The following is a 131557-nucleotide window of genomic DNA, read 5'->3' as shown; positions in this document are numbered from 1 at the left end:
AAGATGGCTAATGACTTTCAGTCACTATTGACCTTGAGATGCATGCAGTAGTACCCTGAAGCTTCAGCTCTAAGCCACTCCTTTACTACTGCAGCTTCAAGGCACTATGCCAAGGATAGTCACAAATCAACCAGCTCTGCTTCTCTATGCTCCAAACTCTTTAAACATGGAATGTTTATGAACCAGACTCTTCAAATCATGTCCCTTTCTGCAGTAGAACTGGATTCTCTGCAGCCTTGGTTATTAACTTTGACTTGAATTCACAATTCAGTAGCATCTCTTACCATCTACTGAGACTTCTCTGGATCGGACAAGGTCACTTTTATTCCCTACAAGAATGATGGGAATATCTTCTGTTTGTCTTGCTCTTCTTAGCTGAATTCTCAGTTCTGAGGCCTTTTCAAAACTAACTTTGTCTGTCACTGAGTACACAATAATATAGGCATCCCCCATTTTCATACAGTGATTCTGAAGCCACTGACTGTCGTCCTAGAAGGAAAAGAGAATGGAACCATTTATTGCATTGAAAATACATAACTAAACGTTCCTGATTCTAATAAGTGAATGATTTTGGAAACCCTGCTACAGCTAGCTTTCTTAAAATGTAATATAAAAATTGCAAGTCAGTATTAAAAAATTTTTACTAAATCATTCTTGGGAGGGGAAAAAAATCCCAGTTTTGGATGTTATATTTTTGAAGTAAAAGCTTTATTTCCAAAAATTGCATCAAGGCCTGGGATGACCAAGATTGCGACCCCCTTACTCTGATTGATAAGCAGCTACTCACAGGACTCCCTCATTGGCTTGACTGAGTCTGTTTGTTCAGGTAACTCCCCAGCAGCAGGAGTAAGGGGTTCAGTCTGGCCCTAAACATGGTCTGAAATAACCTAGCTACTAGAAAACTAGGTGAGTGAATACAGAACAAAGAATCTCAATATTATTTTCTATTAGGATGTTACTTAACAATAAGTAACCATACACAATCATCTTATTCTGAAAGTATCCGGGGTTAGCTGTGTTAGTATGTAGCCACAAAAACACAGTCTGGTGGCACCTTAAAGACTAACAGATTTATTTGGGCATAAGCTTTCGTGAGTAAAAAAGCCTCACTTCAGATGCATGGCAAGCAAAGAAGTGAGGTTTTTTACCCATGAAAGCTTATTCTGAAACTATGCCTAGGCTGTCAAAATTAACAAATGACTCATAAATAAAATGAACTATTCATACCTGCTCCCATATGTCAAACACTATGAGAGAAGCTTCTTCTCCATCGACTATAATCGATCTGTTATATGTATTCCCTATAGAGAGGAAAAAAATTATATCATTTGACTTCATTGACTGCAAAAATCTTGGTAATAAGCACACTTAACACCTGATTGACTAAGGTAGCGTGGTTACCAGTTATTGCTTCCAAACCTGTTCTTAACTAATTTACTATTTATAGATATTTTCATTATGGTGACAGGAGGTTGCATGGTATGTGCAATATATAAATTTAATACTGTTTGTCTCTAGCAAATTTTGAATTTAACAATTTTATTTTAAAATGCTTCAGTGTTTAAGTACTGACCTAAGCCAAGAAAAGAAGGTAAATTCAGAGTAAAGGCCATCACTCCATCCTTCACTCACCATGTTATTATACCTCAGTATTGTAGCATATATTTAAAAATCTTTACTCAAGGCATTCTCATTGACTCAGTAAGGACTTCAGAATTGTGCCCCAGGGTACAGAATATTATGCACTGAAGTCTCACCCCAGACACTCCTGCAGTCCATTTGCAATACATAGGCACAACTATATAGAGTGATAAAAACTTAGTTCTGCATTTTCCTGCTGTTGGGGTTAAGTGAGAACCATCATTATTTTAGGCAGGGTTTTTTTTAAGCATAATGTCTGGCTTTTTTAGGAGTAATGTTTAAAAGTGCCTTGATTTACTTACTCCCCATGAACAAAACTGAGAACTTTGCTTCAGGGCAGTTCTAGTCAATTGACTACCATCTGTCATCAATAAGACAAATTTAGAAAACATACTATATGTAAAATGGGGATAAAGATACAGCCCTCCTTTGCAAAGTGCTTTGAGATCTGATAAACGCAATGTAACAGCTGCATGTTATTAGTTACATGAACCTTTAAACCATCTAATGGGACTGTGTATTAAATTACAAAAAAATAATTTGTTCCATAGTCAAACTAAGTGTTAATCTTAATCATAAAAAGCCTTTGTTTATTCTATAGAATAAATGCCCTGAAACCAAGCCTTTCCTTACTAACAAGGAGCACATAACAGGGATCCCAAATCAGCTACTTACACTAATATTAATGTATTGATGTGACTGAGTTAATCATCAACTCAAGTCACACTTAATATGCATTCATACAGTAGTATGCTTATGCAAGCCTATTGGTGTGTGAATACATTCATTTTGTTGAACCACAAATCGTGTTCTAGCCCCTACTTGTCTGTCTATCTAGGATATACCTGCGAGCACATGGCGTGTATGGACACACTGCATGTCCAGCTCCAGAAGGGGTCTGTAAATCCCTCCCACTAGAGCTGTGGTTCAAGGCCAGGCACTGTTCAAGCGGGCGGCTCTGTAGCCGAGCTCCAGCCCGGGGCTCGCTGCCTGTCTGGGCAGGGAGGGGAGAGTTGCTAGCGCCAGGAGGGCGCTAGGGCTGTAGACGGTGCCGCTTTCGCAGCCCTCTGCCCGCACTCACCTGCCTCCTCCGCCTCGGGGCAGTCCTCCACCCCGCCGAAGATCCGGGCCAGGCTGGTCTTGCCCACGCCGTGCTCGCCCAGCAGGATCACCTTGTAGAGGTTGCTGTCGGAGTCGCTGCCCGAGGAGATGACCGAGTCGGAGGAGTCGGACGCCCAGCTCTCGCGGTCCGGGTTGTAGGAGGTGCAGCGCACCAGCGGGGAGAACTCGCCCAGCAGCGCGCCGGGCGGGACGGACGCCTGCAGCTCCCGGTCATCCACGGGCATGCTCCGCCGGTGCAGGTGCTGGTGGGCGGCGAAGGGCGTGCTGCAGCGCCGCTTCTCCAGGCAGCGCGGCTTGTCCCCGCGGTTCAGAGTCATGGGGGCGCCTAGCTGCGGGGAGAGCGACCGGGCGGCGTCAGGCTCCGCATCTCCCCGCGTCCTGCCGGGCACCGGGGCGCCGAAACAGCCCCCGCCCGCCCGCCCTCCCTCGGGGGGACCCCGGCAGCTCCCCTGGGCCCGTTCCCGGCCGGCTTACCTGGGACGGGATTCCCCGGCGGTGCCTGGTGTCGGTCTCCGCGCTCCGCCAAGCGAGCGCCGCTGCCCGCTCCAGTCACTGCTCCTGGCAGCCCGCGCCGCCGGGCTCCTATTTATGCCGCGGCCAGCCCGGCCCTCCCCGGCGTGACGTGAGGCTGAGGCAGAGCCCGGCCCGCCCCCAGCGCCCCCGCCCTGGAAACCCGGGGGCTTCCGCGCGCCCGGACACACCGGGGTGTCAGGGGAAGCCCGGGCTGCGGCCTCTCCTTGGTGAGCACCCAGGGCGCCGGGGCATCAGTTAGTTAATGCGCGTCCAGTGCCCGGAAGCCGTGCAGGCAGGATGGACGTGCAGAGCACTATTAATGGTTCCTGTAAACCAGCGGTCTGAGGTATCTGGCTCATCCCTGCGGTACCTGCGTGTCCTTAGCCCAAGTTACAAATCCAGAAATAAACGTGGGCACCTTCTGTTTAACTATTAGCAGTGCAGTAGCCGTGAGAGGGCTGCAGTGCTAGGCGCTGGACAGTGGTAAAGTAAGAGACCGACCTTGACTCTAGGGGATTGCAGTTCAAATTTCAGTAAAACTGTACATGACCGTATTTGTATTTATTTACTATCTCTTTTTGGGCATGAATTTATTAGAGGTGAAATGTGCCAAACTGACATTCTAGAGAGGAGGGTGCTCAGTTTTATCTAGATTCTAGAGCAAAGGCGCTGTAGTAACAGCACAAACCTCCCAACTCTGCCCTGTAAATGTGCTAGGTGTAGTTTTGTTTCCTTATTCATTCAATCTTTGCCTTTTTTTTCTTAAAAGCTGCAAACAAGGTGCTGTCTGAGATGATAATTTGTCCCTTAATGAGTCTGTTGGGAAATGGCTATGACCAGCAAATTTATTTCCCATAAATACCTACAGTGGATACAGACTAACACAGTTACCCCCTGATACTTGATACCATATTAGAAATATTATGAAAGGCTGGAGTTATTAACCAAGCCCCAGGTTATATTTATAGAGCTTAAAAAACCTTCTTTTGTTAAAGCAAAGGCACCTTGGCTAGGTTTTACATCTAAACAGAGCCATTTCCGGTTCTGTCCCCTCATGTGTGCACATCTTTGTGGAAGATGCCAACACTACTCACTAAATACACAAGTCTAACTGCTTCCTTTGTTGTTCCCTATTACAGTGCTGTATTTAATGTTTGCATGTGTGTATTTGTGAATGGTATAGAATGCAACACACATTTTGTCACAAGGCTAGTGTTGTGGTGTTCTTTTGAAAATGTCTGTCCCACAGTTTCTCAGATTTCACTTTACTGGTTCAGAGTCCAAACATATTGCTGCTGTTTTACAACAGCATTAGGAGTTAGTACTGTAGCACCGAGGAGTCCTGCTCAGGGACCAAGACTGTATTATGCTAGGTGCTGTACAAACACAGAACAAAAACAAAGTCCCTGTTCCAGCAAGCTGTGTGTCCTTGTGTAAGATTCTCATGGACCAATATAAAACATAAAGGGACAGATTCTTCTCAGTTTCACCTGGGCAACCTAATGTAACAGTGACGTTCTCTCTCCAATAACACAGAGCTGCTCTAGTAATTATCCTGTAACCACATGGGTAGATATAACTAACCAGACATCTCTATTTATATTCTGTATCGCTCACCTGAACATAATTTACAATTATTTATTTTCAAAGGACCCAAACTGTGCTAGGCACTTTACTGAAGGACTAAGGCAGTTCTTCTTTGAGTGATTGCTCCTGTGCATTCCATGTAGGTGTGCGTGCCGCGCGTGCACGGCTCTTCGGAACATTTTTACCCTAGCAACTCCGGCGGGCCGGCTGGGCGCCCCCAGGAGTGGCGCCGCTATGGCGCTGGATATATACCCCAGCCGGCCCGTCCGCTCCTCAGTTCCTTCTTACCGCCCGTGACGGCCAGTTGGAACAGTGGAGTGCTCCTTTACCTCCACAGCCCTAGCGTTTCTCTGTTTCTTACGTGTACATAGTTGGTTAAGTTAGTTAAGTTGTTAGATTAGTTGAATAGTTTAGTTAGATATAGTATAGTAAGGGAATTAGGGGGGTTTACCCCTCTTCTTCCACAACCGGTGCGGGCTCATGCCCAAGGCACCGGGGTTTAAGCCCTGTGTGGCTTGCCAGCGGCACATGCCAGTCGGGGACCCGCACGACTCCTGCCTGCGCTGCCTCGGGGAGACCCATCGGCCAGATAAGTGTCCCATCTGCACGGCGTTTAAGCCGCGAACTAGAAAGGAGCGGGACTCTCGCCTAAAGCAACTCCTTATAGAGGCGACACTTCAACCTCCCGCGCCGACCCCAGCGGCACCGAAGTCGTCATCGGCGCGCAGCGCACCTGCGGCCCCGAGCCGCTCCGGTACCGAGACTGCTCGAGCTCCGCTACCGGCACCAGCGTCCCAGCACCGTTCCCTCTCTCCCGCGAGGAAACGGAAGACGGCGCAGACGGCCTCTAAGCCGCATGCTCCGGGACCGCTTGCCCAGCCACCACTGGCACCTCCGGTACCGGCTGCAGCGGTGCACAAACCGTGCACGGTACCGTCGACTCCGGCGCCGCAAGAGCCGTTGAGTCCGGTACCGCCCTGCTCCCCGGTGCCAACCGCGGTTGAGCTACATCTCCCGTCCACGCCCGAGACCTTCTCGACAGCAAGAGAGAGCTCATCGAGCTCACAGAGGCACCGAGCCTCCGGCCCCCGGCACCGCCGGTGCAGGCCGTTCAGTCAGCGGGCAAGCCGGCGATGATGCGGCTGCCTCCCCCTGACGGACGAGATAGACGACGGTCCCGGTCCCGCAGACGGTCACCGCCACGCCGATCCAGGTCCCGGCACCGTTCACCATCACGGTACCGCTCCCTGTCTCGGCACTGGTCGCAGTCCCGGTACCGCTCAACATCACGGTTTCCTGCCCCTAAAAGATTATAAGCCAAGGCCACACTTCTGCAAACTGATGGGTGTGGGCAAATCCCTGCAATCATATGGAGTCCCTTGTTATTGGGGTTCCATGCAGGTATAAGGATTGTCCATGTAGATCAGCCTCCAGGATCAAAGCCAGTGTGGACAGCATACCAAGGATGGGGAGAAAGGAAGCAAATAGGCAGAAACAGATAAGAGGGAGGAAGGAATCCGCAGAATAGGTAATGGGGTTGCTGGATCAGTTCAGTACACAGCATGATTGCGCCTAAATTTCTATTCTCGTGTAACATGTTGTGTAGTTGAAGCCACTTACATGGGACACATAATCATGGAAACAACTATAAAGGGACAAACCTCAGGGAACTGATTGTTTTGCTTTTCAATTGAACAAACAGCCGCCACTTTCATGGAATCGTTGTAATAGCTTAGTCGATGTTGGGATGCCTTTTGGCCTATCTGTCCTGTTGGTAACAATTAGAGGTCTTCAGAGGGCAGTTAAAGGTCATCAGATGCTTGCAGCTAGCGCTCTCTAACTTGTCAGTTGTAATTATAGACTTTAACAGGATGGTTAAAGGTTGTAAATGCTTCAGTTAAATTGACTAAATTGTAAAGCCAAGGCTAACCGTTTAAGTAATGTGTAGGTAAACTGTTTAAAAAGGAATATTACTTAATTGGGATAAACTGGGATCTATCAAAACATCTTGACTAAGCGCCTTCTACATACAATTTAATGTGTCCCATTCTCAAAAATATCTCTTCTTCAGCTTATCATTAATAAGAGCTGTGTGTTCCTTCCTAAACTTGAGCCTACCAGGAAGTGATCACTTAATAATAAAATATTCAGAGTGAATTTATGAACTTGTTTGCTCAACCTTTTTGAGTTCCTTTCTTGTATTTGAGGGTCAAACCATGGAAGCTGGCATGTAAGGTGTTTCTTTCCCTTCCCACCCTCTCTTTTCTGACAATTCCCTTGCTGAGGAAGGCATTACTCCCTGAAACAAAATAAAATAAACACACAACATATCTATGGAAATCAGTGACGCATTGGTGGGGAGGGCAGAGGTACAGGTGGTTCTGTCAAAACCACCCCCTTTGTCCAAAAAAAAAAGTGGCGAGAGGGAGGACTGAACAAAAATTGGGACTTATTGGAACATTTCTTTGATTCATTTCCTGCTCTAATGAAAATCTTACATATTTTTATGGTGTGATTACAAGATAGAGCCCTGAAGGGAAAAGAGACAACATGAATAGGCCTTCACAACAATTATTGAACAAAAACATCATGAGAACAATGCTACAGGAAAATTAACTAAAAATAAAAATGTACAGTAACAGCATTCAAACAAAAGAAAATCTTACCAGGACTGTGTGAGAAATATAGTGCGTGTGTGTTTGTGTACATATATGTACAATGAATAGATCCAAATATGTGATAAGAAGGAGCAAACTCACACTGAAGCATTGAATCTACTTTAAAAAAACCTGAAAGATTAAAAAAAAAATCTAAAATTCTAAAACTATTCTGTTGTGACCCCATGGAGGAAGTCCACTCCAGACACATAGGATCCAGTCCATTCTTTGGAAACAGTTGTGTGGCTCTTTGGCAAACTTGGGAGGGTTGTTGGAGTGTACTCTGGCTGTACTTTTGGGAATACAGTAATACACCAGGCATGCGGGGACTGCTGAGGCATGATACCTCCAGGCTCTGAGGGACTTGATGCTGGGCTATGTGAGTAGTCTTTTTACAGAAAGTGAGATAGCCTTGGATTACGTCATTGAGGATTCACTTATTCCTGGTGGGATGACTAAAAGTTTCACAGAGGGACCACAGTGGCCAGGGAGTTAGGTCTGTTTCTCATCTGCCTCTGGATCTGTGCCTGGAACCTGAGAAAGAGATTCATGACAGGTCATACAGCTACTTGATGCCCTTTGATCTGCATAGGACCGACTATTCAGTGAAGTTGGAAAGAATTAACAGATAAGGCAGGATAATTACTGGAGACGGATCACAACATACTTCTTTGCATAACATCTCATTCTGTTTATTATTATTATTATATTACAGTAGCATCTAGTGACCTCAGTAAGATCAGGCCACTGTTGTGCTAGGCACTGTATAAACAAATAGAGACAGTTCCTGCTCCACAGTGATTACAATCTAATAGATAAGATGCACAAAGAATGGAAGAAAGGGAGTGTTCTAATACCCAATGACTTGTCCAAGGTCACACAGGGAGTCTGTGGCAGAGCCGGGAATTGAATTCAGATTTACTGTGTCCCAGGCCAGTGATTTAGGCCATCCTTCTTGTAAATTGAGTTAAAATTTGAGGCAAGCAAAAGCCACTGAACATAGTGGAGGTACAGCTGCACTCCAAAGTGCCCTGCAACCCAAGACTAGATCATCTACTTTATCACTTGTGGCATTTCCAAACTTGTTAATAGCATTATCTTATTTTACATCATTCCCAGAAGTACTAACAGCAAAAGCAGCTGTACCGTAGGATGGATAATGCTGTTCTGATAGAAGAACAGTCTCAAACATTCACCCACATCTGGAGCTGCATCCAACTGGAGGGAGGGGAGTTGTCCTGGCTTTACCAGGAATAATTGGATGAAATTAAATAAAGGAAACTTCCTAGTTAAGAGCTAATGAAATCAGAATATTTTTCTTCTGTTGCGCCTTCTATAGCACCCTTTTTAAAGGATCTCAGTGCACATTACGGACAATGTATAAAGTTTCAGAATATCCCTGTCCGGTAACTGATTGTTATCCCCATTTTACAGAGGGGAAAGCTAGGGCACAGAGCCATTAAATGACTTGACCAAGGATACAGAGGAGGTCAATGGCAGGGCCAGGATATATGTTATTTAGTTGTCATATTTAGATACCTAAATAAAAGTGGCCTGATTTTCCTTCTGTGTTGAGTACCTGTATTGTGAACCTTCTCACTGAAATCAGTGGGAGTTGCATGTGCTCAGTACCCGTGAAAATTGGCCCATTTTTATTTAGGCATCTAACAAGTCTGAAAATGTTGACCTTGGCTCTTTGGGGCATTCCCTGCCTCAATAACCACCTCCTTGTACTTTTAACAAGTTTTTCAATTGTAATTAATCGCTAATTAAAAGGCAATTTTGATTATTGCTTTTTTTTAAACTTATTTCTGCTTCTACTGGACCAGTGGCCTATCTGAATAAGTGCTTTATTCATGTACCATAGACTTGGTGTCTTTAGCAAATGTAACACATAGTATCTCTCACTCTTAAATGGAAACAGGAAATTACATAACTATTGGTTTTGCATAAAGCCAGATCCTGAGTCTATTTGTGTTTATGGCAAACCCCATTCAAGTCCTGCATAACAGATCTCTGGAGCTTAGTGAGTGAAGGCTATTACCTACGGTGAATTCTGAGCACAAGATTCTTTAATAAAGGATCATACATTTGTCTGTATTTCTTTTCCCCCTATTTTTTAAATCCTAGCTCATTCTTTTTTTTATTTCAGTTGCTTTCCCACAGAAGGTTTTTTCCTTCATATTTCATTTTTCTACCTTGCCTGGTTTCTTTCTCCTTATTTCCTCCAGTCCCTTTTCTTCTCTGCCTCCCTTTGTTCCCTTTTCAATCCTTTCCTAGCTCTTGAAAAGTGCTAGTATTCAGTTCCAGTGTGTGTGCCATATTGGCTGGACTACTCTTCATCATATGGAAATTGTAAAACACTGTCTGATTTTTTTTTCCTATTAGTTGTTGCTGGGAATAATGCTTGTGCCTTGGGTTGCTTTGTGCCATATGAAGTGTAGGATGCATTTCCCGTTCTAAATAACAGCTACATTTACTCTCTTTGCAAGGTAAATTCTAATAACTGGAGATGGGGGCAGAAGAAGAATCTTATTCCTTGATCCCTTTGAATTTTGTGTCGAGAAGCAGCAGGTCCAGATTTGATTCATTGTATGAGTCTGTCTCAGTGGTATTGGTTCCAAGTCAAATGACTCATTAAGAGAAATATAGTACAGACACTCTCCGGGTTACACAAACCCAACTCACGCAAATAGTTCCATAAGTTCCGTAAGCTAGAAAGTTGGGTTGGGGTTTTTGTGTGTGTGTGTGTGTATAATGGTCGGGAATACGTTCCTGAATTACTCAAAATTTGAGTTACGCAAGACGTTCTGGAACGCTTGCGTAAGTTGAGAAGCGTCCGTACAGTAGACACTCAGACTTACGAACACCAGAGTTACGAACTGACCAGTCCACCACAAACTTAATTTGGAACCGGAAGAACACAATCAGGCAGCAGCAGAGACAGCCCTCTCTCCAAAAAAAAGGCAAATACCGTACAGCACTGTGTTAAATATAAAGTACTAACTAGCATTTTTCTTCTGCATAGTAAAGTTTCAGAGCTGTATTAAGTCAATGTTCAGTTGTAAACTTTTGAAAGACTTTTGTTCAAAGTTACAAACATCCTCCATTCCAAAGGTGTTCGTAACTTTGAGGTTCTCCTTTATGTAAATTGTGTAATATAATATTTACAGCATTTTTCTGCTGTAACTTGTGTGCAGTGTTGATGTATCCATGTTAGGTCCCAGGATATGAGAGTGAGAAGGTGAGTGAGATTGGTCCAATAGAGGATATTACCTCACCCACCTTGTCTCTCTCTCTCATAACTGTGATTCCAGTCTTTGCATTGCTGTTTGTTTTTCTGTTTGTGTTGTTTCATCATCTTCATTTAAATCAGTTCCAGCTCATAGGCTGGAGCAGTGCATCATAATAATGAAAGAGGTGCCGGGGCTCAAAGAATTAGATGCTAGGGCTCAAGCAGTTTTTTTCCTTTCATAACTGATGTAGCAGGCCCAGAGGAGTTGAGGCTATGAACTGCCAAGCCTAGAAGAGCCGGGGCTCAGCCCTGCCACAAGTTAAGCACTGGGCTGGAGTAGCAGCGCCAGGGCAGGGCAGATAGAGTTGTCCATCAGCCTGGTTCCACACTGGGAGAGGTGGATATCATCGCTTCAGTCTCTCTCCCCTAGTTCCCTTCAACTCATCTCCATAGAGCCTAATTAATCAGGCTTTATATGGGTGAAGGTAATTCTACCCAGACTGCAGAAATATCCATAGGGATCTGATCTTGCCAAGCCGTATGACACATTGCTCCGGCTGGAGAGTAAGGCTGGCTGTTTCCCAAATTCCTGGACTAAAAAAAGATATAGAAGCAATATTTTTATTCTTTTTTAATTACAAAACTAGCACACTGGGGTCAAAGAGAGGGGAGACGGGAGGTAGCAGTGGGAAATGGCATCTTGGTATTTTACACAAGCAAGAGACACAGAAGTGCAGGGAGTAAAATAACAGACTATTTCCATCATGTAAAGTGTTCTAATATCTCTTTTTATGTGCAGAATCTGTATTAAATCATGGAGCTGCCTAGGTGTAGATAAGGGCAGAATTTGGGTATGTGGGATGTATTCAAAGGTACGTTAGATATTCCAGTCTGTAGTGTACCATGTATTGCATTATCTCATAAATAATACTGAATGATACAAAGTTAGACCATATTTTATATCCTATCCATAAAGGTACAAATTCAGGATGGAGCTTGCATCCTTCACTCTGCACTTCCTTTGTTCTGATCGCTTGATTTCTCAGCATTAACTTGGCCTCCATGCTAAATCTGTGCATGGAATATTCCCAAGGGATGGCATTACACCTGTCTGGTTAACCCAGGAGCCAAATGAATGAGCTCTGTAGCCACATCTATTATTGGATTTAGTTGTATCCAGTCACCTTTGATTGAAGACTGGTGACTATGAATTGGGGCCTCAAGGATGAGGTGGAAATGGGGGAGCCACCATGGCTTTGAATGGTTACAGAGCTCACTAGAGAGAAAAAATGCCCAAAGGGACTTCATCAGATGTAATCCTTGTATCTATGGAATGAATAGGGGGTCACGAACCCAGAGTTGCTGTGACCATGTACTGGCTACTGGCACAGATGCTGTGATGTCTTTTACATCCAAACTAGAAACTCTAATGCCTCAATTGTTAGGGACCTTAAAGGAATGTGCTCCTTTTCAGGATTTTAGATCAGTATTTCAATATATGTAGCTATGCTTTCTTTCCCCCACTGATTGCCACATAAGACAGTGATATTGTCAGTAACTACCTCTCTGAAGTGCCAATAAAAGGCTTTAAAAATAGCTAGGAATGGAGATTACCCAAATGTTGCCCATCTTCCCATTGCTTTTTACTTCATATTGCTTTGAGACATTTCCAGAGATTTCATCACTGGGCTAACATCAGGACCAACTGGACTGGATGAATCACTGCTCTGAAAAAAGATGGTCTGGACGAATGGTATATCTAGTTTCACTTCTGCCCACAAGAAATTTCCCAGGTTTTTTTGTGTGTGTAAAAGGATCAGATTGGTGGGGCTGTATATTTGGAGGGGGTAAACTGACCCTCCAGGACACATTAGTAAGGAGTGGTCTGATGCAGTCTAATTTCAGACTTACATTTATTTTTAGCGTTTAGTCTTCGGGTCTATTTCTTACTGGTATAGTAATATCCTGATAACGTGCCCTGACTTAGTACTAAAGTCACAGTTTGGGCATGCCCTTGAGTCTTTTGGTCACTGTGGAACTGAATCATGAGCATGTACCGTATGTGATCATCTGTTTGCTCCTATTGCATTACAAGTTTGGAATAAAATCAGGACATGACCTAAGCTTTTTCTTTAGTTATTTTCCCCTAAACCAGGGATATGCAAACTTTTTGGCCTGAGGCCACATCTGGATATGGAAATTGTATGGTGGGCCATGAATGCTGATGAAATTAACAATTCAGAGATATTCAAATAAACTTTATTAAATAAAGATACATTTTAGTGGAAGAAAACATTACATCTTACTTCCTATTATAAATGTACCATCATAAAGTATTACAGTAATTAAACCAAATTTACCTCTTTTCCACTCTTTGATTAATGTGAACAATGCAGCTGGCATTCTCTGGCCAACTACTCTTTGTTTTATCCTCAACAATGGAAAATTAACACTACTAAAACAGCAGAGTCACCAAAGCCAACAAGCAGCAGGCACGTGGGCTTGCAAATACCAGGCTCTGATGGCACGTTTGGGTTGTGCAGCCGCAGTAACATGCGTGCCCTCACGCAGGTCCCACCTGAACACGTGGGAGCATCGGGCAGGCAGAGCGGGGCAAGCCCCCGACCCCGCTCCTGAGGGGGCGGATTAAAAGGTCTGAGGGGCCGGATGCGGCCTGTGGGCCATAGTTTGCCCACCCCTGTCTTAAACCCTTTCAGTGTCAGAGCCTGTCAAGGCCAGTGTGTGCAACATACACCATCCATAATTTGACTAAGCATGAGATAATAAATATCCTGTTACTATTACTTAGGGTTATTTGCTCTTGAGTGCTGAGTGAAGAAGACTATCTCAGCCTATAACCTAAAGCCCTACTAGTCTGATGTCAAGTTGAAACCCTTAAATGGTGCAACACACAACATCTGTTTCTTCTATTCAGCTAAAAACATGGTATCTGTGAAAGTCACTGTATAGATGCTTCCATACGATACCCCAGAAAAGGTGAAAAAGCTAAGGCCTGGTCTACACCTGAAACTTATCTTGATCTAGTTTTGTTGCTGTTTGAAAAATTTACAGCCCTGAGAGACATTGTTAAGTTGACCTAAGCCCCAGGATAGACACTGCTAGGTTGACAGAATTCTGTTAACTACCACCTCTCAAGGGGAATGGATTTATTACAGTGACAGAAAAACTCCTTCCGTCGCTGTAGCAAGTGTTTATGCTACACTGGGGATAACAAAAAGAGAGAGGGCTGTGGGATTCAGGGACTGACAATCTGGGCTGTATTTAAAAAATGAATGATCTCAGATAAGACTAACGTATGATGGATGCTTTTATGAATATGGTGGCTGGATAAAAGTTTATTGAGAACTAATACAATCCTGGACAGCAGGATCTTTCTGCAGATGTGCAATTGTGGTGATGTGGCCTATCGTCAAACCTGCGGTAGATTTCATATTACTGGTGCAGGATTTTTTTACATTATGCCTTTCTTGAGGATTATGCTTTATACACTTGCTGCTCCTTATGACAAATGGGACTTCATGTAGATTTTGTAGCATGCTACAATGTAACTTGCTGTGACCATGTACCTCGTCTTTTTCAGTGTGATCCAATAAATGATGCCCTTTTCCCCACAGGTCATAATATTGTTCTAAACAATGAGATCTAGGGAGCTGATGTTAACAAATCCATTTTGTCAATATTTTTGTTTTTAAATTAGAAGTTTCCCCATTAGTACCAGACCTCATATCATGATGCCCCTTTTACAGGTGATGGCCTCATTGTGAAACATTTTTACCTCTACGATGGCAAGCTTCAGGGGGAAGCTTTCATTTTAATAAAAGCTTCTGACTTCCTTTTGAAGACACTTCTGATTTAACGAAGAAGGGTGGGTCTCTCAGATTTAGGTTGTGATCCAGTGAAGCATGTAAGCATATGCACAATCTCATTGACTTCAATGGAACTTTACTCATGTGCTTCAAATTGAGTATGTGTTTAATTGCTGAATCAGGCCCTTAATAAGTTAATTGACTTCTTGATTAAGAAATATGGCATGTTATTTCACATGCTGACATGTGCAATGAGTTGATTTTACTCAGCTCCACTGGGTGCTGAATTAAAAGTTGCCTATTAGATGGAAAAGAGGTTTTTGGAAAATCTTCCAGTGAAAATCCATAACTATGTATTGGGTTGGACACAGGCGTAGACCCAGGGATCTCAGAGGAAATGATGGGAAAACTATGGGAATATGTATCGAAGGTTCATTCTCAGAGGAGACTAGACAAAAACATAATTTAAAATGTTGGTTTCAATTTAAAGTGAAATTTGAATTGTACTTCCCTCTTCTGTGTGCTGATTATGGTTAAGGGCAGGGTATTCTCCTGTCAGCGAGTTTCAGCCCTCCCTTCCAAATGCACATTCTAGTTTAACCACCTGTAACAAAATATAACTAGTCAGTGCATGTCATTGAGAAAGTACTTACTAATAATTAATATAATATGTGATTCAGTAACTATAACTTTCAGCCCCATCCTCACAAAACTGAGCCAATGGAATCTGGGTTAACCAGCCTGACTTTTGTGGACATAGTATAAATTTCAAATGATCAAGGTCTAACACGCATTGCAAAATGTGAGGTAAAGAGCCCAAATGAAGGCTGAAATAATAGAATGGTTTGAAATGTTTACTCTGGTTTGTGATTTGTAGGAGGTCATGTGATAATTATTAGAGTGATGCATGTATATCTTAGCACAGGGAAAATTTTCTTTCAAAAATAATTATAAATGGACCCAAATCAAACACAGATCCAATTTCATGGCCAGACCTTCTTTCTAGAATGAGCTAAACCAAAACCCCTCAAACTTTGGGTTCAAACTTTGTGACTTGGGCCCATCTCCAGAAGTAATCCACTTCTCAACCAGCTACTGCGAAATTATTCTATTTTGCTGTCAATCTTACTAGCCCTGGAAGTAATCACTTGTTTTCAGGTCCAAAGAATGGCAATGTAATGGAGTCCTTTCAATTGTATTTTCATTACACCAGGTTCTGGTGGTGGTCCAGGAGTTATTCCTCACATTCTTGCACTCTATATGTTATACTTGTGATGGGTTGGATCTTCTGGGATGCCACCTGATGTGATGGGGTCTCACTGAGCCCACCCTTACTCTCTCACTGGAAAGGGACTTTCCAATAAAAGATACCTTTGAAATGAACAGAAATTCAAGGGTCTTAGATGTGGTTTTAAGAATTTCTTAAAATTGCTAATTGTCAAAAGTATCTGTGTTTAAATAAAGGCAGTAGAGGTATAACTCCTAATTTGCTATCTCCATTGCTGTCATGGAGTTGATCCTCATTTACATTGCTGTAAGTGAGACCCAGAGGGTCTATTATCTCCTTGATACATACTCTCAGTGGTAGTTAACATGAATGGGATTTACGTGTGAAATCCAGAGAACAAAAGGCCATGCAACCACTTCCTTGACACTAGGCTCTAACATCAAAAACGTCAAGTCTGTGACTTCACTGCCAGCTCATGCAGCAGTGGCTGGATTATGAGGAGAAAATGGTCTTATTTAGCAGCTAATAACATAAAATATGAGTACAGTACATTGCTCCTAGTATAAATGTTCTGTCTTATTCACATTTGCCCCGCTTCACGGTCTTTCTTTAATAATAATCACCAAACAAAAGATTGGGTATTGATCATTACACCACTGCTCATATTCTGGCAGCAATACCAAAAAAAAAAAATCATTCAGATGACTTTACAGCCTTCTAAGGTAACAGCAGCAAGTAACTAGGCAACAACAAAGAATATAGTAGTTTGTCGAAAGGGTTTTTTGAAATGATCTCACTCGATGCAGTGCGTTTTCCCTTATAAGAAGAAAAGTGCTCATTGAAAAACTAAAGCAATGACTCTGCCGTATGTCACTGCAAAGTCATATGGGTATATATGAAACTACGTTTCTTTTGATTAACTGATAAAGAAAATATCATACCAGTATATTGCACTTTACAGATGTATAAAGAGCAGACAAATAATTTGCTTCACAGAGGCTAAAAACCATATTACCTTGTAGATTTCATTAACCGTAATCCTAATTAAAATTTAACGCTTCAGTAATTACCAGGTCAGCTGGGATAAATCCCATCCCAGTGCAGTTGGGACAGCCTCAGAATTGAAAAAAGATTTCATATTTCAGACTGAGAAGATACAATGATATGGACAGCTCCTGTGCAAACCAGTACTTTACAATATCTCCTGGTGCAACTGCTCTGATTCTGGATCCTACGAGTCTAAGACTTTTGGAAGATTCAGTTCAGTGAAAACAGAAGAAGAACCAAGCAGAAAACCTGGAGTAACAGATAGAGTGTGGGCACTGGATACTACCATGGTCCAGTCAGAAAGGATAAACAACTCCTCATTCTACAGCTCAATCTGGCACCATGAAAGGTGAAGGAGAAGACACTTTTATTGTGTGTATCTGGCGCTTACTATAAGCAGGAGACAGCAAGAGTTCTGAGACGGGAGATAAAGATTGTCTCCTCCCAGCTCTCAGTTGTGTTTACCTTAAAAGTTAAATCTCAGAAAATGCTGACCTGTGTGAAACTGCAGCACCATCTGCTGGCATAAGACTAACATCACCTAAGGAGCACTACCCTTTATGAGGGTGTCATCTTGAAGTTTCAAGAGGATATTCAGTTTCTGCTGTGGTGAACATTTATGTACAGATGGCTCCAACCAAAACCTTGTATTGAAACGCCTCTGAACTTAGGGGAGGGGGGTTTCAAACTTTTGATCCAGATCTCAATGTTGCACTGAGCCACTGGAGTTCACGCTAGTAATGCTGTAATATTACTAGAGATATCCTTGAGCAGGAGGCCTCACTGTACTAGTCTCAGATCAGTCACATGAGCAGTCAGTCCCTTTCCAATTCCTCCATAGTCTTTCCAAACCATATCTGTGGGAGTGCATGCAGCACATACTGTTGCAGTTTCTGTGGTGAATACTTTTTACCATCTACAGCCAATGTGGGTAACCAGAGTGCAGCTAGGGTTTCTCCTAGGCAGCTTTCATCCATGCAGTTTCTCTCTTTGGCATATTTGTTTTATTTGTGTATTCTAGATCCTCTCCAATGGGAGCCTTTCCAGTGATCCCAAAGGGTGATGGATTAAGGTGCTATTCATGCCACATTGTTCTGTTTACTTGACTTTCTTTCCTTTCTGGGTCAAAGACCTAACAGAAGAGTGGCCAATTATATGTACAAGAACAAGAGGGCAACCCAACATCCATTGCAGTCAGTGGAAGAGTCCTGTTAACTTCATGGGGAGTTGGATTGGGCCGCAAGAGTTTTTACATATAATAGAATGAGTGCTAACATTTGGGGAGAAAGTGATATATTATATGCTTCACCTTCCACCCTCCGTGTTAAAATGGCAGAGGGTGCCATGCATACACATCCTGTATTTCCATTGTGATACAAATATTGCACCTATTTTTATGAATTAGTGGAATTTATTGTTATTGCAATTTCCAGTTCAGTTAATGGTGCTGGAAATAGCATTATCTGGAGTATATTATTTTAGCTGTGGGATTAATTTTGTTCAGCTATAACGTAAAAAAAATCAGTAATTTACTACATAGTCTGATAAACATACAGTACAGTGTCTGATAGACCTAAATGCTTATCCAAGGAAATTTAGATAATTCTGACTAGTGTATGAATCAACTGCATCTGCATTTGAAGTGATGCTGTCGAAGGTGATAAGGTTAAAATTTGATTTAACTTTTGTTTTATGTATATTTGTTTGTCAAATTAATTTAACCCTTTATTTTTGCTACAAATGACTCAGTGTTCTTCTTACTGAAAAGAAATGCCAACATCTCATCACTCATGTGAAAGTTTCACAGTGAAACCCTACAACAACAATCAGTATGTGACCTCAATGTGTGATCAGTGCCTTGCGAATTTGCAGAATGAGGCCCTGGACATACAGTGTACAGGGGAGAGAAGAAACTGGTTCAGAAACAGATGTCTGTTTCAAGCTCCCCATCGCTTATTAAAAATAGTAACCATCATTAATGAAATGTAACTTGACAAGGTATTTTTCAAGATCTGCCTTCATCGTCCAAAAACAATTTATAAAAAATCATATGCTATGAAAACAGAAGCCAAAATTGAGATGGAATAATCTATCTATCTAATATTCCATCTGAGATGGAATAATCTATCTGTCACTTGTTGCTGTTTATCAGATTTTTCTTCTCTATCCCAGAAGCAATTGCCCTTAATAAAATGTTGACTACAATGCTAATACAACCACTTTTTTCAAACACTGTATTTTAAATAGCCAGGCCTTATTAAAAAGATTTGAAAAGCTGTTAGTGTCCCTCGGTTTCCACTGTGAAGGTTTCAGATTATTTGGATGATGTATTTGTTACCCTGCAAGCGGGGAAAAAAGGCAGCTAAGTAACTTCTTAATCCTTAGATGGTGACAGATGCCAGCACTTCCATTAGCACAAATCATCTCAAATTGGAGAATTGCAACCCTCTGACATCATGGGGTTAAGAGATCTTTCTAATAATACAGGTGCCCCTATAATCCTTTGAGACTATTGGAGTCTAAGTCCTATGTGTGCCAGATATGATGGTAGCCCAGATTAAACCTGACTAGGTAGGCTGTGAAAATAAGGAATACTATGAAGAACAAGCATCTATGAGAATAACAGAAATTCCCTTCACAAAAGCTAAGGGGAAGGCGCTGAGCATGATGGGGTTACCCTGACCAACCAGGGATTGCGTCCAACTCCAGCAGCAGGGAAGGAGAAAATTTTCCAAAGTGACCAAAGCCCAGATGCTCAACAGTATTGAGGCACCTAACTCTCATGAATTTCAGTGGGAGCTAGTGCCTCAATATCTTTGAGACTCTGGACACAAGTCCCTGGCTCAGATCAACCCTCTTCTGCCAAGTCTGTGTGCAGCTGCTATTCAGGCCTGTTCTAGTTACCACTGGCCCCTTCGCTCATGGTCTCTAGTGGCTTGTGTGGTTCATGGACACCCTGGTTGTATTCTTTCTCATCTTAACGGCCTAACTTATAGGAATAGAAGTCCTTAGTGTACTTTTGCAAGATCCTTGTGATGTGAGAAATGCCATTTCCTCAGCAAATGGAGTGGAGCATCTTGTAAGGTTGCTGCTTTCCCAGAGAGAAAGTATGGTGTAAAACACAAGCTGAGCTCTTCGCTATGTGTGCCCTGGTGTTGGTAGGTGTGCCATGTGAAATCTTAGCATGTCTTTAGCTTCTTGGGCAGCTGGGAAACAAGCAGTATCATAAAATTACCTTACTGGTAATGGGTTTGCCACAACACTTGAGTCGACTTAAATGCACAAATAGAAGGGCCGCCCAGAGAATTCAGGGGCTGGGGTCTTCGGCGGTGGGCCCCGGGGCGGAAGGACCACCCGCCACGGGTCTTCAGGGCACTTCGGCGGCAGGTCCCAGAGCAGAAGGACCCCCCGCCTCCGAATTGCCACCGAAGACCCAGAGCGGAAGAAGCTCCAGGGACCCGGGCCTCGTGAGAGTTTTCCAGGGCCCCCGGAGCCAGTGAAGGACCCTGCTCCAGGGGCCCCAAAAAACTCTCGCGGGGGACCTTGCGGGGCCCGGGGCCTGCGGCCCTGACAAATAGCTGCATCAATTTCAATAGGACTTACTTGAATAAAGTACACAGGATATGGCTCCTGTGGATGGCATTTGCCTTCCCAAGGGAAAGTTTGCTTTTGCTTGTAATATAAAAGTCTCCCTTTCAGATGAGGAAACAAACATAAACCATCACTCGCTCACCCTCTCTGTTTATTTCAAACTATATTTTGTTAGGAAGGGGAGAAGTGGCATAGCGGCCTGTTTGACAGACTAATGGGAAACATTTGCAATAACTATAAAACCATTGCAAAAAATGTAGTTTATAAAATGAGGTTCCAGAGGGAGATATTTATCAAACTGCTCCATGGATGTAAACACATTAATCTCGAGCACAGGCAAAAGACCAAAATAACAAAACATTCTTTTTTACAGACTGTTCCAAGTGTGTGTAGGATACATGTTACAACCCCCAGGGATATGAGAAATGAACAGGAAAAGTGTCATCCATCAGTATGTAAAGTTAAGTTTAACACATTTTCTCTGGATAGTGTTTAGCTGTGTCTCTAGATACAAAGCTAGCCCAAACCTTTTATTCTCCACTCACGGGGCTCTCAGAATCCCAAGATGAGACTGTGCTGGAAGGCAAGGACATGATCCGAGTGGCTACACAGATGACTCCATAATCCCATGGAGCAGAACTCTGTGTGCTGGCCCAGAATATGCCAGTGAGTAAAAAGTGGGGGAACTGAGAGCTTCCCAGGAGCAGAGATACTCAAACCATAATGGTGCAGATCCAGTGGCTCAAACCCACCTTAGTGTGCATATTGGCTACAGCAGCTATTCCAACATCTAGGTTAGAATAGTGCCCGTGGGTGTCTTGTATTGATGCTGTGCAGGTTTGGAGGAATGAATTCCATTCTCTAACCCCCACAGAAATCCTGGCACAAAGCCTATGAACTTCAGCTTTTCCACCTTATTCTATACCAGGGGTTGGCAACCTTTTGGAAGTGGTGTGCCGAGTCTTCATTTGTTCGCTCTAATTTAAGGTTTCACGTGCCAGTAATATATTTTAACGCTTTTAGAAGGTCTCTTTCTATAAATCTATAATATATAACTTAACGATTGTTGTATGTAAAGTAAATAAGGTTTTAAAAATGTTTAAGAAGCTTCATTTAAAATTAAATTAAAATGCAGAGCCCCCCAGACCGGTGGCCAGGACCCAGACAGTGTGAGTGCCACTGAAAATCAGCTTGTGTGCTGACTTCGGCATGTGTGCCATAGGTTGCCTACCCCGTTCTATACAATGTCCAAGCAGGAAAAAAGATTTCCGGTGCTCTGTGTGAGTTTGAGCCTCTTTGTATCCCATGTGCCTGGTAGAAAGAGGGATATTTTCTGACAGGGCATACTCTATTGTGAAGCATTATAGAGACTAAAATACTTTCAAAAACACAAAGTTTGGTGCAAATTATTTATAAAGCTGAATCTATGTTCAACCTCCTCTCCTTCCACCTTTGTTTTTTGAGACTCACGTTCTTGCTGCCGTTACCAATATATTTTCATTCAGAATCAATCCAAGTGAGGCAGCCTATAGTGTGGGTGCTTTGGTCCTAGATAAAGCACTCTGAATAATGCCCTAGACTGAGTTCAGCTGTAAACAAACATGATGACAAGGTAACTCTGGATAGCTAGCCCAGGCCTAGAAATGGTTTGTCCTTTCTGTGGATTCATGCTTGGAACTGCCATCACTAATACAACGTCCATGTTGGTCAAAGAAATACACCAGATCCAAAGCAACACAGGGTTTCAGCGTCACAAAGCTCCAAAGGGTGGTGCCCAGCCACGTTTCATTGATAGCCTCCAACATGTTCCCTTTCCTGAAAGCTCCCCTTATGTTTAACTAATACAAAACCAAACACTTTAACCACATACTGCTGACTAAGTGACCAGGCAGTTGAGGCAAAGTGCATCTCCAGAGCTGCTGCCTGTGCCAGGTGTCACCATACAGGTGCCAACACCCCAAGGAAAAAAAAAGCACCAGCTACCACCATGTATTGTGCAGCCCAGGCCACCAAGGAAGTTGTTAAACATAATTTCTAGACCTCTCCCATTTGGAGACAGAGCTGGGAATAGAACCCAAGTTGTCCTTCCTGCCAGTGCAATAGTTTAGACCAGGGATCGGCAACCTTTGGCGGGCCAGGCTGCTTTGTTTACCTGCCGTGTCTGTGGGTTCGGCCGATCGCGGCTCCCACTGGCCGCGGTTCGCTGTTCCATGCCAATGGGGGCTGTGGGAAGCAGCGCAGCCTGAGGGATGTGCTGGCCACCGCTTCCCGCAGCCCCCATTGGCATGGAACAGCTGGGAGGAATGAAGGCTTGGGGTCTTACAGTGATATGTGATCATGTCACATGAACTGGAATCCATCTTTAACCTGGTGCTTTTCCAGTGAGGGGAGGGGGTAGAAACCTAGAGGGACAAAGGATTCCTGCCTTATGCAAAAGATATATAAAGGGGTGGAACAGAACAAAGAGGGAAGGAGCCATCATGAAGAATCCCCTAGCTACCACCTGAGCTGGAACAAGAGCTGTACCAGGGGAAAGAATTGTGCCCAGGCCTAGAAGGTGTCCAGCCTGAGGAAAAAACTTACTGAAGCATCTCTGAGGGTGAGATTATCTGTATTCAGTCTCATTAGACATGGATTTGCGCATTTTATTTTATTTTGCTTGATGACTTACTTTGTTCTGTCTGTTACTACTTGGAACCACTTAAATCCTACTTTCTGTATTTAATACAATCACTTTTTACTTATTAATTAACTCAGAGTATGTATTAATACCTGGGGGAGCAAACAACTGTGCATCTCTCTCTATCAGTGTTATAGAGGACGAACAATTTATAAGTTTACCCTCCATAAGCTTTATACAGGGTAAAACGGATTTATTTGGGTGTAGACCCCATTGGGAGTTGGGTATCTGGGTGCTAAAGACAAGCACACTTCTATGAGCTGCTTTCAGGTAAACCTGCAGCTTTGGGGCAAGTTATTCAGACCCTGGGTCTGTGTTGGCGCAGACGGGAGTGTCTGGCTCAGCAAGACAGGGTGCTGGGGTCCTGAGCTGGCAGGGGTAGAAGTAGTCTTGGCACATCAGGTGGGGGTTTCTGTGATCCAACCCATCACACCCTGCTTTAGACCATCCCCTCTCTTTACAGGACTTCCATGTACCTTATTACTAAAATGCAAGTGAATATGCTCATGTTCCACTTCCTAGGAGCAGGTGCTTACTGAATGCTAATATATGAGTAATGCAATGGTGAAAGACTCATTTAATAGTATCCATTTTGCAGTTTGCGTAGAAACCTGTAGTCACTGAGGGGAATCTATTTTGGCAGATTAGTAGCTTGTTTTTCCACACTGCTTTCAGCCTTTTAGCTTTCATTTGATAAACAGTACATCAATTATTTAATTTGTCTGAAAAATTAGTGACTAGTTGGTCTGCTTCTAGAAAAAAAATTACTGGCATAAGTATCATACGCTGATTTTAAATAGATTACTGACTCCTTTTAAATGCCAGTATCTAGTAGTTTGCTACAATCTCAGGACCCTTACGTAATATGCTGGTTTAGTTCACATGACCATATAGGGTTGCCAACTTTCTAATCGCACAAAACCGAACATCATTTCCTGCCCCGGTCCTGCCCCTTCTCTGAGGCTCCGCCCCTGCTCACTCCATCCTCCCTGCCTCCGTTGCTCGCTCTACCCCATCCTCACTCACTTTCACTGGGCTGGGGCGGGGGGTTGGGGTGCCGGAGTGAGTGAGGACTCCAGCTGGGGGTGCTGACTCCAGAGTGGGGCCAGAAATGAGGGGTTCAGGATGTGGTAGGGGGCTCTGGACTAGTGCAGGAGGTTGGGGTGCGGGAGGTGGTAAGGGTTGCCAATTTTAGTAGTAGTATTCCTGGAAGTTTCATCACATGACATAATCTCTAATTAAAGATTAATCTGTAATTCCTGGAGACTCCAGTATAATCCTGGAGGGTTGGCAACCCTTGAGGGGGTGTGGACTCCGGCTGGGGGTGTGGGCTCTAGGGTGGAGTTGGGGGGGAGAGATTTGGGGTACAGGAGGGGGTTTAGGGCTGAGGCAGGGGGTTGGGGTGTGGGCTCTGGGAGGGAGTTAAGGTGCAGGAGGGGGTTCCAAACAGGGGCAGGGGGTTGGTGTGTGGAAGGGGGTGAGGGGTGCGGGCGGTGTTTACCTCAGGCGGCTCCCAGAAGCGGCTAGCATGTCAGGCTCCTAGGCAGAGGGGCCAGAGGGCTCTGCATGCTGCCCATGCCCGTGGGCACTGCCCATGCAACTCCCATTGGCCACAGGGAGCTGGCCAATGGGAGCTGCGGAGCTGGCACCAGCACTTGGGGCAGCAGCAGCAGCATGTGGAGCCCCTGTGGCCACCCCTGCACCTAGGAGTCGGACATGCCGGCTGCTTCTGGGAGCCTCACAGAGCCAGGACAGGCAGGGATCCTGCCTTAGCCCCACTGTGCTGCCAAGCGGAGCCACCAGGGTCCCTTTTCAACTGGATGTTCCAGTCAAAAACCGGATGCCTGGCAACGCTATGACCATATGACACTCCAGGGACTGGCTCCAGTGTTGACATTCTGCAAATTACTCTCAGCTGAAAGAGTTTCCCTTTAGCTCAAGAGGTAGAGACTTGTGCGTTCACTGCTGCAGATCCTACTTTGGTTCCCACTGACAGTGAAAGTGTTTGTTGTCCCTAACCAGCTCTCATAGAAGTCAGTGGAGAGACTTGCATGGATTTCAGTGGGAGCTGGATTAGGCCCTGTGTATAGGCAGTCATGGCTCATTCCACTTGCATCTCTGATTTCGTACAGTGAGAGTGTAATGTCCAAAGGGACCAGAAGCTCCACAGCAGCTCAAAGCCTTTTTCTATGGAAGTAGGGTGACCAAACGTCCCATTTTGGCCAGGACAGGCCCCTGTTTAAGCCCTGTCCTGAACGTCCTACAGTCTTTGGCAAACCTGGGCATTTGTCCCATTTGCTCTTGCCAACGGATCATTAGTTGACAAGAGCAAACAGGACAAATGTCCAGGTTTGCCAAAAAAATGAGGTGCGCCCCCCCAGGGGATCGTGGAGGAACATTCAGGAGGGGGAGTGGTGACACCAGGCGCTGGCTGGGCAGCAGGGCTCGGGCTGTCAGCCCCAGCCCTAGGCAGCGGGGTGAGTGGCAATGCCAGGCAGCTCTGGCCAGCCCCGCACAGGGAGTTTGGGAGGGGCTTTGGCTAGACCTGTGGGGGAAGGAGCTGAAGAGGGCTTGGGCTGGCGGGGGGAGCAGCGACACCAGCCCCGCATGGTGTCCCATTTCCACTTTGGGAAATATGGTCACCCTATATGGGAGGCACTATTGAACTCTACAAGTCTTTCTTTCCACCTGTTCTTTCACATCCCTCAGTCCCTTTCCCTTTGACATACCTTACATAGCAGCTCTCCCCCACGCTCCCAAGTACATTATATGTACTCAGATTTGATAATGCACAACTCTGTTTTATCAGAGTCTTTCTGGCAGTGTTAAAACATCAGTCTTCAGCTCAGAGTGTGGCTCTGAAATTAATTCTCTTTATCTGTGCTTGTATTAAAATAAATCCCTTACACAATTTTAAATAAACTGGGTGAAATCCTTGGCCCAACTGATGCTAATGGCAAAACTCCTGTTGACTTCAGTGGAGCCAGGATTTCACCCAGTTTATTTAAAATTGTGTAAGGGATTTATTTTAATACAAGCACAGATAAAGAGAATTAATTTCAGAGCCACACTCTGAGCATTTTTTAGTTGTATGTATGAGCTGGCTCATAACTCAGGGTTTCTATTGTGGATTTGGGTTGGAATTCATAAATGACTTGTTTTTACTACTGTGTTCAGCCAAAAATGAAAATCTGGAGCTACTTTACTGAAATACAGACTTCCAATGTACATACATCCTTCCCCTGTTACAGCCCACTGAGGGAGAGAAGCATCTCCTAGCTGCTGGTACCTTAGCAACATTTGCTGTACATACACAAGTCCATGGTTCCAGATGCAATGCACCCGAGGGTGCTGAGGGAGTTGGCTGATGTGATTGCAGAGCCATTGGCCATTATCTTTGAAAACTCGAGGCGATTGGGGGAGGCCCCGGACGATTGAAAAAGGCAATATAGTGCCCATCTTTTAAAAAGGGAAGAAGGAGAATCTGGGGAACTACAGACCAGTCAGCCTCACCTCAGTCTCTGGAAAAATCATGGAACAGGTCCTCAAGGAATCCATTTTGAAGCATTTGGAGCAGAGAAAGGTGATCAGGAACAGTCAACATGGATTCACCAAGGGAAAATCATGCCTGACCAACCTGATTGCCTTCTATGATGAGATAACTGGCTCTCTGCATATGGGGAAAGTGGTGGACATGACATACCTTGACTTTAGCAAAGCTTTTGATACAGTCTCACACAGTATACTTGACAGCATGTTAAAAAAGTATGGATTGGGTGAATGGACTATAAGGTGGATAGAAAGATGGCTAGATTGTTGGGCTCAATGGATAGTGATCAATGGCTCAATGTCTAGTTGGCAGCTCATATCAAGCAGAATGCCCCAAGGGTTGGTCCTGGGGCTGTTTTTGTTCAACATCTTCAGCACCCTCAGCAAGTTCACGGATTACTAAGCTGGGGGGAGAGGTAGATATGCTGGAGGGTAGGGATAGGGTCCAGAGTGACCTAGACAAATTGGAGGATTGGGCCAAAAGAAATCTGCCGAGGTTCAACAAAGACAAGTACAGAGTCCTGCACTTAGGACGGAAGAATCCCATGCACTGCTACAGGCTGGGGACCGACTGGCTAAGCAGCAGTTCTTCAGAAAAGAACCTGGGGACGAGAAGCTGGATATAAGTCAACAGTGTGCCCTTGTTGCTAAGAAGGCTAACGGCATATAAGGCAGCATTAGTAGCAGCATTGCCAGCAGATCGAGGGAATTGATTATTCCCCTCTATTTGGCACTGTTAAGGACACATCTGGAGTATTGCGTCCAGTTTTGGGCCCTCCACTACAGAAAGGATGTGGACAAATTGGAGAGAGTCCAGTGGAGTGCAACAAAAATGATTAGGGGCCTAGGGAACATGACTTATGAGGAGAGGCTGAGGGAACTGGGCTTATTTAGTCTGCAGAAGAGAAGCGTGAGGGAGGATTTGGTAGCCTTCAACTATCTGAAGGCGGTTCCAAAGAGACTGGGGGTAGGCTGTTCTCAGTGGTGGCAGATGACTGAACAAGAAGCAATGGTCTTAGGTTGCAGTGGGGGAGATCTAGATTGGATATTAAGAAAAACTATTTCACTAGGAGGGTGGTGAAGCACTGGAACGGGTTACCTAGGGATGTGGTGGAATCTCCATCCTTACAGGTTTTTAAAGCCTGGCTTGACAAAGCCCTGGCTGGGATGATTTAATTGGGGTTGGTCCTGCTTTGAGCAGGGGATTGGACTAGATGACTTCCTGAGGTCCCTGCCAACCCTAATCTTCTATGATTCTATGATTTACATTCAATAATGTTAATCATCAGCAAGTGACTGCTTGAGCAGGGGCAGTCAGATGGCATCATTTTCAACCATTCTGCAGCAGCAAAGAGCTTCAGAGCACATGCGCTGTTTCCCAGTAAATGACCCCAGGGAAAGGACATTACTCTCCAGCATTAAAACAAAGAGAAAATAGGCCAGGGTTAATAAAAAGTAAAATGTAGCAGGAAACAGTGAAGTAGCCTCCATAATCGCCACATGTGAATTTTCAGTGAAAACTTTGGTTTCTGTATAAGGACCTGATCCTGCAAACATTTAAGCACAGGAGTAAATTCAGTGGAACTGCTCATGTGACTAAGATTACTTCTGTGTGGAGCGGGTTCTAAGAGTACTGTGCTGGGAGTGGCTATCGTACCTCACTGCCACAGGGGTTATATCACACACCCATCTAGTCTGTATGACTCCTGTGACCAATGGCCCCAGCTGGAGACGAGATCCATCCATTATTCTGCAGGGAGATTGTCAGCGCCCCTAATGATGTTAAAGCTCCATTTTTGTTTAGATTCGTCTAAATCTACTTTAACCCTTTTCGCCTGCCTGTATCTATGAGATCTGTGAATGAAAAGTGCTATGTAAGAGTTAGGAACTGTATTATTAGTTACTGATATGCCATAAACAAAAACAAAGGCACAAACCAAATTCTCCTCCCTCCCCTTTTCCCGGCTGCATTTAAGCTCGGTCATAAGCAGGGGGCACTACGGAAGTAGAGCAAGGGGGGACAATTTGCTCTATAAAGTTGTAGCGTGTGCTCCTCTTGGCAGCCAGCCAGCTCTGCCCCATCTTGACCTGCCTACCAGACTAGTGCCGTCCACCATTGTGTTGGCCCTAAGCTGGCCTGTAATGAGATCTGCTGTGTGGTTTACATCATTTCTGAACTAGGGGAGTGTGTTGATTTCACTGTGAGTGGAGTTTTACTGATTGTCATCCTTCCATGTGACGTGTCCTTGCAGGCTGTTGTTCTGTGTCAAATCATTCCAAATAATGAGCCAGCTAATACCCCTGCCATAGGGATCAGAACTAGAGTGGATACACTGGAATGTTCCCAAGCATACCAGACGCTAGCTCTGGCTGCTGACTGTGTGACCCACTGTGTGAGCACAAACGCTTGTGCAGGTAAAGAGCAGCCCACCCTGTTGCCTCTGGGCTCTTTATTCCCAAGGACAAATGTAACTGAACAGCCATCATTTGTGATTCTTCACGAATCCACTAAAGCAGGGATGGACAAACTCTTTGGCCCAAGGGCCACATCTGGGTGGGGAAATTGTATGCAGGGCCATGAATGTTGGGCTGGGGCAGGGATGCAGGAGGGACTGCGGTGTGCGGTGTGCAGGAAGGGGCTTAGGACAAGGGGTTGGGGTGCAGGATGGGAGCTCAGGGCAGAGGGTTGGGGTGCAGGGTGCAGGAGGGGTTTGGGGTGTGGGCTCTGGACCGATGCCACTTACCTCGAGCGGCTCCGGGGTGGCAGCGGCATGCAGCAGGCCTAAGGCAGGCTCCCTGCCTCCCATGGCCCCTCGCCACTCCTGGAAGTGGCCAGCATGTCCGGCAGTGGCTCCTGGGGGTGGAGTGGGGCAGGCAGCTGGCACCACATCCCTGAGGCCCCTGGGGGAGGGAGGGCAGAGGGCTCTGTGCGCTGCCTTCGCCTACGGGTACCACCCCTGAAGCTCCCTTTGGCTGCGGTTCCCCATTCCTGGATAATGGGAGCTGCAGGGGGCGGTGCCTGCAGGTGAGGGCAGCGCACCGAGTCCTCTGCCCTCCCTCCCCCAGGGGCTGCAGGGACGTGGTGCTGGCCACTTTTGGGAGCGGCGCGGGGCCAAGGCAGGTAGGGAGCCTGCCTCAGCCCCGCTGCACCACGAGGGTGGCAATCCCACGGGCTGGATTGAAAGCCCTGATGGGCTGGATCCGACCCGCGGGCTATAGTTTGCCCTCCCCTGCACTAAAGCCTAAACTGCTGGGAAAATGGAGTCCTACAGAATGCTGATAGGAAAAGTGCATTATCTGATCATGGGCTGCACAAGAGTGACCTTCATGCACCACTGGGTGATCACAGTAATGAAATAAGAGTAAGGCAAAGTAGAATTTCCTTCTCTTTGTACCCCTGCTGCTGGCCCATCGGTTATGTTTCCCTGCCTGCTCCAGCATTCGGTATGAGCAACCATCATAAACTCTTTTACATACTTGTAATTCCCCCACAAGCTTTATGCTCCCTTCCAAAACCCCCCTCACACTCTGTCTCTCTCCGACATGCACTTATCTTCAGTAAGACCAGCAAAACACTACATGTTTGGAGGCTGCAGGCTAGGGAAGTGTGATTGACCAAAAGTGTTAAATTGCTTTAATAATGTCAATGACAGGGACATATGTAAACAACATAATTCTGAAATTTCTTTTCTGATGTTACAAACTTCCCAGAAGAATTCTACCCTGGGCTAAGATGTGGGTTGTGAAATTTCAGGGTGATTCATTTATTTTGGGGAATGTTAGGGGCTGTTTCAAAAATTGGGTTTAAAATGTAAAGCTTGGTTCAGTCATATACCCACTACAAAGCAGCATTTTGGAGACTTTTTGGCAATGAGCCCTCTATAACCTGCCTATATAAGCTAGCGGTGCAACAATAATACATGATGTCAAGTCTGTATTCACTTGAACGTCCTGGCCTGTAAATGTTTTCCTTTGAGTCTGAACCTTGTGGTTTGAGTTCCGTTTAATGGGCAGTTCCTTTATAGCCACTCAGACAGCTCACACACCCTTACTGAATGGCCGTGGCAAAAGAGAGCACAGGAAACGGGGAGACATGGCTGTGCTGAGGCTGTTATTGGTGTTAATTGGCAGTGTTGTGAGAGCTCCTCCAAGAGATCCAGCACTGCATTCTCCAGTCTCTCTGCTCCATCTGCACACTCCAGGAGCTCTGGTTGGCTCTCTCCTGCCATCTGGGTCTCTCTGATACGCTGAGCCTTGGCTCTATCTGCTGCCTTCTTAAGTTTCCTTTTGGTTCCTTTGATTGTTTCTTGCAGCTTCCCTATGCCTACAGTGGTTCTCTTCCCCACCTCTACAGCTACAGCCAGCCACTAAGCTTGGTGCCTTAATTACCATCAGTCCAATACTGTGGGGGGGGGAGGTTTTGTTGCTGTTGGGTTTTTTTGGCGGGGACCTCTTACCAATGGTGTAAAACTCCAGCAAGATATTAGACTTTAAAGAAGTGCCATTTTTATCATGTCAGGAAAACTCTCACACCCCCATAAATCTTGCTTGTCCTGAGCTTGACTAGCTGTGGTAGGCAGAAGAGGAATACATATCTCTGGGATGCTTTCTTTCAAAAATTATGTCTGTTTGAATCTGTTCAGGGGCTTGGAATGTTAGAGTAAGTCCCATGGAGATGTCATCTGCCCATGAATCTAAGTGTGGCAGTCATGATAAACTCTTTTACAATAGGGATATCATCACTGCATATATGGTGAATATGTACACATGCATACTGGACATATGTATGTAAATAGATTCCCACAGAGCAACATTTGGGTTAAAATGCATCATCAATTAAAGAGCCAAATTCTTACCTTGTGGCTCCCAGCAAAAGAAATAGAAGCCATTCACATGTATTCAAAGGTACAAGTACACACAGGTTAGGAGGGACAGGAAGCATATACCTTATCCAACAGGAGCTCGGGGATTGTTTTAGAGAAGCAAAACTTAATTACTGAAGATGGAATCTGGTCAGGTGACTGGCACTAGCACCCTTAATTCTTGTGACATATTCCCCAGGCTCTATAATGATCTCAAGCAATCAGCCCGTTTTGTGAAAGACTGAAAACCCAGCAGCAGAGTTTCCCCTATCACTAGGTTGGGACACTGGTTTGTTACTACGGAATTACCAGCATTGATGTTGTTCCTGTGACCAAAAAACATATGTTTACGCAAAGCAGATTGTTTGTAGTTTTTATAAACAAAGAGGCTTCTTAAAGCAACCTCCATGTTAGATAATACCAATGGAATAAGACTATATTTGCATCACCCAGCCCAGGAAAAGTAAACTTTTCAAAGTTAAGACCCTCCCTAGTAAGTGTCTTATTTTTATTTTCTATTCCCTCATATTTTATCACTTGGCAAGAGGAGCTGAAATAGACACATGTGGAGATGATGTTGTGACTAATCCTGGAAATACAGCAGCTCATATTGGATTGCCCATTTGTTCTCACTGCACTCTCTGATTCATGCCTATCTCCACGCTGCATATTCAACATGCAGAAATAACAGGTGCTACTGAAATATTCAAGGTTTCCCTTGGGTTTTTCTTATAACTAACTGGCCCATGAACAACTTTCTGTAGTTACAGATCTATGCTGTGACTGTTTTATTTTCTGCCCACCAAAAACCTGAGGTGCCATTAAACTTATATCAAATAAGTGGGACTGATTTGGAGGTAAAGATGTCACAGACAGCGCTGGTATAACGGGCAATGAAAATAAACATCCACATTGTTCCACAGCCATTAGCTGGTTTTATGTATAGTTGTATTTAAAAATTGCCAGTTTCCTGTTTTGAATTCTGAAGACTCACTAACACTCATAAAACAAGCTTTATGAGCAATCTGCATGAAGATACCAGTCATAGCACTGGAACATCTTTACAACTCTCACTAGCACAACACTCTTTGAGAACACACACCATGCCCATGTCTAAATGTAGAATAGCATGATGAATAGGATACATATCTATATATTTTCAAATGGAGGCCAATTTGTTACCCTTTCTACATTCTCCAATGCTTTCAACTTCTCCAGGCTCTATATGAACTAGTAGCCTTCATTAAAAATAGTTCTGTCTCTAAGGTGGCAGTAAAAAAACACTCTGAACTCAGTTGCTTACCTCCTTTGGACTGAAAGCTATACAGGAGAACCTCAGAGTTATGAACATCTCGGGCATGGAGGTTGTTCGTAACTCTGAATAAAATGTTAGGGTTGTTCTTTCAAAGTTTACAGCTGAACACTGACTTAATACAGCTTTGAAACTTTACTATGCAGAAGGAAAATGCTGCTTTTAACCATCTTAACTTAAATGAAACAAGCACAGAAACAGCTTCCTTATCTTGTCCAAAAAAAATTTAACTTTCCCTTTATTTTTTTTAGTAGTTTACACTTAACACAGTACTGTACTGTATTTGCCTTTTTTTTTGGCCTGTGCATAATTCCGGTTCCAAATGTGGTGTGTGGTTGACCAGTCACAACTAAGGTTCTAACTGTATATGTTTACTGCCACTGTATATGTATACACTATATATGTTCACTGCCAAAGAAAACATCTACAATACTTCTAAGGAAAATGCCATCTTCCCAAACCTAGTAACATGGGATAGGAGTTGCTATTAGTTGGCCAACTATGATGCCTTACTCCTTTTAAAAGTACATGCAGACTTGTGTATATGCTGGGTGATATACACAATTAAATTCAAAATTCAATTTGCACACATGTACTTTTAAAGATCTCAACTTCTAAGGTTGAATATAAGCAAACTAACAGTCCAGTACAAGTGTGCATAAACTCATCTGAATTTAAAAATTAAACTATTCCTTGGCTTAATGTATGTATAAATGATCAGAATATAAATAGTCTTTGGTTTAGGATAGTGATGACTGGTCAAACCAAATCTTTATTTTAAGATGGGAGTTCCTTCTCTCTAAGGAGAAGTCGCACTGTTACAGGTGATGAATTAAAATATAAAATTATAAATGTTAAATTCCCTGATGGCAAAATAAAACTCTCATCTTAATTTATTGGTATCTTGGATGCACCATTACTTGTGAGTTAATTTCCACGTTAACTCTTGTAATAGTGGAGCAGTCATTTTTTAAAAAATTATAAATTTTAGTAGCTTTATTTTGCCCACAGAAACATATACAACTACATATTAGAAACCCCATTTATGTACAAAATTATCTTAACACATCAGAAAAACAAAGATTTCTTCATCAGGCAATTATGATCGAGCAGACAAACACTGGTTCACCACTTCCAGCAAATGCGAATTCTCCAAAGCAGCCGCTACTCGTTCTTTGTCAGCAAGTTGTTTATTAACTGTGTGAAAAGAATCCCACAAAAGATTGGTCAGTACACATTTCTATAGTGATACGTGATAACATTTTACATACAAATTGGTTACCTGTCACACAGTTGTAATGGCAGACAAAGCCCCACGTTTTTCTTAATTCTATAGTTGCTAAGTGTGCCACAGAATTATGCTGTACAGTGTTAATGATTTAATGCACAGTACTGCAACTTGTTCCAGATGGCTGGAGGCAGAGTCCCTAATATTTTATTGGAGCCCCGTGTGAGTGCAGGGGTCCATCTGCCTGGAACAAGTTGTGGGATGTAGCCCTGAGGATTAATCTGTTGGTCTGTATAAAATGTCTTTTTGATAAAAGTGTGTAGGCTGCATAGATTAATAGAATTTGCAATAAGCTGTAATGCAAGATACCTAGAAGCTTCTAGGCCAGACATCCTGGCCTATTTGCTCTGTGATGCTGAAAGCAACCTTTAAGACCCTTACTCAGAAAAGTAATAATAGGAGACAAACCTACGCACAATGTCTAGGGACTTTTTGAATGTCTGCTAACCTTTCACCTAGTTAGGGTATTTCTGCCCACAAAATCTAACACGTACACCACAAGATACGTAGATAGTTGTCATCCATACGCACATAAAAGGTCAACCTATGAAAACAGGTACCCTCACCTTTCCATGGGGGAAAGACAAATTTGGGCATAGGAGGAAGGATTTCTCCCTATAAAAAGGGTGGCAATCCTCCATTAGGGCAGGCGATACATCTCTCTGTTTCCTTGTCGTCTCAACCTGCTTCGAAGCCTCTTTCTCCTATGAAAGCTGTCAATACTAAGTCGTAGTATTAATTCTTTTCAAAGTTGTGAGTATGAACAAATTCTTATTTCTGCTAGAGCATCTATACTAAGAAGGGTTTTAACTCATAGCCAGTTTCTTTGTAACTTCCTCTAGCAGAGGTGTGAAATTCACTCTAGTGCTATTGCTACAAAGTGCATTTAGAACTGTGTAATATCATATCATATCTCTTAAAGAACTGTGATATTTTGTAACTTTGTAATCTCATACTGCTTTTAACATTTTACATTTACTTCTTGTTTCATTGATTTTAAATAAAAGGTCTTATTTGACTAATTCTGTCTCAGTGTAAGTTTTCTGCCACATACCCCAATCTCCTTGTATAAATTCTGTGAAGCCTGATTCAAGACGAACTTTATCTTCTGATCACACATATTGGCGAGCCATATCCATATTATTAATCTTTATCAATTATTAACATTATTAATTAATTAGAAAATTAATTATTAAATAAAACTAAATTAAGTGGATAAATTCCACTATCCCTACTAACCCTCCCCAAATCAGGCTACAGGGATCAGGGCCTAAACATACTATCTTACTGCTCAGTATTTTAGCACTTATTCAACTACCATGCTTATCCATTGTTGTTGGATTTAGTGGTAGATTTTTGGTAAGGGTAACTGTATGCTGTAAAGGGTGTGGAACCAAGAATTTTTAAGTCTCCCCTGACTTCAAATTCCCTCCCTATCCTGCACTTACAGGTCAGTGAACTTGATGACAGATCTATTCCAGCTCTCAATTCTAATATTTATTATATTATTATATTATAACTATTTAATATTATTAGCACCTCAAAGCACCTCTTAGACTTAAGAAAAGCTCACCTGCATGCTCAGAGGCATGGGTTCCTGGTGTTATGTGAACATCCACCTAAGAAATAAAATACTGTATTTGTAATAGTTATTTATAAAATTTGTTAAACTACAATAGGTCAGTGTTTACTTTGACTTCACTCAAAGTCTTTATAAAGTTGTTGGACAAAAGCTATAAAAAGATAGAAGGAAAATGTATTCAGCAGTTCAGAAAGCAGAATGTAGCATTCTCCCACAAAAAATAAATGTAAAGGGTCTTTATCAGCTTCAAACTCATGCCTGAAAAGTCTGGACCTCCCACAGTTACAAGCAACACCTTGGTCAAAACTGAAGTTGCTGAATAAAAAAAAACTGTTAAGTGCACAAAGTAAACAGCTCAGAGTCCCCTCTACTTTCCACCTCCCACTCTTATGGTCAGTTTCTCCCTTCCTGAAAAGATTATAGACATTTAACAGGACAGAAGAAAAAAATCCTTACGATATTTTTAATGCATTTATCAAAATTCTGGATATACTATTTAAAGGATGTTTTATCAGACTGTTTTTTTCCCAATATTAATCAATTTTTTTTAAATAACATGTTAACACTATCCCTTAAAGGAGATTTAACCTTATGACAAGCCAACAAAACTCTGGAATTTTGGAGATAAACAGTTCCATAATAAACATGAAAACATTTCTACACAAAGGAATTTTTACTTGGACCAGTCACTCTTTTTTTTTTTTTTAAATTAAATTATCTGAATTCTTTGGTACAGACGCATAGTGTAATGGTTTGAGCCCATAACTATTAGTCAGAAAATACTGAATTCTAATCCTACCTTTGCCACAGACTTCCCTTGTGGACTGGAGCAAAGCATTCAACTTCTTTCTGTAGTGTAAGGTTCCCCATATGTAAAAATGAGCATCTCTTCTAGAGGGCAACAGTTAATTTTGAAGTGGTAAGGGTTATTTCTCACACAAATCCAATTCACCATTTGCCTTGAGCCTGCAGTGATTATTAATTCTGTGCTTATTTCAAATTTATTGCGTGTTTATTTTGTTTGGGGTGGGGTTTTTTTGGTTTCATGGAGCATGTCCTAGTCCCAGAGCAGGAGGAGGTAAAGAGAAGCCCTAGTTATTTTTCACTATAGGTTTTTCTCTTTAAAACACTTTCCCTCTTCTCCTTTGGAGCTGATTTTATTACTCACCTTAAACCTTTCAGGTAGTGATCTGATCAACTTTACTTTTATTGATAGGCCAATTAATGTTGCCATGCTGCAGTGAGGAATTGTAGGAGTAAATTCCACCACTACTGTGCTTTCAGCATCATTCACCTGTTGAAAAACAAACATTTTCCATATACAAAACTCACTGATGTGGCCACAAGTCAATACTAGCAATTTTATTTGAAATTCAACTTAATTAATAGTCCTTAACTCCTCCTACTTCCCTGCTTATTTTACCTACAGTACCACTATTCTCAAATGCAGTGTTTTACCTGCTGTACAAATGTCAACTCTAAACTTTCACCTTCCATACCAGAAATATGTGATAAACTAAGTAGACAATGGACCAGACGCAGTTCTGTAATACCTGTGCAATCTGGTCACAGTCAGGGATAACAAACACAAATGAGGACAGAATCTGTCCCAATATACATAACTGCTAAAATAGATTTGACCAAAATGTTATAAACAGAAAATAATCCAATTAATGCTCCCTGGCAATTTAATAACATTTAATTTGTATACATATTTGTATTTCTTAATAGATTGATGTTATCTAACTTTGTTGAAAATTAAAGACCCAACTTTTCCTTGAAAAGTCATTGGCAGCATGCCACCCTTGCAGGAATGAGACCTTTACTGGAAGTTCTTTACTCCAGTCTTAAAATGTCTCTACATTGCATTTCCTATGTATGTTTCCTGAGACAGTTATGCATTTTGCATTCAAATATGCCAGTAATAAGACAAAATTTGGTTAGTATATTGGTTAACATATAGTATATGTTAAGTCCTCTCTATTAGAATTTTGTTACTAAAGTAACTTACTTTGACTCTAACTTGTTCAACAACATTCAGCTCTTCCAAAGTAAGGGGATGTTCTGGGTCATTAATTGAACGAATAAGATGTATAATGTAGAGGAAAATAAAGCAGTAAACAGAAATAACAGCAGGACCAATAGGCACCCAGTACCAATGGAAAGGGACATGTGAATGGACGCTTCCCCCCACCCCCCACTCTTTAGATTTCTCACTTTTCCACCTATAACATAGATATCCCTTTGTTACTCAAGGGGCAAGTGAGAAGAGACCTACAACTTTCTGCAGAGCTATAATAAAGCATTGGATTAACTGTTTAATTTATTTGTATACTAGTGTAGCTTTCAGAGTTTGCTTTATGGGAGGCTCCTCCAGCTGTTTGGGAATCAGAGCCCTTAAACAGTGTCACAGAAGGGCCTGGAGCTTTGCAATGTTCAATATGACAGAGCTGCACACCTACATGCACAAAGAAACACCCCAACCCTACCAAGCCACTACACGCACCATCCTTCCCCCTGGAGAAGGGCGCTGATCTGACAGTCACGTCACAGTGCACTACGGGAAGGTGCTCAGAGACTGGTGATGAGGGCGGTGTAAGAACCACGCAGAACAGACAGATGTCCACTAACACCTTCGCACAGCAGTGACTGTGTCCGGAACGGAGCAGGGGCTGCCCCAGCCCAGGGGAGGCGAAATGATGGAGCGTGAAGAGAACTCTCCCCCGCGCCCTCCGGTCTGCCCCCGCCTCTGCCACCCCCACCCCGGGGCCGGCCTGCCCCAGGCCCCGACACCCCCCCACCCCAAAAAAAAGTCGCCGCCGCCGCCCCGGCCGCCCCAGCGCAGGATATCGAAGATCTCCCGGTCGTCGATGGAGTCGGGCAGCTCATCGTCCTCTTCCCGCGCCGTGACGGGCCGCTCCCCGGAACGTCGATAAATCAGGGGGTTCGCGTTCTCCAGGGGGCTCCCCCCGCCGGGAGCCGGCCCCACCATCGCCCCCGGCCGCCAGCACCGGCCCCGGGGAAGGAGTAAAGCCGCGCTCGCTTCCGGGAGATGCGGAGGGGGGGGAATTACCCGCACAGTCGTCCACTTCCGGCGCTTGGGAGGGGGAAGATGTTCTCTGGTGCACAGACAGACGGGAGGGGCGGAGAGTCTTCGTTCGCTCGGACACACTTCCGGTAACGGAAGGGGACGGATTTGGAGATCGCACACTTCCGGGCAGCGGAGAAGAGTCTCCGCTCTAGCGGCCCCTGCTGGGAGGAGGGAGATGAGCCGCCTCACTACAGGGCTGGTGCCGGGATCGGAGGCGCGGGGCGGGGTCTCCTTGGCAGCCGCGGAGCTCGCGGGGCTGCCCCCCCCCCCCGCACAGATAGTCAGCAGCGCATCGTCCCCGCGCGCCCAGGCATCAGCAGTGACGCGCCTGCTGAGTCCTGTGCAGCGCGCGAGCGAGGGAAGGGGCTGGATGCAAACAAAAGCCCATAAAGTGCATCCCCCCCCAGACACCTGAAACCAGCCCCTCTGCCGCAGGGCTCCCACGCGAGACGCTCGCAAGCTCCCCTGGCACCTTCCTGGGAAGGTGGCACAGCAGCACCTCAGCCCCATCACATGTAGCTTCGAAGTGCTTGTTTTTTGCAACCCACCTGAGCAATCCCAAAATGCAGCTTTGGGGGTTGTAAACTCACTGGGGGCAATGACTTGTTTGTCTGCAACGTGCCAGATATACCAGAGGTCACAGAAAGAATGATGAACTGTAGAACTGCTTTGTAGGGAGTTTCCTGGTAGATAAGGGATCAGGGTTGGTCTTGGCAGCTCTTGTTCAACCTGTCTCCAGAACTGGTCTTTTTATTCACTTAGGGATTGGGTGGAAATTAATTCCCTTCTAACACATACCACCAGGGCCTTTACCTAAAAGCTGTTTGGCTCTAGAGTTTAGTAACAAGCCCTTAGTCCGTCTTCTGGTAATGTGACCGTTGTGCCTGCATTTGGCAATTAAAAGAAGGGAAGTAGCAGTTGATTAGTGTAGACCTGAAAATGCAACGGGCTGTCAGGATTTGGCTGTTCGGGTCTCTGATTTGTGCTGCATGGTTCGTTGAGATTGCAACTGAGGGTAAATATAAACTCCTTTTACTAATGGGAAAAGTCAAGAAGGGATTTAAGCATGGGACCCTTAAGACATTTTTAACATTTTCAGTCTGATTCTGCTAGAGGGTGACCCATATTAGGGGCTTTGTCTTATATATACAACTAACCTCTCCCCCCCCAAAAAAGTGTCAATTTTTCACACTTGCTATTTGGTCACTCTAGAGTCTGTCATAAGTAGAACCCCACTTTAATTTCACCATGGGAAGAAATTGTTTTTTGCTGATAACTGACAAAACTGGGGCAGGGGCAAGGTGGGTGAGGTAATATCTTTTATTGGGCCAACTTCTGTTGGTGAGAGAAACAAGCTTCCAGGCTACAGAGAGTATCAGGGGGTAACCGTGTTAGTCTGTATCCACAAAAACAACAAGGAGTCCGGTGGCACCTTAAAGACTAATGGATATTTTTGAGGCTACAGAGAGATTGTCACAGATTGTTGTAATAAGCCATAAATCCAGTGTGTTTATTAATGTCTAGCAAAGTTATGAATTTAAGCACTCAGGCTCATCTTTTGAAAGTGTTGAGCAGGCTTCCTTTAAGGATGAGGACTGATGAGGTCTGATATAAAGTGAGCACGTTGTGAAAAGTATTCACACACCAGGGATTTGGTGTTTTTGTTGATTACTCTAGATCTGACCTATCAGTCCTCATCCTCAAAAGACACCTGCACAACACTTTCAAAAGACAAGCCTGGGAACTTAAATGCATAACTTTGCTAGACACTGCAAATCGTGGTCTTAATAAATACACTGGATTTATAGCTTATTACAACAATCTGTGACTCACTAACCTCCCTTTTTTGTCCTATGACTACAGGGCTTGTATGTCGCTTAGAACAGTGGTTTTCTAACTTTTTTTTCTAGTGACCCAGTTGAAGAAAATTGTTGATGCCTGTGACTCAGTGGAGCTGGGGCAAAGGGGTTGGGCTGGGGCAGAGGACAGAGGTGCGGGGAGGGGGGCGAGGGCTGCAGGTTGGGACTGGGAATGAGGGGTAAGCAGGGAAAGATTTACACTCAGAAGAAAAAATCCTTCAAGCCTAAGCAGTCAGTAACAATGGTTAAAGCAAGAAGTCAATAACATATTTGAAGGTGTTCCTAAAATGTCTAGCACAGACATTTTTTCCCCTTTTCAACTGTAAAGCAGCTTTAAAAAATGATCAGTAAAATACCTAGTTTGGGCCAGCCCTCAGGCCAGAGAGTTAGTGGTCTGCATGATCATATAACTGGCTGTTGTGTGATTCCTGAATCTGGCCTCATGTATCCTTATCCTGCCAGGTACCCAGCACCTTGCTGGATCAGGACAATAGTTGACCTGCTGAGGGAACACAATGGAGGGAGCACACGTGTTGGGTCAACTGAAGGGAATAAATCCCTCTTACTTATTAAGATAATTATTTGTTTCCAGCAGTACCCAAACAGTGTCTGAACTCACGTTCTACAGGAGACAAAACAGTGAGACAGATGAATGGTAATGCAGGAGAGTGTGCTAAGTAATCCAAGTGGTGATTGGCCACTTTTCAACCATATAATATCAGATAACTCATCATTTTTGTTCATTTTGAAAAACTTGCAGCCTATTCCTAATTACACCCCAGCTCTCACTGTCAGAGCATATTCCTGCTTCTGAACTGGAAATATCAGAAAATTCGTGTAGTGAAATACTGTAAGGGAAGAAGTAGTTATTTCCATAGTACTTTTACTTTGATCTATGATAGCAAACAAATGAAAGGACTATGCTAAAAGCATTGAAGAAAGATTAATAAATTGTAAGGCCAGAAGGGACCATTGGGATCATTTTGTCTGACCTCTTGCATAATACAGGCCATTAAATTTCCCCAGTAATTCCTGCATCGAGCCCATATCTTGTGGTTGAGCTAGAAAATATATTTTTAAAGACACCCAATATTGATTTAAAGACATAAAATAATAGAGTCCATCATATGACTTGATAAGTTGTTCCAATGATTACAGTATTTCTAGTCTGGGTTTATCTAGTCTAGATTCAGCTTTCAGTCATTGGATCTTATTATGCCTTTGTCTTCTAGGTTAAAGAGTCCTCTGCTGTCTCATATCTTCTCCCCATGTAGGCTCTTATAGGCTATGATTAAGTCATCTCATAACCTTCTATTGGATAATGTAAAGGTTGAGCTTCTTGGTATTTCTTACAAGTACAACTTCTTACAGTACTTTCAAGAATTTCACTGTAAGGCAGGTTTTCCTGGAAAAAAAATGGCAGATTGTCTGAGCAGCACTTGATGCACTGGGAAATCTGCCTCATTGAGAATGTGCTGATATCTTATCAATATGTTGCAAAGGGCATAAAGGTGCACAACCAGAAGTGACTACCCAATATGGGCGACTTCAAGGAAAACAGACCAGCGTGAAAGGAACAGACAGGCTCGTGAATGTTTTTCTTGGAATTCCTTTTGCAAAACCACCTCTTGGATCCCTGAGATTTTCCCCACCACAACAAGCAGAGCCATGGAAAGGTCTGAGAGCTGCAACTTCCTACCCACCAATGTAAGATCTGATTGTGTCAGGCTTTGCCTATGTACCTTGTTTAGTAAATGAATCTAAATTGCATCATGTATGCCTTTTTTTTTTTTTTGCTAATGAGGTTGTGTAACATTATGTATCCTAGCAAAGGAGTTCGGCTTTATTGAATGTGTTTGCATGGTAATGGTGGGTCCCATAAGTAAAATGTGAAATTCCTAAAATCCTCCAGTCGTTTCTCCTGTGAATTGAATGGTGTTCTTGTCCTTTACTAAAATAGCCCAGTAACACCACATCGCTAATATATAGTTAGGGATCCATGGGAGTGTTAACTGTGAAAACATTTGCTTTATTTTAGAAAAATAAAATGAGAATAAGAGTCTACATTTAAATTTTGGAAACGCTGCCAATCTAGTTAATATTGCCCTAATCTGGAATATAAGCCCTGCTAGGTCAGTTTAAGTGGGGTCAAGCTGTCTGGAAAGAGAGATTCTATGTGATTGATTTTTAACTGTAATTTCAATTTTATGGCCATTGCAATAAATAATTCTCACTGTTCATCAGTGATGTTCTCTCCCACCTTCCTCCTCCTCCTCCTCCTGCTATGCAGACTCCACTGAGGTCAGGGAGACTCTTCTCAGTAGGAGTTTATAAACAACTGTGCTGTCTACTTCATTGTCCAACATCTCCAGCATATTGGCTGGAGGGAGCTGTAAATGATCAGGCAGCCCTTGTATAGGAACACAGTGAATTTTCCAAGTAATGCCTTTTGTAGTATTTTTGAAAATAAGTTGATAGCTTAGTTATTGTTTCACGCATTTCCAAGCAAATCCACTGAGTTGGACTTTGATAAGGCAACCTGGAGCTTTAAGAGCTCCTTTGGTTATATCTTGACTTGCATGAGACAAGAATGATACATGTTCAAAGTAAGAGGCAAATCTACATAATTATAATGCCAGGAGGATCTAGATGACGGGTTTTCTGTTGTAACTCAGGTCAGTATTTGCAATTCTTACTTAAAGCTGGTTTCCTTATTTCAAGATTAACGTGGTGTTGTGAAATAGATATTTTTGGATCACTCTGTAAATGTGTCCAGCTTTAGAAATGCTGTTTTCAGAAATCTAGTATCAGATAAAACTAACATTATGATCATGTGTTACTATCATTTTACTGAACATTGGTATTTTCATTATGTCATTAAAGGTGCCTACAAGACACCGAATGGATGAAGACGTTGAAAACAAAGTTAAAAGCTGTATGTCCTCCCTTAACAGTTTCTGAAGATTGTTTGTATCTGAATGTTTACACGCCTGCCCATTCAAACAAGAAGGCTAAGTTACCTGTAAGCAAACCTACTTAATAGCTATATCTTTATCCTCATCCCTGTGCTGTACTAGATTGTGTTAGCGGTATAGTAAAGCTGTAATAAAGCAAAGTTGGAAATAATGTATTTCACCTTAATTCTCTATAATGTTAAAATTGTGAACTGAGGTCCTCTAACTTCAGGTAAGATATAGGGTATTTGGTGATAAATATTTTTCATGTAATGCCCATTTTTCCTGGCAGCTTAGGATCTTCAAAGAACATTTTTCAGCTGAGTCAGGCTTTGTGGAGCTCATGTTGAGTTGATCAAAAGGAAACTCCCTTTTGGCTCACCTTGTAGAGCTTCTTTTGATGGATGGCGGGCATTTAGATTTGGGAGGTACGAGCACAGCAAATCCGTCTACCCCTGGACCTCCAATGGCAGGTCTGCAAACCCACATAGGGTCCTGATTTTCCCAGGCTTCTGCCCCACATCCTTCATATTGAATCTGTTCTCTCTGTCCACACATCTAGAACTCATTCAGACCCTCTTTATCTCCTGTGATGAATGCGGCAACATCCTTCTCTCTGGCCTCCCTCCCGTCCACATTGCCCCCTTTTCAGTCCACACAAAAATGCAGCCGCTGCCTTGTCTCATCTTGATCATCTGCTTTATCTGTCACTGTGATCACATCAGCTCCTCTTTGAATCTTTCTCCATTTCCGGGCATCAAGATCAGTATTCCAGCCTTCACCTTCAAAGGCCTTTGTAATTCTGCCCCTCCCCACTTATCTTACCTCTTCTCCTATGTTATCACACATACCTCTCACCCACTTTCTCTGCACTGCAAATGAGGCTAGCCTTGCTACCCTATTTGTCTGCTTCTCTCACAACCTTCTCCTGGCTTTCTTCCATGCTGCTGCCTGTGCTCGGAATGCCCTTCCTGAGCTGCTCTGTAGGGACCTTTCCTTTCATGTCCTTCCCTAAGGCCTACTTCTTCCATGACACTTACAAGTAATTAGCCAGCCAGGGCATCTGTATATTTCATTTAAATTAATCTTTTACTCCATCACAATGTGCACTAGCCTTTTCAGTTATCCTGTAGCTTTACTAATGTTAAGCTGTCCTTCCTCGCTCAGCTTCCCACTACTGTTCTCGTACCCCTTTTCATTGTGTCAGATCTGACATTAGCTTGTAAGCTTTTCAGAGTAGGGCTCATGACTTCTTACCTATATTGCAAGGTGTTCATCACTCCCCTGGGGGCCGTAAAATAATTTAAAAAAATCATCGTAGTTCTGCTGAGTCACAGAACACCTTTGTTAGAAATACAAAGTCAAGAGCCATGAATTATATAGCAAAAAATCAAACAAAAGAAAATGCTGAATATTAGTTCAATAAGATAACTTGGTTAGTGTAAATAGCCTCTGACACCCTTTGAAATTTCAAAGCACTGTACATAAGTATAAGTGACACTGGGTAAAAAGGATATTTACAATACGTTATGATGTTCTTGGTGACAAAAGTAAATAAAAATGTATTGGTCCTTAGCATGGGCCACTTGTCACACTTCTGACAGAGTAAATGTTGTACCTAAACAACAGGGTTTTTTCTCCTTGTTTAGCACTATCTAAAACTAAACTGTTGTTTTAAAAATAATAATCCTGTTAATAAAAATTGCAACCTGCAACCCTTTGATTTGTATTTGACATTTATTACAAAATTTTCAAGTTCATCATTACAAGTAATTCTAACTGATCCTGCTCTTTTCAGGTTATGGTGTGGATCCATGGAGGAGCTTTGCTGCTAGGTGCGGCTTCGATTTATGATGGGTCAGCACTATCTGCCTATGAAGATGTGGTGGTAGTAGCTGTCCAGTATAGGTTAGGTTTCACTGGATTCTTTAGGTGAGACATGTTTTGTTACTATGAATCTGCTTAAACAAGGTATTCTGTTTAAAACACACACAGACTGGGTGGGTGGGTGTATATCCATGATAGGAATCTGAGTGAATGAGCATGAATTTCTTTAGGCCCAAAGCTGAGGTGTTTGAAGAAGAAACATATAACCTCTTCTTCCTTTCTTACTGCACAATTGGAGCATCTTTTTTCCAAGTAATTAATTTTATTATTACTTTTCATTTTTAATGATAAAAAGCACCTATCCCATTCTACTCTGGGTGTCCTGACATCAGTTAAAAATTCACAGTCAAACAAAAAATTATAAAATGCAGAAAGCTAGTCTGGTCAGCCTAAACCTAGAATAGTGACACGTTTCCAAGTGGTAGCCGTGTTAGTCTGTATCAGCAAAAACAACGAGGAGTACTTGGGGCACCTTAGAGACTAACAAATTTATTTGGGCATAAGCTTTTGTGGGCTAAAACCCACTTCATCTGATGCATAGTGTGGAAAATACAATAGGAAGATATATATACATAGTCCATGAAAAGATGAGAGGTTGCTTTATCAATTCTAACAGAGACAATTCAATTAAAGTGGGCTATTATCAGCAGGAGGAAAAAAACTTTTGTAGCGGTAATCAGGGTGACCCATTTCAAACAGTTGACAAGAAGGTGTGAATAACAGTAGGGGGAAAAATTAGCATGGGGAAATTAGTTTTTAGCTTGAATAATGATCCATCCACTCCCAGCCTTTATTCAGGCCTAATTTGATGGTGTCCAGTTTGCAAATTAATTCCAGTTCTGCAGTTTCTCGCTGGAGTCTGGTTTTGCAGTTTTTTTGTTGAAGAATTGCCACTTTTAAGTCTGTTATTGAGTGTCCAGGGAGGTTGAAGTGTTCTCCGACTGGTTTTTGAATGTTATAATTCTTGACTCAGATTTGTGTCTGTTTATTCTTTTGCGTTGAGACTGGCCAATGTACATAGCAGAGGGGCATTGCTGGCACATGATGGCATATATCACATTGGTAGATGTGCAGCTGAACGAGTCCCTGATGATGTGGCTGATGTGGTTAGGTCCTATGATGGTGTCCCTTGAAAAGATATGTGAACAGAGTTGGCAACAAGGTTTGTTGCAGGGATGGGTTCCTGGGTTAGTGTTTTTGTTGTGTGGTGTGTAGTTGCTGGTGAGTATTTGCTTCAGGTTGGAGGGCTGTCTCCCAAGGTCTGTGAGAGTGGGGGATCGTCCTTCAGGATAGGTTGTAGATCCTTGATGATGCGCTGGAGAGGTTTTAGTTGGGGGCTGAAGGTGACAGCTAGTGGCATTCTGTTACTTTCTTTGTTGGGCCTGTCCTGTAGTAGGTGACTTCTGGGTACTCTTCTGGCTCTGCCAGTCTATTTCTTCTCCAGTCCCTCAGACAGAGACAAATGCCTACAGGATCTTTATCGAGTGTTCTTAAAACTACAATACCCACCTGCTGAAGTGAAGAAACAACTTCTCATTGTTTAAACCTATAATGTAACTTAATATGTGCCTGTTGCTAAATGCTCTGTCTGTAATATTATGTTGTCTGGAGTTCATGTGTATAGTAGAAAACTATTCCTTTGAAAGTCAAGCAGCGATCAGCAGTGGCCTGCAGTACTCAAAGCCAGGTGTTGGGGCTCAGAAATAGACTTTCAATAAGCGGATGTAAGAATACAGTATCAGCATGGTTTTCGTTCTGTAGAGCCAGTACTGTATGCCCAACAACAAGGAATAAATAGTCGGTGGTTTTACTACTAATACCCTATATACACTTCTGGTTTCAGTACTGGTGATGAACATGCTCGTGGAAACTGGGGCTTATTGGATCAAGTGGCAGCTTTGCAGTGGGTTCAGGAAAATATTGAGTTTTTTGGAGGAGATCCAGAGTCTGTTACCATATTTGGAGAATCTGCAGGAGGATTTAGTGTTGGAGCACATGTAAGTTTCCAATAAATACCTTTGTATTAAGAACACTCAGTAAGTCTAGAATCAAGCCTCACTTTTAAATCTAGCTTCTGAAGTAAAGTCAGTCATGGATTGTATCAAATTTGCATTTTAATATGTAAATTATATTCTTGTTTTTTGTTTGTAGATTTTATCACCATTGTCAAAAGGTTTGTTCCATAAAGCCATATCAGAAAGTGGAGTTGCTCAGCTTCCTGGCTTCTTTATTTCCCATCCTCAAGCAGTTGCTAGTGTAAGTTTCAGTATTACCTTAACAGTATTTCTCTAAAATACCAAGTTTCCAATGCCTGACACCTTCTCAAAACTGAGTTTCAAATTAACAACCATGTGTTTGCACCCTGCTGTTCTTTCCTGATGGAGAAAGATGATCTCAAAGGTTTTATTTATAGTTTCTCCTACTTTAACAACAATTTTAGACTGAAAATATCAGGTTCTGATTTCCCTCTTTTTCTGTAGGACCTCTGCAATTCTAGGAGGACTTTGAATGTAACATCACAAGAGGCTAATGCCTGAGCTGCAACTCTGCTAGTTCCTAACTAAAGAAAGAGGGGATGTAGAGTTTTAGACTGTCCGGATCTAGCTGCAATAATCTGCCAAACTCAACACATTCATTTATGTAACTGGGAACTGGGAAAAGTCCACATCAGGTGTCAGCGTCCTGTGCTGTTACTTTCCGAATCCGGGAGGAAAATAGGAGTTAGAACTTGATTTTTCTAATGTTTTTTAAAAAATGTTAGAAGAAAAGGAAGCCCTAGACATTGCAGATCTTTTTCTGTTGTCTTCGTAATCAAAGTAATAAGAATTTACGCTAGAATTACAACTGAGAACCATCAAAGCATATATCTATTGAAGATTAAGGCAGCTTTTATAAATAGCCTGTTTTGCTTTGAATATTGCAGAGAAAACAGAAAGTAGTCTTCAAACACGGGGCCTGCAGACTCCTGTTCATATCTCCAGACACCATAATCTGTGTGTATCTATATTTTCACACACCCACCATTTGCCCTAAAGCAAGAGATGTGTTGAATGGAGAGCTGACATAGGAAGCATCTAATTGCTTCTGCACACTGGAAACTTGTCTGCGGTGGGCACTTTTTAAACTAGATCATACTAGAGCAGTTGTGGTTATCGATGATTTGTCTTAATCACACCACTCTCATCCATTCTTTTTTTTTTTTTTTAAACAATTGCAGGTAGTTGCTAATATATCTGGCTGTGAGACAACCAGTTCTGCAATGGTTCACTGTTTAAGGAAGAAAATAGATAAGGAAATAATGACCGTGAGTGCTGATCTAATTAAGGTAGGTGAGAGTTGCTAATTTAGGAGCTACCCCAAGGCTCATTAAGATCAATAGACAGACTCCCATTGACTTCAGTGGGCTTTGGATTGGCCCTTAGCGCAGTTACTGATATTTAGGGCTTGTCTACATTTACACTGTGCCCTTGTAGCCCTTCAGCGAAGATGCTACTTACACAACGGGAGAGCTTCTCTCATCAGTGTAGGTACTCCACCTCCCCAAGAGGTGGTCACTGGGTTAATGGGAGAAGCCCTCCTGTTGATATAGTGCTGTCAGCACGGAGGATTTGGTCAGTAGAACTGTGTCACTCAAGGGAGTGGAAAATCACAAGTTCCTAGCGTAGACCAGGACTAAGCATTTCATACAAGAATGGTCCACTGAGTTGCAGAATTTGAATCCACATTTCAAACTCCACAAAGTTCAAGAGTATCTGAATCCAGGACTTGGGTTCAAGCCCATTTTTAATTTTATGACATTTATTACTTGTTTATTCTGCTACCCACTGATTCTACACCCACACAAAGCTTATTGCAGTTTTATTTCTGATTATTTATAGTACATCTGCACACTGAGGCTTCTGTATCAAGCATCAGAATGGGAAAGTAAGCAGGCTTCACAGAGCCAGCTGTCAGCAGATAGAGTGAATTCAGGAATGCCTCCATTTCTGTGAAGGGAATTTCAGGATAGAGAGGAAAAGGAGGAACAGCAACAGCTGTGGGGAATGGAGAGTTGGCCTCGGAAGTATGTGAGTGACAGTGGAGCTCCCAAATGTAAAGTTAAAAGACCATTAATGTTTTCTTTGGAAGGAAGTTCTAGGGCTTGGCTACACTTGAGAGTTGCAGCGCTGGTGGAGGCTTTCCAGCGCTGCAATTAGTAACCGTCCACACCTGCAAGGCACATCCAGCGCTGCAACTCCTTGGCTGCAGCACTGGCTGTACACCTGGTCTGGTTGGGGTGTAGTGATTGCAGCGCTGGTGATCCAGCGCTGCTCGTCAAGTGTGGACACACACCAGCGCTGTTATTGGCCTCCAGGGTATTAGCAGATATCCCAGAATGCTTTTAACTAAATTACTCTCTTTGTTTTGTTATGCTGCCTCTCTTTGTTTTGTTGTGAACTCGGAGCTCCGCAGAGCTCCCGTTGCTCCCGGAGCTGCTTATCTAAAAAACAAAACACAGCTCCTGTTTGCTGTGATCAATCTGTACCTGGCTGTGAACAATCAAATGAGATAATGAGGCAGGCAGGGAAACAGCGGGGAGTCTGTTGGATGCAGGCTGTTTGCAATTAAGAGTTAAGACTAAGGGGTCGGGAACATTTTCTGATTTTTCAAGGCAGGAAGCTTAACACACTGTTGGCTCCAAAAATCCACTCTCTCTCTCCCCCGCTCCCTGTCACACTACACCACCCCCGGCCCCCTCTTTTGAAAAGCACGTTGCTGCCACTTGAACGCTGGGATAGCTGCCCATAATGCATCACTCCCAACAGCGCTGCAAATGTGGCCACACACCAGCGCTGTCCCTACACAGCTGCACGACCAGCGCTGTAACTCCCAGCGCTGCAACTTTCAAGTGTAGCCAAGCCCTAGTGATCTAAAACTCTCTTCTGTGGCCCAGAAGTCCTCAGGGGACAACTGGCTGGCCCTGAAGTGTCCAGATGGTTCACTTCAGCCTCCAGAGACTACAGGGGAGCCAACAACTGTCCACTGGACTATTGGCCAGGCGAGTAAAGAGCCTTCTGGAAGAGAAGCTTCTTCTCTGTTTCCACCCTCCTCAGTCTAGCAGTGATGCTGTTGCTGCTAAACGCAGCTTGGGAACAGAGACATGCAGTGTTCTGTGGACTTAGACATATACCAGATTTGCATCCACTAATGCGGTTTGTATATGCACACCAGATTTTATGTGTGCTAACTGTTAATCATGGAAACAAAACTTAGCACCCTCAATTTTAGACACCAGGTGAAGCCACTTTAAAAATGGGCCTCTAGACATTTGCAGTTCCATTCTGTCATTTCCAGATATGTTGTTCCAGAAATGTATGTTAGAATTGCAAGAAAATATATCCTCTATTCCAGACAGACTGGACGTATGTGTGCTAATTTTAGAGCCAAAGGGGATGGCCACACCCTTACTTGGAATTATTTTAATGTTCTTGGGCTAGCCTCTTCAGGTCAGTCCTGCTGCTCACCTGTTGTGAAACATAAATTAATTGTCCCTGTCAAACTGGGAAATATAGTTGGCTCACAGGGAATGTTTCCAGTGCCAGAGTCATTTTTTCTTAGAAGGCAGAATTAAAGTACGTTACACAGCAGTATAAATGCCACTGCTAGTAATTTACCATCCTCTCTTTTGTAGTCATGTAAACGGTTCTTTGAAATTCTTCTTCCATATTATTGTAGTCTTGACTATACATCTTATACAAATCAAGCTAATAACACACATTTCCAAGGTTCATTCAGCTGACATATTAATCTTGGCCATCTGGAGTGGGGCATTCTAAAGTTCTCGGCCCAACCTATCTGCTCCCATTGAAATCAATGAGTGTTTTATTATTGACTTCAGTGGGAGCAGAGTTAGGCCAACAGAACTGTTAAAAACTCACACCTAGTTTTTATTTTGTTGTAACCCTCCTTCTTCATTTCCCAGTATGCAAAACTCTGCCATATTTTCCCTCCATGCACCCACATATTTCTGACATGGAAAATGTGAAATAGACATAACATACCCCACACATACATTGTGTAGATATTCCACAAGGAAGCACATGAGAAAGTAATAAAAATAGCATGAGACTTGAGGGCTTTGTTAATTGCTTTTACAACCCTCTTCTGTGTTGGACTGTAAAATGTTAGAACTTGTGAGTACTTATGTTAGTCTTGGCTCGGCTCAGCTCAGCAGTGGAAATTTTGCAATGTCATCTAGAGGAAGAAATCATTATAATATATTGATTTTTTTTTTTACAGCAAGTGGCATATATCCCTGCAGTTATAGATGGTGTGTTTATTCCAAAGAAACCCGAAGAGCTGCTGGCTGCCAAAGAATTCAGTACTGTCCCATATATAATAGGAGTAAATAACCATGAATATGGCTGGATTATTCCTTCAGTAAGACATTTTCAATGACTTTTCTACACTAATCAATGTGTTTACAAAATATGAGATTGTTCCATAGGACCAGAATCTGGGTATAGTCCCCTCACATGTAGTGTTTTAAATCTAGCTCTGCCATCCCTGCTACATTGTCTCACTCTAGCCTGGTCTACACTACGGGGGGGAGGGGGGGGGGCGGGCGGATACGTAACTTCAGCTATCAGAATAGCGTAGCTCAGGGTTTCTCAAACAGGGATTGCCGCTTCTGTAGGGAAAGCTCCTGGCGGGCTGGGCCGGTGTGTTTACCTGCCTCGTCCGCAGGTCCAGCTGATCGCGGCTCCCACTGGCAGCGGATAGCTGCTCCAGGCCAATGGGAGCTGCTGGAAGCAGAGCAGGCCAAGGGACGTACTGGCCGCCACTTCCAGCAGCTCCCATTGGCCAGGAGCAGCGATCCGTGGCCAGTGGGAGCCGCGATTGGCCAGACCTGCGGACGAGGCAGGTAAACACACTGGCCCAGCCCACCAGGGGCTTTCCCTACAGAAGCAGCAACCCCTGTTTGAGAAACGTCGACTTCAGCTACTCCAGGGTATCTTAGATTGACTTACTTCCCGTCCTCACGGTGCGGGATCGACGGCTGCGGCTCCCCCGTCAACTCCGCTTCCACCTCTCACCCTGGTGGAGTTCCGGAGTCGACGGCTGAGCGCTTGGAGATCAATTTATCGTGTCTAGACGAGACACAATAAATCGATCCCTGATAGATCACTACCTGCTGATCCGGTGGGTAATGTGGACGTATCCTCTGTTCTTACTCCTGTAAATCAGACCGCACTCCTTGATGTCATTGCTATCAGTGGACTGTGAATCAGGTTCATATTGAATTAGCCTTGCCCCTATTTTAAATGCATTGGAGTTGACATCTCCCAGCAAATGTTTTAATTTCGTCTCCAGTGTCTCACAGAGTCTAAATATATTGTACATTTATTGGTCTTTCCAGAGAGTTTGCCAGGAGCCTAGAACATACTGACAATATGACGTGTGTTCTGTGAGAGTTTTGATTAATCCCACAATTTATATTTTCATTTAATAATAACTCTAATTTTTGTGTGAGGACTTTTAGACATGTATCTTTTGTTAAAGGTCACTATACAGGCATTTAACTTTCCTGGCATAGAAGAAGGGATGGAGAAACAAGCCATAATCTCATTATTGCAGTCAACATGGTCACTAATGGTAAGAGACCAGGAGGTTAATTTGGATGATATTTTAATATTCATTTTAAATCCGCTCCACGTTTGGGGCTATATGATGCTATTGGCACGATCTCATTTTTGCAGTATTTATGCATTCAGTGGCTTAGTAGTGGATTCCAGACCTAACTTTGGCTCCTCTGGTGTCATCTCCTGTGAAAGGCTGGAGCATTAGGAATTGGTGGCTCCATACTCCCATATACTATGAGGCACAAGGGGAGTAAATAAAAGAAGCTACCCACACTGAAATGAATAGTGCCTTCTGTGCCCCTCTAGCCCCTTCAAAGAGGTGGTTTCCTTTCACATAAGCTGTGTCTGACTATTCTTTTCCTGTTCTTGTTTATAACTACACCTGTACCCTGATATAACGCTGTCCTCGGGAGCCAAAAAATCTTACCACGTTATAAGTGAAACCGCTTTATATTGAACTTGCTTTGATCCGCCAGAGTGCACCCCCCCATCCCCCCGGAGCACTGCTTGAACACGTTATATCCAAATTCATGTTATATCGGGTCGCGTTATATTGGGGTACAGGTGTATTACATTATTTTATAATTGTATTCCTTAGGGAAGGCATATACATTGAATCTGTACTGTCCAGAGTGATGTTCCAAAATGCCACGTCACTTCTGGCTTCTCCAGCACTAATAAAAAACCAATAGATAGTATTTATTAATTCATGACTGAGAAAGAGCTCTTGAGAGTGAAGCACACTAAATGTTGCCATTAATGTTGTATTCCCATCCTTTGTTACAGAACTTTCCATCTGAATCTGTGTCTGTGGTAGCAGATGAATATTTAGGAGACACAGATGACCCTGCTGAGCTGCGAGACCGATTTCAGGATCTGATGGGAGATATCCTCTTTGTTATTCCAGCTCTTCAAGTGTCTAAATATCATAGAGGTGAATTTCCAATCAACCTCAAAAATTCAGACCAACTCCCAGTTGGCACGCAGCTGAGAATAAATCATTGTAGCACTAAATTTGTATTATGGCAAAATTCTCATTGATTCAAGATTTGGCCCTTGCACATGATAATTTTCTGCCATGCTGCTCTCTCCTCCCATGCTGTTTCCTTCAGTGAAGAAACTCATTTAGGACAAGTGGTCCTCATTTAGGACCTGATCCAAATGGAAAGTCAAGGGAAAGACTTCTATTGTCTTCAGTAGACTTTGGTTCATGCCCTTATCTCCCTTTGTTTGGAAAAAGTTTTGTCTGCATTTTTCTCCAGTTTAGACTGTGCTTTCTGAAGAGTAAAACTTGGTACTGGTTATCCTTCTCCAGTCTAGCCCACCTTTACTTTGTCAATGCTTTCTTTGTTACTCGATCCTATTGCTCTTTCTAGTATCTGATATTGGCGAGAGTTCTCTAGAGTCAGGCAGGATCAAGTTTTATGCAGCAGAAATAAATTACATGAAATAACATAACATGTTAACACTGAGGTTGGATTTCCTCAGCTAAACCAGGAGCTATTGGATGGTTCTCCTATGGTAACTCCCTAATATTTCTCAGTCGATGGGCCAAAACATTGTTTCTGCATTTAGTATTGGATGCAGCTAAAGAAACTTTGGCCCCAAGTTTATTTAGTTCTATTTATTCTGTATCCAATACTATTGTTGGGTCTTGGGTGGTGGTGCGTGGTTTTTTTAGATAGAGGGAGAGGATGGGAGGGATATTAAATCAGTGAATTTAGTCTGCTTGTACCCTAGCCTCTTGTATTTTCTGAAATCTAGTTCAGAAACAACTGATTCTAAACCTTAGCTGAGCTAGAATTTTAGTTAGCATCTCATTTCAAGATTTAATCTACTGCAGCCTTTTAAAATATGAAAAGAGATTTCAGAACATGCATGAAACTGTTGATCTGATTTAATGGTTCCCTATGGAAAGTACAGTAATTGTAATCTTGGCTTTGATTCTCACTGTTTAGACTCTGGCGCTCCTCTCTACTTTTATGAATTTCAGCATCGACCCAGTACTTTTAAAGATGCTAAGCCAGATTTTGTAAAAGCGGATCATGGAGATGAAGTTGGCTTTGTTTTTGGTGGGCCGTTCTTGAGAGGTGATTCAGTCATAGTTGGTAAGGACGCATCTTTCAGAGATTATTTTTTCATTGTAAAGTAGATCTATTTCACATTATGGATGCATTCTTGTCTTTTAAACAAATATGACCACACTTTGTTGAATTAAGTACTTTTGCAAACAAAGAAAAGATGTGTAAGTTATTTTTTTTCATTAACTTTGGGTTTTTTCCTAATAACACTGGTATACTTTTTTTGTTCTTCCCTTCTTCCTTCCACATAATTTAAGCTCATACATTTTTTTTCTTTTATTGAGGGTTATCTTTAAAGTGGTATTTACAGCATTTTCTTTCTACACCCCTGTTGCATCTTTTAAAACCTGTATGTGGAAATACATGTATATTGACAAACCAGTTTTCCACCTTTGCATCAGGACTATGATGTGGTTTTGAAATTAGCATACATCTGTGCTGTGAACTTGTCTTCACAGATTTTTTTTTTTCTTCACTGTACCTTCCTGCTTCTCTAAGGGAATGATTAGGAATAGCAGCTTTACATGATCTGTTGAGATGCAAACATATTTATATACGATTTTAGAATGAAGACTTAATGATCTAATCTGCTGAATGCTCATGAACATATATAATGAGCTACCTCATCATTCTTTTGGCTGGAAAACTTTGAAAATACTAGCATTAGACAAGCTAGAATAATATCTAAACAATAAAAATCTGTAAGCATCATTCCCTATTAAGCAATTCTATTGTAACTTGTATCTTGAATAGTCTGATGCACTCAAGCTTTGATATTATGCATGTACAATTTCAAACATTTTGTTTTGGTTTTTTACTTTACAAAATAGTTACATTTACATATTCTCCCTTTCAGCTAATGCTACAGAGGAAGAGAAACACCTAAGCCGAACGATAATGAAATATTGGGCTAACTTTGCACGAAATGGGTGAGAGTAATCCTATAATCATATATTGTGTTGTAACATTTGAATTTGTTTAATCTCAATAAATTAAATGGGGATTTTATTCTTCATTCTGTCATTTCCAGAAATCCTAATGGCAAGGGATTGGTGGAATGGCCACTCTATGACTTGAATGACCAATACCTGGAATTAAATTTAAAGCAAAAGAAAGCAGAAAAACTGAAAGGGAACAGAGTGGAGTTCTGGACAAAGATCTTCCCTGAAAAAGTGAAGGAAATAACTGAAGAGAAGAAAGAGCACTCAGAGTTATAAATGATAATGTTTAAATTTGTAGCTTTCAATTTGTCACAACAAAATTCTACCAGATAATATTGGTTCAATAGAAAAAGTTTAATCATGTTAGCACATTTTTTTTTAGTTTGATTGAGGGAAATGAGAGCAAAGCTCTGGACACTACAGAGATTTTGTTGCTAACTAATGAAATATGTGACAGAGGAAAACTCCAGATCATTTACATTAAATAATGGGAGATATTAACAATTGAAACAGTGGATTAACTCCCCAACAGAAATAATTGAGACACTGTCACTAGGAATATTGGAGGGGAAGACTAGATATAGTATTTAGGGATTTAATGTAAAGGATAATCTTGTATTAGAGGAAGTACAGGGAGATAAAACTCTGTATCTCAGGAAGAGACCCATCATCTGAGCTATGAATCCAACATGGTGTGTGTATCTTTTAAACAGTAACACATATTCCCCTCAAATAGCTACATTTTGATACTGGACTGGAATAAAATGTTTGGAACAGAAATGATTTCAAATATCAGAAAAGTCTGATGGGGAAATATTAAAAATATAGGGCCAAAGTATATCCTGAGATGCATGCTTCTGTTTTCTGTTTCCTCAACCAGACTTTGAATGATGCTAGATAGGGCTTTTTATTTTATATTAATGTTTTGGAGGATTTTTTTTTCAAATTGTAAATGGAAGATCCCACATGCAAAGGTTGTTAGCCAATCTCAATGTACATACACATATATGTAATATTGCTGAAAGCTTAACCACACTCTCTCATAACCAAACACAGTGCAAATAACTCACCAAGAAAAGAAACATTAACATCTTTTTCCAAAATTAAAAAAATCTCTTTTGCCATCTGACATTCTTCAGTAATATGCACAACATTCTATTTTGTATCAGATAATTTCCCTTTGTTATTCATTTGTCTTTTACTCTTCCCTGGATAAATCAAAGCAATGGAAAATGAAATCATCTGAGCCATTACTGAGACTTCAGATTTTATGTTGTTGTTGTGTGTGATCAAAAATAGATAAAACTGATAAAAATGTAATACAATAACAGCAATAAAGATGTGATCCTCAAACAAAAATTAGTTGCATGTATTAAGTAACTATTTAAAGACACAGCAAAAGTTGTCTCAGTGTTACTCACAATGTTACATACTGAAATGCTCATCATACAAAGACAGGATTCTGCTTATAATCAAGACAAATAAGTATGTATAGTACTGCATATTTCAGCCTGGAATCTCTCCTTGGAAGACACCTTCAGAAGCTCTCCCCATGATGTTTATACTGTTCTGAAATTGTTTTCAAGCATGTTAAATCCATCCCTGCAGGGTGGATTAAGGCTAAGGCAGGGTACTTATGATTTGGAACTCATAGTTCCAGCTACATCAAGAAGGCAGAGCAGCCAGAAGCAACACACAGCTCAGATGATTGCTGTGGATAGAGTGACCAGATGTCCCAATTTTATAGGGACCGTCCCGATTTTTGGGTCTTTTTTTTATATAGGTGCCTATTACCCCCCATCCCCTGTCCCGATTTTTCACATTAGCTGTCTGGTCACCCTAGCTGTGGACCAGCTGGGTTGATTCATTTAGGAGGAAGCTCAAGGACTCAGATGTGGGAAAAGGAAGAAAAGAACCCATCTGCAGAAGCTGAAAAGGAAAGTCCAGCCTGAAGAGGGGCTGGACTGAGAGAGGACTGCTTGTGAGAAACAGAAGCTTGGTGGATCTGACCCCAGTATGCAGGGCCGGCTCTAAGTTTTTTTTTGCTGCCCCAAGCAAAAAAAAATTTGGATGTTCCTTCCCCCCCTCCGCTTTTTTTTTTTTTTTGGCTTTTACATGTTTGCACTTTGCAGTTTTGTTTTGACTGTTTAAAATTTAAAAAAAAATGAAAACAGAGAATTTGTAGTTAGTGAAATAAAACAATTTCCTACTAGTGTAATTTTAACATTTAATTTTAACAAGTCGTTTTTGTCCCGGCATTTTAGCCTATAACCACTGGCACCGACGTGAAAGGGAAATTAGCACAAATGGCGCCGATAGGGCAGCACAGTACACACCCGTAATCGTGATTTGAGTGACCGTGCCACAATGTGACATGATATTTCTCACATCACACTCCTATTGCACCACTGTACTTGCCATAGGTAAGGCACTAGTCATTGGGGCGAGAGAGCTCCCCACGAACTCAGATGTACACTGGACCCAGCCCTGCTGGTGTTTTCCCAGCGCTGAGGCCGCCCAGCTGGGAACCCGAGGGGCATGCAGTGGCGAGAGCTCTGGGGCTGGAGAAGCCAAGGAAGAGGTGCTGGGCTTGCTGGACAGATGCTGCCCCTCTCTGCCAGGTCACTCACCTCCTGCAGGAGGGGAGGCAGAAGGAGACTCCAGGCACTAGAGTGCTGTGAGGGGCTGGGAAGGGAGGCAGCAGCCTCTGGGGCTCCAGCAGGCAGAAGCTTCCCGGGGACCCTCCCGCCCAGCCCAACTCTTACCTTGCCCGAGGTGGATTCATCTCCCGTCACCGCCCCCAGGGGCAGGGGTTGGGGCTGCTGCTGGATCCCAGCCCCGCTCATCCCTGGTCTTTGCCTGGGCCCCGGCACAAGCTGGGCGCAGCCCGGGCTGCCGCTCTGCTCCCCTCTCCCCTCCCCGGCAGGAGGCGGTGCAGAGGGGAGGAGGAGGAGGACGCAGAGGCGGGGACAAGCCAAGGAGGAGCGGTCCGCCCGGGCGCCATGTTCCCCCCATCCTCTGCAGCCAGGGAAGGGCCGCGCTACCGGCTCCCGCTGCTCTTCCGCAGTCAGCGGCCACCCACCCCCACCCCCCAGGCAGAGCCGGTAGCGCGGCCCTGCCCCGGCTGCAGAGGATGGACTGCTCGGTTTGCAGCGGCGGGGACAAGCCGAGGAGGAGCGGCCCATCCTCTGAAGCTGGGACAGGGCCACGCTACCGGCTCCTGCCTGAGGGGTGGGGGTGGCCGCTGCCCGCGGGAGAGCGGCAGGGACACACTCCCCACTTAGCCGGCTCCCTGCCCCGCCACACTCAGCAGCAGAACAACAGGCTGGTTACGGCCTCCCGGGGCGGTCAGGATCCAGCCCAGCACGCTGCTTGAGGTATGAGCTGGGGCCTCAGCATTATGCCGCCCCATATATTTTGCCGCCCTAGGCACCTGCTTGTTTAGCTGGTGCCTAGAGCCGCCCCTGCCAGTATGGCAAGATTGTTCCCCCAGACTGTAGTGGTTCTAAGCTGCCCTTTGCTGATGAACACTACAGGGATTTGTGTATCTGAAGACACAAAGCCCTTCTGGAACTCCACTGTGGCGTGCTAAGGAAAGGTGCCTGGTGCACCACCCCTTGAGACTGAAGCATACACGCCTGCCAGCCAGCTAGTTCCACTCAGCCCATAGCCCTATCCCTTCTTGCTGCTTTTGGTGTAGTTTGCACTCTATGGGGTGCTGGCAGAGAGCTGCTTGTAGGATTGCCATTGTGACTGGCTTTGTGCCCTCTCTGACCTTGTGCACTCTGCACAAGGTGGTTATAACCTGCCCTTTAATTTTAACATCCCTGGTCCTTTCTCTAAGGTAAACAGCAGTGACTTTCAAAAGTGCAGTTTTATTTTTGTTACATGAGGTGAGAATGGAGAATTGATTTTAGAGATGAAAAATTAGGTCTCTGGAGGATACAATGTAGCTGTACAATTCCACCAGTGCAATGTCACTTGCCAGTGGGTCTGATTAACGTTTACATGTTGCTGGAATCAGATTCCAACTGGTTCGTAAGAGACTGACATGCTTTTTATGCAGGCATGTCAGTAAGTGCCAAGAGGTACCAGTAGGCTGGGGGAGGTTTGGTGTTCTGCTTGCCCCTGGGATTAAAAGCAGTTTAAGGATGTAATGGGGGTATTTTTGTTGCTCCCAGATGGCTCCTGCACGTTTCATCTGATTTATTCTCAGATTTAGGTAAATTATTTACTTTCTTTCCAGGATTGGGTTTACACTGGGTATTGAACACAGCTCTCAACGTATTTTAACCCAATATATATGTTCAAAACAGAATTCAACTATCAGCCCGCTATCATATCTTCTTCAGCGTGGACCTTTGAACCAGCTCTTTGAGCAAGTGAAAACAAAAAACTACTTGCAGAGCCTAGTGAGAGAAGGATGGCAGCTGCTGGCTGGATTTCATTGCTTTGGACCCCGAGTTGTGCTGCAGGACTAGACTAGTATTGGAACTGAAGGTCAGAATCAAGATCTCATTATTATTGCTTGTGGGAAAACAGCTGCACCAGCAAGTTGCAAGCTAAAGGTCAGATTTTCAAAGAAGTTCACCACTGTGCCAGCAAAAGCTTGACTTTATGTCCATAAAAGTGTGAGCATAGCAGTTGGCTGCCTATGCAGATGTGCCTTCCTGGGTGCCAATTTTGTGGGTGAGTTACTGTTACCATAAGTGCCCGTTCTTTGAGAAAATGATCCCTCAGGCTCCACAGTGACCAGGTGGCTGTCAGGAGAGCTGGTTGAGAGTTTTCCAATTAAACATTTTTTGTTGGACAATTCTGATTAATCAAAACCAAATCTGGTCACAGGAAAAGGGCAGGTTCCCAACTTGGATGAAGTTGAAAGAAAAAGTTTAGAAATTGTCAAAATGCCCCGATTCAGCATATCTGAAATGAGAAGTGTTCTTGTTCAGTTCAAAATTACTTTTTGTTTTGAAATTTTTAGTTAATTGATACTAAAAAACGGTAAATATTTTTGAAAGGTCACAATCAAAATGAAACGTTTCAAAATTATCTAAACAACATGTTTTGCTTGACCCATCTGAAATCGTCCTGATTCAGGATGGGGAAAGTGTTTCAAAATCTCAAAAATTCTTGTGGGACAGGAAAACTATTTCCTGCCCAACCCTCACTCTCATTGTCAAGGTCAGCTCCATGGAGTGAGTGACTGGGAGAAAGAGTTTGTGACTGCACAAATTTAAAACTGAAATCTGCTGAACACAAATGAAAGGGAAAAGAAGAAACATTGCAAATGTTTGCACATCATCTCATTCTTGGAGAAACCTATCTGACCAGTGTGCATGTGCTGATTTAATCTTAATGTATCTATACATTACACAGGACAGAAAGATGCCCAGTCAGAAATGATTTGTGCACATGGCAACTCTGAGGGAAACAAGCTAACATGCAGGGAACAGACTCGTGAATGGAATTTCCTTGGAATTCCTTTTGCAAAACCACATGTTGAAGCCCTGAGACTTGCCACCACAACCAGCTGAACGATCGGATGGTCTGAGAGACTCAACTTCCTAGCCACTATTGTAAGATCTGTATACAGTCATTCACTCCTATCTCAGGCTTGCTCTGTTTATCTTTGTTTGTGAAAGATGTAGAAGAATTTGCCCTCGATGAGGAATTTGGATTGGCTGGCGGTCTGCTGACAATATTGAAGTGTTTCATAAGGAGCACGTGAATAGGAAATATACAAAGAATTCTTCCAAACATCCTTTCTTTTACTCAACAGTGCAGGGAAAGCTGTACTTCTGCACTTGGTTCTCTAGCTCCATGTAAGTAACTTCTGCAGAGCACAAAGCAAGGGTCCCAGAGGTGACACGTTTTCCAAGTTTAGCCCTGGCTTTTGTCTGAGCTTTTCACCTAACTAGCAAAGTGCACCTGCCCTCTGCACTGAGTTCTTTGCTCTCCATATCATAAGTATTATGTGGAGGCCTCACAATCACTATCATATATGTAGAATGACCCTCCACACATGTACCGGGTATTATATGTAACTAAGGTGCTCTAATGTAGCAGTCCAGTAAACTCGGATGACCATGGGGCCACCGCAAAGGACATGGGGCAATTTGTCAATTAGGTCAGCAGCATCTTTGCAACTGAAGTCAGTGGCAAGTAACCCCTGATGCTTTTAGTTGGGATATTTTACAGACTGTTCAATACTTTATATTATCCAAATTTAAAATGTGAATCCCTGTGTATTTTCTGGTCACTGGCAATAAATTGCTCCCATTTTTCACCAGTGATATTCTCTTCTTGCTCTTCTCCCAATTAAATGTCACTTGAAGACAAAACACAGTCAGAATTTATTACTGGCGCATGATACTTCCTGTTTGCTCATTGGTCTAGTAACGGCTCTAGCTTCTGAGGTCAAGGCCTGAGTGGGGGAAGCACACTGCCACTGCGTTTGTCCTAGATGTAGGAGTCAATATTTCAAACTTTGTTTAGATCATTCTAAATTTATGTTTTGCTTGACCCATCCAAAATTGGGCTAAGGATGCTTAGGCCCAGATTCTCATCTCCACCCTAACCACTGGCTGCAGCTGAGGGACGTCTGTAAAGCTGTTTATAGCATCCTGTTCCTGGGCCAGTCATCCTAGTCATTGGACCAGTCCTGGCTGCCATTTAGAGCAACCCAGGTTATCATATTACTGGTGGTGTAGAACATGCAAGTGACCTTTTCCACTGTAATTCAAGCCAGCATTGTTGGTCCATGCTGCTCCAGCCTAGAATTGATAATTCAAAGTGTTTACAAGTTAGGGGACATGCTCTCTGCTGTTCCTGTGCAAGACTCTCTATGGAATTTCAGCCCAAGGGGAGATTGTTCCCTTTCAGCTAATGTATTGTTACTGCTACAGTTATACTATCTATTGTTTATATTTTCCTTTTGTTTGTGTAGGTGCCCACAGGACCTGGCCACAGTGAAAAGAAATGAGAAAAATAGGAAAGAAAAACACCATGCCTCCAGAATTTCCAAAGCCTGTTTCTACCTGAATGTTTACACACTTGCCTAGACAGACAAGAAGGCCAACTTACCTGTAAGCAAATCTGTTGTACAAACGTTGGTGCTATTAGAAAATCATTGCAGCTGCAGGGCTTGGTGGTACTCTTGACTGTCTCAGAACTTTGCATAAGAAAAGGAATATTACTTCTGGTGATGTGGGGTAAAGTATTCAAAAGTGATTTAGGAGTCTACATCTATGTCAGGTTAGGTGTGTAACATGCATAGGCACTCTGAAAATCCCATTAGGCACTATCTGCATTGTTAGGCACCTAAATACCTTTGTATATCTGGCCCTTATGCTCCCAAGTAAGTTCTGAAAATGGGACTTAGGCTGCTAAGTAACTTGGGCACTGTGGCAGAGCTTCTCCTCTGCCTCGGTGGGTCCTGCGCTTCCAGACTGGGGTATTCCTCTTTACCTCAGAGATTTCCCCCCATGGCCCTGGGCTTGCAGTCCACACTTGCCGGAGCAGGGTTCCTCCCAGGGACACTCAGTCTCTGGTAGCCCCTATGGGCGTGGTGGCAACCAACCAGACACCCAGTTCAGTCTCATCAGGCAGGTATTCTCCCACCCTTCGCTTCTGCACCTGCAGGGTGTCTTTCCTGGTGCTTGCCAGCATCTGCATCACCCAGCTCTCCAGTACCTTGCCTTCCTCCCACAGTTCCTAGCACACACTCCTACCTGGCTGGAGGGGAGGCTCTTAACAGGTTCTGGCAGGGCCTTGATTGGTCCCAGGTGTCTTAATTAACCTAGAGTAACCCCTGTTCACTTACCAAGGGACCTGCTTATTCTAGGTCTAATATACTTGTCTTCCTCCACTCTACTGTAGCTGTCTGGCCTGACCCCATCATAGCACTTAATGAAAATTTTACCTGTGGACAATTTCCAATTCCTTGTATTCTGTCTGCTGAAACTAGGTGCTTCACAGCTGTTGTGTTCCACTCCAGAGTTGTCTCTGTTACAGTGGTGAGTGAGGAATTCCCCATGTATCTTTCTCTACCTCATGTGAGTATTATGAAGCTTCATTGCCTAATGTAAATGATGATTTTAAATTGATAATTGTTCAGAAATTAGTCAGCAAAAAAAATTAACACAAACTAAAAGTGTTATTTTGATATTAAGAACTGTACGATGAGATTTTCACAGCAACCTAATGGAGTCAGACACTCCCCTCCCATTGAATTTGGGTGCCTAACTCTCTTAGGGTCTTTTAAATATTTCTATAGGCTCCTTTAATATTTTCATCAATTGACAAGAATATGAGTCTTGGTTTATGCTCCTTTAGATTGCAAATGGCTGTGATTAAATCTTAGACATCCTTCAATAATTTTCAGATGAATAAATGTATATATAATAATGTTTGTCATTTATTTAAAAAAATATAATTTTCAAAGTATTCATATCAAACAAAATCTGCAGAGCAATACATAAAAGCATTTCTCCTCCTGTGCTTTCCAAGGTGATGGTGTCGATTCATGGAGGCAATTTTATATTTGGTGGAGCATCTTGGTTTGATGGGTCAGCATTGTCAGTTTATGAGAATGTGGTCGTGGTAATTATTCAGTACAGAATAGGTCTCCTTGGATTCTTTTGGCAAGATGTTCTGTTTTATTCTTTACTGAATATTCATAACATATTCAAAACATTGATTGCTCAATTAGTTGAACTTTCAGGGCCGGCTCACCCAGCTGGTGTAGATCAGCACAACTGCATCACAGTCAGAATAGCTACTGGTTTATACCAGCTGATGGTCCTGCCGTTAAATTCTACTCTTTGCACCACCAGTTCATTGCAACCCCCAATTAAGATGCTGTTTGGGACTGGTCAGAGCATTTCTCCATTGTACACAATGGGTTGTAGGGGATCCCTTTGCAGCCTATTTCCTAGAGGCACTGTTAATCCACCTTCACCCAAAGCAAGGTATCAGGTCTTATAAAGGGCCAGGGACCCCTTTGCACCTGGGTAAATTTCATCTTCGCAGCAGGGACAGGAAATCAGTACTGCTTAGATCTTATGGTGATGGGAACTATAGAAAACTTAAAGCTGATACATAAGAATGGCCATACTGGGTCAGACCAAATGTCCATCCAGCCCAGTATCCTGGTTACCGACAGTGGCCAATGCCAGGTGCCCCAGAGGGGTGAACCTAATTGGTAATGATCAAGTGATCTCTTTCCTGCTGTCCATCACCACCCTCTGACAAACAGAGGCTAGGGACACCATTCCTTACCCACCTGGCTAATAGCCATTAATGGATTTAACCTCCATGAATGTATCTAGGTCTCTTTTAAACCCTGTTATAGTCCTGGCCTTCACAACCTCCTCAGGCAAGGAGTTCCACAGGTTGACTGTGCGCTGTGTGAAGAAGAACTTCCTTTTATTTGTTTTAAACTGCTGCCCATTAATTCCATTTGGTGACCCCTAGTTCTTATATTATGGGAACAAGTAAATAACTTTTCCTTATTCACTTTCTCTGATGGATAAACTGATTGACTTTTGGGTTCTACTCCCAGATCTGTCACTGACTGGACATTTGCAATATTGTTGCAGCTGTGTGGGTCTCAGGATATTAGAGGGAAAAGGTGGGTGAGGTAATACCTTGTATTGGACCAACTTCTGTTGGTGAAGGAGACAAACATGAGTTTACACAGAGCTCTTCTACAGGTCTTCAGGACTTGTGTAGGCTTGAAAGTTTCTCTCTTTCACCAACAGAAGTTGGGCCAATACAAGATATTACCTCACCCACCTCATCTCTTTGACTGGATACGTCATTTCATACAAGTCAAGTAAAACTGCACTGCCAACTTCAGTTTTGTTTAATTGACTAATTTAAAAAAAACAGTTTCTGACAGAGCAGCCTACATTGGGATTTTTTATTTATTTATTTTTATTACATTTATTTATATTAAAGAGGGTTTTCTAATCCCTGAGAGTTTTTACTCTCCTCTTCAGCAAGGGAGAAGCAGACATCAGTAGCCAACTAGCTGTACAGGGGAAATAGTGACATGGACTATTCCTAAAACATTATCATATGCATAAAGTAAACAAATGAGAAGCTTCCTTCCCCACCCCAACTCCTTTCAGTGTACAGTAACCTCAGGTGTTACTTGAAACAATAGAAATCACACATGTGATTTTTGAGTTGACAGTGTTAACTGTTCAATGCTTCTTAATTTTTAACTACGGTATTATACACTTGATAGACTTATCAGCAATTGTTGTGCCGATCCAGCTGCCGTATCAGCTCATTGAGACGATCTTCTACAGCAATGCATGCAGAGTAGTTTTTTGTTAGGCAGACTTCATGGAGTTTATATAACAGACTAAGTTCATGTCTTTAAATAATTTGCAGGAAATTGCCAATTTATATGGCTGTGCAACAACCAGTTCAGCTGCAATGACTTAAGGGACAAGGCAGAGGAGAAGATCCTCTTTAGTGCTACAAGACAGGAAGGTGAAAGTTTTCTTTCATGTAATTATAACATATCCTGTTACTAAATGGCAGCAGAAGTGCAATTGCAGAATTGTGAAACTCAGGTTCCAGCTGTCTGCAGAATTCACATTTGGTCTTTCCTGAACCTCATTGCAATTTTCCAAAAATTGATTTTGCAGTTTATTTTTTCTCAACATTTTAAATTCCAATTAAAAATCTCCCCCTCAACCATGTTCAGATAAATCTTCACAATATCTTTTCTTTTATGTTCCAATCAGCTCTAGCCTTACCCAGGTGCCTAAAGGCAGTAACTAGGGGCTCCATGTAGGAACAAGGAAACATTTAAACTGCTTCTCAACACGCACTTGTATGAGAGTCAGGCCATCCATCCAAAGCTGCTGTACAAAATATCCATTACACCATGGCACACTTCGATGTCGTATACTTTAGTCCTCTGACCGCTTAAACCCCTGTGGGCAGTTAGTCTGAGCTCAAGTCTGCAATGGACATTTTACAGACTCTGATCATTGCTGGTTCTGTCATCGCTCAGGAAGCAACCCCTTCTCACAGCCTGTGGCCAGGCACAAACTCAGGCCTCTCTCTCTCCCTCATGATTTCATAGAATTTTCCGAGGAGCCAGCTGTCACTCCGTAATGTACAGAGTTGCATGGAGTGAATTCCGATCCTCTCCATTTCTCTCCCAGCTTTCTTGTCTACTCTTTCTTAATCTTGATTTGCTATGGAATGTAAGGCACTTTGTCGGAGTTTTGACATTCCTAGGGTGTGACCCATCTCTGGGCTTCTTCAAACATGCTGGTAGTCAGCCCACAAAGAAATACCAGAAAGGTAAATAATTACCCTGAGATCTGCCCTAATTCATCATCAAGACAAAAGATATCTCTACATGTAATCCTATGAAAGACAGGGAGGAGCATTTCTCATAGCTTTTATGCAGCCTCCAGTCAAAGCTCTGACTTGATCTGCTGTATTGGGGGCAGTGTGGCTGCCAGTGGTTCCCTCTGAGAAGTTCTCTGCTTTAGGGGGCATCAAGTCTGCAGTGAAATTATTCCTTCAGACAGATGCAGGTTTACACCCCCATTCTGCTCCCTTCCCCCAACAGTAGTAATGACCCTTAGATTGAGAACTGCTACGTTAGTATAAAGTGACATAGTGTAGTACATAGAGAAATGTTCGTCGTGAAAATAAATGAATTAAGAGAATGTTCTGTCTGTAGACTCCCACTTCCGCAAATGACCTAGGAGCAGTTGTCAATGGCTATAGTTTTTTAAATATTCTGACAAAAAACGGTGTAATGATAATGCTAGGATTCAGCCTTAACACTGCATTTCCTCATTTTCTAATGTGCAAGATTTCTTTTCCTTTTTTTCTTATGGGGATCACCTGGAGCAACCCAAAGGGTAGTAGGATGGTTTTTCCAATATTTGTTTTTAATATTATGTCATTAAAGTGGGGGTTCCCTGGCTAGTAGTGGGTTCCAGACTCCCACTCCTTGCCTTGGAGTGGAGAACCCTCCTACTACCCTTTGGGGAGGCAGGAATTTACCCACAAATCACGTTAATGCCATTATCAGGATAAACACTCAGGGTATGGCTACACTTGCAGCTGTACAGCGCTGGGAGTTAAACCTATCTTCGTACAGCTGACTAGGGAAGCGCTGCAGTCTGGCCACACTGACAGCTACCAGCGCACTGGAGTGGCCACATTTGCAGCATCTGCAGCGGCATTGGGAGCGGTGCATTATGGGCAGCTATCCCAGCGTTCAAGTGGCTGCAACATGCTTTTCAAAATGGGGGGAGGTGTAATGTGACAGGGAGCATGGGGGAGAGAGAGAATGGATTTTTGGAGCCGACACCGTGTCAGCAGCTGACTTGCAAGTTCTGACCCGTTCACTGAAAGCAAATAGCCCTCTTTGGTTTTTTCCTCACAGACCAGATAAGCAGCCTCCTCCTCCCTCCCTCCCGCACTCCGGGCTGCTTCTCTCCTCAAGCCCCTTCCTTCCCCTCTCTTCAAGCAAACACTAGCTGTGGGCGTTCCAAAGGGAGCTCATTCACAGCAAACAGGAGCTATGTTTGTTTTTTTGATAAGCAGGTCCCAGAGCCCCGAGTTCACAACAAAACAAAGAGAGTTATCTTTCTTTACTTAGGATTATGGGAAGGTTCCGGAGGTCAGTTACAGCTTAGTAAGATTATTCCCTGTTTACACTGGCACCCCAGCGCTGTGGCAGCAGCAGCGCTATTCTCTTTATTCCTCTCGCCAAGGTGGAGTACGTGCAGCGCTGTAGCCAGGGAGATACAGCGCTGTATGTGCCTTGCCAGTGTGGACGGGGAGTGAGTTACAGCGCTATAAAGCCACCACCAGCGCTGTAACTCTCAAGTGTAGCCAAGGCCTCAGTTTGATCAACTTGATCAACCACAGATGGATCCTGAGTCCAAAACTCCCTAGCCCCAGTCTCTCTACAGTGTGAGCTCAGAGTGCAGGATATAGATTTTTGCTGTATTGGATGTCCACGGCTGTGGACCTGATGCTGGCCCAGACTTCTCTGCTGGGTCTTGGCTGCTCACTGGGTCTTGTCTCCAGGCACAGGCACCAACTTCCCTTGACGCCGGTGGGGGCTCACACACCCCCGGCCCTGCCCCGACTCCGCCCCCTCCCTGTCTCTATTGGACCCCTCCCAAATCCCCACCCTGGCCCCACCTCTTCCCCGAGCGCATCACGTTCCTCCTCCTCCCCCCCCCTCTCCCACCACTTGCCGTGCGAAACAGCTGTTTCGCGGTGCAAGCGCTGGGAGGGAGGAGAAGCAGGACGCAGTGGCGCACTCAGGGGAGGAGATGGAGGAGGTGAGGTGAGAAGGGGAAGTCAGGGAGCTGCCGGTGGGTGCAGAGCACCCACCAATTTTTCCCTGTGGGTGCTTGGCGCCCTGGCGCACCCACGGAGTCAGTGCCTATGTCTCCAGGTCAGCTTTTCAGCCACAGGTTCCGGTAATACTGACCTCTTACCAGCAGCCCCGTTCGTCTGTGCCTAAGGCCAGCCCTGCTCCCAAATGGGCAGGCCACCCCTTATGCCTGGGTCAGCCCAAGGGGGGCAAGGAGGCCGAGTACGAGTGCAGCGCTGCCAGTAGCCTGCCAGGCAGCCCAGACAACTGAAGCCTGGCTCATAGATGAAGGTCTGGCCAACATCCCACAGGTGAGCTGCCCTCAGTCTAGGAAAGAGGCTGGCAACCCCAGCCCATTAACATGCTATTCATGTGGGCAGATGGCACATATCGGGGGAGTGCCCAGTGATGGTGTGAGAGTACGCCCAGGGCTGGATGGTGGAAACCTGGGCACGGAAACACCCCTCTCCCCAAGTTGATGGCACCAGTGATGGTCCAAAGGAAGTTGAGCCAGACGGTGGTCTAGGCCTCCCTGGTGGGAAGTAACACCACTCCCAAAACCACAATCTACCTTCAGCGTATCCATGGCAATGTCAAGACATACCTCAGCCAGCAGCTACAGCTGATGGTGGGAGCCCATACTGCATAATAACTGCAGCCTTAGCAGAAAAATTGGCCTACCCCATGATTATAGGCTTAGACTGGTCCTTTTTATGGCAGGTTATTAATACCCTGGCCTGGGCTGCAAGTGAGAATAGGGGTCAAGTGGTGACACCAGCTCACCAGAGCTTGGCAAACCTTGGGGAAGCCAGTGGCCCCAGGGAAGGGACGTCCTGAGCAACACAGCTGCAGACCCTCACCGGAAGAAAGAAGCAGGCCACCAGGACCTGGAAGTCCTCTTACGGAATGGGAATTTCTTGTTAGAACAGAGGAGCAACCCTATGTTAAGCTGTGCATATGAGCAACTGTTGCATCGCAGGAGAGCATGGACAGAGTCTGACAACCCATGTGATCATAAGCAGAGAGTTCTTTATTCATTTCCAGCATGCTCTTATATACAATTATGGCAAGCAATCAAACAGTTGCTAATTGGTTAACTAAATTTACACAGCCGCAGCTGTAACCCCATAGGGTAATTATCATCCTAGACACCTGTTTAACTTATCATCCTATTTACAGTTAGCTGGCCGATGAGAGCGGGCCCAAGGCCAGCCCTTTATACACAGTTCCCAGCGTAATCGGCTCGTCCCAGAAGCCTAAACAATCTCAGCATTTCACATTCTATTCCCACAAGCAACTAGTCCCCATTAAAACAGAGTCTGAGGAAGGTGAATGGTATCCACACTTTGCACTCAGGAAGTAACACTTATACCAAATTGAGAAGACTCAGCAAACTGGATTGGTGAGAGACCAGCTGCTGGTACCGTGCTGGTACTGCCAGGCCGTGTTGCAGTTGGTACATGCATGGGCCCCCTGGGGCGAGAGAAGATATTGGCCAGGATATTAGTTTAAGTCCATTGGCCAGGCGTACACCATGAAGTGAGAGAATACTGTTCCTCCTGCCCAGAGTGTCAGCACAGGGATTCCCAAGGCACCGTTGGTCCTTCTGCTCATAGGCGCCAACTTATGCTGGCGCCAGTGGGTGCTCGACCCCCCTCCGCCCTTAGCCCCACTCCACCCTGCCCTGCCCCCTCCTTCCCCTGCCCCACCCCCATTCCAACCCCTTCCTCCAAAGTCTCCGCCCCCTCCCTACACCTATTGGACTCCAACCCCAAATCCCTGCCCCTGGCCCCACCTCCTCCCCTGAGCATGCCGCATTGCCACTCCTCCCCGCTCCCTCCCAGAGCTTGTTTCGCGGCAACAAGCACTGGGAGCTAGGTGGAGAGGCGGGGATGCAGTGCGCTTAGGGGAGGAGGTGGAGGTGAGGCGGGGGGTGGGGTGGGGAGGAGAGCTTGGCTGCCAGTGGGTGCAGAGCACTCACTAGTTTTTCCCTGTGGGTGCTCCAGCCCCGGAGCACCAATGGAGTTCGGTGCCTGTGCTTCTGCCCTGATTTACACCTCTTTTGAAAGGATCACAGTAGACATGGTCAGACCAGGGCCGCCCAGAGGATTCCGGGGCCCCGGGGTCTTCGGCGGCGGGGGGGCCCGGAACGGAAGGGCCCCCCCACCGCCGAATTACCGCCGAAGACCGAGCTGCGCTTCGGCGGCGGGTCCCGCTCCGTCTTCGGCGGTAATTCGCCAGCGGGGGGTCCTTCCACCCCGGAGCGGAAGGACCCCCCGCCGGCGAAGACCGGGAGCGGCAGAAGCTCCTGCGCCCGGCCACACAAGAGTTTTCCGGGCACCCCAGAGCGAGTGAGGGACCCCGCTCCAGGGGCCCCAAAAAACTCTGGTGGGGGCCCCCGTGGGGCTCGGGGCCTGGGGCAAATTGCCCCTCTTGCCCCCGCCTCTGGGTGGCCCAAGGTCAGACCCCTAGAAAAAACTGCAGCAGGGCATCAGTACATACTCGTGATTGTAGACTATGCAACCAGGTATCCGGATGCTGTGCCTCTCCGCTTCCCGAAAGCAACAGCTATAGCTCCAGAGCTCTTGAAGCTTGTCTCACTCAGAAGGTTTCTCTGTGAAATATTAACAGCCCACGGGACTAACTTCACTTCCCAACTGATACAGGAATTATGCTCCCTTCTGAAGGTCAAGTCTCTGAAGATGTCAGTGTACCACTTGCAGACTATGGTCTAGTAGCGTGGTTTAATAAGACCCTGAATGGGGTGTTGAAGTGACAAACCCAGGCAGTGGGACCAGCTACTTCCACTCATACTGGAGAGATTCCCTAGATGCCATTTTGTGTCCCTAGCTTCCATTTTGAATAGGTAAAAGTCAGTCCACTATTAGAAGCTGCAGGTCACATAATACTTCATTGCTGACAGCAGGCCAGAAAGTTTAAAGTTCAGCTAAAAAGGAAAAAAACAACCACTCTATAGAATTGTCACAAAGCCAAATAGGTGCAGCATAACTCTGTGGCATACAACTAGCGATAAGCTTGTGCAGTAAGCTCTGATAGCTGAGAGCACAGTATAAAAGGCCGATGGGTTAGAACAGCTGAGAGAGAAGAAGTGAGGAGTTAGGAGAGCTGCTGCTGGAGCAGAACAGACGGCAAGATCAAGCAGAGAATTGACCTGAAGCAGCAGAACAGAACAATCTGGAAAACCAGCAACAGTAGCAGTAGCGGCTAAAGTCAGTGGATAGAGTAAGCCCGTTAGTTTTAATTATAGTATAAATTTAAGTGTGGCATAGTATAGCATAATGTATAGTATTATGAGTGTTAATAAAGATGCATACAATTCTGTTGTTAATCACAAATTACCTATGTAAAATTTGAAGTACATTTAAGAACTGCTGTCAGTGATCTGCAATGGATTGGCCGTTACAGAGTGCATCCACTCAGTATCATTAAACTGTATGTTATTGCGGTTTAATTGCTCTTTAGCTTGCAATAAGGGATTTGTGCCTGATTTTTATTTGTAGATTATACAGTGGTAAGGATTATTAGTTACATTAATAAAAGATACTTTATTTAGGAGAAAATACTGCCTGTGTCAATCATTTTATTGGAAGGTTATAGCCACATCCTTTGGTGTTTCCTTAACTGCCCTGGAAACCCATATCTTGGGAAGGACAGGCTAAAGGGGCGATATGCAGGTTATTCTAGGGGTGCCCCCAAATCCATTTTTCGGGGTAACACTACCACTCCTGTTTGCCATAAAGGAGGTCCTACAAGCCTCTACAGGATTCTCCCCATTTGAGTTGTTCTATGGTTCCCAACTGCACAGCATCTTGGTTGGATCTGTGATGAGAAGGATGGGAAGAACAAGATGTGGGGGCCTTAAGTGCAATCCAATATATCATACAGTTAAGTGAGCAACTCAGAAGTGTAGGGATGTTCACCAGGGAGAATTTGAGGAAGGCCCAACACACCCAGGAACAAAATTACAATGAGGGAAGTATGACTATGGACTTTTCAGATGGGAGACAATGTTCTTCAGCTGTTGCCCTCAGCCAAGTCTAAATTAATGGCCTGTTGACAAGGTCTGTTCAAGATTGTCAGGCAGGTAGGATGTATGGTCTAGAGATAAGACTACCCAGGATAAGGAAAGAAACCATGTGAACCTTCTCAAACTTTGGAGGGCACAGGACGCCCTGTTGATAATCTCTGTTCCGGCAGAACCAGGTGCCTCAGGTGCCCAGCGGTGAAGCTCCAGCAGTGGTACCAAGGGATGAAGAGCGCTCCACTACACAAAGGAAATAATTTTGCCATCTAATTGGGAATGTTACAGTGGTGTTCTCCAGCTGCCAAGGTCCAACATTCCCTAGAGACTACCCCAGGGCAGGTAGTCTGAGAGAACGCTGGACCATTGCCATGAAGGATGTGGGATATGGTCCGAGAGGAAGTACAAGTAGTACAAGAGGGATATGGTCCGAGAGGAAGTACAACTGATGCTGGAGATGTGGGTGATGATGGAATGCAAAAGTAAATGGAGAAGCCTCATGGTTCTTGTTCCCAAACCAGGCGGTACCATTGTTTTCTGCATCAACTTCAGGAAGGCCAATGCCATCACGAAATTCAATACCCAATCCCAAGGGTGGATGAGTTATTAGAATGGTTGGGACTGGAAAAGCACCTGAGCACCATCAATCTGACAATAGGTTATTGGCAGATCCCCTGTCCCCTTCCTTGCAAGAGAAAACCACTTTCTCCACCCCTTTTGGAGACTTCCAGTTTAAGACCATGTCTTTCAGCCTCCATGAGACTGTGGCTACCTTCTAATGACTTATTTATAAGCTCCTCAACCTACACCATCAATATGCAGTGGCCTATCTTGATAACATCATCGTCTATAGTCTCATTTGGGAAGCCCACCTCTGGCATTTAATAGTGGAGTTAAAAGCCCTTCAAGAGGTGGGACTTACGACCAACCCAGGGAAATGTAAGTTGGCTGTGAATGAAGTAACTTATCTGTGTTACCAGTTAGGAGGTGGCCTTGTCCTGATTTTTCTTAAGAATTCATGCTACACATGGATGCCTGCCTGTCTCGGCACAGTCATCTCAGAAGACTTCAAAGGAGAGGAACACCTGGTCCTATACTTAAGCAGGAAGCTATTTCCTAGGGAAAAATTGTAGTCAATTATTGAAAAAGAGGCATTAGCTATCAAATGGGCAGTAGATACCCTTTTGGGTAGCCCCTTTTCCCTGATCCCCAATCACACACAGCTACATTGTATCCAGACCATGAGGGATACAAACCCTCATATAACAGAATGGTATCTTGCACTACAACCATAGTATAGTTTCTGAGTACAATACCAGACAGGAAAGGACCATACTAACGCCGACTTCTTTTCATGGGAAATCAGGGACGGATTCAACCCAACACGAACGGCCTTCCTATCCTGAGTGGTTGGATATGTGAAGGATCAAAAACCCTCACACTGGTATGGAAGAGTGTGACGTAATTGATATAAATTGGGACCATATAGAACATGGGTTGCAACCAAGGTCCTGTAGTGGCGCCAAATCTTAGGTAAAGGGGGTCATATAAGGTGTCTAAGACCAGGTTATGGGTTGCTGGTTATGATTATGCTGTCTGTGTGCATGTATCATTTTTAGTTGAAGTTATGTATATTGGCTCTATACTGTCTGTATTTCAAGTTGGTGATGTGCTTCTGGGTGATATCCCAGACAAGTTGGTGTTAGCTCTGCTTAGCCTGCTTGATGGCCCATTAAGGACCGTCAGCTACACAATTGACCCATGGAGAGGATGCAAACACGCCTTATGACTCAGCGAAGTATGCAGGGACTGGCCCATGTGACTCCAGACTTCATTTTGCTGTAATTTTCCACAGTAAGGACAAAGAGGTTCTTACACCTGGAAAAGCCTATATAAGGCTGATGCATCATCTCCATCTTGTCTTCAATCCTGCTTCATACCTCTGGAGGAACTTTGCTACAAACTGAAGCTCTGCACAAAGGACTGACTGACCCATCCCAGCGGGGGATGTAATCCAGAGACTTGATTTGAACCTGCAGTTTATGCCATCACTGCTGCAAGCCTGAACTAAGAACTTTGCCATTACTGTATGTAATTGATTCCATTTAACCAATTCTAGCTCTCATCTCTACCTTTTTCCCTTTATGAATAAACCTTTAGATTTTAGATTCTAAAGGATTGGCAACAGCGTCTTTTGTGGGTAAGATCTGATGTGTATATTGACCTGGGTCTGGGGCTTGGTCCTTTGGGATCGAGAGAACCTTTTTCTTTCATTGGGGTGTTGGTTTTCATAACCAGTCATCCCCAGGACGAGTGGCACTGGTGGTGATACTGGGAGACTGGAGTGTGTAAGGAAATTGCTCGTGTGACTTGTGGTTAGCCAGTGGGGTGAGACCGAAGTCCTTTTTGTCTGGCTGGTTTGGTTTGCCTTAGAGGTGGAAAAACCCCAGCCTAGGGCTGTGACTGCCCTGTTTGAGCAATTGTTCCTGAATTGGCACTCTCAGTTGGGTCCCGCCAGAACTGCCTCGTCACAAAGAGGCTAACAAGCTCTTCTGGGCCTGTTCCACGCTAAGGAGACCTACCTGCTAGGCTTGTTCTTCCTGGTGGAGAAGGAGCTTAAAAGGGGGAATTTACTACAGGAAGGGGTGGTGAACGGGAAGAAGGCTGCTTCATCCAGAGACTGCTGGTAACACAGGTAGTCCAGCTGACGAGGAGACAGCCACAAGATGCACCGCTCCCAAAGCCACCCTGACTCATAGTGAGGCAATACACTGCAGGTCAACCCTGTGAAGAGGCAATAGACTCTGGGAGACCAAACCCTTCAAACTGAATGTCCTGGGGCTGTCTGAGAGACTGGCCCTCTTTCCAGACAGCTCCTCATCCCTTGCAAGGGGAAGAGAAGAGGAGGCGTCGACTCTCTGCCTGGTGCAATTGCCTTAGAGAATCAAGTGCTGCCAACTTGGGGGAAGCGATGGTACACAACAGGCATTTGGACCTGGGGGGTTCAGGTTGCCTGCCTTGTCCCCCACTCTGAGTCTGGGTATGTGGAGTGTAAGCAGCCACATGTGCACTCCTCTCACAGATCTGTATTGTGACTATTATATTGAACAATATTCCCTCTCCATTAAGAGGTGCAGGTTTATTGAAATACACTCTCAGTGCACCAACCTAATTTTGTAGTGAGTTCTATCAGCTTTTCCTTGCTGAATTGATTTCAAATAGTTTGTACAACTGCTTCATCTGCCCTTCTACCCTGCATTTCAGAAAGCAAAGAAGAACTCAGAATGATTGTGACACAGGTGTGGCTCAAAATGGGGGCAGGGCAGGGAGTGTGATCATTACTCCCAGGTGATTTTCTGTGACAGGTATCATATTGACTTCCCCCCAAAACTACTAGCTCATTTTCAGTCAGGGTTTAGGTCAAAACTGAGTTTTAAAAACAGATTTCAACACATTTCTACCATGTGTTTGAAAGAGAATGTAATTGTGAGCTCATAGTTGGGCCCTTGTAGTGTGACTTTTGGACTTGTTTTTTCAGCAGTTAAAACAAGGAAGACAACACAGTGTTCAAGTGCACAGAAGAAAATGTCATTTCCTGGTAGGAGTTCCCTGCTTTCATCCCTGATTTGTGCAGCATGGGTGATCACAATTCTAGCTGAGGGTAAGGAATAAAATGTCTTACTTTAAAGGCAATCACTGAGTGGGATTCAGGGATTCCACCAATCAGGTTCTGTCTGGTTCTGTGTTGGTTTTAACCAAAATCCTATTTTATTTTAATTTTCCCCCCAAATGAAGTTGGCAGAGAGTTTGCAAGAGCTAGCTTGCACTGGACACAAAGGCGTATTATTCTCAGGAATTGATCTATTTCACTTTTACAGAGACAATGTGTGACGGAGTGTGCAAATTTCCTGGTCATTTGTCACCACAGTCTTTCTTAAGACTAATTTTAATTTTAGTACATAAAATATTTGAAAGGAAATCTGCATGGTCTGAAAGTCGAAATGTTAAGTTGACTATCAAAATCTATCCAGAGCACACACGAAGGCTGCTCATTATATGGTTAACTCTGTTGGATCAGAGGTCTAAATTACTTCAGCTTTTATCTAATTGTTGTTTCTACAGCAGAGGTCTTGGGTCAAATTCCTAATTGCTGTAGCTCCAGTTAAAAAGTTTATCCACTAAGTTACAACAGAGTTTCACTTGCTTACATCAGATCTGAGTTTATCTTCTTGTGTTTGCAGGCTCATTTCTGATCTCCAGTGCTTAGGCTGGCTGTGTTCTGCACACAGCTTTAGATTTTTCTTTTTTCTTTTTAAATCTAGTCATCTTTGTATACATACTCCAGGGTTGTTTTTGCTGTGCTTTTCCAGCACCTCACTGCTTATGAGAGCTGAAGGCAGTAGAATGAAGGGAGTGCCAAAAAAAATAAAAATCCTGACACTCCTATATTTCAGAGCAGGTTCTTTTCAAGGAAAATAAGGAGTGTTTCTTTTGCTGACAGTCTGGGGAGAGTGTGGCTAGTACTGACCAGAGCCATAAAATATTTTTGCTGCACTCCTTTAAATGTTAGTTCTAAATATTAGAGCTTTCAAAGACAGGGGAAACTTACCAGATTACACAAGATACTGAACTTTGTACTGTGTGCTAGGCTGCTCAGGGGCAGGACTGAATATAATGATTGATAGGATAACAATTGTACTCTAACTTTAGAGCCTGCTTTTAGTCATGTGCTGTCGATAGGGATGGACTCAAGATTTAAGTCACAAAATTCTCACTGGATCCAGATTTCAAACACTCAAAAGTTTGGTGGTGGTTTGGATCAGCGGTTTTCATTGGGGCCATCTCTGGACCTCACTGCAAAATGGTGGCCTTCAAGGTTCTTTTTTCCTAGCTACTGAGAAAGCCAATGATGGGAAAATGTCTGATATTGGGGGGAATGTACACTGCAATGGAAGAAATCAGTGTTTGTGATAGCTACACTTACTGTAGCCAATGAAAACAATGGAAAGCTTTGAAGAGAAGAGGAAAAAGTAGGGCTGTCAAGCGATTAAAAAAGTTAATCATGTGATTAATCACACTGTTAACAATAAAATACCATTTATTAAATATTTTTGGATGTTTACTACATTTTCAAATATATTTTCAGTTACAACACAGAATACAAAGTGTACACTGCTCACTTTATATTTATTTTTTATTACAAATATTTGCACTGTAAAAAACAAAAATGTATTTTTCATTGTAGTGCAATCTCTTTATCGTGAAAGTTAAATTTACAAATGTAGAATTATGTACAAAAAAACTGCATTCAAAAATAAAACAATGTAAAGCTTTAGAGCCTAGAAGTCCACTCAGTCCTACTTCTTGGTCAGCCAATCACTCAGACAAACAAGGTTGGTTACAATTTGCAGGAGATAATGTTGCCTGCTTCTTGTTTACAATGTCACCTGAAAGTGAGAACAGGCATTCACATGGCACTATTGTAGCTGGCGTTGCAAGATGTTTACGTGCCAGATGTGCTAAAGATTCATATGTCCCTTCGTGCTTCAACCACCGTTCCAGGGGACATGCTTCCATGCTGATGATGGGTTCTGTTTGATAAAGATCCAAAGCAGTGCGAACTGGCGCATGTTCATTTTCATCATCTGAGTCAGATGCCACCAGCAGAAGGTTCATTTTCTTTTTTGGTGGTTTGGGTTCTGTAGTTTCCACATCAGAGCATTGCTCTTTTAAGACTTCTGAAAGCATGTTCCACACATCGTTCCCCTGAGATTTTGGAAAGCACTTGGGTATAGTGCTGTAGCTATTTTAAGAAATCTCACATTGGTACCTTCTTTGCGTTTTGTCAAATCTGCTGTGAAAGTGTTCTTAAAATTAACACGTGCTGGGTCATCATCCAAGACTGCTATAACATGAAATGTATGCAGCATGCGGGTAAAACAGAGCAGGAGACATACAATTCTACCCCCAAGGAGTACAGTCACAAATTTAATTCATTCATTATTTTTTTAACAAGCATCATCATCATGGAAGCACGTCCTCTGGAATGGTGGCCGAAGCATGGAGGGGCATACGAATGTTTAGCATATCTGGCATTTAAATAACTTGCAACACTGGCTACAAAAGTGCCATGCAAATGCCTGTTCTCACTTTCAGGTGACATTGTAAATAAGAAGCAGGCAGCAGTATCTCCCGTAAATGTAAACAAACTTGTTTGTCTTAGCAATTGGTTGACCAAGAAGTAGGATTGAGTGGATATGTAGGCACTCAAGTTTTATACTGTTTTGTTTTTGAGTGCACTTATGTAACCCAAAAAAATCTGCATTTGTAAGTTACACTTTCACGATAAAGAGATTGCACTTCAGTACTTGTATGAGGTGAACTGAAAAATACTATTTCTTATGTTTATCATTTTTACAGTGCATGTATTTGTAATAAAAAATAATAATATAAAGTGAGCACTGTGCTGTGCTGTAATCAAAATCAATATTGAAAATGTAGAAAAACAGCCAAAATATTTAATAAATTTCAATTGGTATTCTATTGTTATAAGTGTGATTAATCAAATAAATTTTTTAAATCATGAATAATTTTTTTGTGTTAATCGCATGAGTTAACTGCAGTTAATGACAGCCCTAGGGAAAAAAAGCAAATTTTATGAGTACTAGTGTTTGGTGCTAGTAGGGCCTGATCCGAAGCCCATTAAGTCACCAGGAATCTGAATCAGGCCATTAACTTGTCTGGTTATTTATTTATTTTATGTTATACAGGACAACAAATCGAACAACCAGAAGTGGCTACCAAATATGGGCGACTGAAAGGAAAATGGGTTACTGTCAAGGGAACTGACAGACTTACAAATGTATTTCTTGGAATTCCTTTTGCAAAACCGCCTGTGGGAGCCCTGAGATTTTCCCCACCACAACCAGCTGAACCATGGATCAGTGTGAGAGACGCAACTTCTTTTCCACCAGTGTAAGAATCCTTGTGCTTGAAATTATGCATCTTTTACTTTTTTTAAATGTAGCATTATTGGCTGAAATAAACTGAATTTATTCACTGTGTAAAGGTGTTTATCCTAGGGGAGAACTTCGGCCCAGTGAGGGTACTTTCACAATAAAGAAAAACTGCCCTGATGGTAAATCTAGTCACACAGACTGGTGTAGGTTTAATACTATTTTATTAGCAAGGGCTGTTTGCACAGCTCTTGCGCTAAACCCCTCAAACAACAGTGCTGGGGTTCCTAGCTTTCTAAGGTACGCTGGTCTTAATGGGACACACAGTTACAGATGTGATAATCCTATGGAATGTGACTGGAGAACATATAGATGGTTTCACAGAAGTCCTCCACACCTAAATGCTAACTGGGAAACTCAGCTGAAATTGGTAAGTATTTGCTTGAGATTCTTGGATAGAAGGTGCTATACAAGTTTAAACTATTACCATTGCTAGATGTTAACACCTCAAAGAGTTAATTTTTAGACCACATTGTTGGTGGGGTCTTGTGAAATGCAGTATGTAATAACTATTACTGCTTACAGGAAGAGCAGAGAAACTGGTTTGGCACTTTTTTCTTTTCTTCTTTACTGTTGTATTTAGCAATAAGTAATATGATGAAGGAAGAATTACAAATGCCTAAGTTTCTAAAATGACCTAACTGATGTCAAATTTTTTACCATTTTTATAATGGAAAATTGAGCTGCTGATGAAATAGGGTGGTGAAATTTAAATCACTTGATTTTTTTTAAATCATTGATTTAAAACAGGTTGAGGCTTTGTCAAACTCATTTGAAAACTTGTGCAATTGCAATTTTAGATTTAAATTTATAACGAATTAAATTCTAAGTGCTGTTTTAAAAACAATGGTGCTACTGGTAGGGTACCTTATTTGAATTTTACAAAACTGCTATAAGCAAAAAAACCCAGATATTTGAAAAATTAACATCCTGATTCTGCAAATATTTAAGTGGTAACATAACTTGACTCACGTTAATAGTTCCATTGACTTTAGGGGACTAGTCATGTGTTTATAGTTAAGCATGTGCAACAGTGTTTGCAACATTAGCAGCTAAAACTGTATTTTTATTTTTAAAAAATCTATTAGTGGCTTAAAACAAAATTCCTCCTGTGTTAACAATGTTGCAGAGACTTTCAAAAGTTGCAGAGACTTTCAATGCCTGAACCAAGTTGTTGTGAACTTTTTTATACACACACAAAATCCTTAAAAATAGAAGACCGTTTTAGACATAAGTGAGCAAATGTCCCTTTGACTTCAGAGTGCAAACTATAATGGAGGAGTATACCCTTGAAGAATTTCAGCCTTCTTGATTTGTGGAAGTTCCGTATATTGGAAAATAGTGTTGGTTGAAAATATAGCACGTGCTATTTGCTATCAGTTTTGGAGTTGGGTTTGTGGAGTTATCACAATAAGGATATTAATGAGGCCCTGTGTTTGATTTTTTCAACAGAAATGAGCATTTTAATGCCCTGACCCTGCCAAACACTAACATATTCCCGTAAATAGCTCAGTTGGTTTCAGTGAGACTACCTAAATAGTGAAGTTAATCATCTGTGTATTTGCTGAATCAGGACCTCAGTGTGAAACTTTTTACTAGAAAAAAATCTCCATGTAAAAACTGAAATTCTGCTAATCAGCAGTCTAGTTGATGAAACAAGTACAAAACATCCATATTAGCAATTTCATACTAAAATGGGAAGAAAGAACTAGCAGCATGTAAACTTTTTAAAAAATCTGATTTAAATAAAAAGAATCAGGATTTGAATTTTTAATGATTTTTTTTAAAATGTATGATGAACTGTAACATCCTCCAGTGAAACTGATAATGGATATTTTTGTCACCATAACAGTGAAGAACATTCTTCTCCTTTCTGTTCTTTAAGGTGCTTACAAGACCAGGCGATACTGGAAAAATGTGAAGAAATTTTTCCAACTAAACAACTTAACTTCTCAACTTCTGAAGACTGTTTGTACCTGAATATTTATACCCCTGCCCATTCCAATGAGAAAGCCAAGTTACCTGTAAGCAAAGCTACTGTACAAAAGTAATGTTTCTAAACCATGGGCAATTATTACAAGTGCTCATTGAGCTCCTCCAATCGTCCTGGGCAGCAGCCAAGACACTGTCTGTATCCCCTTAATTTTGTAGAACTGGAAGTGCTCACTGAAGCCAAAATCCAAGCTAAAGAGTAGTTTTTAAGAAAGGCGTTTTGGAAGTAATTGTTCTGGCAGCTCTCCAGATGAGGAGACAGAGGTCCTTTCCCTAGATCTACCCCTCCATGCTTTTTACACATCCTTCGTTATTTAAGAGTTGCGGAGGGAAGTCTGTTTTTTGTTGGAAAGACATAATTGAGAGTTATATCTAAAGCAGTGGTTCCCAAACTTGTTCCGCTGCTTGTGCAGGAAAAGCCCCTGGCGGGCCGGGCTGGTTTGTTTACCTGCCGCGCCCGCAGGTTCGGCCGATCGTGGTTTCTGGTGACCGCGGTTCGCTGCTCCAGGCCAATGGGAGCTGCTGGAAGTGGCGCGGGCTGGCCGCTGCTTCCAGCAGCTCCCATTGGCCTGGAGCAGCGAACCGCGGTCACCGGAAACCACGATCGGCCGAACCTGCGGGCGCGGCAGGTAAACAAACCGGCCCGGCCCTCCAGGGGCTTTCCCTGCACAAGTGGTGGAACAAGTTTGGGAACCACTGATCTAAACTATTACAGGTTCCTTCTTAATGTCTTTCAAAAGCCTTTCTGCATCCTGCCATATCACTTCCATAGCACTTTACAAGCAGTAATGAACTCCTAGGAGTAATAGGGGATTGGCTTGCTATTTGTCATTATTCCCATTTTACAGATAAGGCAGAAGAGGTTAAATGACTTGCCTATGGGCACAAAGGGAATCTGTATGAGAGCCAGCATCCCTAGCTCTATTGGACCATACCTCCCTTTCATATAATTCATGTCTGCATTTTAGCAGTCTAAATCTCAGAATAGGGCTCAACATAGCCCATGTTTATCTAAGCTTTATGTAACTCACCACACCTGAAGAAGAGTGGCGCTGCCTCTGCCCTTGCTTTGCCTATTGGATGGATTTTAGTCTCTAGGACAGTCTGTGTAACATGAGCACTAGCTTATGTCCAATATTCAGCTTGTGCATCTGCATTAGAACTTCAATCTGTAATGTACTGATTTGGGTTTTTACATATGAGATCAGAGATGTCACAGCTAGAGAGAGCTGTAACCAGATTTGTTGTTTTCAGGTTATGGTGTGGATCCATGGAGGAGCTCTGTTGTTGGGTGGAGCTTCAATGTTTGATGGGTCTGCATTATCTGTCTATGAGAATTTGGTGGTGGTAACCATACAGTATCGATTAGGTATCACTGGATTCTTTAGGTGAGTCTTTGTATCATCACATCCCCCTTAAAATACAAAGTTTGTATACAAGGGTATACTTGGTGAAACATTTTAATGATATAAAATATTAAATATCAACAATAGGAGCACTGTTCTGCTGCATTCCTCTAAATATTTGTTAAAAAAACTATTTTACATGCCTGCTTCTTCAAATTACCCTCCATGAAGTCCTAAAACACACAGCTGATGTGAGATACAGGAGCCTGTTTATAGGTTCATTCTTTCAAGTACCTCTATTTATAGTCATGGGATCCCACCACATAGTGATGTTCTTCACTTGACTGGTTTATTGTGCATAGTAGGTTTGGTACCATTCTCATTAATCTGAAGGTTTTAAACCCACAGCAAATGTAATTATATCTGCTGAAACAGCTTTAGCTTTTGGGAGACAAATTGTGCATTGACAGTGGGTGATGCTGATAGCCAATGTTTATAATGTACATTTAATGCATGGCCGGAATGTCGTCCTAACCTTCAGAGATTCCCTTGAATGACAGCACTAAGGTTGAGTATAACTAGACTGCTCGGAGATGTGAAAAATCCACACACCTGACCAGCACAGTTACACTAACCTTAATCCCTCTGTGTAGACAGCACTATGTTGGTGGGAGAGCTACTACCTTTCGTGGAAGTGGATTAACTACATCAATGACAGGAGACCTCTCTCCATTCAGGGTAGACACATCCTCACTTCAGAGCTACAGGGGTGCAGCTGCATCTGTGCAGCGTTTTAAGTATAGACCTGCCATAAACCCTTTCAAGTTCTGCATTTCTGGGGGATTATTTACTATTTTGTCTCTTTGCTTTCATCATCCAGAAATGCATAGAAACCTATAGCCAAAAGTCAGACCACAAACAGGGAAAAGTTTACGTATCTTAGTTAACTTGGGCCAAATTCATACCAGAAGTTACTCCACTCACCTAAGGTGAAGTTACCCCAGGGTTGAATTAGGCACATTCTCTGGAGGTGTTTGTAGAAATACATATCTTCAGTAAGGTTATTCTAAACCATGTACATACATGATTATTTTTGTTTTCTGGAGATAGAACCATAAACTTAATAACAGCAAAACAAAGTCTGTTGGGACTTACTTAGAATCCTCTTGCTTTCAGTACTGGTGATGAACATGCTCGAGGAAACTGGGGCTTTTTGGATCAAGTGGCAGCTCTCCAGTGGATTCAAGAGAATATCAAACATTTTGGAGGAGATCCAGGATCTGTCACTATATTTGGAGAGTCTGCAGGAGGAGTCAGCGTTTCTCTCCTTGTAGGTTTTATAGTGACTAATACAATACTTTGCATTTCTGTGCTGCCTTCCATCCATGGGTTTCAGTGTGTGTTACAAACATTGATTGACTGAGTCTCATAATGCTGCTGAGAAATTGGGAAGTATTATCCCTATTCTACAGATGGGGTAACTGAGTCATAGAGAGGTTGAGGGACATAGCAGGCCAGTGGCAGAGCCAAAAACAGAGCTCCTTTCTCCTGACTTCCCTTTAGTCACAAGGCCACCCTTCCCCTCAAATGCTATAATGGATATTGATGAGGCTTTGAACCCCACCCCACCCCCACATAAAGTAAAACCAGGAGTTTGAGATTATGTTGGGAATAACAATGAGTATCAGTCCTATATCGCATTAAGTCTGACAACTGAACCAGTCCCCCAAATAGGAACAACCACCCCAAACTCTGGGAAAGGTTGCATGTCCACCTGAAATTGGAAGCTTGGGTCCATCTCTACTATAATGTTTGAACCCTACTTTTTTCCATCTCTTCCAGGTACTATCTCCCTTGGCCAAAGGCTTGTTCCATAAAGCCATCTCTGAGAGTGGAGTTGCACTTCTTTCTGCCATGTTCAGTTCACATCCTGAAGTGATTGCTAAGGTTCTGATATACCCATTCTTACTGGCTATGTTAATGGAGCAGCACAGTTATGATGACACATCATCTGCCCTCTCAGTTCTGTCTCATTGCAGAGGAGTTAACATTGTTTTCTTTGTTCAGCTAGATTCTTTAAAGCTTCATCATGGGGCATGTGCATTGCAACCTATTACACAGAGATCAGATTCCATCCTTCAAATGTTACATAGTGTTTTTCCTACGTGGAAATTGTCATCTGCCTCTTTTTTGCAAGTTTCCTCCTTCCTTTCCTGGATGATTTAGTTGGGGACTGGTCCTGCTTTGAGCAGGGGGTTGGACTAGATGACCTCCTGAGGTCCCTTCCAACCCTGATATTCAATGATTCTATTGATTCGATGATTCCCACTCAGATTTTGTTTTTGACTTAAAGCTTTTTGTATCTTCCTTTTTCCTTATACCCCTATATATGTGCTCATGCAGGGCTCATGCTGGGGAAAGTGAGTCTGCTTCAGTGGAATATGAGAACTCTAGAGATTGATTGCTGTTTTATTGGCCCAAACTAAAATATTTTTTAGAATATGTTCCATAAACCAAAAGCAGCCAAGAAGTTCAGAAAGAGAAGTGTGATACTTTGTTCTGAACTCATGTCAGTGATTAGACCAGATGATCAGTTATGTGAAACAAGAGTAATGGCCTTGGCTTTGTTCATTTCTTGTGAGGTTTATAAATGTCCCTTTAAAATAACATGTTTGTTACACTTATCATTTGGTCTCTTGTTTAGATTCCAGACCTACCAAGCTAATTTATAAGCACATTCAGCTAGTATTCTATGCTATGGGTGAGATTTTTTTTAAAAGCATCCAGCCTAGGACTAAATCAGTTGGGCTAACAATGAGCAGTTTTGACAGTTCCACCCTATGTCTTCAAGTGTATGTTATCATGGAAAAATTGGTGCTCATTAAAGATGGACTTGTAAGTGTGTGCGCTATGTTAGCGTCACAAATTCCACATGCTATTCCTTGTAACACTTTATTTTTACTGTTTAACATAATCTCCCTAGAACCTAAAAGATTTTAAAAGTTCTAACTTTTTTTTTTGTAAATAAATGCAGGTAGTCGCTAATTTAACTGGCTGCGACACCTCCAGTTCGGCTGCCATGGTTCATTGCCTAAGGAAGAAACCAGAAGAAGAAATGATTTTGAACTTTCAACAACAACAGGTGGGTGAGGCTAACTGTGAGATATCAAATGCAGCCACAGTGCACACAGTTATAATAGCACTGACACCCATAGAGGTGTCTCTGGGCTGAACTGGGCCCAGCATCGTAATCTTTTTTTTTTCTTTTTTTGGTATAACTGTTTGTAATGGGGTCGCACTCACCTTTAAGGTTTCCCTGCTCCGGAATTGAGCAGTGCCCCAGGGCTCCTTCCCTGGAGCCAGTGTCTTTGCCCTGTCAGGGCCTTTCTGGCCCCAGCTCTTCAGCTGGGCCACTACAGTTCAGTTCCCCTTTTGGGGTGCCTCACAGTCCAGGCTGCTTTCCCAGTGGCTTTCCCAGTGGCTGGGCTGGGCCCGCCCTCTACTCCAGGTACCCTTTAAATAATCTGCATTGTTGCTTTAATTCCCTGGCCACTTCCCTGTGGTTCCAGCACATTCTTCACCCTAACCTCTGGCCTTGTCCTGGTGGAGTCCCAGCAGCCAGCTCCGAGTACAGTCCACTCTCCTCCAGCTCGAGCAACGAACTGCTCTTAGTCTGGCCCTGCCGCTCTTCTTATACTAGCCTGCTGGGCTCTGCTTGGTTGCTTCACACACAGCCACAATAGGCAGCTCGGAGGACCCTCTCCACTGCCCTTTTCTGGGGCGAGGTGTGGCTGGAGCATAAGGCCTCCAGCAGGGGGCCCCAGGACCTAGTCCACCCCGTCACACTGTTACTAATATTTGTGTGATTTCTTAGTCTGGTCTCAGTTGAAACTTTGCAATATTGTCTGCTGGAAATCCAGTAAGTCCACATAACAATTGAAAATGTGTAGAGCCCTGCAAATCCACAGATATTCACTTACATCCACAGATATCCATGGACCATTTTTGCAGGTCGCAGATCGGATACAAATTTTGTATCTGCACAGGGCTCTAAAAATGCGTTCTTTTTTTCTCCTCCAGCAAGTCTCAATTATCCCAGCAGTTATAGATGGTGTGTTTATTCAGAAGAACCCTGAAGAGCTAATGGCTGGCAAAGACTTCAGTGCTGTCCCATATATAATAGGAATAAATAATCATGAATATGGCTGGGTTCTTCCTTTCGTGAGTAATTTCTAATGGCTCTTCTACAGCATTAACTGCATATTAGTGGCACATTTCTCAAACCTTTTTATACCAGGACCCCAGCCTCCTCTCCTATTAAAAACAAAGTTTGGTCACCCATTCTTGGCTAGGCTAGGCTAGGCCTTTCCCCGCTCCCTTCCCCAAGCTCCCCCTGAACATTTTATGGGAGTTTTCTCTCTTTCCAAAAAATAACTTTACATTCACAGAGGGCCTTTCATTCCGAAGGATCCCAAAGTCATTACAGACCACCTCTGGGATGGAGGGAAGAGTAGAGGAAAGTTAAGTCTAAGAATTAGAAAAGACTAGAAATTAAAGTAATGATCAACATTCCTCACCTGGCTCCCCCAACACACACACACACACACACACACACACACACACACACACACACACACACACACACACACACACACACACACACACACACACACACACACACACACACACACACACACACACACACACACACACACACACACACACACACACACACACACACACACACACACACACACACACACACACACACACACACACACACACACACACACACACACACACCTGGTCAGTGGGAGCTGCAGCTCAGATTATAGGACTATCTGATGTCACCACAGAAGTCCTCTGAGTATTTTGCCATGGTCCTCCAGCAAAGAGAGGGAAATGAAGATCTGATGGCCTGAGTTTTCAAAATTGACTAGTGATTTTGGATGCCCAGATTGTTTGTTAGAAAGCACTGAGTGCCACTCTCTGGCAATCAGGCGCCTTTAAGGGGCCGCCTCAGACTGGACATCCAAAAATAAATTAAGGCACCCCAAATCACTAGCCTCTCTTGAAAATGTAGGCTGATATTCAAATGTTAAATCAAGCAGGGGAAACCACTGTCTTTGTTAATTAATTAATAAAGCTTTTGAGGCATCCATACATCACAAAGAAGTAGTGACACAAAGAAACCAACTTTTTTTGCTTTGCAATTCAACTTCAGGAGTTTACAACCTCACTCCCTCCACATCACCAGCTGCAGGTTTCTCCAAACTGAGAGCCTCCTGTACTAGGAGAAATCTCAAAGCTTGAGTTTGATTTACCTTATAGTCAGAACTTTAGGGATTTATATCTAGATCTACCTTCCCTAAAAACTTGGCAAAAGCTTTACTTATTCTACATTTTGTATCAACTTTTCTAACCTTAACTAGCAAGACTCAACAAGGGATTGGACACACATATGATAACAGTATCCAGTGTTGTTATCATCATTTTGGAAGGTATATGAAATCTCATGCTTCAGGCCTTAATTCAGTCTCTAACTATTAGAGATCAGGATGAGACTTGATTTGCGGCAGGAGGTGGGGGGCAGATTACCTATACCTGCCTACTATGTGGTTCCTACACCTTCCTCTGAATCACATGGTCTTTACCACTGTTTGAGACCTAATAGTGTAGTAGATGGACCTTGGGTCTGATCCAGAATGGCAATTCCTGTGTTATACAGAACCATTCGTTTGTGAGTTTATATGTAAATCTCTGTGTAGCTGTTAAGGCTCTTGGGCTATATAAACATAAATGATTATTTGTAATATGTTCCTGTGTAGGCATACAACATACCTGGCTTGAAGGAGGGCATGCATAAAGAAACCATCCTCTCTACCTTACAAATGCTGCACCCACTCTTGGTAAGAGACCTGCAGATTTTCTCATGTCTCTCTCTTTCTTTTCAGATGTGTTGAACATTTAGGACTTGGAGGAGTTTTGGGTTTTTTTTAGTACATATATTTTTATAAAATCCCACAGATGCTGAAGGGCCTATGTGCATTTTTGACACCTGGCACCTACTTGTCTGCATGTACTTAACACAAAGCTGGGCACAAATAGGTAGTGTTCTCAAACGCTACATTTATTGCTGGGCTGTCTGGTTCTGATTTAAAAAAAAAAAGTATTTACAAGCTAATTGCTGACATGGAATTCTAGAGATTGACACTTCTTTTTAATGGTTTTTGGTTAATTTCTTCTCCTTCCTTCCTTCATTCCTTCCAGTCTGTGCCAGCTGAATTTGTGTCTCTGATAACAGATGAGTATCTGGGAGACACAGACGACCCTGTCGCCCTGCGGGACCAGTTTCTGGATTTGATGGGAGATGCAACCTATTTAATTCCAGCTATAAAAACATCTAATTATCACAGAGGTTAGTTTCTACTTAATATTTGTTAAATAAAAGGTCACAAGTTCAAACCTGCCAAGACTCAATTCTCACTTGACTACGGATGGCACGCTTAATTCGCACATGATCTGACTTCAATTTGGTCACTGCTCTTTCTAGTTAGGTGGCAGCCAAGCAGTCTCAGTTGTATTCATTACTGAATATTATTGAGTCACTTTTTAATGTGCTTTGTGATGGGTCCCCCCCAAGGCACTGCCTGGAACTGGAGTACCACTGAGTCCTCCAACCCATCAGCTTGGGGTCCCACTCACCCTATAATGCTGTCACAAGCTGCAGAAATGCTTCCGGTCTCTCACTTTCACCAACACACAGGTAGGGACACACCCAGCTGTAATAACATGCAGACAGGGTTTCTGACAAGCCCCTGCATGGGAAGTCTATGCAGCTAGGACACTTACCAGCTTCCCAGGCACCCACACCCCTCTGGATTTTTACTGTCTTGAGCTGCACAGAGAACTATACAGCGTAAACTCATAAAATTCGCCCTCTTCCTCAATGTGGAGAGAGATGTGCAACAGCTTTGTGCCCCAAGTTATGATTTCCACACACTAGTTTTAGACAAAACAAAGACAAGTTTATTAACAACAAAAGATAGATTTTAAGTGATTATAAGGGATAGCAAACAGATAAAAGCAGATTACCTAGCAAATAAACAAAACGCAATCTAAACTTAATCTACCAAGAGATTGGATATGAGTAGCAAATTCTCACCCTAAATGATCATTTAAGCTAGTTGCAGAGATTCTTAAAGGGCAAACTGCACTTGCTTGCAGTTTAAAACCCCGGGTAGCCCTTTCGCAGGCTAGAAATCCTCCTAGCCTGGGTGTAGCCCTTCCCCCAAATTCAGTCCTTCTTCCTCAGGTGTTTACAGGAGTCTCTTTGGGCAGGGAGTCACTGAAGAACCATGATGATGTTACTTTCCTGCCTTAAATAGTTTTTGCCTATGTGGGAACCCTTTGTCTCCAGGCTTAGTTCCTATGCTTTTCAGTGGAAAAACACTGGTATTCCAAGATGGAGTCCAGTACCAGGTGACTTGGTCACATGTCCCTCTAGGCCAGGGGTCGGCAACTTTTCAGCAGTGCTGTGCCAAGTCTTCATTTATTTACTCTAATTTAAGGTTTCGCATGCCAGTCGTACATTTTAATGTTTATAGAAAGATCTTCTAAAAACAAGTCTGTAATACAGAACTAAACAATTGTTGTATGTAAAGTAAATAAGGTTTTTTAAATTAAATTAAAATGCAGAGCCCCCCGGACTGGTGGCCAGGACCCGGGCAGTGTGAGTGGCACTGAAAATCAGCTCGCGTGCCGCCTTCGGCACCTGTGCCATAGGTTGCCTACCCCTGCTGTAGGGTCACAGCAGCCATAATGAAGAGGTTGTTTGTAGTGTCCTCAGGAAGGCTCCCTGGTGGGAGATTAGCTTCTTCTAAGACCTGTTGTTCTCCCTAATGTCCATTCTCAGGCAGCCATCTAGAGTGATTGCATTCTGCCTAGTGGGCATTCCCCGGGTGTAAACACATTTGTAATAAATGCATAGACAATATTCCTAACTTCAGATACCAAAATGATACATGCATACAAGTAGGATAATCGTATTCAGTGAATCATAACATTTTCAGTGATATCTCACATGATCTATCTTGCATAAAATATATCATAGTTATACCATAATCATATTATACTATTACTATGAAGAATATGGGGTGTAAGGCCACAGTGCTCTTCCTAATCTTGGTGACTGAATAGTGGACTGGGGACAAGGCACTTCTGTGAGTACATTTCCACTTTTCACTTGTATAAGCACTTTGACTCTCAAAGACAGAACTCAAGTATTCCTTGTGTTAAGCAGGCTTTAATTATTTCTTCTGTAATATCCCCCTAACCTTTTTCAGTCACTGTGCCCAAACTGTTCCCCCTTTGGTACTGGATGCAGCCAAAAAGCAGGTCCCTCTCGTTACCGATTTAGCTATTTTAGGATTTTACACTGCCACCTGCCAGCATAGGATTTGAGTGTCTTCCATGTAAAATGGACAGCAACAGCAAAGTCCCTAGTGGATTTCATGGCATCATTAGTTCTCCTTTTGTGGGGTAAAAACTCTTATTGGAGTATGTGGTTTGTTTTGTTTGGTTGGTTTTGTTTCAGCTTCTTTTTTGGGGTGGTGGGAAGTTGTGTCAATGGGATTTTGATGGTGTCATTTTTACTATGGTGGAAAATCTTTTTCAAGAGGTTCTACAGTGTCTCCTAAAAGCGATCCGATTCTAGATTCAGCTGATTTCTTCTGGAAGTTGGTTCCAGAGCAAGATTGGGGGGGTTGAAAATGCTTTGTTCTAAATGCTCATGTTCTTTGTCCTTTGGTTTGTCATCTGCATTGTCCCAAACGAGAACAACTTTCTTAGTGGTTCATAGATCAAAATTAAGTCTTTAATGTACCTGGGGCTTGATCCATTAACTGCTTTGAATCTGATATCCTTCCTTTTATGTTTGGAGATCATATCTCATCTGAAACTCAAGTCAGAAACTATTGATTCCAGTCTCCAGTTTTAGCTTCTCACTATAAAATGTAATATGTTGTAGATTTAAAAAAATAAAATTTTAAAAAAGGACAACTTTCATTCCCATGCAGCACTGAATAGGCTTGGTACCTTTGTGCGTTGTAGAGGTTTTTCTATTTATTTTAATTGTGTTTTCTGTTAGCATCTGGATCTCCTGTCTACTTTTACGAATTCCAACATCGTCCAAGTTCAGCAAGTTTCAAACCAGATTTTGTAAAAGCAGATCATGGAGATGAAATGAGTTTTGTCTTTGGAGGGGCATTTCTTACTGATGAGACGTCACTGTTTGGTAAGGAATTTTGTAATATGATGTATGTTTATTGTTCCAGTAGAACTGCAGGTTAGCCCAGAGTTTCTCAAATGCAGCCACCGTGCCACATGCGGCCACCAGGGATTTTTCTTGCGGCCACAGCCTCCTGGGCAGTGATGGGGGGCGCAAAGAAACGGCCCCCTCCCCCAGGGTTACCAGCAGTGGTTGGGCCCTGCCACCTCTGGAGAGACAAAAGCTGGAGGAGCAGGCAGACAGTGAGTTCCCCACCTTCCCAGGGCTGGTGGGGTCAGGCTTCAGCCCTTAGGTGGCGAGTGGCAGGCTCCAGTCATGGGGCTTCAGGCTCCATTCCCCAGCCATACGGTGGCAGACTCTGGCCCCAGGGTCACACACCTCCACTTCCAGTGTCCCTGTCCCCTGCTGCTTCCATATCCACCTCCCCATCCAGGACTTGCTGGGGCTGAGTAAGTCTGCTGTGAAAAGTGATATATTTGTATGTTTGTTAATATTGCTTTTTACAGAAGACTTAGTAACTAGCATGTCTTGGGTTTGTCGGGGGAAGCAACCAAAAAAAAGCAAAAGACAAGAACGTACAAAGCACCTTATTTGTGTTTCTCTTCTGTTTAGGTCCAGTAAAGAATAGAGACAACTGTACATTATTTTTATTATTAGTCTGGAAAAAAAATCCTACATAAATAATGATTTGGACATAGTTATGTGCATATTTATTAGTTTTTCCTAAAGTTAATTAAGTATTTTAGGAAAAATTGTCAGAGTGGCCACCAGCAAGAGATGGTGGCCGCATTCTGAGTCCCTCTCCCCCGCCCCCCCCAAAAACGAAAAAACATTGTTATGAGAACCCCTAGATTAGCCATATGTTGTTCCCTTTGGTATCATGGGCTGACAGGTACCTGCTAAAATCAGCAGAGTTGCACAAGTGGGTGTACGAGAAGGCAGAATTTGGCCATATTTAAATCAGCCTTGCAAAATTCTACTTGTAAAATTAAAAACATATATTTCCTTCTCGCTCCTCTCATCACAAATTATTCTGTTTGATTTCCCAAAATAAAGATGGTTGTTTGGCATAGGAAAGTAATGGGTAGTTTGTCTGTGACACTACTTTTCCCAGTCCTCACCTGACAACATGGATTTACGTCAGGCTTCCTTTTTACCCAGCAATATATGGTAATTTAACCCTTTTTTGGAGACTATAGACATATACATTCCCTTTCTCTAGCACCCCCTCCGCACACACCCACATCGACCCTCAAAGTAATAGTTTAACTGGCAGTCTATAAAATATTGAGATTCAAAAGGTTAACTGTAGTTGGTGCAAGATGGTTCTGAATCTACACCTACTACCTGTTTTCACTATGCAAACAAAGTCTCCTTTGATATTCCCAGCTTCCAGAGATGCTACAGCGGAAGAGGAACACCTCAGCAGGACAATAATGAAATATTGGGCTAACTTTGCTCGAAATGGGTGAGATTCATGGCTTCTTTTCAAATAGAGAATTTGCTTTTTAGAATGTATAGCCAATTAAAAAGCCCAGTTATGCAGACCCTGTAATGTTTCTGAAGGAGCTTCATGGACAGCCCTAGAGACTTCAGTCCTCTGCTTAATTACAGAACAGGTACAGCATAGGTAGTGACAGTGCAAGCTGCTGCCCAGAGCCTCACTAAAATGTGTCAGAATCGTGACCTGGGACCATCTTGAGAGCTGGGAATGGAACCCATGGCCTAATTTACATCTCACACTAGTGCCCTATGTGACATAGTTATGTCAACCTAAGCCCCACAGTAGACGCCGCTAGCTCGATGAAAGAATTCTTTCCTTGACATAACTACTGCCTCTCAAAGAGGTGGAATATCTACATCAAGGGAAAAACCCCTTCTGTGAATGTAGCAAGTGTCTTTGCTACAGCATCATAGCTGCAGTAGCGTAGACATACCCAAAGTCTCCTGCGTCCTAGTCCTACACACTATCCTCCACACCACACTACCACCTCTCAGTGCATATTATTGTGATAACTTCTGTGCTATGGAAGTGTTTGTATTAGAAACTAACCTGAGCCCACTAACTTATTTCACATGGTAATGGACAGCTGTCAGTCTGGGCTGGATTAAAACTGAAGGCCTAAAAGTTATGGACTATCCCATTCCCAGTCTATATCACCTCTTCATTCTATTGTGTGTAGAAATCCTAATGGCGCAGGTTTGGTGGAATGGCCAGTGTATGACATGAATGAACAATACCTGGAGTTGAGTTTACAGCAGAAGGAAGCAAAGAAACTGAAAGGGAACAGAGTGGAGTTCTGGACAAAGACTCTGCCTGAAAAAATCAAGAAAATGAAGGAAAAGAAAGAGCATGCAGAATTATAATTCATAATGTGTGGGGGAGAAAGGGCATGTATGTGTGTCACAAAATAAAATCAACTACAATTGGAAATTAACCAATTCTGGAGTCTTATCCAGAGATTTTTTTTTATACTGTTTCATGTATCTGGTGGAAGGGATCAGTTTGCAGAATGCTTTGACACCCATAGGATTCATTGCTAACTCCAGCAGGGAGATCTTCCAGGTAAGTTAAACAAGGCACTAATATAGATTTTTGACATTAAAGTCATTCTTTGGAAAAATAACTCACTGAAGGAGGATCACCAAAGATGCTCAAGAGTGAACTATGTGTGACAGGGTGCAGAGTTCCCAGTAAAGGAGGACTTAACATCAGTTCAGCTCCTCCCCTTGCAGAAGTGCCCCTGCAAAGGACAGTACATTGGGTGCTTGGGAAATGGTTGGACCCCTACCTTGGGGGCATTTTATTTCATTTTCTTTTATGTTTTTGTTCACCTTTTCATATTACAAACATCCGTTCAGAGCAAAGACTTGCTTGACTGGGTGTTGTTTCTGCTGAGTCATTCCACCAATTTGCTCTTTTGCACTAAGCTGTGCAAGGCTAGACTGAAGCACAATTTTTCCTAGGATGCATGTGACACACAGGACCTGCACAGTCTGCTCCATGCATTAAGATGGAGCAGATTGCTCCCCTTGGTTCACCAATCCTGCTCTTGGGCCCAGTGCAGAGTGGGGGAAATCAACACCCCTCTTCTCTCCTTTCTGCCACTGTATTGAAAATGTGAGTGCAGGGATTGGTACCATGAGATGCTTTTATTCAGCTGTGTAAAATTGAGGTGGAGGATTTTATTATATACGGTGCAGGTCTGTGTGAGGCCACCTTTACTGTATAGCACTCTGTGAGGGACCCTCAAGATGGGTTGTGTAAAGTAAATGAGAACAGTTGCCCTATAAAATCAACCTTCAGATCTAGCACAATGTGGCTCATGTCTCCATTGGGACCTCTGGGCACAACTTTGATAACAGTAATAGATGCATGCAATCCCAGAAAAAATGGAAAAGCTGATGACTGAAAACCTAAAACTCTGCCAAAACTTGAGACATTTAAATAAAAGAAAAATTATTCATTGAGGTTTATTTACAATTCCTAATCTAACAATACATAAACTAAAGTCTCTGCCAGCAGAAAGTATTTCTAACTTGTATGTATTTTCCATGTGCCACCATAGCCTGGTATGGCAACTTGATTTACTACTGCTATTCAAGGCAACCGTCTCTGTTCAGTCTATTTGCCCATCCAGAAATGGTAGAAAAGGACATCACCCCTCTGCTTTCTTAATATGCAACTTTATAATTTTCACCACTGTCAAAGTCAGCAAGAATCCTCTCCAAAAGTCTGAGGAACAAAACTCTCAAGGAGAATGTGTACATAACCATAAAAATCTGCTATTACTGAGCTATTATGCAAAAATATTATTTTCCAAAACTTCAAATCTACAATGTTTTTCCATTCTAAAAATGTACCATGCGTACTAACCTTTGTAAGAACATTTGGGAAAATACATGAATCAGCAAATCTAAAGGAGCCTGAGCAATAGTGGGTTAAGGGCACAATTCAGCACGAATATGAGTAGGTACATAATCCGTTGGACTAATTCTGTGTTTAATTGTGTACATGCGCTGAAGTGCCTTGCCTGGGAGACTTTGACTTCTGACCCAGCACTTGAAGCTAAATATTGACATAGGCCATGAACTCGGGGCACGCATGTTTGAAAACTGGGCCTTTAAATTGTTAAATGTACCTGAGGAGGAATCTCACTGGATCAGTTCATTCTATCTAGGGAAAGGCAAAAGAAACTCAAGAGCAGTTTGCCAACTTCTCAAAATACCTGAAGCTACTTCTCCTAGTGTACTGAAAGAAACGGCCCACTTAAATAAACACAAGTGCATGAAGTCAAATAATTTATGGAAAGCCCACCCTGGGAAATAGAAAATTATCTGTTGACATCAGTGCTCCAGAATGAATGATCTTTTGGCGCTAAGGCCTGTTGAATCACTGCCACAACAATTAGTGAGGAGGAAAGACTATCTTGGAGGACAAAATCAAAGCCAGAAGCAACTGTTGATTTCACTGGTCTTAAGAGGGTTTTTGATATCATGGAATTAATGTACACCCCAAAATGAGCTACTACAAACTACTAAACAAACTAAAAGCAGCTCTTAGCTGATGGAATGTGCTGCCACCACTAATGCAAAGGAAATTGCCACGTTGCTTTCTTCCTCCTCCCCCTCCCCGCGGTTATTTCTCTAATAATACACTTATTGGACTGGAATGGTCTAAACTATGCTGAATGTCCACTCAGAGCCCAACTCTGCAAAGTGCTGAGCATCCTTTAGTCCCACTATATCAGTCAGTCCGATAACCTCAGAGTAAACTGTCACAAACAACTCAGAGATGAGATCCGACCGGAGCTGCTTGCATAATACTTGTTCAGCAATAGTGCACAATTTTCAAGCCCATTTGCCCAATACTGCGCTCGTTCACCCAGCTCTTGATACATGTTTATATATGTCTCCATTTTAGAAACCAGTATTAGCTATGGAAGTACTAAATATTCCAGGAGGAAATTAGTACTTAGCCATCAGTAAGCTGGCCCCAGGCACTCCAGTCCTCATGAGATCACAAAACACTGCAAAGGATGACAGGGACTTCTAACAATTATGAATGTGACCTCTTACCCCTCCCCCTCCCCAACACACATCCCCCCTGAATACAGCCATCTAGTACGGCTGAAAGTTATGCCTGATTTATTTGTTATGAACCAAGTAAAGAAAATGGAAACATCTTGCTTTCTGACTGCACGTTATGTCAACTTAAAGTGTGCTAAGGCCATCTGTAAGGGGGTCTCCTGCACATCCGGACCCGCCTTTCCTACCTGGCTTCACTGCTCACCTCTCATTCAGGAGCCTGAACAGGATAAAACACCAGAAGCAGCAACTTATGGCTGTGCTAGGGGGTGCAAGCAGAAGGAGCAGGGGACAGGGCTGGCTCCAGGCACCAGTGGAGGAAGCATGTGCCTGGGGTGGCACATGCTAAGAGCGCCATTCCATCCATTTTTGGGGCGGCACAGCCCGGGCTTCGGCAGTTTGGACCGCTTTTTTTTTGCTTGGGGCAGCAAAAATGGTAGAGCTGGCCCTGGCTGGGGACATTGGAGCGCTGGTGCCTGGCGCCGCCGCTGCTTCCAGTTCCAAATGAGGTGTGTGATTAACTGGTCATTTCATAACTCTGGTGTTCATAACTCTGAGGGTCTACTGTATAGTATAAATTATAATACAATATAACATAAGTCAAAATGATAAAGTTGAACCTGTTAGCCAATACAGATGTTCGGCATAGGGCTTACCATATTAATATTGTATTATAACCATTATATGGGCAGTTATGTTTACCAAATTTGCTCACTTTGCTCACTTATTTATCCCACAATAGTCTGCAAAGTTAATTGTAGCTTTTGGCATTAGTGAATATAAAGCTTGTCAAAGGCAAGATATGTTCTATGTCCTGATACAGGTGCCTTCCCAGGCAACTGGTTTAAAATGTAGTAGCCAAAACAGAGATAATGGAACAAGTTAAGGGACTGGTACAAATTGGTGGGTTGGCTCTTGGAACATAAGAACTGCCATATTGGATAGACCATGGTCCATCTTGCCCAGTATTCTGTCTCAAACATTGGCCCATGCACCGCTTTGTGAGGCATGTACAGAACAAGGCAACTATGGAATGAGCCACCTCTGTCTTCCACTCCCTGCTTCTGGTAGTCAGAGGTTTAGGGTTGTGTCCCTGACCATCTTGGCTAATAGCCATTGATGGACCTGTCCTTCATGAGCTTATCCAGTTCTCTTTTGAACCCAGTTATACTTTCGACCATCCCAGTTTCCCATGGCAAAGAGTTCCCCAGGTGAATTGTGCATTGGGTAAAAAAGTACTTTCTTTTGTTTATATTAATAAACAATTTAATTTAATTAATTTAAATTGGGTGACCTCTGATTTTTGTATTGTGTGAAAGGGGAAATGACACATATCTAGTCATTTTTTTTCACATCATCCATAATATTATAGACCTTTATCATATTCCCCCACCCCTTAGTCAGCTCTTTTCTAAGTTGAACAACCCTAATCTTTGTAGTCTCTCCTTGTATGGAAGTTGTTCCATACCCTTAATCATCTGTGTTGCCCTTCTCTGAACCTTTTCCAGTTCCATTATATTCTTTATGAGATGGGCCAACCAGCATGAGAAACAATATTCAAGTATTCTTAGGTGATATATAAAGTGCTTTCTAACTTGTAAGCAGGGGCGGCTCCAGGCCCCAGCACGCCAAGCGCGTGCCTGGGGCGGCAAGCCACGGCGGGCACTCTGCCGGTCGCCGCGAGGGCGGCAGGCAGGTTGCCTTCGGCAGCATGCCTGCGGAGGGTCCGCTGGTCCCGCGGCTTCAGCGGACCTCCCGCAGGCTGCCGCTGAATCTGCGGGACCGGGGACCTCCTGCAGGCAAGCCGCCGAAGGCAACCTGCCTGCCGTGCTTGGGGCGGCAAAATACCTAGAGCCTCCCCTGCCTGTAAGCAACTGTGCTATAAATATAAGTGGTATGGGGGCAGAGGTGTATTTGGAAGCACACCTTCTGTGTGGTGAACATATTACAAAATAAACCATGCTTTCTGGAAAGAGGGTACATATGTCTCTTTTTTGTATTGTACTGGTTGGTCTCTAGACAAAAAAATTGGCTGTTTGATTAGTTGGTCTCTTAAACATTCATAATAATGAATGATTGGCTATACTTTTAGACAATAAAACAAAACATTTCAATAATTTCCCACTGCAAATTTCAATGAAATTGATACATGCCTGCAAAATGTTTTGATTTAGTTGAATCAGAATTTTCTAATGGAAAACTGTTACATCGGAAAATTTTTGACTGTTACAGCTGCCAGTTTTTAAGCAAAACATCCAACTCAATTTGCCGCTTAATCTCTTTATAGGGTTAAATGATCCAGGCAGTCTACAGAATGTCACGCCTTCTTATACTGTAGTGTTTGAGTTTATAATCCAAGCAAATTCTTTCTTGACTGTCAAAGAAGGTGAAGCCATTATTTCAGAACAGCCACCAAGTTGCTACTGGTTAGTGATGTCAGTGTACTTTAAACAGCAAATGATCCATGTCTGAAATTGTGTAAGATGTCAGATGTTACTCTTATGTAACCTTTGCGCTTTACTGACTATTTAAAGCAAGGAACTGGCCCCCTGACTACGGGCGCACCCTGCAAAATGTCGACTGGTGAGAAAACCTTGCTGCTGTCCCTGATTTTTGCAGCCTGGTTCACAACCCTTACAGTTAACGGTAAGATTTTAAAATATTTTACACTATTGCCTTTCCTGGGGGAACAGAACAATTGAAGTACGGTTTGTTGGGAGCAGCATGGCGTGTGTGTGGTTTTAACACAGGAGTGGGCACTCAGACATTGTTTGGAAGAAATTGGACAGTCTGAATAACAGAAGGTTCTTCACTGCTTTTCATTTTCCTATTTTCAGGCATGTGCCTGTTTGTTGCAACTTTAGTTCTTATAGTGTCTGCATTACTCCCATGTGATTGTGAAGGACACTCTTTAGTGGAACAGGTACAGCTGCGTTAATATTCATTAACTAGTATCACTTGAACAGCAATAAAACTACTTATTTAGTGCTACAAATGTACACAGAGCCTTCTAAAGAGCGAGCTACATTTCCTTCCCAGAGAACCTGGACTTCAATTGCATCTGGATTATTCCCTGGGCACTTTTTCAAAGGGCTCAGAAAGTTCTTTTCCCTTCACTTGTGCCATAGGCAGGTGGCGTGCGTGGAGCAGGAGGAACAATAACACAACCAGGGGCTCTCTGTACTGAAAGCCTGGTCTGATTGCAGGTTATGAAAGTCCACTCTGCACAATACCCTGCAACTATGTTAGCAATAGTAACTAGTGTAAGCAGTGCTGTGACTGAATTCCCACGAGTGGTTCTACTTGTAGTGCGAGCAGGCTCTTACTGAAGTTGTGTTGGAAATGAATCTGGCCCTATGTGCACAGTTAAAAACAGAATTCTGTTTGGTCAGTGCAATACAGGATTGACATTTGCATTCTCTTGGTTTAGACTCATTTCAGGGTAAAAGACACCAGTCCAGACTAACTTGCAGTGGCAGTACTTCCAGTTGCTGCCACTTTCCCACACATTAAAAATGCTTTCCCTGGCCCCGTGTTTAAATTGGGAGGGATTGCAAGGGGTGACAGGCTCTGAAAAAAAATCAAGCCAGATTGTGGAAGGGTGCACTGTAAGCACTGTTTTACCAAAGTGGCTGCTCCCAGATTATGATAGACCCCCCTGCCGCCCTCACTTTTTTCAGATCGCTTTAACCACTGCCCTGGCTGCTTTTTACCCTTTTGTAAAAATTAAGATTTGTATTAGGGCTGCGTATCAAACCTGTGTAGTGAGACACTATGACATCCAGGGCATGCTGGGTGATTAATTCACTTTCGATATTACCAACCACTGACTACATTTTTCCCATTACACTGTATATAAAGCTGTCTGGCTCTGGAGATTAAATTTTCCATACTCAGTTTATGGATGGGTGAGTGCAATCAGATCCTGATCCATGTTCAGGCTCCTAGGTGCTATGGCAGTATAACTAATAAATAATAATAATAGTAAAATTCAGCCTCATTTCTTAGTTTTGATCATTATGGAATGTTCTGTAAACTGAATTATATAACTATATAACAGATCCTCCACTCCAGTCCCTTCAATTTTTGAGTTCAGGGTGTGGAGTCAAATCCCTAGATGTAAATTCTCTCTGTGGATTTAGTTCCAGGTGGAATGTAAAACTGGAAGAGTCCTATTTCCTGGATCCAACTAAAGTTCGTCCAAAGTGGCAGAAATCTTAAAAGAACAACTGATTTTGCAAATTTTAAACCATTTTGGGATGACATCTCATGTGAACAACTTGTGATATTTCAATGCTGCTGAACCCAAACCCAAGCTCCATTTTGGTCTTTAACCCAAATCTCAACCTAAATTGAATATGGATGTAAACATTCCTGCCTTAGCCAAACTACTATCCAAAATACAATTTAAAAAAACCTGCCTTAAAATGGAGTTAAGGCTGCTCAATTCCTTTCATTAAATACACAAACTTTAAAAATACACTAGCTAACAGGAAAACATAAAGGCAATTTCCTTGGGCATTCAGTTCTTATATCACCACCAGAAACACTGGATTCAGAGATGAGTGATTCTTTACAACCCATCTCATCAAATAATAGGATCTTCTGATCCCAAAGAACCAGACGCACAGGTCAATATATAACTTAGATCTTACCCCAAAATCACGCTATTGCCAATCCTTTTGTATCTAAAATCTAAAGGTTTATTTATAAATAAATAGAAAGAAAGAAAGAAAGTTCAAACTGGTTAAAGGAATCAATTACATACAGTAATGGCAAAGTTCTTGGTTCAGGCTTGTAGCAGTGATGGAATAAACTGCTGGCTTAAGTCAAGTCTCTGGAGTACATCCAGTGGTGAGCTGGAGCAGGTTCCCACAGGTTCTCAAGAACCAGTTGCTAAAATTAGACCTCTGTGGAGAACTGGTTGTTAAAGGGCCAGAGGGTGGGAAAAGAACTCTGGTCTGTGGGCCGGACCATCCTGTTGCTCCCAGGATTCCCAGCTGGGGAGGCTGAGGCTCCCCCGGCCCTTCCCCCGCTTCCCCCCAGCTGCAGCATGGCCAGCCGCCTGCACCATCTGGGCAGCTCAGCTGAGCTCTGGAATTGTCCTGCTGCCACTTTTTGAATGGCCCAGCAAGGTGTGTGTGCGGGAGGGCTGCTGCAAGCTCCAGGGCTGGCCAGAGGATAGGGGAGGAGGCAAGTGGGGCAATTTGCCCAGGCCCTGCAGGGGCCTCCGGCCCCACGACGAGCTCTCCCTGGCCCCTCCTCCACTCCCCCCCCTTTAAATCAGAACTTTTTATAGGGAACCGGTTATTAAGATTTTGGCAGCTCATCACTGAGTACATCCACAGCTTGGATGGGTCATTCAGTCCATTGTTCAGAGCTTCAGTGTGTAGCAAGTTTCCTCCAGCGGAAAGACGCAGGATTGAAGATGTGATGGAGGTGTTTCCAGGGCCTTTTATAGTTTTTGCCACGTGGAGGGCATTCCACTGTTTTTACTGTGGCAGATCACAGCAACAAGATGGAGTTTGGAGTTACACGGGAAAGTCACATGCCCATGCATTTCGCCTAGTCACAGCAGGAAATTTCATAAAGTGTAGATAGGCGTCTCCCAGGGTCATTGTCAGTTAAATGTTCTTTAGATGGGCCACTCAATTAGAATAGGCCCTCCAAGATGTGCTGGCTAATTACTAATTACTTTGTGGGCATTACTCCAGGAGCAAACATTTGAAATCCAAGTATAGAGCCAATACTTATAATGTCACATACAAAAATGATACATGCATACAGATAGCATAATAACCAGCAAATCATAACCTTTTCATAGACACCTTACTCGACAACCTTTGTACAATATTTGCTGCAAATATATAACAGTGGTTGCAACAATGATCTATATGGTCATATTTTAGTCAGATAACGTCACACCCTCATCAGCCCAAAGCTGATAAAGAGGCACAAAGGATGCCCCGAGGAAGGGGTGAATGGGAGAGAGGGCCAGCACTTTACTTCTTGTCAAGATAATTAAAGAAACACTGTTGTTTTTTTTAAATAATAATAATGCAGTGTTGCCATTACATGGTAATCAACATGACTGCCAGGTTTTCCTTAATAATACTTCCATTTGTTAAAATAGCACAATGGTCATACTTTTGAAAGACATATAAGCAACTATTTTGCTACTGAGATCTTTAACACATAGCCAACAATTAATCAACATAATGATTTCTGTATTACACATGCCTTGAGGTCAAGTTTAATGTTAAAACCTTTCTACCTTACAGGCATACATTTATTATGCAACAAGTTGCCTCTAGGAACAACATATATTTTGATAATAAATGAATGCAATATACAGACTAGGGTTGTCAGTCTTCCAGGATTGTCCTGAAATCTTGAGGAATTAAAGATTAATAGGTTATTAAAGATTATGCCAAGTGATGAAACCTCCAAGAATACGTCCAACCAAAATTGGCAACCCTAATACAGAGCTCTCAGAAGCATGGTTAGTCTTAAAAGTTGATACAGTTTGGGGGTTTTTTTTTTACTTGCTCGTGAATATTTATTGAAATATTCTGTAGGAAATGTTTAAAAGAAATCAAAGGTACATGCATAAACATCTGAAGCACTTAGAAACTTGTCAGACCATTTTGAACCTCTCTCGATATATAATCTGATTGTATGTATATGTTTCACAGGACAAAATGCTGCACCCCCAGAAGTGGTTACCAAATATGGGAAACTCCGAGGGCAGCAAATCAAAGTTGATGGAGCTGAGACACGTGTAGATGTTTTCCTGGGAATTCCCTTTGCCAAGCCGCCTGTTGGACCTTTGAGATTTTCCCCACCAGCGCCAGCTGAGCCGTGGAAGGGTCTCAGAGATGCAACTACCTACCCACCCATGTAAGACAGTGACATGAACATATGGATGGGTAGGAATGTGTAATATGGAGGAACACAATACTGACACTTATGGCAAAATAAATCTAGCAAAGTGACCTCTGGTAGAACCATTTAACTGGGGTCTGTTAATGCCTGTAGACTGTTAACTTAGGTGAGTTTTAAAGGTACATCTCAGGATATTTATTTGGCAATGTACCACTCCCACTCTTCATCAATGATGTTCTCCCTTGGGGGGCTTTTGAATCTCCAATTAGTAATGTTTTTGAAACATATACCTCAGGAGTAGAACTGAAAAGGAGCTAAGAAACGTTGGAGGGACTAAATCCAGTATTGGAGCATGAGCTTTCATGGATGAATATCCACTTCGTCGGATGCAACCGATGAAGTGGGTATTCACCCACGAAAGCTCATGCTCCAATATGTCTGTTAGTCTATAAGGTGCCACAGGACTCTTTGCTGCTTTTACAGATCCAGACTAACACGGCTACCCCTCTGATAAATGCAGCATGAATCACATTCCCAGTGCTACATATATGACTTGAGGGCAGTCTATTCTATTGCGGTTCTTATTCTGCCCTCGTCATTGTAGTGTCAACGTGCCTTCCAGTAGTGCATTAAGTGACATGATTAATATCTATAATATACTACACGATTTGGTATATAAGGTGCAAAAGAATCCAGCTGCATTTCCACTGAATGACAGCAACTGCAAGGAGGCTCTTATATGTCTTAGCTCCTGCCCATTGCTATGGTGTTTCGAAAAAGTCTGCAAGTAAGTGTGTTCTGCTGGAAGCTGTGGCCATTGTCTGTCCTTAATGCACTTTTGGCTGGCAGTCACAGGGAAGAAAATGCTTTTATGTTAAAAATGGAAAACAGTGATATGATTGTCTGTTTCCAACAATCTGGAAACTTATCACAGGTGATTTGCTGTATTTATTGTGGATGGAGCATCTGATGGTTTTTGTTACTGTGATTCTGTTGAATATTATTGATATATTTTTAATTATTAAGGTGCCTACAGGACCTAGCGGCTGGGCAGCATCTATCGGATGCATTTACTAACAGAAAAGAAAAACTTCCTTTCCAAGTTTCCGAAGACTGTTTGTTCCTAAACGTGTACACGCCTGCCAGCTCAGACAAGGACATGTTACCTGTAAGCAACATTACTGCAAAATCGGTGCCATGAGTTCAGCCCTGCTGTAACTCCATGGATGAAATTATACCTTAGTGTAAGTGGGCACAACTCCCATTAAGGGAGGTCAGTGCCTACACACTGCAGGGCTCCCGGGCCGGCTTTAGGCCGATTCGCCCAATTCCCTGGAATCTGGCCCTGAGCCTAAGAGGGCCCCGCGCCGGCGCTTAAGAGGGCCCCACGCTGGCGCCTTTTTAATTTTTACTCACCCGACGGCACTCCGGGTCTTCGGTGGCATTTCGGCAGCAGGCCCTTCACTCACTCCGGCTCTTCGGCGATGGGTCCTTGAGTGCCGCCGAAGACCCGGAGCGAGTGAAGGACCCACTGCCGAAGTGCCACCGAAAACCCAATGCACTGCCAGGTGAGTACGAATTGGGACCCACACTTGCTAAAGCCAGCCCTGCAGGGCTCAATTTGATTCCATAAGAGACACTTCACAGCACTTTACTGCTGTATGCAAACTTGCAGGTGTAGTTTTAGGGGCTGCTTTTGAAAATTGGACCAAACTATCTAGTTGCATGTTCATATTTTTAAAACATTTGTTGAGACTTATAACATAAAAACCCTCTAATATTTTATAATTAACTATTTACTGAAATGTTAAATAAGTGTGTATGTGACACACTTTTCCTTCACAAAACTCTGAAAAGAGAGAAACAAAGTAAATAGTAAAAATGTGCCCTGTCATAACTTGATGACTTGAAGGCACCTGCCTCAGTTTGGTGGTTTCTTATTTTATTTCCCATTTTCTGTTACTCAGAATTATTTTCCACATTTCATGAACATCTATTTTATTCTTCATGCCATTCTGTATATTTCATAGATGGGAGTTTTCTTAGATCTGAGATCCAAAGAGCCTGATATATCATGCCAGTTTCTAGGGGTACATGCTAAGAAAAACCTTATTGTCCTTTGAAAATAGAATCTCTGTTAGTGTATGAAGTACTCTGCAAGGACACTTGGAATTGAAGAAACAGGGCTAACTATTCCCTTTCTTTTTCTTTCCTTTTCCTGCTCCCTTCTTCTCTAGCTCTTACCCCAATTAAAAATAAAAAACCTAAACTCCCTACAATTTGTAACCAACAAATCTGGGCCAATCTTTTCCCATATTTCTCTGCTTGCAAGTTCTATTCCCATCCCCTACCCTTTGTCTGTTTGTATCTTTAGATTTAAGCCCTACAAAACAGCATAATAACAATATAAATATTTAATAAAATAATAATTTCTCTTTAAAACTGAGATGCACAGACTCAAAAAAGTCTTACCCCTTTTTTTACTATACTCTCAAGCAGCTGAGCGAGCAAGAATTGTTGTGTTGTGCAATAGCACAAAATAGTACTTTATCACAGCAAAAGTAGCAACCCTCTGGTTTGAATTTTACACCTGAAGTAATATCAGGGTGTTACAGATGTAGGTGACTAACTCTTCCTACTTTTTTCAGGTCATGGTATGGATCCATGGAGGTGGATTAGTGATTGGTGCAGCTTCAACATATGATGGGTCAGCACTATCAGCCTTTGAAAATGTGGTGGTTGTGACAATTCAATACAGACTGGGGATCCTTGGATATTTTAGGTAAGATATTGTGCCCTAAACGCACACAGGATAATGTTCCCATTGGTTGAGTCTGAAAAAGACAAGCATATGTCAATCCAGTATAAAGTGTCTTAACTCACAAGCCATAACAAATTAACTCATCCTTCTGTGGGGAAACCTGAGTGAAAACCTAATGCCACCTAACCAATAAGCTGTTTAAGGAATTCTGCTGCATATAGGCAGAAGCCTAAAAGAGAAAGGACTATATGTTTTTGTTTCTTACTTATATTTGTTTTATCGTTAATTTGAGTTGGCCATAACCAAAACCCTGGACCTAAGTGCCCTGAAATTGTGGGAAAGTTCAGATCCATAGCCTGGCTAAGCATTACCTGAACTTTGGGAAGGTTTGGGTGTGAACTAGCACTTCAGCCTATTCATGTTTTTTTACACAATAGGATTGATTTGGGTACCAAAGATCAAGGATACAAATAAATTACCTGTAAATAACCTCTCCCAAAGACAAGGAAAACAAGTATAGGATAACACCAGTGCACCCAAATAAATATTGGAGAACAGATATATTTACCTGGAACCAAAACCACCATGATGCCCTTCTGTAGGGCTTCAGACAGTGGGTTGTACATTAAAGGAAAAAAGACCAGAAAGCCACAATAGGACAGGATCATTATAAAGATGTCATCCACACAGCAGAAATTCCAAAGATATTTAGTGATTGATCGCACATCCATCTCTCCTTAAGTCACATGCTTAATTCTCCTTTAACACAGTGCCCATTCTTCTTTTCCACATTTTATACCTGCATCCCAAGTTTGTGAAATTTACCAGTAAGCATACTAATAACCCTCTGAAAACTACCATTTTTCAATTATATCTTGAACACAGTTATAATCTGATCTCTTTGATTATCTGCTTTATTTTTATACTCTAATTCAGGTGAGGCTGAAGAAAATATCAGCCCTTCTTTCAGAGGAGAGGAAAATCTGACCTGAAAAAATATCATCTTGTAGGAGTTTGGGTTAATTCTTTGGCAGGTTTATCTAATCTATTTTTGCACTATGCGCTGATGTATTCAAGCCTCAGTTCAACAGGGTGTTTAAGCTTGTGCCTAACTTTAAACCCATGAGTAGTCCCACCAACTTCATTACTTCTTTGCTGAATTGGGGCATTAGGGCTATTGTCATTTATTCCGTGCTCATCACTATAGTATCTGAGCAAGAAAAGCCAGTGTCATTATCTATAGCGCAACTGGAGGTGTGATTGCAGCAGCTCAGGTAGACATACCTGCATTAGCTTTATTTTAGCTAGCACAGCTAAGCAGTGAAGACAAGGTGACATGGAACCCAGCTGTACAAGCCCCTTCTTGGAATCTTGGAAGCTCATACTTGTGCTGCTAACCTACATGAGGGTCATGCTGTGTCTTCACTGCTCTTTTTAGCTAGATTTGATAGCTAGATTAAAGCTAATGCAGGTATCACTGTAAGAGCTGCAATCACACCTCTGACAGCAGCGTAGACATACCCTTGGATTGTGCTTCACTAGTGTCTAGGGCTAAGAGTGCTATTTAGATAACTGATGCTAGTCCTGACCTGAGTTTTTCAGAGTTTTCTCACTTGTTTTCTGTCACTGCCAAGGGCTCCATTTTCAGGTGTTTGCTCCATTACCAGCTTTGATACAATCCTTGGATATATTTTATATAACACAATTTATGTTATAAAACTTCAGGCTATCTACTTCCCTTTATATTCTTTTGCTTTCAGCTCTGGTGATGAACATGCTCGTGGAAACTGGGGTTATTTGGATCAAGTGGCAGCTCTCCAGTGGATTCAAGAAAATATTGAACATTTTGGAGGAGCTCCAGGATCTGTCACTATATTTGGAGAGTCTGCAGGAGGAGTCAGCGTTTCTGCCCTTGTAGGTTTTATAGTGATCGCTAATGAGTTTTTAAAAACACCCCTATATTTTTATTGGGAGTTTGCGAGCAAAAAGTCAGGGAGATAACGACAGGATTGAGTATTATTGGAGACCGAAGCAGCTGGGAACTGTGGTACATCAACCTTCTCTGAGGGGAGAGTTTGATATTAAAGAATTTTCTAATTAATGAAACTCTTCTTTTCATACAATCGCCTATTTGTTTTAGGAGCCCAAGTGTTGATTCCTCTTTAATTAACTTGAGTACTGAATTATTTTAAACAGCTGTGGTAGGGAACAAAATTGTGGTCAGAGAGAGTAAAATTCACCAAGGTGTAAAAATTCCAAGTTAGTGCCTCTGCCCCACTTAAGATCTGCACTAAGGGTCACTTGCACATACAGTCACCCAATCTGGGTGAGCAGCCATGGTAACAGACATTTATTTGGGGTGCATTGCTTACCCCCCCTTTTTTTATTTTATCTCAGCATATTTGGTATCAAGAGGATAATCATCTGCACCAGGCTGTGAGAGTTTAGAAGTAAATCAGCCCTTAAGTCTACAGAGCATTTGACATAGTTTAATAATATTTGCTTTTAAAAGTGAAATAATGGTGTTAAAACATAATTTGTGACACTGCAGTTTGTGACTCAGTGGTCAAAATAGATTGTTTGTGCTCTCCCTCTTTTCCTGCTTTTCAGGTCTTATCTCCTCTGGCAAAGGGCTTGTTCCATAAGGCCATCTCAGAGAGTGGAGTTACAATCAACGCGTTGTTTACTGCTCATCCTGAAGCACAAGCTAATGTAGGTTCTTGGTAATATCGAGACTGTATTTGTAGAAGCTGGGACCTGACTTGCGCCTGTAAAAATGTACAGTAACTGTAGACATTTTTGTGTGGAAATAAGAAAACTGTGCATACTTGATATTTTAATACTCAAATACCCATTTATAGGTGCATGTATCATATTGGCATGTTCAAACCCACAGATGCACATGTACGCACATATTTTTGGCTTAGTCTTACTCCCACTTTAAAAAAAAAATGGCACCCAGCATCCCATTGTAAAGGAAGGTAGTGTGGTTTTGTGATTAGAGTACAGCAGGGGTAGTCAATAGGCAGACCGCGGGCCAAATCTGGACCTCCAGATGCTTTTGAACAGACCGCAAAATCTTTTAATTTATTTATTATCATTATTGCTATTAATTTTGTTTTATTTTCTCTGGAGTCTGGACCTTGACTATACCTTAACCAAGAAATTTGGACCTTGTCAAAAAATAATTGATTACCTCTGTATTACAGGACTGGCCAGTGGGAAACCTGAGTTCTATTCCCATTTGTGCCATTTAACTGGTTGTTAAAAAGGGAGCGGATAATACTTACCTACCTGACAGCAGTGGCGCTAGTTTTGGGAACGGATGAATGTCCCCTTCTCACCGAATTTTGCATTTACTCAAAGTTCCATAGACCAGAGCTGGGAGGGAGCATGGCCTGACCACTTTTAAGCACTAGACCTGTACCAAATCAGTACGGCTGCTCCCAGAACAGTTAGGAGTGGTTCTCCGTAACACCACTGAAATTAGACTTGATCGCCCCTCTGTAAAGATGACGGGGCAGCCAGGCCAAATTTCAGTGGGTGGCATTGCAACCTGGCATGCTGGGTTGCCGTGCCATTTAAATTTGGCTTGGCTGCCCCTCCATCCAGACGGAGGGGTGGCTGGGCCAAATGGTGTTGCAGCCCAGAACACAAGGAGTCTGCTCCTCTACAGCACAGCGTAGGAGAGTCCACTGAGAAAGACAGCACTCATGCACTGTGCGGATGAGAGAGAGGGGAGACTCCCCAGCTGAGGGAGTGCCTTGGTCCCTGTGGAAGGTGTGGGGACTGGAATGGGGTCACTGCTGGGAAGGGAGGGACAGGGAGCAGAACTGGAATTTGCCCTGCCTCCCAAGAAACATGTGCCTCCTCAACTGCCTGACAGATATGTGTGAGGCTTAGTTGATTAATGTTTGTGAAGCTATTTGACTTCCTCATGTGGAAGACCCTGTAAAAATGCAAAGTATTGTTATTACATCCTGCAACAATCAAATTAGAAAGAGTTTACAGCAAAATTGGAACTGAACTTATTGGAGGCAGAAATGTCCTAGAGAATATGTCACCTTATACAATTAGTATCCAATACTGGAACCAATGAAATCTCTAGTTTGTAGACACCTGAGTTTTTGGAGGATTCCACTAGGCCAGTTTGAGGTGCTCTGGGACTGGCCACTTAGGGACTTCTATGGGTTCCCTCCCAGCTAGCTGCCCATAGCTGCGCTGTCCCTGGCTTAGCTGACTCCACTGCTGAGCAACAAGTGTGACCTCTAGCTGCAAAATGTGAGAAAAGCTAATGTAGTTTACTAAGCACGCGACTGACTTATACGTTGTGATCCTGGCTCTGATACACACCCTCCATGTCTTGCTCAAGTCATTTAACCTCTGTGCCTTTGTTTTGCCATCTTCCTACCTGGGAGGAGTTTTGTGATGATGAGTTAATGTTTGTAAAGCTCTAAGAAAGTAAATTAAACCAGCAAGTGCACAGAGCTGTATGATTTATTTGCAGCATCATCCCTTGAAAAGCATTTGAAATATACGAAGTCCAGAATGTACAGCTGAGCTCTCTGTCTCCTACAGTAGAAAAAAAATCCCAGACCCACCCAAAACTTAACGTGTACACAGCGCACTGAAGGGATAAAGTGCTATCTAAGAGCTAAATATTGTTGTTGTTATTCTCCATACAGAGCTACTAAAAGTGACTTTTTTTTTTATTGATTGCAGAAAATTGCTAAGGTATCTGACTGCCAATCAACCAGCTCTGCTGCAATGGTTCATTGTCTGAGGAAAAAGACAGAGGAAGAAATGATGGAAATAACGCTGAAGATGGTAGGTGGCACTGTAACTCACTGTGTGTGGTGACTGTTCATCTTTTACTGCAACCAAGCAGGATTTCAACCTTGGGTCCAAGAGTGTGCTTATTTTCCCTTTCTGATTGCATCAGAGGAGGAATTAATGACACTAGATTATAAGTGCTTTGGAGCAGGGAACCACGCATATGCATTTGCATTGCCTGGCACAATGGAGCCCTGACTGTGAGTGAGGTCTCCGAGTGCTCCCTTGTTATAAACCATACCTAATAACTTGGGTTATTGCCCTTGGAAAGAAAATGAGTAAAAGGAGATAGGACAGACATTTATGAAGTGACGAGGGACAGAGAGGACAGTGGGCCATTTGTGTTTACCTTCGCTGATAACCAGAGCACGAGTGCACTCGCTATTAAAAGTAACAAATGTAAAAGATAAAAAGCAGTGCTATTACATGGTGCATATTAATTAAACCACAGAGCCAAATACAGTATCTTAATAAGCTTCTAATGAAGATTAGACTTGTCTGACTAAAGGTACATTTTCTGTCATGGCTGTTGTCAGGATCAAGGCCTCTGTGATTTTTTCCACAACTTTTGACATTTGAGTTTTTTGCCATGTGGTGGAGATGACAGTAAACAACTAACCTCATTTCCCTGAGAACCTTAGGAGTCATCACGTTAAAGCCTGCCTACCACGGGAAGTGGGAGCTCTAGTGGTTGTTGTGCTGGGGAAAGGTGTCAGACTCTACGATTTCTGTAATGGGGCACGTGTGAGATGCACCAGGGCAGCACTATTGTCCCTGCAGCTGTGGTAGAGACAGTCATGGAAGCAGTCCAGAGAGTGGTTCTTTCCTTGACTGAACTGGCAGGAACTGGGATGGCAGTTTCAAATAGTTTTGGGATGGGATTTTCAAATCACCCTATGGGAGTTCAATGTCCAACTCCTAGTAAACTTGGGTACCGTTGGACTCCTTTAAAAACCCCAATCCTAGCTATCTGTTAAATGTTATTGCATGGCTTTAAAAAATTGTATTGCAAAACAAAGACCATTTGGCTATAAATAACATGACCGGGGCATTTTTCTCTACATTCATGACCTTAGATTTTGTTTTACCATGACCACGCTATTTTTTTATATAATTTGTGATGCTAAACGACTAGCCCCTACTTAGAGTATAGTAAGAGTAGCATCTGAAATGAGAATGAAAAATATAAAAATGTCAAGGCCTGCCTATCCTTATTCTTCAGCTGATCAGGACTGAACTGCCACCTCCCCCATAACGTAGCATAATTGCATAGGATGCTTTATTAGTGATATTCACCTTCCTCTCATGTATTGCACCTTCCTCTAATATATTGAATTCTCACAGAAGGTCAGAAGAGGGACCACTGATCTATTCTTCTTTGGCAGTTCCTAAGTTCCTAGAGCAGGGGTAGGCAACCTATGGCACGCGTGCTGAAGGCGCACGCGAGCTGATTTCCAGTGGCACTCACACTGACCGGGTCCTGGCCACTGGTCCAGGGGGCTAAGCATTTTATTTGAATTTTAAATGAAGCTTCTTAAACATTTTAAAAACAGTATTTACTTTACATACAATAGTTTAGTTATATGTTATAGACTTATAGAAAGAGACCTTCTAAAAACATTAAAATGTATTACTGGCACATGAAACCTTAAATTAGAGTGAATAAATGAAGACTCGGCACACCACTCCTGAAAGGCTGCCGACCCCTGTCCTAAGGTAACCCTGCTTGTTGTTAAGCAGACGCAGACATAGAGAAAAGACAGGCGGAAATGGTGAAGCTGATTGGTGACACTGTAGCTCGTGTCTGCAATGACACTGCAACTTTTACTGAAATAAAATTAACAAAATGCATGCTGTAACATTAGAAAAAGTGGCAACCATCACACAACTCATCCTTTTCTTCTCTTCCTTGCCTTTTGCAGGAATTCACAACAGTACAGTTAAATGCTGCATCATCTGGAGACTCTGAAAAGGTGACACTTTTTTTCATTTCCTGTTTGAGCTTTGAACTATTTATGTCCTGTCATGAACCCATTTTCAAGAGGGAGATGGAATCACAGCAAGAATGTACCAAAACTCTCAATTTCCCAAGGAGAACAAACACAAAAAATGCAGGCTTGAGAATTCAAGCAAATGAGAAAATGTCCAAGAGGAAAATGGCCCATTTTTTCACAGCTCCCAGTGCCACCATGGTCATCAGCCAAATGTATCCACTGGGACTGGCGTGCAGGAAGTAAGCAACGCATATTTGGGGATCTTACTAAGGATTAATCAAAACTGCACAAAGTATAGAACATCTGACATTTTTGTTTTCTGCAGAATTGCAATTTATTGCCCCACTTACATAGTTTACCACATTAGCTTACTGAACTGTTTTCCGATACCCCAACATAAGTTAATTCTGCCCTTACTTACACATATGCATGCCCAGTAGTGGGGTGACCAGCTGTCCTGTTTTTAAGCCCTCCTGCAGGTGTCCCAACTTTTTCTTAAAAAAGGACAAATTGTCCCGTATTTTCTATCTCCCCCCATCACTACTGGTGCTGGACAAATCCCTACTTGCCAGTCGCCCGCCCACCAGCAGTGATTGGGGACAGGTCCAGTGGCCGATGATGGGGGTGGGTGTGCAAGGCTGGTGCAAAGATGCAGTGCGCTCCCTCGGCTGGTCCATCAGCGCAGTCCCTGCTGCATGCAGCCTCTCAGCCAGCAGGGCTCTGCCCCCCGACCCGTTTCCGGCCGTCTCTGGCTGCGCACTGCAGTGGCTGGTGAGTGCAGGAAGGCGCCAGGCAGCAGCCAGTTATGCGTTGCCCACCCATCAGCCCTTTACATGCTCCCCCTCTTGCTGTCCTCTCCCTGCTTTGCCCCTTCGCCCCACCCAGTCCCGCTGCTCCTCCATATCCCTCCCGGTGGGACGCATCCCACTCCCAGCCCTGAGCGGAGAACCAGCCACTGGTCAGAACACCTGCAGGCTCCAAGGCAGCCCCCGGGACATGGGCTTAGCATCCTCTTCACACCCCAGCTCTGGGTCCTGCCTCCAGGGAGCGTGGGACTGCTCCATCCCCTAGGCACCCTCCCCTGCTGAGCCACCTCTATGGCCAGGTTCGCTGAAGTCCCTGCAGTCAGGTTCCCTGGGCCCTGGTGCACAGTGTATCTTTAGGGCTTAACCCATTCCTGCCTGCACGGTAGCCAGGGAGCCAGGAGGCACCTGGGTTATGTCAGTGGCCAGCAGCAGTCTGGCGGTGTTAGCTGCCTTTTTACGCTGTGCAGGCAGAAAGGGACAAGCTGCTTCCAGCCACGTGCGTGGGGGGGGGGGAGGGAGTGCCAAAGAGATTAACTCTGCAAAGACATGCCAGGTCACCCCTTCCCCACACTCCTCCTTCCCTGCGGCTGGAAGCAGCTCCTGTCCCTTCCCTCCTGCACAGTGCCAAAAAGCTGCTGCTGGCCACGTTCTGGTGTAAGTGCTGGCAGAAATCGGGGTGGGGGGGGGGGATGTGACCATGTGTGCCCCCTCAGCATGTTGCCTCGGTAAGACACAGTGCCAGGTACCAGGAGAGGAGTCTCCTGGAGGCCCATCCTGGAGGCCCAGCCAGGCATGGAGGGTGGAGAGCACCAGGCAGGGAGGATCTGGTCGGTTGGTCGATCACTCCTACTGTGTGAGAGGGGTGTACGGGAGTGTGTGTGTGTGAACCCTAATGCCTTAAAGATAAGAAGGCAAATAAAAAGAATCCAACTACGCAGTGTTTCTTTTTAATGGAGGCTCAGTCAACTTGATGTTAATTTGAATGTTTGTACTGCATAGTTCTGATTGATTGTCATTGAACTCGCTTGAATACGAGTCATTTTACAAGGTGTCCCATATTCAGCATAGGGAAATAAGATCACCCTACGCAGTAGGGTTGGAATGGTCTAAGCAAGGATGGAATTTGACTGACTTATCTATGTGCCAAGAGCATTTGACATACAAAGGGCAGAACACACATTGTTAAGCCAGATAGAAAATCTGCAGGAGAAACTTGGAACATGACTTGAAATGTGTATTCATCTCTTACATACACGTCTTACACTTTCACTAATAACACATGAGCTCACCTGGGCACTTGTTTAGGCTTGGTTGAGGTCTGCAGTGGGAATCTTGAAATATCTTCTACAGGCAAAAGTAACTTATAAATAACAAAGGAATTTTTTTCCTTCTGCAGTCCCTATTCATCTCTGCAGTTTTGGATGGTGTATTTTTTCCTAAGAGCCCTGAGGAGCTACTGGCTGAAAAAGCAATCAATGCAGTCCCATATATAATAGGAGTAAATAACCAGGAATTTGGATGGCTACTTCCTAATGTAAGTGATTGTAATAGCTTTATTTATAGCCCAGTCTGTTAACTCTTTAGAAATATAGGAATTCATGGGCAATGTCATGTTCTTTTTACTGTGCAGATGTTCAAATATCCTGCTTTCACTGAAGGGTTGGACAAAGAAACAGTAACCTCACTGCTACTGGCCTCAGAGTTCTTTACAGTAAGAGACTATTTCAAATTAATTCACATATGATGGGTATAGTCCTAGGTGAGATCTCCCTCCCCAACTTTCAATACAGTGTGCAAGAATATTTTACGCCATACTGCTTTATTGCTGGGCTAGGACTTTCATCTTGGGAAGAGGTGTATATCATGGGGTGGGGGGAGAATTCATTCGGAGCTAAAACTTCTGAACGGAGGGAGACATACTGCTGACAGAAATGTGCCAAACAGGCAGAAGGGGAAGTGAAGCACAATCCTGCTCCCTCTTGAGATTAGACATCCCACAAAATCTGCTATAACCTATGCTTTTCTTCCCCTCCACTCCTCCTGCAGGAGGTGGAGTCCCATTCTTTAACAGGGGTTCGATGGGCAGCTGCAGGCCAGGAAGCCCTTGGCAGCATGGCTCCTGCAGGTATTGCATTGTCATGGGGCTGCAGGGAGTTGGGAGGGCCAGGCAGCAGCACGTGAGGGACTTCAAGAGGGAGTATATCTCCAGTTTATCTCTGAGGTCCACCTACATCCATCAGAGATTTGGGGGTTTCAAACTCTTGGCCTCTGACAGAAAGAAGTGGGAGTAAACCTTGGTTCCCTTCCCCAGTGGGAGAAATCTGTGGAAACTCATGAAATTTCTGCTCACCCGTATAGATTATTCCCATGTGGAGGGGAATAGGTCCCTATTGAGTATCATGAACATCAAAAGTTCAAAAATCATGGGATCGGCCGCAAAATCATCAGATTGTTTTAAAGAGAACATAGTAATTTTTGGTCTGTCTTTAGTTTTTTGAAGTCCCCAGTGTGTGTGGCAGATACCATGTTGCCAACTCTCCCAAATGCATACAGTGAGGTGATTCTAGCCCCTCCTGCCAGAGCTCTCGCTGCTGCCCAATGGCACAGAACTTCCAGCTTCTCTCCAAATCTCACTCTTCTAATTAATTAATTCTGTGGTCCGCCCCACCCCTGCCCCACAGGTACCCATCCCCCAGCCCAGCCATTAATTTACTTACTTCCCTCCCCTGCCCTACATCCACCCGCAGCTGCTCAGCACACTTCTTCTCCTTCTGTAGCTTCTGTGGGTTCTTTATCCACTTTCCCCCTTCCTAGGCCTGTGTTGCAGCCAGGGAGGAAGAGGAGAGAGACAGGAGCACAATTTTTTTTTATAATTGCTCATCTTAATTAATTAGCCTCTTAGAGTTGGTAAGGCATCTCCCACCTTTTCATGTTCTCTGTATGTGTATATATATCTCCTTACTATATGTTCCATTCTATGCATCCGAGGAAGTGAGCTGTAGCCTGCGAAAGCTTATGCTAAAAAATATTTGTTAGTCTCTAAGGTGCCACAAGTATTCCTGTTCTTTTTACTAGAGCTAATGTCACTACTTCTGTTTGTTCATCAGCATTACTGATTGATAACACTTGTGTGGATGTTAATATAGTGGTCTCTGCCCCCTCCTGCAAACCTCTTCCTCCCAAAGATAGCATGAGTTGGCAACCTCACAATTTCTAACTCAGAGTTTTGAGTACTTCCCAGTCCCCCCCATGATGTGGGATTTTCTGTGGAAGGAGGTAACGTGGTCCAGTGTACATAGGATTAGCTAGTGACAAGAACAAATGGATATAAACTGGACACTAGGAAGTTTAGACTTGAAATTAGACGAAGGTTTCTAACCATTAGAGGAGTGAAGTTCTGGAGTAGCCTTCCAAGGGGAGTAGTGGGGGCAAAAAAAATATCTGGCTTCAAGACTAAGCTTGATAAGGTTATGGAGGGGATGGTATGATGGGATAGCCTAATTTTGGCAATTAATTTGGCAATTGATCTTTGATTATTAGCAGGTAAATATGGCCAGTGGTCTATGATGGGATGTTAGATGGGGTGGGATCTGAGTTACTACAGAGAATTCTTTCCTGGGTGCTGGCTGGTGAGTCTTGCCCACGTGCTCAGGGTTTAGCTGATCGCCATATTTGGGGTCGGGAAGGAATTTTCCTGCAGGGCAGATTGGCAGAGGCCCTGGAGGTTTTTTGCCTTCCTCTGCAGCGTGGGGCACGGGTCTCTTGCTGGAGGACTCTCTGCACCTTGAGGTCTTTAAGCCATGATTTGAGGACTTCAATAACTCAGACATAGGTCAGGGGTTTGTTACAGGAGTGAGTGGGTGAGATTCTGTGGCCTGCATTGTGACCTTAAAGTCTATGTCTGCTGAAGGGTTCTAGGGATAATGAAGCTTGCTAAATGTTGCAGTTGTTTCCAATAAATATCATCATTATAACAAGTATCTTTATTGTTCATTCTAGCATGTTCCTGCTGAGTTCACTTATCTATTAACTGATGAATATCTAAGCAATATAGAGGAGCCTACCCAGCTACGAGATAGGCTTTTTGAATTGATGGGAGATGTAATCTTTGTTTTGCCATCCATTCAAACAGCTAGATATCACAGAGGTAAGTTACCAGTTCAGTACATATTTTTTTAAAAAGGTTAAATTCCATCCTACCAATATTCTTGTTCAAAGCCTGACCAGGAAGTAGGTTCCTGTCTATATTCCTGTGTCTGTAATGGATCATCTCAACAGCTTTTCAGCCCCAATCTCCTGCTGTCATGAAACTTTATTTAGAAAAATGCATGACCATGGCTCTGTCTTTCATGGCTCCTGAAAGAACCATGTTACCATGAAATCCAGGAGAGCTGAACACACGGTAGAAGAAATGGTCCCTTACAGGAAAGCTAGAGCTGCGGGTTTAGGGGGTTGAGCCCCATTCTCGTTTGCAGGGAAGGAGCAGGCACATACCTCCTGTAATAGGTATGACAGTGTAAAAGCCCATGGAAGTGAATACAGGGGGTTCCTGCTCTTCATGTTGTCCTAAGGGACAATCAAGTGCATAGTTTAGTATCATATGAACTTCTGAACTTTTTCTATTGGCACCAGCTCTATGACTCTCTGGGGGCTCATTGTGCTGCAGATGACTATTGTCCATTAATCTTTGGTAATGTATGTTTGCATCTGAATTCCAGTTAGTATTAATAATCAAATAAATAATCAATAAAATGGCTATCATTTTGCCAGCATCTTATCAAAGTAGCTCTTGATTAAAATGTATTGTTCTGTGCGGAATATATTTTTAATACTGGAATTCTTCTTAACTTTGTTTTCTATTAGATTCGGGCAACCCCGTCTACGTTTATGATTTTCATCATCGATCAAGTTCATATGAAGGTGTTAGACCAGACTTCGTAAAAGCTGATCACGGCGATGAAATTGGCTATGTTTTTGGAAAGCCTTTCTTAGCCGGTGATGTCTCCATGCTTGCTAAAGAATTCTTATTAAAGCATCATTATTGTGACACGTGGAACTGATGTCTAATAATGTTGTGAATACTGAAATGTAATAGTTGTATGAACACTGTATGTGTCTGGGTCAGTGAGGTGAAATTATTGTATATTGGGTTATTGGAATTTTCTGTATGGCTGCATTGATCAAATTTATATTGGGGGTTGTGGAATGTTAACTATAAGCCTATAATGCTCAAATTTATAGGGGTCAATCTGTGCATGAAGGCAGCACAATGGCTTCCCAAATAAGAACACCCAAGCACATTCTTGAAAGACAACGGGGCAAGTTGTTAGCTTCTAGGACTCTGTTCAGTCTCAAAACAAATTGAAAACCTGGTTTTGCCAGAGCTGAAAGTTACCAGATCAAAGGGCTATAAACAGTTCAAAGGTGACTTGATTCCTCTGAAAGATGATAAAAACTGTGCTGTAAATTCAGGAGTGAGCTCTGACAAGGAAACAAGCTTACGTAGAGTTAGGCTCTGCTGAAAGAACTAGTCCTACCAGGGTCCTAGTGTGAAAAGCAGTTTGGTACCTTGTAAACTGCATATAGTCCGTTTTATTGTTTTTAAAGTATGTTTTCTCCAAAATGCTTTTTGTTCTAATGATACTTTGTTTTTTTAAGGAACCTGGTTGGTAATTGATTACCACTGTAATTGCCCCTGCAGGAACAGGACTGTAGAGTCCGATCCTAGATTAGACCTGCTGAAGCGATCATAATTAGTACCAGGGGACTGCTACCGAGGATCTGATCTTAGAGTTTGAGAATTGCATGATTTCCCCTTAGCAGGTGACAGCTAAAGGCCTGAGACCTGGGCAGAGAACCAGGAAAGGGTCAGAGGTGCAGTTTGCCCAGTAACTGTGACATTATTATTAGTTGAGCCCTGTTTGCAGGCTCACTGCTGTAAAAATATAGATGTGATCTTTGTTTCCTGTCTTATAGTAGTGATCTATAGATACTTTGGAATCAATTCTGAGTGCACCTATATTAGTATAATCTTTGTGCTGACATTATATTTCATATCTTGCCTGCAGGTGATGCTACAGAAGAAGAGGGTAAACTCAGCAAAACAATTATGAAATACTGGGCTAATTTTGCTCGAAAAGGGTGAGACTTGTAATACATTCATTAGGGGACGGATTTTGTCATTGCTACTGAAAACACTATGCCAGCACTTTTCTGGTGGGCCCCATATTTCTGCAGAGTTTAAGATTTCATTTCAAAACAAACTAGTTTCCAATTCCAAAGAAAACATGCCAAATGTGATTTACTGCAGGACCATCGTAATGAACCTGCAGATAAGCAGAAAAATTAGGTCCAAGGGCCTGAGCTATCACACTCATATAATGAACCATTAGAGCTGAAGCCTAATGAAGAAAATGTAAATGTCAGCATTATCTGTTTCACTGCTAATAACAGATCATTTTAGCAGAAACATCCAGAGATTGTGGGGTTGTGAGCAAAGCTTGAATTAACCACCGCTGTGTCCTTCCCCGTCCCCAAGGACTCTGACTCTTGACAATTAATGAACAAACACTGTGTTGTGCAGTTTTCGTCGCAATGATAGAAAAGTGGCAAGATGTTTCTTCACTGTATTTTTTTTTTCTAGAAATCCTAATGGTGAAGGTTTGGTGACATGGCCAGCGTATAATGTGGATGAACAATACCTTATAATAGACATAAAGCAGAAAGCAGCAAAGAAATTAAAAGAGAACCGAGTGGAGTTCTGGACAAAGACTCTGCCTAAAAAGATGGCTGAAGGAAAGAGAAAGCAGGAAGAGTTATGAAGTCTGAGAAGCATATGGGTTGCTTTTAGTACAGTGAAATAAAACAAGATGTCATAAACAGATAAGGGTTAAGGTCTCTTTTACCTGTAAAGGGTTAACAAGCTCAGTAATCTGATGGACACCTGACCAGAGGACCAATCAAGCGACAAGATAATTTCAAATCTCTGTGGAGGGAAGTCTTTGTGTTCTTTGTTGGGTTTTGTTCTCTCTTTGGATCTAAGAGGGGCCAGATGTATATCCAGGCTCTCCAAGCTTCCTGAAGTATTTTCTTCTATTCAGTATAGTGAGTATTAGAAAGGCAGATTAGTCTTATAATTAATTTCTGTATTTGCAAATGTGTGTTTGCTGGAGAAATATCTTTATTTCTGTTTGCTTTGGCCTTAACTATTTTGAGTAATTTTGTATCACCTGCAAATTAGCCACCTCACTGTTTACCCCTTTCTCCAGATCATTTATAAATACATTGAATACCTATAATCACTTTTTTATTCTTTAGCCCCTTTTCCTATAAATGTTATATACACAACTGTTAACCCCTCAATTTTTGAATTTCTTATTCTATCACCTCAATGAACCCTAGACAATGGTAAATTCTGAGATTATATGAAAAAAGATAATATGGGGGAAAAATAAAGCACATTAAAGTGTGAGATAAATAATCTTGAGGTCTTTTTACTGTTAAGCGCCTACACCAATGTAAAATTTAGTTGCATTAGTCATATCAGATTTCTTTGAGGCTCTTTGTTGATGCAGTGTCTTTGTTTCTCAGTGCAAAAAAAAAAAAAAAAAAAAAAGTGAGTGACGTAATATCTTTTACTGGACCAACTAATCCCTCATGGGGTTGTCAGGCATCCGGTTTTTGACTGGCACGCTCAGTTGAAAATGGATACTGAAAGGGCTCCTGAAAGTGGCCGGCATGTCCCGCTGGCTCCTAAGCACAGGGGTGGCCTGGGTGGCTTCGCATGCTGCCCCTTCCCACAGTGCAGGCACCACCCTGAGTGCCGGCTCTGCAGCTCCCATTGGCCAGGAACCGCGGCCAATGGGAACTGCAGGGGCAGAGCCAGGGGTTGGGGGAAAGCAGAGGTAAGCACCGCCCACAGCCCACACCCCCTCCTGGAGTCTGCACCCCAGTCCCATGACCCAGCCCTGAGCCCCCTCCCATACTCCAAACCCCTTGGCTATAGCCCAGAGCCCTCTCCTGCACCTCAACCCCCCACCCCAGAGCCCGCACTCCCGCCCGCACCCCAAGCTCCTGCCCCAGCCCAGAGCGTGTAGGCGGGGGTGGGGGATGGAGTGAGAAAGGGTGAGGGGCCTCACAGAACGTACAGGGCAGGGCAACGGTGTTCGGTTTTCTGCACTCACAAAGCTGACAACCCGACAACCCCATTGTCTCACCCCCCCCCCCCCAATAGCTTGGGCCTGACACCGCGGCAACGTTTTTGCCCTGAGGCCTTTCCCCCGGCGGTATAAGAATTGCCCCGCTCTGCTCTGAGGGACTTTGACTAACATCTCACTTGTATCTGAACATGCGGGAGCAAATGTCAGGGCAAGGGCCGAGCGGGCGCGGTGGCCGCGCTCAGCCCCCCAGCGCCTGCAGACGGCGGGGGGACGCGAAGCGCTGGGCAGCAGCGTTCCGGGCCGGGCCAGGAGGGGGCCGCTGATTGGGCAGCCCGGCCCAGGCAGCGCGGGGGGTTCAGCCCACGGGGTGGGGCGCGGCCCCATCAGCGGACCAGCCCCGCCCCGCCCGAGAATTCAACGGGCGCACAGCCCCTCCCCCCAGCGTTACTGCCCCAGCCGCGTGGGGCACGCGCCCTTCGCCCGCCCCACAAGCCCCAGCCCGGCGCTCTGACTCCGGGGAGGAAAGTTCCCCCGCCTGCATTTGTCCCCTCTCGGCTGCCGTAGTCACGTGGGCGGGCCCAGGGTCCCCTCGGGCCGGCATGGCCGCCTCTGCCCGCTGCGCTCCGGAGCCCCGCGTGCTGCTGGGTCTCCGCGACGCCGCCATCCCGGACCCCGGCCGGGACAGCCTGCAGCCCCCGTCCTGGGCCACCAGCGCGCTGGGCGGCTCCCCGGTAAGGGGGCCCCGGGCGGGGGTGGCCGCCCGCGGGGGGGCGGAGGGCGGGCTCGCGGGCCGGGCACCGGCGCGGCCAGCCCGGGTCGTTGCGGGCGCCCTGAGGGCGGTGCGAGGTTTGTGCTGCTTTGTAGCGCAATAGCAAAGCGAACGGCTGGTCAAATCCAGCGAGCGGGGCCCCCTGCAGGGCAGCGGCTCGGCGCCAACGCGGCTGGCGCTTTACTCCCGGCTCCTGCACTTACCTCTGTCGGGGGAGAGTCCCAGCGAGCCCTGGGCACGCACCGGGCTCTGCTCGCTCGCCGCGGGAGCTGCGCCGCGAGTGAGTGTAACGAGCTTAGCCAGGGATGTCAAACGGCTGCTGGAGACCTCCAGCGATTGTGCACGCTCAGTTCTCCTAGCTGCACCTGGCACCTGCCAGCCCGGCTGGCATACGGGCTGGTATTTGAAGGATTTTTGCATAGCCACGTTAAGTCAGGCCATGCTGCCTCAGACCAATGGGCCGCCTAACTTAGCTTCCCGCCGTGGCCAGTGCCAGACGCTTCTGAGGGAAGTGAACGCAGTGGGGCAGTTACTGAGCAATCCATCGTCTGTTGTCTAGTCCCAGCTTCTGGCAGCAAGAAAGTTAGGGATACCCAGAGCATGGGGGTGTGCCCCTGACCCATTGGCGAATAGTCATTGATGGACCTATTCTACATGAACTTATCTAATTATTTTGTAAAACCAATTATTCTTTTGGCCTTCACAACTTCCCCTCACAATGAGTTCCACAGGTTGACTATGTGTTGTGTGAAAAAGTACTTCATTATGTTTGTGTTAAACCTGTTGCCTATTAATTTCATTGGGTCACCTTTGGTTCATGTGTTATGTGAAGGGATAAATAGCACTTCCATATTCACTTACCCCACACCATAATTTGATATCCCCCTCTCATATCCTGCCTTAGCAGGTCTCAATGCATTAAATACCATTGTGCAGTGCTTCTTGAAATCATCCTTAATCAAAGCCACTGTTTTGTGTCTCCTAGAATTGTGCCCCTTCGGTAACCATGACTTATCCTTCTTGTGGGATCTGCGGTACCACACTGATGCACATAGTGCAGATATATTGCCCCCTTGAAAGCTCACTATTCCACCGTGTCATTAATGTATTTGCTTGTGCCATGAAAGGCTGTTGGGGAAAATCAGAAAGGTATGTATATGGTTTGCATTTCTCTTCTGAGCCTTCTAGGTGGGTGCTACTGTAATACAAAAAATGAATCCTGTTATCTTCATTTGCCTTTATCACATTAATTACTTGTTTTTCTTATGTGTCACTTTCTTATATTTCACTTTAAAGCTGGAAAGTGTTACGCTCCCAGTATTTGCAGATGCAAGGAAAAGAAACACAAGATTGCAAATTAAAGCAGGTATAACTTGCAAGTATGATTTCTTTCTAAGTGCGATATATAGAGTGTAATATTTAGGAACCTCAAACAAAATGTATAGTTTCTTCACAGCTGGGATATTTTTCCTATTACAGCTCTTTTTTTTTTTTAAACTGTGGGTGGGTGAGAATAAAAATGTATGGTTTTCATAGTGATAGACTTGAAGTCTGTTTGTACAGTTATTGATTAATTTGACTTGGCAATAAATGAATCAGATTGGTTTTTTGACAGAAATGGTGAACCATAATTTTGTAGTAAGTCCTACCTTTGTTCTACCTCCCACAAGGATTCAACTTTTAAAAACTGAAGTTATAATGTATTCTATTTCGTAGATAAATCTTTGCATGTTATACACTTGTTTTGCACGTTTCTCTTTGTTTTGGGCAGTTTTAGTGTCAGTATCTAACATGGGGGAAAAAATAAATTAAGCATTAAACTGAGAAACTTAGTTCCTTCATGTGTGTCAATAAAAGTATGTATGAAATGTCTTAGGGACGCAGCTCTTGAAAATTGTTCTTTTTATTCTCAGAAACAAGAGAATAACTTTGCAACAAAGGATTGGTGTGATGGAGCAGATGACTGGGGAATTTGTGATGAAACAGAATATCCTGTGCAAACCACCAGTCACCTACTTGGCTTAAACACAGTGAGCAGTTCCTCCTTGTCCACAGCCACAGAGTGTGCATCCCAGTTTCAAGGACTTAGCCTGTCAGAAACTACAGATATCTCTGACTCCTTACATAGGCCAGTTCCATGTGGAGATGGGATAGTAATGCCTACCTCTTGTCCCAGATTCCAGTCCTACTATATCAGTGTTGTGGATGAGGAAGACTACACTGACTACCTTGATACAGATCATGCACACAAACTTTTAAAGGAATATCAACAGAGGGAGGGCGTTGATTTGGAACTGTTGATGTCAGAAAGGTGAGAATAGGCTTATAGTCTGTGCTGTTAAATTAAGACCATTTGATAAACTCCTGTCTGCTGACCTCTTCCAAATTAGTTAAATCACTATTCAGAGTCTAAAACATTAGAGCATCAGTCAATTTTATACTATCTTAATTATATATTAATTAATTAGTTTGATGTATGGATTATGTCCAGTATACTCGTAGTTCCCTAGATTAGTATTGAAACTTCCTTTTCCTGTAGATTTGAGTAGGGGGATTGGATGACTGAGAGATGGACCCATAGAGCATTTATGAAGGTGGTAGTCTGAAAAATAGATTTTGGACATTAGAGTTATTGTATGCTGCTAGAACACTTGTGTAGTTGACCACTTATACTGGGAACAATTCCCACTCTGTTACAATGTAAAATAGGCTCCCACAACAGAAAAGTGTGGGCTCAATCTGGTACTTAAGTATGAAAGATGATATCACTTGCAGGATATACACCTCTACTCCGATATAATATAACGCGGTAAAGCAGTGCTCTGAGGGGGGGGGGGGGAGCTGCGCACTCCAGCGGATCAAAGCAAGTTTGATATAACGCGGTTTCACTTATAATGCAGTAAGATTTTTTTTGGCTCCCGAGGACCGCGTTATATCGGGGTAGAGGTGTACGTACATGCTTCTCTGAAGTAATTTTCCTGTTCAGTTGAAAGGACCTTCTTGAAAGAGTATGTTAGAGGACTTACAATTTTGTATTGAATAAATAAAAACAACACCAAAATTAAAAACTGGAAGGGCTTTGAGAGATCACAGAAGGGAATGACACTAGATGTAAACAAATATGTGGTTGATTTGATTTCATGCATTATATTAAAGGTTAGTTAGAAAGAGCTTTAATGATTGTGAGCCAGTGAATATCTATGAATCAGGACCAAACTGATCAATTACACTTTATTAAAGGGTTGCCTCTAATTTAAGAAACAGGTGTCATTTCATTGTGGGTAATATAACAAGAAACTTCAAAAGTGTGGTGTTTTTTCCCTCAGAGTAACCATACTTATATTTGAATATGTATACTGTACTGTGCACCTTACTGGCAACATTTTCCCCCTTATTCGTCTAGTTTTGTAGGTGAAGGTGACAATGAGAAGTATGAAAAGAGTGAAGTCAAAAATAGGGACCATGTGTTCCATAAATTTATGAAGAGAATTTCTGCCTGTCATGAACAAATTCTAAGGTATTTTGATAATCTAGGCATGTTTTTGGTGGGATGCAATGTCAGTTGTTTGTGTCAGAGAATGAACAAGCCTTTGATTTGACATCACTGAAAATGTAATGTGTTTTAAATTATTTTAATTTTGTAAGAGTTGTTAAGTGTGGGATACAGCATAGATGACAAAAACAAACCATGTTCAGAACAGGTGAGATTCTCACCCCTGTTCTGATCCCCTTATGTCAGTAAAAATGGTTGGAGGAGCATAGAGCCCTGGATTTGGTCAAGGGAGGACAGAGAGAGAGAGTGTGAGAGTGAATGCGCATGAGCAACAGGGCTTGTGGTGGAAACTTTAGTACACAGATCATTGGAGATCCTGAGCAGCAGTGCTGTCCATAGGCAGTTGATAATCAGCTGTTGTAATTCCATCCCAGGCCCCAGAGCAGCCCAGAAATGGAGAGGCATACCTTAGTTTCATTACCTTTGGACTATAATTTCTGTGCTGTGCTTCTCAGAGGTGCAGAACAGTATCCCACATGTTGCACTGAAGCAGAAGCTACCTTTTAACAATGGTTCTTGGCCTCTTGGGAGATGAGGGATCTGTTGTACCAGAAATGAGCTTTACTGTAATGGACCACAGTATTGCAAGATGTTAAGAGCCCTCTGTTCCCAATGAACTGGAATTGCATGACTGCATTTAGGGAGAGTTGACGGTACTGCACATCTTTTAGGCATCAGTCAATGGCTTCTTTCTTTTAAATATTGGGAGGCTGCATTGTTTATCACATCCGGCTCTCTCGTATGACCCTCTAAGTCTTTCCCCCACTTTTAACCTTTGTGAATAATGGATGAATACCTAAAACTTAGGTCATCAGCAGAAATCAGAACCTTTGCCTATTTGTATGGCAAGCAGCTTTTGAGCTTTAGAATCCCAAGTACTAATGTGACATTGTCATGTGTCTTTGTCAATGAGATTTAGTTGCAAAAAATGTAAATAAGGGGTCTTTTTCTTCTCTAGATACTCCTGGGGTGGCCAGCCTTTATTTATAACACATCCTTCATCCAACATTAATAAAATGGTTCCAGTCTGCAACAGCTGTGGAAGTAACAGAGTCTTTGAATTTCAACTTATGCCAGCACTGGTCAGCATGCTGAAGAGTGTTGATGCAGGTTAAATCTTTTGTTGCTTTAACTGAATACTAGTCAATCTGCTGGTTGATTTATGATTATAGTGGCCTGGAGTTTAGACTGCTTCTTGCAAAATATACACAGTGAATGAAATAACTATTTTTAATACCATTAAGCCAACTAATATTGGAGGTAGCCTTCTGTTAGGTTGTATTCCAATGCTTCTGGGGTCTTGTGAGGACAGCATCTTGTACAAGACTCACTGTTCAGTTTTAGCTGTTGAATTTCCTTTTAATGAGAAGCAGCATTCCCATTCCTGTTTGTTCCTATTTACTGGGACTGTTTGATCAAAGCCTCATATTTTCCTTAGTGCCTTTCCAATAAGAGAAGTCTAGAAAACTCCTGGTCCCTGTATAGTAATTAACGTGTAATAGTAGTCTAAACTGAAGACTTGAGAACTGAATAAATGTTAAAATTCTGTTTCATCACGAACAAGACTGCAGCCACATACAAGCAGCTTTATTTTGTTTATTTAAAAATCTCAGTAGGTTTTCTTTAAAACCTTGAAGTGACAAAGTACTCAATGTTTACTTAGGAGATTAAACCCTAGTCTACACTACTAACTTGTGTTGGTATAAGTATGTCACTCCAAGGTGTGGAAAATCCACACCCCAGAGCAACAGTTATGCTAACCAAACTCCCAGAGTATACTGTGCTGTGTCCCTGGGAGGGCTTCTCCCATCGATAAAGCTACTGCTTCTCAAGGAGGTAGAGTACCTACACTGACAGGAGAAACACTTCCGTCAGCATAGGTAGCATCTTCACTAAACTCTACAGCAGCACAGCAAGTGTAGACAAGCCCTAAAAGTTAACAGTATTTGAGGTGAGGAGAGTTTAGTTACTAAACAAAACCATGATTTATATCAAAATGTAGTTCATAACACTGATCATTTAGGCTTCATTGAAACCAACCTTCTACACTGTGGATTATGGTAAAGATGTTCCAGACAAATTGGATTGTGATTTTCCAAATATATACTGAACTATATTCTTTGTGTTTATACCCATTCAACCTCACTGATGCCATAGTGGTTGATACAAATGTGAGAGAACAGAATTTGACCCACTGTCTTTTTTTTTTTTTTAAATTGTAGTAAATTTTAAGATAGTATGCTCAAGGCCTGCTTAAAGTTCTTTTGTGAATTTCATTCAAAGGATTGACAAAAAAATCACACTTCCATCTGAATTTTATAACTGTTATAGTAATTTTGTGTAACTGACAGAAAAATCTCATTTCTAAATTACTGTATGCTGTTCTGTACATGAGGTGGATAATGTATATTCTCACATTAGAAAATAATTATATTTTAGAGGCATCTGATAGGAGAGATACTTTATAATTATATATGTATCACAGAATGATTAACATTCAAATTAAGTTTTATGAAGCAATGGAACATTTCTGCAGCATAGATGACAAACAGGTATAACCAAAACCATATAGTTTTTCCTTAAACATAAATCAATTTTAACCAAAGCTTCTTGGGCTTCTGGGGTCCAACTTTCCTTTAGATACTGAATTATTAATATCTCTCAGCCTGTCATTAGTATTTGAAATCCTGAATGAATGAAGTAAATATGAGTTTTAGATTATTTGTTTCTTTTCAAGACTTATAATTAAGTCATTAGGACTTCTCACATGCTTAGTGGAGCATGTGCATAAGTGTTTGCCAGATTGGGACACTAATTAGCATCCCACAGTTGTTTAAAATTGTACCAGTCTACCTATCTGCTCCACTCTAAATAGATATTTTAATTACCTGTGGAGAAAGGGCTATATTTTTAGAACTGCACACAACAAATGGCCAGTTAGGTATGTAAATAGCTATTTGTTGCATGTTGCTTATACATTTTTGTGAATGCAGTTATAAACAGCTGCCTTTTAATATGTTAACCACTAATACACTACATGTAAACTCTTAAATATTACTTTTTTCAGATCTATCAGTGGAATTCGGAACAGTTATAGTTTACACGTGTGAAAGAAGCTGTTGGCCAGCTAATCGTCAGAACCCCTTGGAGGAATTTATTTTTATACAAGAAGATCCAGATCAGCAATTATTTAAATAAAACATTTATTTTCTTGAACAAATAAAGTTCTTATTTGAGTAAAATGAAGGTAATTGTGCAGCAAAATGTCACCTAATGAAAATATGACATTTTGAAGTCACATGGTAGTGTGGGTTTTTAGTAATTCTTGCAAAGCAAACTCCAAAACTGCTGTGCTGGGAAGTGAATATTAATACACTTTCATAAAACTTGGTACATGTACAAGATTTGCTACTTTTGCTTATGTACACAATTTTGTATAGTGATTTAGTAGTACATATTCTAGCTAGTAACTCTGACTACTTTGAAACTGTCA

General features: G+C 43.1%; 6 protein-coding genes across 10 annotated transcripts in view; 4 read left to right on the top strand and 2 right to left on the bottom strand.

The window, feature by feature from the left end:
- RRAD (RRAD, Ras related glycolysis inhibitor and calcium channel regulator) overlaps positions 1-3312 on the bottom strand; it is a 5461-nt gene extending 2149 nt beyond the window's left edge. The window contains exons 1-4 of the mRNA XM_044987194.1: positions 3238-3312; positions 2723-3092; positions 1228-1301; positions 285-489 (exon numbers count right to left, since the gene is read on the bottom strand). Coding sequence (XP_044843129.1) covers positions 285-489; positions 1228-1301; positions 2723-3080 — 637 coding nt within the window. The 5' untranslated portion in view covers positions 3081-3092; positions 3238-3312. The remainder of the gene's footprint in view (positions 1-284; positions 490-1227; positions 1302-2722; positions 3093-3237) is intronic.
- Positions 3313-33057: 29745 nt separating this feature from the next.
- CIAO2B (cytosolic iron-sulfur assembly component 2B) lies at positions 33058-38853 on the bottom strand. The gene is made up of 5 exons (XM_044987114.1): positions 38572-38853; positions 37733-37812; positions 36890-37015; positions 35713-35758; positions 33058-34048 (listed from the first exon to the last, which is right to left on the bottom strand). Exons 1-5 carry the CDS (start codon positions 38711-38713, stop codon positions 33951-33953), a joined length of 492 nt encoding a protein of 163 aa, XP_044843049.1. The 5' UTR covers positions 38714-38853; the 3' UTR covers positions 33058-33950.
- A 576-nt stretch (positions 38854-39429) lies between these two features.
- LOC123349223 (fatty acyl-CoA hydrolase precursor, medium chain-like) lies at positions 39430-57515 on the top strand. 2 transcript variants are annotated; one of them, XM_044987112.1, is made up of 13 exons: positions 39434-39827; positions 42174-42378; positions 43555-43693; positions 45424-45557; positions 47356-47509; positions 47664-47768; positions 48730-48837; positions 51792-51932; positions 53055-53147; positions 53921-54068; positions 55093-55242; positions 56072-56144; positions 56246-57515. In XM_044987112.1, the coding sequence occupies exons 1-13, from the start codon at positions 39752-39754 to the stop codon at positions 56430-56432; spliced, it is 1713 nt and encodes a 570-aa protein (XP_044843047.1). In that variant the 5' UTR covers positions 39434-39751; the 3' UTR covers positions 56433-57515. The 2 variants fall into 2 exon arrangements, with proteins under 2 accessions (XP_044843048.1, XP_044843047.1); XM_044987113.1 differs by lacking the exon at positions 53055-53147 and having other exon boundaries at positions 39430-39827.
- A 6605-nt stretch (positions 57516-64120) lies between these two features.
- Positions 64121-95647, top strand: LOC123349402 (fatty acyl-CoA hydrolase precursor, medium chain-like). Of its 3 annotated transcripts, none has more exons than XM_044987423.1 (14): positions 64121-64210; positions 77112-77234; positions 80344-80548; positions 82475-82613; positions 83836-83969; positions 85104-85257; positions 85770-85874; positions 86962-87069; positions 88008-88148; positions 89756-89836; positions 90198-90345; positions 93076-93222; positions 94606-94684; positions 95400-95647. In XM_044987423.1, exons 2-14 carry the CDS (start codon positions 77159-77161, stop codon positions 95581-95583), a joined length of 1701 nt encoding a protein of 566 aa, XP_044843358.1. In that variant the 5' UTR covers positions 64121-64210; positions 77112-77158; the 3' UTR covers positions 95584-95647. The 3 variants fall into 3 exon arrangements, with proteins under 3 accessions (XP_044843358.1, XP_044843356.1, XP_044843359.1); XM_044987421.1 differs by lacking the exon at positions 64121-64210 and adding an exon at positions 72621-72774; XM_044987424.1 differs by lacking the exon at positions 64121-64210 and adding an exon at positions 72746-72761.
- Positions 95648-100819: 5172 nt separating this feature from the next.
- On the top strand, positions 100820-122466 carry LOC123349445 (fatty acyl-CoA hydrolase precursor, medium chain-like). Its single transcript, XM_044987543.1, has 14 exons — positions 100820-100950; positions 105000-105204; positions 106216-106357; positions 107838-107971; positions 109711-109864; positions 110561-110662; positions 112673-112777; positions 114706-114756; positions 116980-117117; positions 117214-117294; positions 119583-119730; positions 120447-120578; positions 121652-121724; positions 122227-122466. Exons 1-14 carry the CDS (start codon positions 100878-100880, stop codon positions 122402-122404), a joined length of 1716 nt encoding a protein of 571 aa, XP_044843478.1. The 5' UTR covers positions 100820-100877; the 3' UTR covers positions 122405-122466.
- A 168-nt stretch (positions 122467-122634) lies between these two features.
- Positions 122635-131284, top strand: PDCD2L (programmed cell death 2 like). 2 transcript variants are annotated; one of them, XM_044987050.1, is made up of 7 exons: positions 122635-122687; positions 125497-125660; positions 125808-125877; positions 126425-126822; positions 127915-128028; positions 129023-129174; positions 131132-131284. In XM_044987050.1, exons 2-7 carry the CDS (start codon positions 125518-125520, stop codon positions 131260-131262), a joined length of 1008 nt encoding a protein of 335 aa, XP_044842985.1. In that variant the 5' UTR covers positions 122635-122687; positions 125497-125517; the 3' UTR covers positions 131263-131284. The 2 variants fall into 2 exon arrangements, with proteins under 2 accessions (XP_044842985.1, XP_044842984.1); XM_044987049.1 differs by lacking the exon at positions 122635-122687 and adding an exon at positions 124210-124473.
- The last annotated feature ends 273 nt before the right edge of the window (positions 131285-131557 follow it).

Source organism: Mauremys mutica, chromosome 14 (genome assembly GCF_020497125.1).
Source record: "Mauremys mutica isolate MM-2020 ecotype Southern chromosome 14, ASM2049712v1, whole genome shotgun sequence".
Lineage (NCBI taxonomy): Eukaryota > Metazoa > Chordata > Testudines > Geoemydidae > Mauremys > Mauremys mutica.
The sequence above is the reverse complement of the archived record's forward strand: the minus strand, read 5'-3'. Positions and strand labels throughout refer to the sequence as shown.

What these genes read in the sequence shown, in the direction of transcription:
- LOC123349445 (XM_044987543.1), top strand. Translation starts at nt 100,878, where the DNA reads ATGTCGACTGGTGAGAAAACCTTGCTGCTGTCCCTGATTTTTGCAGCC. An exon ending in CACAACCCTTACAGTTAACG is followed by an intron (nt 100,951 to 104,999) that starts GTAAGATTTTAA and finishes TATGTTTCACAG; the next exon opens with GACAAAATGCTGCACCCCCA. An exon ending in GCTAATTTTGCTCGAAAAGG is followed by an intron (nt 121,725 to 122,226) that starts GTGAGACTTGTA and finishes TTTTTTTTCTAG; the next exon opens with AAATCCTAATGGTGAAGGTT.
- CIAO2B (XM_044987114.1), bottom strand. Translation starts at nt 38,713, where the DNA reads ATGGTGGGGCCGGCTCCCGGCGGGGGGAGCCCCCTGGAGAACGCGAAC. An exon ending in CGACGACCGGGAGATCTTCG is followed by an intron (nt 37,813 to 38,571) that starts ATATCCTGCGCT and finishes TCTACATTATAC; the next exon opens with ATCTTATTCGTTCAATTAAT. An exon ending in CCATGCCTCTGAGCATGCAG is followed by an intron (nt 34,049 to 35,712) that starts GTGAGCTTTTCT and finishes CTTTTCACACAG; the next exon opens with TTAATAAACAACTTGCTGAC.
- LOC123349223 (XM_044987112.1), top strand. Translation starts at nt 39,752, where the DNA reads ATGCAACGGGCTGTCAGGATTTGGCTGTTCGGGTCTCTGATTTGTGCT. An exon ending in ACAAGAAGGCTAAGTTACCT is followed by an intron (nt 43,694 to 45,423) that starts GTAAGCAAACCT and finishes TGCTCTTTTCAG; the next exon opens with GTTATGGTGTGGATCCATGG. An exon ending in ATGGCTGGATTATTCCTTCA is followed by an intron (nt 51,933 to 53,054) that starts GTAAGACATTTT and finishes CTTTTGTTAAAG; the next exon opens with GTCACTATACAGGCATTTAA.
- PDCD2L (XM_044987049.1), top strand. Translation starts at nt 124,342, where the DNA reads ATGGCCGCCTCTGCCCGCTGCGCTCCGGAGCCCCGCGTGCTGCTGGGT. An exon ending in TGTTGGGGAAAATCAGAAAG is followed by an intron (nt 125,661 to 125,807) that starts GTATGTATATGG and finishes TTCACTTTAAAG; the next exon opens with CTGGAAAGTGTTACGCTCCC. An exon ending in TGTCATGAACAAATTCTAAG is followed by an intron (nt 128,029 to 129,022) that starts GTATTTTGATAA and finishes TTTCTTCTCTAG; the next exon opens with ATACTCCTGGGGTGGCCAGC.
- LOC123349402 (XM_044987423.1), top strand. Translation starts at nt 77,159, where the DNA reads ATGTCATTTCCTGGTAGGAGTTCCCTGCTTTCATCCCTGATTTGTGCA. An exon ending in TGATGAGACGTCACTGTTTG is followed by an intron (nt 93,223 to 94,605) that starts GTAAGGAATTTT and finishes TGATATTCCCAG; the next exon opens with CTTCCAGAGATGCTACAGCG. An exon ending in GCTAACTTTGCTCGAAATGG is followed by an intron (nt 94,685 to 95,399) that starts GTGAGATTCATG and finishes TATTGTGTGTAG; the next exon opens with AAATCCTAATGGCGCAGGTT.